The sequence below is a fragment of the Hyperoodon ampullatus genome, assembly GCF_949752795.1.
Source record: "Hyperoodon ampullatus genome assembly, chromosome: 1".
In the NCBI taxonomy this organism is placed as follows: domain Eukaryota; kingdom Metazoa; phylum Chordata; class Mammalia; order Artiodactyla; family Ziphiidae; genus Hyperoodon; species Hyperoodon ampullatus.
In genome coordinates, this window is record NC_136914.1 from 168,560,851 (window position 1) to 168,705,029 (window position 144,179).

The 144,179-nt window shown below is 41.4% G+C and overlaps 1 protein-coding gene across 1 annotated transcript; it reads right to left on the reverse strand.

Moving 5' to 3' along the window:
* Window positions 1–21,715: 21,715 nt before the first annotated feature.
* On the reverse strand, window positions 21,716–83,756 carry TAPT1 (transmembrane anterior posterior transformation 1). Its single transcript, XM_079707809.1, has 14 exons — window positions 83,546–83,756; window positions 70,946–71,076; window positions 56,976–57,094; window positions 46,709–46,871; window positions 44,180–44,315; window positions 42,446–42,543; window positions 42,196–42,265; window positions 36,645–36,725; window positions 34,142–34,251; window positions 32,660–32,719; window positions 32,205–32,273; window positions 28,748–28,824; window positions 25,458–25,618; window positions 21,716–22,570 (listed from the first exon to the last, which is right to left on the reverse strand). The coding sequence occupies exons 1-14, from the start codon at window positions 83,739–83,741 to the stop codon at window positions 22,353–22,355; spliced, it is 1,689 nt and encodes a 562-aa protein (XP_079563935.1). The 5' UTR covers window positions 83,742–83,756; the 3' UTR covers window positions 21,716–22,352.
* Between the last annotated feature and the right edge of the window lie 60,423 nt (window positions 83,757–144,179).

Sequence of the window (144,179 nt, forward strand, 5' to 3'; positions counted from 1 at the left end):
AGCAAAAATTGTTTCCAGCACCTTCCTGAAATATCCCAAGAGCTTTTCCATACATGTAATGTTTTCTGCTGCCCACCAGGTAAGCAGCAGGGTGATGAAGAGCCAAACCCTAAATCCAGCCAAGGAGGGCCAACCTCTGAATCCATTTCCTGGAGTTGGGGAAACAAAGCGAGGGAACCGTTCAGTGGGTGGAGCCTCAGGGACACCAGGGGTGGAGCAGACCACAAAGCCCCCCCAAGTCAACACAGGCCAATGTTGTCTCCTTCAGCCTGGCTTGTCCCGCCCAGTTTCCCTGACTGAAATTGCATTTCTCTGCACTTCCACTCACAACTTTTATGGGTTGCATTTTTTTTAATGAAATAACTCTTTTTTATTTATTTTAAAATTTATTTTGGCTGCATTGGTCTTCCTTGCTGCACCTGGGCTTTTTCTAGTTGCGGTGAGCGGGGGCTACTCTACTTTGCAGTGCACCGGCTTCTCATTGCGGTGGCTTCTCTTGTGGAGCACGGGCTCTAGGCGCGCGGGCTTCAGTAGTTGCGGTACGCAGGGTTACTTGCTCCATGGTATGTGGGATCTTCCTGGACCAGGGATCGAACCCGTGTCCCCTGCGTTGGCAGGTGGATTCTTAACCACTGCACCCCCAGGGAAGTCCCTTATGGGTTGTATTAATAACACGTCCCTCACAATTACAAAAGTAATAGACACTCACTGTAAGACAGAGACATGCACACTGTATAAAGATAAATCACCACACTGACAAGGATGGCTATACTGCAAAGGATAACAGCAGGTGTTGTAAGGATGTGCAGTGATTCGAGGCCTCAGACACAGCTGACGTTTAGCACAGCTGCTCTGCAGAACGGTCTGGCAGTTCCTCAAAATGTTAAACAGAATTATCCCATGACCCAGCAATTCCACTCATAGGGATATACACAAGAGACAGGAAAACATATGTCCACATAAGAGCTTGCCCGTGAATGTTCATGGCAGAATTATTCATAATAGCCAAAAAGTGGAATCAACCCAAATGTCCATCAACTGATGAAGAGATAAAGAAAATGTCGTCTATCCATACAATGAATATAATTCAGCAATAAAAAGGAACGAAGTCAGGGAGGGAGAAGGGTAAGATGGGACGAAGTGAGAGAGTGGCATGGACATATATACACTACCAAATGTAAAACAGATAGATAGTGGGAAGCAGCTGCATAGCACAGGGAGATCAGCTCAGTGCATTGTGACCACCAAGAGGGGTGGGATAGGGAGGGTGGGAGGGAGACGCAAGAGGGAGGAGATATGGGGGCATATGTATATGTATAGCTGATTCACTTTGTTATAAAGCAGAAAATAACACACCACTGTAAAGCAATTATACTCCAATAAAGATGTTTAAAAAAAAAGGAATGAAGTACTGATACAGGCTACAACATGGATGAACCTTGAAAATATTAGGCTAAGTGAAATAACTCACAAAAGATCACATATTGTAAGGAATGTCCAGAAAAGGCAAATTATAGACAGAAAGTATATTAGTGGTTGCTTAAGCCTGGGGTGGATGAGATGGGGAGTGACTACTAATGGGTACGGGGTTTCTTTTGTGATTACAAGAATGTTCTAAAATTGATGGTGGTGGTAATGGTTGCACAACTCTATGAATATACTAGAAATCACTGAATTATACTCCTTAAATGGTGGATTTTATGGTACATGAATTAAGTCTCAATGAAGCTGTTATAAAAATTAGTTATGAAAACTTATGTCCACACAAAGACCTGCATACGGATGTTTATAGCAGCTTTATTCATAATTGCCAAAACATGGAAGCAACCAAGATGCCCTTTAGTAAGTGAATGGATACTACAGTACATCCAGACAATGGAATATTATTCAGTGCTAAAAAGAAGTGAGCTATCAAGCCATGGAAAGACATGAAGGAAACTTAAATGCATACTACTAAGTGGAAGAAGCCAATCTGAGAAGGCTACATACTGTATGAGTCCAATAATCTGATTTTCTGGAAAAGGCTAAATTATGCAGACAGTAAAAAGATCAGTGGTTGCCAGGGGTTGGGGGAATGGAGGGAGGGATGAATAAGTAGAACATAGAGGATTTTTAGGGCAGTGAAACTATTCTGTATGATACCATAACAGTAGATACATATCATTACATATTTGTCAAAACCCATAGAAGGTACAACACCAAGAGTCAACCCTCCTGTAAACTATGGACTTTGGGTGATCATGATGTTTCCACGTGGGATCATCCATTGTAACAAGTGTGCCACTCCCTGGGGGATGTTGATGGTGGGAGTGGAGGTGGTGAATGTCAGAGGCCAGGGTGCATATGGGAACACTCTGTACTTTTCTACTCAGTTTTGATGTGAACCCAAAATTGGTCTTAAAAAATAAGGCCTTTTTTTTTTAAATCACTTAAAATTTAAAAAATCACTTAAGAGTCTGATCACATACACACATGATAACTCAAACATTTTAATCGTGTGCTTGGAGTCTTTGTAAGGACTTTTTTACATAGTTTCACGTTATAGTATTTTAGCCTGTTTTTCTTCACTTAGCAATATAATGTAAACATTTTTCTATGTCAATAAAGGTTTTATTACACTTTAAAATATCTGCATGGAAATCCGTTATGTAGATGAGTTATAATTTATTTAAACATTCCACATTTTTAGACATCCTTTTAATTTGTGTTAGTATAAAGAACACAGTGGTAAACATCACATGCTCTTGGAATAAATTCTTAATGATAATAAATAGTGAATATTTGTTGAGTGCTTATAGGGACCAGTTAATGGTCAAATGCTGTACAATTTGTCTCGATTAACAAATGCTCAGAGAAACTTAGGAAGCAGGTACTATAATTGACCCCATTTTACAGATGAAGTGACTGAGGTTTGGAAATATTAAATGACTTGCCCAGTAGTAAATGATGAAGGCTGCAATCACACTTAGGTTCACCTGATTCTAGAACTTGGAGCTATTAATTGTTTCTGACTCCTAAACACATGGAATTAGTTTCTGTAAATTTTCATTCTTTTGATACCTTTTGTCAAATAACCCCCCAGAAAATTCACAATAATTTATAGTCCCCATCAAAAATGCAGAAAAGTACTAATGACTCTCACCAACACTGGTTTTATAGTTCTATGTAATCTTTGTGCTAATTTGATAGTCAAAAAATGATTTCCTGTTACTGTTTCAATTTGTAATTTTTTTTTAAGGGGCAGAGTTGTCATCTCTGAGGATGTAGACATGTTTTCTTTTTTGTTCTTTTTCTTTTTTAATTGAAGTATAGTTGATTTACAATGTGTTAGTTTCAGGTGTACAGTAAAGTGATTCAGTTATATGTATATATTTCAGATTCTTTTCCCTTATAGGTTATTACAAAATATTGAGTACAGTTCCCTGTGCTATACAGTAGGTCCTTGCTGGTTATCTATTTTATATATAGTAGTGTGTATATGTCAATCCCAAACTCCTAGTTTATCCCTCCCCCACTCTTTCCCCCTGGGTAACCATAAGTTTGTTTTCTATGTCTGTGGGTCTATTCCTGTTTTGTAAATAAGTTCATTTGTATCTCTCTCTCTTTTTTTTTAAGATTCCACATATAAGAGATATCATATGATATTTGTCTTTGTCTGGCTTACTTCACTCAGTATGAGAATCTCTAGGTTCATCCATGTTGTTGCAAATGGTATTATTTCATTCTTTTTTATGGCTGAGTAATATTCCATTGTATAAATATACCACATCTTCTTTATCCATTCATCTGTTTGTTGATGGACATTTAGGTTGCTTCTATGTCTTGGCTATTGTACATAGTGCTGCAATGAACACCAGGGTGCATGTATCTTTTCGAATTATAGTTTTCTCCAAGTATATGCCCAGGAGTGGGAATGCTAGATCATATGGTAACTCTATTTTTAGTTTTTTAAGGAACTTCCATACTGTTATCCATAGTGGCTGTACCAGTTTACTTACCAACCAAGACATAGAAGGGTTCCCTTTTCCCCACACCCTCTCCATCATTTATTGTTTGTAGACCTTTTGATGATGGTCATTCTGACCAGTGTGAGGTGATACCTCATTGTAGTTTTGATTTGCATTTCTCTAAAAATTAGTGATGTAAAGTATTTTTTTCACATTCCTGTTGGCCATATGTATGTCTTCTTTGGAGAAACGTCTATTTAGATCTTCTGCTCATTTTCAATTTGTAACTTTTAAGTTACTTGAGAGATTGTATATTTTTATGTTTATTGGCTGTATTCATTTATTTTCTCAAGAATCAACTTTGTACCTGCTTTTTTTCTCTTCCACTGGGCTTTTTTCTTATGATTTGTTTAGCAATAGCCTTGTTGTTATATAATTTTCAAATATTTTCACACTTCATTCTTTTGCATTGTAACTTGACAATTTCCATTATTTTTCTTACTGACCTTTACTTTTAGACTATAAAAGTGTTCCCTTACCAACTCCTCTAGACATGAGTACAGTAGCAATGAAGTTCCAAAATGAGCAAGCTGACAGCAGCTAGTCAGGGAGCCAGCTCCTGAAATGGTTTAAAACCAGTCTCTGCTCTGATTTTCTCTCCAATTAAATCCAGAATAAATATCCATATTCTTTGCTTTCTGCCTGGAGAAGTCAGAATACACATCAGATGTAGAAGGCCGATATCAAAAGTGCAATTTGGAGCTGACATTTGGTCCATAAGACAGCAAAAATTACAGCAAATTCCTCCATACTTTTGCTAATTGATGAAAAATTTTAAGATATAATTCATATACCATGAAATTCATCACTTAAAAGTACAAAATTTAATGGCTTCTGTTATATTCACAAGGTTGTACAACAATCACTACTACTTAATTTCAGAATGTTTTCATCACCCCGCAAAATGACACTCCATACCCATTAAGCAGTCAATCCCCATTTCCCCTCCCGCCAGCCCTGGGATCCAATAATATACTTCTGTCTCTATGGATTTGCCCATTTCCTATAAATGGAATCCTACAACATGTAGTCTGTATCTAGTTTCTTTCACTTTGCATGTTTTTTTTTTTTTTTAACGACTTTTCTTTTTTCTTTTGTCTGCGTTGGGTCTTCATTGTCATGCGCGGGCTTTCTCTAGTTGTGAGCAGGGGCTACTCTTTGCTGTGGTGCATGGGCTTCTCATTGTGGTGGCTTCTCTCGTTGCTGAGCATGGGCTCTAGGGGTGCGGGCTTCAGTAGTTGTGGCACACGGGCTCAGTAGTTGTGGCTCACGGGCTTAGTTGGTCCATGGCATGTGGGATCTTCCTGGACCAGGGCTTGAACCCATGTCCCCTGCATTGGCAGGTGGATTCTTAACCACTGCGCCACCAGGGAAGCCCTAGCATGTTTTTAAGTTTCATCCATGCCGTAGTTGGAGTCAGTGCTTTTCTTTTTGTGGCCAAATAATATTCCATTGTATGGAATTTTGTTCCTCTGTTTGATGTTGATGGACATTTGGTTGTTTCTACTTTTTGGCTATTATGAATAATGCTGCTATAAAAATTCATTGCTACAAATTTTCATGTGGAGGTAAGTTTTCATTTCCCTTGGGCATATATCCAGGAGAATGGCTGTATCATATGGTAACGATGTTTAACATTTTGGAAAACTGCTAAACTTTTCCATAGAGTCTACACTATTTTTCATTCCCACCAGCAATGTGTGAGGGTTCCAATTTTTCCACATCCCTGCCAACCCCTGTTATTTTAAAATGTATTTATTTTTATTATGGCCATCCTAGAGGGAGAGACTTTTACACTGGGTGAACTTTGAGTCTGTTAAAATAAAGACAAGCTTTCTGAGTGTGGGTTTTGCAGGGAACTACCAGACAGGTCAAATGATGATTGTTCTTTGTGAATGATGTTTTGAAAGAACTCCAGCTTTGTTCTGCTCCATCCAGTACGGGGAATGCAGACTGTTATTTTTCAAGGCTACTGCTGAGCTGGAAAATGAAGGATGGGACTAGAGCAAGTTAAAAAACAGAAATTATATTTTTATGCAAAATTGCCTGATTTTTAAAACACCTTTTTTTGGTCCCAATTGAAAACACTTGTGGGTCAAAATCAACTGCGGGCCCCAGTTAGGAACCTTGGACACAGAGAGAGGTGGCTTGGCAGAATGGAATGGTTTTCAATTGTTTTAAAGTAGTAGAAAATTTTTGTCAGATAGCATTTTATTCAGAAGCAAGGGTGATATGGAAAATATTTCACAATCCAAAGGCTTAGCACCGGCCCATCAGAACAGACACAACTTTAGCTGTGCCAAGTGTTGCCCTTTGAATGGCCGGATTGTGAGGAGACGGAAGGGTGTCCAGGAGAGGGACCCTCCCGGAGCAGCCCGCAGAGAAGAAAGGATGAAAGCGGAGCCTCCTTTCAAGTGGGGGTGGAAAAGGAGAACGTGTGCGCTGATCCCCGCGGTGCCCCAGACCCTCTGCAATCCGGACTCCCTCTGATCCCACACCCTGCGCCCACACTCCTGTGCTGCGGACCCCACTGCCCCTCCCCTGCTCCCCTTCATCCCTTGCTTCTCCCCTCCCCCCTCCGTGCTCCGGACCGCCCCCACCCCCGTGTGCCCCCCGGGTCCTGGTACCTGGACTCCGCTGTTCCTGGACCCCCTGCACCCCTGCACCTTCCGCCCCTCCCGCAGCAGCCCTTAAAGTACCTCGGGGAGCCCTGAGCTCGGCAGAGGAGTTTAAAACTTCCTGCTAGAGGGTTCCCTTTTCTCCACACCCTCTCCAGCATTTATTGTTTCTAGATTTTTTGATGATCTTGCACTGTTGGTGGGAATGTAAATGGATACAGACACTATGGAGAACAGTATGGAGGTTCCTTAAAAAACTAAAAATAGAATGACCATACGACCCAGCAATCCCACTACTGGGCATATACCCAGAGAAAACCATAATTCAAAAAGAGTCAAGTACCACAGTGTTCATTGCAGCACTATTTACAATAGTCAGGACAGGGAAGCAACCTAAGTGTCCATCATCGGATGAATGGATAAAGATGTGGCACATATATACAATGGAATATTACTCAGCCATAAAAAGAAACGAAATTGAGATATTTGTAGTGAGGTGGATGGACCTAGAGTCTGTCATACAGAGCGAAGTAAGTCAGAAAGAGAAAAACAAATACCTTATGCTAACACATATATATGGAACCTAAGAAAAAAAAAAGAAAGAAAAAGTCATGAAGAACCTAGGGGCAAGACGGAGATAAAGACGCAGACCTACTAGAGCATGGACTTGAGGACACGGGGAGGGGGAAGGGTAAGCTGTAACAAAGTGAGAGAGTGGCATGGACATACATACACTACCAAACGTAAAACATATAGCTAGTGGGAAGCAGTCACATAGCATAGGGAGATCAGCTCGGTGCTTTGTGACCACCTAGAGGGGTGGGATAGGGAGGAGATATGGGAACATATGTATATGCATAACTGATTCACTTTGTTATAAAGCAGAAACTAACACCATTGTAAAAGCAATTATACTCCAATAAAGATGTAAAAAAAAAATAATAATAATAAACAAAACAAAACAAAAAAAACTTCCTGCTACAGGATGAAGAGTGTAGCCCACGCCAGGGCTTCCCAGACTTGATCCTTGGGGGTCCATTCTCTGAGCCCGCGGAGCCCTGCCCTCCCCGCCCCATCCCCGGCGCCCTGAGGGGCTCGGTTCTCCGCTGGGGTGGGCGGGGCTCCCGGGGTCTCTCCTCCACCCATCCCTGCAGGCACTGGGGGCGGCGGCGGCCACCCCTTCCGGAGGACCAGCCTCACAGGGGGTTCCTCCTCTGAACGCAGACGGGTCGCGGGTCCAGGGCGGGGCTGGCTGAGGGCGGCGGTGGGGCTCGAACCTGCCGCCTTTGTTTCCTCAACCCCGCGGGACTGCATCTGGAGGGTCTCCCCTAGGCCCCCGCTTTCCCCAGTGTCCCTTCTGTTAATGCCACCCTCCTTCGTGTGTTTTGTATTCTAGCTTTGCTGGATGCCCAGGTCTCATAGATGGATCCTGAGTGGGTCCAGTCTCTCCGCAGGAGCGCTGGTTTTTCTTGGAAACCACCACATCTGGTCTCCCATAAAGAAAGCATATTCAGGCTGTGATGTGTCTTGGACCTGATCCTTGAGATACGAAAGTTACTGAGGTTTTTGGTGAGGGGCTTCTGAGTCCTGCTTGAGCCTGATTTTTAATGAGAATCAAGTCAACACGCAACAGGCTCCCTACCGTCTTGTCTTTCATGATTGGCACCAGCGCCCCTGGGATTGTTTCTCTGATCCTGGATGGGGATGATAATGTCACTTTACCGTCGCCCCCAAGGGCGTGGTGTTGGTTGTCAGCAAACTGGGTTCAATTCTCGTCTCCACCAACTGTTGTGTGATCTTAGGGGGTTCACTTGGCCTTCCTGGACCTCAGGTTCCTCAGTGATAAACCTGAGATAAGACTGTCCTCCTTATGGAATATTAGCCATAAAAAAGAATGAAATAATGACATTTGCAGCAACACAGACCGAACCAGAGATGATCATACTAAGTGAAGTAAGTCAGAGAAAGACAAATGCCATATGATATCACTTATATGTGGAATCTAAAATATGACTCAAATGAACTTATCTACAGAACAGAAACAGACTCAGACATAGAGAACAGACTGGTGGTTGCCAAGGGGGGGAGGGGGAGGGCTGGAGATGGAGGTTAGGGTTAGCAGTTGCAAACTATCACGTATAGAATGGATAAACAACAAGGTCCTACTGTATAGCACGGAGAACTATATTCAACATCCTGTGATTAAACCACAATGGGAAAGAATATAAAAAATATATATGTGTAAGTGAATCGCTTTGCTGTACAGCAGAAATTAAGACAACATTGTAAATCAACTATTCTTCAATTTAAAAAAATAAATAAAAGCATTAAAAAAAAGAAAAAAGACTCTCTCCTTGCAGTGAGGACTCAAACAGTGTGTGGCAAGGACTCAGCCCTCTTGCTGGCATCAAGCAGGCCAGCAACAGAAGCGAGTTTCTTTCTTTGCGTCTCTTGGCTTCCTGGGTTGAGCCAGGTGGTGTCCATGCCTTCTGGAGGGGCCGAAAGGAGAGGATGATTCTATGACGCTCTGCTGTCTGCCAGTCCCACCTGCTCTCTGGACAGGACCATGATCAAAGTGGCAAACATGGCCCCAGGGCTTCAGAGAGGCTGCAGATGGAGCGAACAGCATGGTGGTTCAGTAGGGTCTGAAGCCAGACACCTTGGGTTTGAATCCTGCCTCCGCCACTTCCTGTGTTCCTTTGAACTTGCAGCTTTTATCTTAAGTCAGAGTCTTATCTATTAAAAGGAGTAGACTGTGAGAGTACCCAGCTCAGAAAAAGTACATGCAGAATGAATGACCTAAAGCACCCACCGTACATGAGCACAGAGTCCAGATGTGGGAAGGAGCACTGCATCAACACAAGCTAGTGTTATGTGTTTTAACCTCTCGGGACTGCCCTGAACATCCAATGAAATCATGGTATGTGGGCTCTTGGTGAGTTGTAAATGCCTTTTTGAAAATAAAAGTTTTTTGTCATTTGATCAAAACAGCAAAAAGGGAAAATGGCCCACTCTAGGATGAAACCCAGGGGTTGGGAGGCTGCCCTTGTGAGTCTAGACCAAGTTCAGGAACACACAGAGAGATTCTAATTCCTGGGTAGGATACTGTGTCTGCACTGAGTTATAGTTTCGGCTTTTCAAACCCGGTCAGCAGCTTGCTAAGGGGGTTATCTTGTGGCTTAACTACGTAGTTGTAAGTAAAAGGACTTCTGCTAAGTAGAGGAAAGACGGCATCCATATCAGTCATCTGTGTTAAAATGGCAGAGCTAACTAATACCATTTTAATTAGGAAATCGTAGGAATTTAATTTGCAGTGGCAGTAGGGTGCCCTGCTCAGGGGGTGGGGTGGGGTAAATCGGAGCTGGGAGTCACAGGACTGCATCTGGATGAGTCATACCTCCATCACTAGCCAGATGTGTCACCTATAGGGCAGGTTATCTAACCTTCCCAGGTCTTGTGTTCCTACTCTGAAAAATGAGTATAGTCAAACCTATTTCATCTATTAAAGATAATTAATGAGAACAGTCCAGAAAGTATTAGGTTCTACACAAATGCAAGGTTTCATCATCATCACATCAGATCCTTTCTCTCATCTCTCAGTCCAGGGGCCCAAGTTCACCAGAGAATGGAGATTTTTGTTTCTTTGTTCATTAATTCTTTACTGACCATCATTTAAGAACAAGGATTTGAAGTAGCATGTAGAAACATACAGAGTCCAGTAGCATTCCAGTGAATACCACAGTGAGTTCCAGAAGGCTATTTCTTATAAGCAACACAGTACAGTAAAAGTGATTCTTTGGGATTCTTCTTCTTGGTTTGTTGAGTGAATGAATGACTGAATGGAAGATAATGAATTGAGATTCCCTTTAAGTAATATTCCTTTGTACATGTACAGGGAGTACATACTTTTGCAATGTCCACGATAACCTGTTAGATGATCTCTCCCTTACAAGCATAATCCAGTCACAGAAGATCAATTTTCTCTCCATCATCACTGACCATCAACTTTATGACAAAGAGGCCCCAAACTGACAGGACTCAGGGTGCAGGACATGGTGTGATCAAAGATTTGGTGAAGCACTCCTCCAATGGCATTGAAATGATCCACTGGTAAAAACAGATGCTTTATTTCTGGACACTAAGGAACTGAGCAAAACCCTCCTTTTGGGGGGAATTTTGTGCCTGGCCTAGACAGAATGGGGATCAATTGCCGTGTCCCCAGTCTTTTGGGGCAACAATGATGGAGGGGAATGAGAGGATGCTGAGTGCTGTGTCCCAGAGACAGGGTCCAGTTCATTGGATGCTCTATACATTGTGACTCAAGGTGATGTGGGCCCCATCGAATGTAACTGCTGATCTGCATTGCATAGTTGTCCTTAGCCATTGGAGAAACATCCAATGAAGAGTTTAAATAAAACTTTGGGGGAGGATTTGTTACGATGCGTGCTTGAAAAGACACTAGGAAAACTTATCCTACATGAGGAAAAGAGTGCAGAGAAGTAGTTGCAATCTGAACACACCTGAAGAAACAGCACTGGGCTTGGTGAATAGTCCAGAGGAGGGTGATCCTGCTATCCTAAAATGAAACTTGAAGAAAGGCCACTGGGGATCTGAGAACTCCTGCCCAGGGATAACTCTCTCCATTACAGGCTGAATGTTTGTCTCCCACCAAAATTCATATGTCGAAACCCTAACCCCCAATGTGATGGTATTAGGAAGTGGGGTCTTTAGGAGGTGATTAGGTCATGAAACTGGAGCCCTTGGGATGGGATTAGTGCCTTGTTAGTCAGGGTTCTCCAGAGAAACAGCACCAATAGGATATATATATAGTTATATACAAGAGGAGATTTATTCTGGGAATTGGTTCACAAGCTTATGGAGGCCAAGAAGTTCCACAGTCTGCTGTTTACAAGCTGGAGAATCAGGAAAGCTGAGGGTATAATTCAGTCCGAGGCTGAAGACCTGAGAACTGAGGAGGCTGCTGGTTTTAAGCCCCTCAGTCCAACGGCCTGAGAACAAGGAGCTCTGATGTCCGAGGGCAGGAGAAGATGGACATCCCAGCTGGAGGAGAGAGAGAATTCACCCTCCTTTCACCTTTTTGTTCCATTAGGGCCCTCAACAGATTAGATGGCGCTGCCCATATTGGTGAGGGCGGATCTCTTTATTCTCCTTCTGAATCAAACACTAGCCTCTTCTGGAAACGCCCTCACAGACACACCAAGAAATAATGTTTTACCAGCTATCTGGGCATCCTTTAGTCAACTTGATACATAAAATTAACCATCATGGTGTCCTTATAAGAAGAGATAGGGGGCTTCCCTGGTGGTGCAGTGATTGAGAGTCCGCCTGCCGATGCAGGGGACTCAGGTTCGTGCCCTGGTCCGGGAAGATCCCACATGCCACGGAGCAGCTGGGCCCGTGAGCCATGGCCGCTGAGCCTGCGCGTCCGGAGCCTGTGCTCTGCGACGGGAGAGGCCACAACAGTGAGAGGTCCGTGTACCGCAAAAAAAAAAAAAAAAAAAAAGGAAGAGACAGGAGGCAGGAGAAGAAACAGGAGAGAGCTTTCCCTCTCTGCTTTCCGCCAGGCGAGGCTACAAAGAGAAGACAGCCGCCTGCAAGCCAGGAAGAGGCTCCTCATCAGACCAGATCTGCCAGCACCCTGACCTTGGACTTCCAGCCTCCAGAACTGAGAAAGGTTTGTTGTTTAAGCCACCCCCGTCTTTGGTAATTTGTTACAGCAGCATGACTAGCTAAGACACTCCCTGAAGGGGCTCTCCTGCAGCCTGGCAGTCAAGGCTCTTCGGGGCAGGCGGGGCTCAAACAACTTTCCTAGACAATCTCCTTCCATCCGTCCCAGAGCCCAGCCCGTCTGGTGCTGGACGCGTGCTTGTTCACTCACACTGCCGCTCTGCCAGGGTTCACGTGTTCACACGGGCCCATCCTTCAAGGTCTGATGTCGGCTCTGTTACATGTCTACCTGAGGTCTCCCTCCCTTTTATCCTATGCTAATGAAACCCTGATTTTGTTTGGAGCCAGTATGTTCCAGGCAGTTGATTATGCTCGGTGTAAGCCAGTGTTTTTCAAACTACGGACACAATCCATCACAAGATTATGAAATCAATTTAGTATAGTGTGACCAGCATTTAAAAATTATAAACTGAAAATTTTTGAATAAATCAGAGTGAAGGTTAAGTATTGTTTGGTGAAAGTTTACTTTTCAGTTATATATGTGTGTGTACACTGGTTTCAATGTGCCATGTATAGTTGACCCTTGAACAACACGGGTTTGAACTGAGTCCATTTATACATGGATTTTTTTTCAATAAATACTACTACAGTACTACACAATCCACGGTCGGCTGAATCCGAGGATGCGGAAGCATGGATTGGGAGGGCCCACTCTAAAGTTGTACACGGATTTTGGATTTTTGACTGCAAAGAGGTCAGCACCCCTAACCCTCCTGTTGTTCAAGGGTCAGCTTTATTACCTATTATGGGTCTCCATCAGAAATTTCCAAAATCACTGGTCTAGGCCAATCAGGAGGCTCTCAAGTCCCCATCTCCCAGCCCCACTTGCAGCTAACACCAAAAAGAAAAATTAAAGATATAAATACACATGCCACTAAGATGAAAAATAACTAATAAATATTTTTAAAATATTTAATCACACTCTTAAAACTAGGTACCCTTTTAAAACATCTGTAAGGTTGGCAAGGATTAGATCAGGGCTGGTGGAAGTGCGGGGTTCCAGGTATGCTCATATGTGCATCTAGAAGGTAATTTCATAACTACACCAAAAGTCGTTTGGAGACTTTGTCCAAGGAATTCCAGCTCTAGGAATTTATGCTAAGGAGAAAATCAAATGCCCAACAAAAAGGAATTGATTAAACAAATTATGATACGGCTGTAAATGGAATTCTAGGCAGCCATTAAAAATATTTTAAATCATTGACTTGGAAAAATGCCCACCACGTGTAAAGGAAAGGAAGCATGTTATAAACCAGTATGTAGAGTCTCATGGAAATATATTTACACGTAGAAACCTATACCTGTGTATATATTATCAGAAACAGTTTGAAAGAAAGTGCAACAAATTAGATGGTAAAATTATAGATATTCCTCTCCACATCTCTACCTTTTTCTTAATAGTCTTCTGACTTTTCTTTAACAAATGTCTGTTACCTGAGGATTGACAAAAGCTTTTAAATTATGCACTATTTACCATTGCTCAAGCCAGGAAGGTGGTCCCCACCCTCCTTTCTTAGCACGTGGTCAGCGATGGGGGGCATGTTATGCCCACGTGTTTAGCAAGCAAGTGCCCCACCCATGGTCGGGAGCCCTGCTCCGAGTTCCTGGCACCACACCCAAATTCTTGGAAAACCAAGGTCTTGGTCTCCCTGTTGGTACATGGACATCAGGACCCACCACGCAGGAGTAAATGAGAAACCAAGTGCTAAGCATCACATAAATCCATGTTGTCATGCCTCACACCGTCTAGGCTCCTTAGGGAGAAAAAAAAGGTGATTCAACAATAAGCAGTAGAACCAGAATAATCCATTCATAGTCCAAATTCTAAAAATAGCACTCAGCAAAGCCAACCTATGGAGAATAGGAATCATATGAGAGTCTGGAAAATGTGAACTGAAAAGAGGTCAGGAGGAATGGAAAATTTGTTAAATTCTCAAGCTTTTGTTGGAAAACCACTTGATTTAAGAAAAAACTCTTGTGCATATTGGTAAGAGCTCTGGTGCAGGGCTGTCCTGGGGTCTGAGCACTGCACAGTTGTGAAGGACCAGTGCTCTGCCATTAGATGAACCAGCCTTTAAATCTTGGCCCTATTCTTCCCTAGCTGGATGACTGTTGAGAAAAGCCTCCTAGCCTCAGTTTCCACATCCATAAAATGGGGACTCTGCAGGCATATTGTACATATTAGATGAAGTATGAATTAAAAGGGCCTTGTATGATGGTTTGCAGTAGATGGCTAATAAGTACTGCTCTAAAAATCATTATTACTCTTATTACTACTACAGCTCTTGCTTCAAGCCAAAGCTAGATGACACTGGGGTACAGGAGAAAAGTAGCTTGTCCTGGGACAGAGGTTGGGTGCCTGTTAGAGTCCCTTCAAGGCTAAAATTCCATCTTTCTAGGACCTGCATCATCTTTAAACATGTTATCTTTGAAGGAGAAATGAACATCCATTACATTTACAAGGAAAAGTCATATTCTTTCATGCGGTGTTTTCTAATTAAAGATGGGTAGGATCTGAAACCGCATGGCTTTATGTCACCCCGTCACCGGCTTCTTCTTTTTTTTTTTTTTTTACATCTTTATTGGAGTATAATTGCTTTACAATGGTGTGTTAGTTTCTGCTTCCTGCTTTATAACAAAGTGACTCAGTTATACATATACATATGTTCCCATGTCTCTTCCCTCTTGCGTCTCCCTCCCTCCCACCCCTCCAGGTGGTCACAAAGCACCGAGCTGATCTCCCTGTGCCATGCAGCTGCTTCCCACTAGGCATCTATTTTACGTTTGTTTCCAGTTCTCAGTCCAGTCCGGACAATGAGGGAGCTGAGCCCAGTTTCCTGCTATTCAGCCAGGGGCTCTCAGGGTGCTTCCTTCCGTTGCCTGTTATGCAAATGTGATTTCCATCCTGAGCTGGTGACCGGGTCCCAGCCTGTCTGGGCAATCATTTCAGGGGTAACAATCATTTCAGGAGGCTGCTCATCGCTACATCATCCAGTGAGAAACAGAAAATCAGACAAAGATTGATTTTGCCTACGTGCAGTGTCAGTATTGAAAAAACACAAGGATGAAATCTAAATCGAAACCTTTGTTATGTGGCTGTATGGTCAGTGGAGGTTTAAAGGTTCCTGCAGAGGTGCTGCTTTTTCCTTCTGAGGTGGAGACAAAACCAAGTCAGCCTGGGGGGCTCCTGGCCCTGCCCTGACTCCAGGCCTCCCTCGCCTGGTTTATTCCATAAAAGCATCCCCCCACATACATGTCCCTGATTCCATGCTAGCTGCCCTACAACCCATTCTTCACACAGCAGGAAAAAGCAACATGCTAACTCCTTATCTGGTCCCCAAACCAGGAATATCCTGGCCCCTCCTGGTCCCTGGGCTTGGATAAGCTGGACGCCCTGCCATAGCCCACCTCTTACTGCATTTCAAGCTGCATCCTGTCCTTAACCCCACATCCCTTCAGCCCTGCTGACTTCCTTCTGTGGGAAGAATACACCCTTCTCACTCATCTCAGCAACCTTGAACTTGCTGGTCTCTGCCTGAAAGAAGTTCCTTCTACCTCAGGCCACATCTTACATGCCACCTTTCAGAGGGCTTCCCTGACCAACCCTATCACATTATCTTGTTTTCTCTATGGCACCCATCACCCTCCACACTACTCAGCTGTTCCCAAGGTTATGGTCTGGTTTCCTCACTGGAAAGTAAGCTTCCAAGTGAAGGACCCTGCTACTTTGTCTGCTGTGTCACTAGTTCTCAGAACAGCAGGCTGCTCCCAGAGGGGATGAATCTCCCGCAATGGGTTTTGGTGCCCAATTCCACAACTTAGTGGACTCTGTGTCCTTTCTCTCTTCCTCGACTTTGGTGATTAAAACTTTAGAGTGTCATGTGATATCTTGACCCAGTGCTCTATAATTTCTGCATGATTTATCTGAAAAGTTCTACTGCCAGAGGTTGGGGATGGAGCCTTGAGGGTGCAGTAGGCGGAGCATTGAGGCTTGACGTCTGGAAGACACCGGTTCAGCCCTGCTCTGCCTCATCTAACTGCCCTGTCTTGAGCAAGCAACATCAGTGAAGTGTCGATTTTACATAAAATGTAGGCATATGCTAGAGAACTTTGGCTCCCCAATTCTATTTTAGTCTCTTCGGTCTTTACTTTGGGAAGAGCAGCTGGAGTTGTTTCTGGCCCCATAATTTGAGGTCCAGATCCTAGACAGTGATGGCGCTAGGCCAGGGGTTCTGAAACTTGAACATACACGTGAATCACCTCGATCGTTGGGCACCACTTCCAGAGCTTCGGATTCAACATGGCTGGGCAGGGGCCAAGAATCTGCAGTTCTAACATCTTCCCAGGTGATGGGATGCTGCTGCTCCGGGATGACGCTTTGAGAACCACTAACCTAAGCTGTGAGGCATCAGGTAACGATGGTCAGCACAACTCAGATTTGTACAGTGCTTTATCATTTACAAGGCGAGTTTTAGATGCATTATCTTATTCGCTCCTCCCAACAACCCTGAGAGTATTATCAAGCCCAATTTACAAATGAGCAGACTGAGGTTTGCAGTTGCACACAGAGGAAGTCCCTGACTCAACACCACACAGCCAGCCAGCCAGCCCTCCCTGGACTTCCTAGAGGGGTAAACATTCTAGACATCCAACGTCCACAAGGTCACCATGCCCTACACCCCTGAAGTCCTGTTACTCTGGCATGAATGACCACAGTCACCTCCTTAAGGGGTTTCCTTCATTCATTCACTTATGACTTGTCCTTCCTTTTTTTTTTTTTTAATCCATTTAATTCCTACTCTTTTTTCAAAGCAGCCTAATTGCACATCCTCCACAATGACTCCCAGGTTTATTCATCCAATAAGCATTTATTGGCTGCATCCATGTGCCAGGAACTGTACAAAATGTCAGGGCTACAGTGAACATGGTGAAACCCATCTGAATCAGATGTCCTGTCGCAACCAGCACCATGTTTATGGTAGCACTTACCTCAGTTAGTGGTCCCCTGTCAGGCTGCAGATAAACTCTGTGAACAGAGAGCACAGCTTATTTAGTTCTGTGCTGTGCACAGCGACTGACTGTGCCATGAATATTTTACATCAAGCCCGACAAACTATTTATGCATTTTTGTTGTATTTCACTTATCTGATTAACCCTGACATGATAGCTGCCTCCTTCCCGAGTATTTACATTTTTATGTAGACATATCTAAAATGAAATGAAAATAAGCTTGTTGAAAGTAATTGCAGTTTTGAAAGTACCCACTTTGCAGGTGATTCACCCCTCAAGAGCTTAAACACTCTGTAATCCCTGATCTAATTCCCTCAAAAAGGTGCCAGCGGGCTTCCCTGGTGGCTCAGTGGTTGAGGGTCCATCTGCCGATGCAGGGGACACGGGTTCGTGCCCTGGTCCAGGAAGATCCCACAGGCCGCGGAGCGGCTGGGCCCGTGAGCCATGGCTGCTGAGCCTGCGCGTCCGGAGCCTGTGCTCCACAACGGGAGAGGCCACAACAGTGAAATGCCCGCGAACTGCAAAAAAAGAAAAGGTGCCAACTGTACTCTCAAGGCCCTCACTTCATTTCCTCACCTGCCAAAAAGAAAGTTGTAAGTGAAAAGCAAGATACATCGTGCAGATACATTCCCTTCTTTTTCATCACTTTAAATATCAAACGACTCCAAATAAACTTTACTATGCTGTGCCAAAACGTGCCTTTCATTAACTTGCCAGTGTGTGTTGCTTTTCTTTTCTTACTGAAATTTACAACAGCAAGGCCAAGCTTGCACTTGCTGAGCATTGCCTGTTACTAAGGAAACTCTTCAGATAACAGAAACTCTCTTGGAACGCCAATTTCTTTCTTAACAACTTCCCCTCTCAACTGTACACATTGGATATTTTCAGCCATCACGTACATGGTACCATTTGCTTCAAACTGGTCCCAGATGATCATGATTCTGCTGCTCTTTTGACATATTAACTCCTTTTCTTTCCAATTCTCTGTGCTGTTAGACTGTACTCAGAATCTATTCTTCCTGTACAATTTCCTGAGAGACAAGGGGCAAGGCACATCTTTTCTGTAGAGTATACGAATAGGACTTTGCCACTTATAAACACACTTAATGTCGTGATGACCCAGGGTGTTGGAGTCTGACTGCTGAATAAGTGGGGCATAGTCATTTTATCTCTTCCTTTACAAACAACAAATAGTAAATATCTAACGAGTATTTTTAGAAGCACACATTTTAGGAAGTTAGGTCTAACATCCACTCCTTTTATGTAAAGATCTCTAAATAGGCCCTTTCAGATTTCCAAGTGTTATGAATGTGGGCTGTAATCCAGACCCTCCAGATTCAGTGGCTTAGAACCAAAACCACTTACATCTCTCTCATGTATAGTCTAAGCTGAGTGTCCCAGGTTGATGGGCAACTCCACTCCGCAGAGGCATTCAGGGACCTGGGTTCCTTCCCCGCTGAGGCTCTGCCATCCAGTGAGCCGTGTGCATTTACCTGCATGGCTGGGGAGGGGCCACACCTTCTCTGGGTTCCAACTGGTGGGAAACTGAGAGGTGTAGGGCACCCGTGATGGTATACACCCTTTGGTTTCCATCTCTTGGTGAGAATTAGTCACTTGGCCACATGTAACAGCAAGAGGGGCTTGGGAATGTAGTCCCCAGCAAGGCAGCTAGGTGCCCAGCCACAGCTCTATGCTTATGCCACAGAAGATGCTGGTGGACAACTAGCAGTATTTAATTCAAAAAAAATATTTTCTTTTTTTAAAATTAATTTATTTTTGGCTGCGTTGGGTCTTCGCTGCTGCGCGTGGGCTTTCTCTAGTTGTAGTGAGCAGGGGCTACTCTTCGTTGCGGTGCGCAGGCTTCTCATTGCAGTGGCTTCTCTTGGTGCGGAGCATGGGCTCTAGGCGCGTGGGCTTCAGCAGTTGCAGCATGCGGGCTCAGTAGTTGTGGCTCGCAGGCTTAGTTGCTCCGCGGCATGTGGGATCTTCCCAGACCAGGGCTCGAACCCGTGCACCCTGCATTGGCAGGCAGATTCTTAACCACTGCTTCACCAGGGAAGTCCCTCTTATTTTTTTCTATTTTATGGAAGCACTGTGAAACTGCTATACAATTATTTTATTTGAAGCAAATCCAATAGGAAAAAAAAATCAGATTTACATTAAAATGTTAAAGAACTATATTTATTTTAAAACTGAAATAGACCTGAGAGATCATTTGGTTATTAGACAACTTGCCCACAGCAGCTGTTATTTCACTGACTTGTTTCCTATCAGTCCTCCCCAGGAGGGCAGGGACTTTTGTTCATTGCTGATCCCAGCAGCTAGAGCAGTTCCTGACATATAGAAAGTGTTAATAAATCTTTGTTGAAAGAATAAATAGATGGAACTGAAACAGTCCAAAATGCAGTGATTTAAAATTATTTTGTGACTTTATATCCATCTCTGCTGAGTTACCAGGGATGGGAGGAAAATTTCTGAGGTTCTAACAAGTTTCTTCTATGTATATGTATAAAGAGTATAAAGTCTTACTGCTAGCCAAAGTACAAAAGTACAAAGAAAATTTGGACAAGCTCTGAATGACTCTTGGTGTTTATACTTCTATCCCAAAGAGAAAGCTATGAGTCTGACTTACGTTGTGCCTCAGATTTTTTTTTAAACCAAAATACTGTCTTAAACTTGACTCCCAGATGTGAAAAGCACATGGTGTGACATTCAAATAGCTGCAAAACGAAGTACCTTAATTTGCTGAGAGATATTAAATGGTCTATGATCAAGACCCAGCCTATTTTTTTCCTCCAAAGACAAAAATCAAACGTTTTTCTCCCATTAAAACCAAAAGAATAATTCAAATTAGACAGTCCTGTCACTTGTGAATTGGAAGTAAATTCTTATTATAGAGTGGGAAATTCACTCCACTGAATATAGTAGAAAATATTATTAAAATAAATTCAGTGACCTTTTTAAAAAAGATTATAAAATTGAATTTATTGAGTTTCACACAAGATGCACTTATAAAATTAGTACTGAATGCCATTTTAACAGAAGAAATGAACATCATTCCAAACTCCCAATATATTCTGCCAAAAAAAGATCTTTCAAAAATGACAGCACAGTAACAGAGTAATTCAAGCTGAACAGAAAGATACACCCAAATCATATTTTTGCTCTGATCAGGGCTATGTTTGGCAAAGTTATCCCCAAACTATTCCCATTCCTCACGGACACTGTTCCTTATGTTGGTGAAGAGAAGATGGAAAAAAGAATAATAATCTTAAAACAGGCCTTCACTGAAACATACACAAAACAATTTAAAGTCTTTCATTTTTAAGTTAAAGTAATTCCTGGTTTCACAAGTGTTTCTGTACAATTTTCTTTTTTACCCTATGTGAACGTTAATTTCGATTTCTTTAGCTTTAATGTAAAACATTAAAATCCACTTTTGTTTTTCAGAGGAACAAGCCAAAGCATTAAAGCTTGCTTTTTCACATTTCACCCAGGAAACAGACAAATTAGCTAAAATTTACCTTCTGCATGTCACATGATGGAAATATCAGCACAAGAGCTGAACTTTAAAATGAAAACATCAAAGGAAGTTAACGGTTAACACCTGGACATTCTGAAATTAGACCCTGTAAAATTTTTATAAAAGTGCAGAAAGGTTCCTCAAGGTAAAATGTGGTGGAAAATAACCTGTCCTATGACGTGGGCCACAAACTGGTAATTAAGCAGAAATGGAATACTGATCTCAAACAAAACCAAAAAGCACCTTTTGGCTGCTGTTCCCAACATCCCCGCACAAACACCTGTCCACACCCAGGCAGTCACCTGAACGCCCCGAACACCCCCATTTCCCTTCCCCCACACAGCCTGCCCAGCCCAGCACAGGCGCACGTGACAGCCACACCTCCCCACACAACACAGGCCCGCCCAGGCGCAGGCACACAGACAGACCCACCCATGTACTCCAGAAGCCGGAGCAAGATGCTGCCCCATCCGCTAGAAGATGGACTTCAAAACTGTTGCTTGGAAAACCCACTTGAAGTCGACACCTTTGAATTTTGTATACTGACAGTTCTTCAGCCTGTTCAACACCAAATCCTTTTAACTGTAACAGTTTAGGAAGCAATTAATTAGTTTAAGGTGATACCAGTTAACTTATACATTAAAGTTAACACTGCTCCGCTTTCTCAGTATAAAAAGTGCCTTTCTGTAAGGGAATTCCTATTTTATCCACTGCAGTGAAACAATACACGGCTCACGTTTTGCTGTAAAGAGTAAACTGAAAAATTATGAAACATTTTCTCAGTGATGCATAACCTTCATTAATTAATATTTCTTAAATAAGCTGGCTTAGGGTCTTTTTTTTTTCTCTATAAAGTGCTACTATTCATCATGTCTTATTTAAGGTAGCTTTTTATTCTGATTAATTCAGGTACATCTTCAAAGATTATTCTGGTGGTAAGAAACTTGACTTAAGTTTAATTATTATTATTATTTTTAATGGTTTGGCAGATGAAGTGACGTTTGAAAACTGTGGAAACAGAGTGAGGCTGGAAAGGGAGCATCGTGCTAGGAGCTTCACAGTTTTCCAGGTATATCCTTATACTGAAGAGGACTCACGTCAAAATCCGATCTTCTGGAAGCACAGATTGACAAAGCAAAAGTGATGTCTGTGTTGCTCCTGTCGGGCCCAGAGAGATTCTGCTGCTTTGCCAAGCAGGAGGAACTTTTCCTAATCCGTCAAGTTTTCCAAGGAGTCAAGGCTAGAGGTCACTGTTGGAGGACTCACGTGACCTGACCTTCAGCCAGAGCACATCACTGGAAGAAGGACACTAAGATTTGCTTTCCATTAATAATTTAAGTTCTTAAATAAATATTTAAGTGCCATTTTCAGCATCTGTCCATCCTGGTAGCACAGCATCTGCTGCCCCGGGACTCTGTGTATCTTTGGCACACGCAGCTACAGAAATCAGTCAATTCGGTTTCCACAAATTGTGAACCTGTCTATCTCTAACAAATCTTTCTTTGAGGATCTGTGTTTTAATTCAGAGTTTTCTTGCGTTATGTCCTTCTCGTCACCATCTGGCGTTGTCAGAAACTGATCAGAATTGCTTGTCACAAGTAGTGGTATGACATTTTCCTTTTGATGAAGAGGCTGGCTGGTGACCGAAGCAGACAGGTTTTCTTCTGTGGAAAAACAGATTCATTTAATTAGAAAAGGGTTTCCCCCCAACTTATAATAACCACAAGCTTAACAATATAGTGGTACTGAAAAAAAATGTTGATTATCCATGCTTTTGGATAAAGCGAATAATAGCCAAATAGCATGTTGTATAAGCCCCAGAGTTTATAAAGAAACTTAGAGGCTGCACTATTTCTGTTTCCTCATCCAAAATTTTATATAAAAGCTATTATGTGGATCATGTCACACAAATAACACTGTTACCTGATTCTGGAAAGATCAGAACTCCTATTAACAACCCTCCTCCTATAAAACCAATAATAAGATTGTTGCCAGAGCTGAAAAATTAACATTGATTCCTAAACTCAGGACATCAGGGCTAAGTAGACTCTAATCCATTCCACCTGTTATGTGTAGTCACATTAGACATAGTCAGCATTTCATGTCCAGGAAGTCCAAATCAGAAGTAAAAACAAATCAATGGACAAAACCTCTAATGTGTATTTTGGGCCATGGGGATCCTGAGCCTGGCCTGAGGAGCAGTGGTCTGGGGGCCCGGACCCACCAATCTCTGGATCATACATTCAGTCCTTACAAGAGCAGCTTCATCAAGGTAAGGATGACATACCACAAATGGTACATATTTAAAATGGATAATCTGATGAGTGTTGACACATATATACACCTGTTGAAACCGTTGCCACGGTTGAGACAATGAATACATTCATCTCTCTTGGTCGTCCCTCCCTCCTGCTGTCATCTGCTTCTTTTGGAACATGATGGACTCCATGCTGTCTTGACAGCCAGCCCCTCTTTTCATATGCAAAGTGGGCCTGACCTGCCCGACTTGCAATATCTTCCTGAATGGTCTCTGGCCAGTGGTCTCCTGACCTCCAAAACATCCTGACCAGACACAAAGGCACTCGCCCAAAATGCACTTCTTATTACAGGGCTCTGGATCCAGTGAACCTGAACTGCAGTGCGTGCTACAGGTTTTATCCTCTCTTCAACTGGAGGCTTCTTGAAAGCAAGACTGATGGTTATTAGCTTCTTAATGTGTTGAAGGAGCCTAGCCTAACAGAACACATATGGACCCATTATGAACTATCCAGGTAGCCGAAACAAATGCAATCCCATATTACCAATGGTACTTACATGTTCTTGAAAATTAAAAATTATTTTCAAGTTAATCACAAGTTTCTGTTCTACTTTAAAATAAAGCATACATGACGAGCATGGCTCTCTCTTCAGACTGGCCTCCGGCCCAGCTCTAGTCTCATCTCTTATTCCTTCCAGAACAAACATGACGCTTGGAATACTGACCCATTAGTTCTCTTCTTTTTCAGGCCTCCACGATTCAGCCCACCCTGGTCCCTTTCCTGACGTGCCCCGATCTTCACCTGGGCCTATTTCTTCTCACCCTTCAGGATTTAGTTCAGGCGTCACCACCTCCAGGAAGGGTCCCTCTCCTGTGCCCTCCACGCCCCTGTCTATAACCTCACTCACCAATTTGGATTATCCACTTTTGTTGTCTCCCGTCAGTCTGAGAGGCGCTAAAGCATGATTTATTTACCTTTGTATCTCCAGCATCTCATATACTACCTGTCACACACATTGCCCCAGTTCTTCCTCCAAATCTTCCAGGCCAGAAGCCCTGGAATCATCCTCAACTCCTCTCCCATGGCACAACCTCACTGGCAAGCCCTGGGCCCCTACTAACCCACCCAGAATCTGGTCAGCCTGCCCGCTCACATGCTGACCCATGCACTGAGCCAGGCAGCTCCCCACTGGCCTCCACCTCTGGGCTCACCCTTCTTTTCTTTTTTTTAAATAAATTTATTTTATTTTTGGTTGCGTTGGGTCTTCGTTGCCGCACGCGGGCTTTCTCTAGTTGTGGTGAGCGGGGGCTACTCTTCCTTGCGGTGCGTGGGCTTCTCACTGCAGTGGCCTCTCTTGTTGTGGAGCACGGGCTTTAGGTGTGTGGGCTCAGTAGCTGTGGCTCGCGGGCTCTAGAGCTCAGGCTCAGTAGTTGTGGTGCACGGGCTTAGTTGCTCCACAGCATGTGGGATCTTCCCAGACCAGGGCTCGAACCCGTGTCCCCTGCATTGGCAGGCAGATTCTTAACCACTGTGCCACCAGGGAACCTCTGGGCTCACCCTTCTTGAGGCTAATTTCCACAAAGACTGAAAATAGCCCTTTTAAAATGTCTGCTGGATCGTGTCACTCCTCCGCTCCAAGCTGTGCAACAACCCCTTCACACAGGAAAAGCTGAGATCCTCACGAGAGCCCACAGGGCCCTGGGTGACCCGGAGCCCTGGGCAGCCTCTTGGACCCCCTTCCAGTCCCTCCCGATCCCGGGGGAGAGGCTGTCCCTTGACACGCCAAGCATGTTCCTGCCTGGGGCCTCTGGACGCATGGCCTGTGCCTGGGAGGCTCCTCCCTGGAAGGCTCGGTCTCTGCCCGGATGCCGGCTCCTCACGGCTGGGGAGTGCCCCCAACTCCCACCACAGTCCCTCTCCTGAGTCTGCTTTAGTTTTCTCCACAGCACTTACAGCCACCTGCCATAGTGCACATCCACTCCCTCTCTCTCCCCCATGATACAGCTCTGCCTGCCCCACTGCTGTATCCCTGGGCCTGTCAGGTAACAGGTGCCCAATAATCATCTACCGAACAACCAACGAAGGAGTGAAAAAGCTCGGAGCACTGCGTTAGGGGCACCTGTGATGAGATCCACAGCATAAACATTAAAAATCAATAGCTAAGCAAAGTGAAATCCAATCTTGAAAGTGTTGCTAAACATCGACTGAACAGTGATTTTTTTATTAAGTAGAGTTCAGACAATTAATTCATTATAGAATGATTCATAGAAGTGATAAAAAGAACCAAACCTACCTTGAGAGGGTTTACATTTATTCTGTGATTTATTGGATGGTTTGCTGGGAGCGCTGGTTGGGGGAGGGTTAAACAACTTTTCTTCCATTTTGGCTTCCTTCACGTACTGGCATGATTTTCCCAACAGGACAATGTTGTTCAGTACTTTCAGAGATATCAACCTAAAACCGGAAAGAAACGACCAACTACTGTTGGAGTCCCTCTCAGTCACTGGGCAGGCAGAGGGGAGGGGGAGAGAGGATCACCCAGGCGCCACAGGGCCCAGTTCCTTATGCAAAACCCGAGTTTCTGGAGGTTTCTTTACCACGGGGGAACATTTTTGAAAAACTCCTTAGTTCTCTCTATAAGAAGAAATTATGCTTAAAAGTCTCACCTGGTTCTAAATTGTTTGACATTTATTCTTTTATTACAAAACAAATACATTTAGCAAATGCAGATGAAAAACAACAACAAAAACTTATAATGCCACACTCCAGTGCAAATCACTGTGACGTTTGGTATATTATCCTTCAGTCATTTTTGCTCTGAATGTAGGTCTATTCATATTTCTCACTGTCCAGTAATGGGGTCTCTTCAGAAGGCAGTAGGGGATTGGAGTTCAGAGCGAGTGCAGAGACTCCAGGGTCCAAGTGTTTGAGTTTGAATCCTGACTCCACTGCTCAAGACCTGCATGGATCTGAGTGAATTTCCTAACAGGTTAATCCATAAAGGAGGTGATTTCAGTAAGGTGCTCAGGACAGTGCTGAGCACATAGAAATGCCAACAAATTTTGTTATTTTATTACCATCGTTGTTGTTGACGTGACAATACGTCATGAATATTCTCCAGAACCGCTTGTGTTCCTCAATGACATTACCTTAATGGTCTCACAATGCTTCACTATATTGGTTATCATATAACAAAGCCCCTCAAAGCCCTTAATTCTGGTTACTTAGGCTATTCCTCATATGTTGCTTCTATTAAAAAGTTGCTGGTTAGGAAAACTTACGTTAAATCTGTGTTTCCTTAAGATAAATTCCAAAATACATAATTACAGAAGTGGGATTTCTGGGCCAAAAGGTGTATAACCTTTTTAGGCATTTGAAACAAATCTGGCAAAAATTCTGAAAAAACTCTTCACACGGGTATCGTCACACAAATAGGGGCCCTTAAATGGCACAACACCAAGGACCTCATGGTCAGTTCTACAGTGAGTGAAGGCGCGGGTGGCTATTTCTTAGGCCTGATAGGAAATCCTGGCAGTGACACGGAACTATGCGTCGGTGAGGGGAAGTCCGAAGAGGGGTGTGGAAGGAGGTTAAACAAGAAGCAAACAGGCTTCCTTCACTCTCCACTCCCTACTCTGGAGCACCGAGGGCCTCACATGGACCCAAGGCTGCAAGGACCTTCCGCGTGCATGCGCCACTCTTCCAGGTTTACTGCCAGCCCCAACTTCCCCCGCCCTCTTTACTCAGCCCTTCCACTGCTTCCTTGACACCACTAGGGGATGTCTAGTAGGATCTCAAGCTTACAAAACCCAAACAGGACTCTTGATTCCAGCCCCAACCCTCCAAAAAAACCAAGGTGAACCAGCCCCACTTGTCTGTCTTCACCGGCCTCCCCATCAGAGTGGATGGCCAGCCCATCACCCTAACTGCCTGAGCCCCACACTCTGTGATCACACTTGATGCTTCGTGTTCCCTCTCGCCTCACATTCAGTCAATGCATCAGCAAGTCCTGTACATCTCCACCTTCAATGTATCCCTAGTTGGCAGATTTTTAGCACTCATTGCCACCATTCAATTCCAGCTGTGGTCACCTTTCCTGGGAACGACTGGAACAGCTTCCTGACCTGGCCTGACTTGTGCTTCTCTCCTTGCTACACTCCAGTCCATTCTCTGCACAACAGCCAGTGGCCCTTGCAAAAAGCCAGATGGATCTAGCCCTCTTATGCTCACAAGACTCCAGTGGTTCACCTCCCTCAGAGCTGAAGCCCAGGCCCTTCCCGGGGACTGCCGGACTGTCGGCCATCCTTGCCCACGCTCTCTGCCTGGCAGGGTGGAGATAAACAAGGAATGATACAAAGAGCTTCGGAGGGCAGTGTGAGCATTTGTGCCAGGGAAGGAGGATCTCACGTTTTTTAATGGCAGTAACTGACGAAAGTTACCTTAATACAGTAAAGCATTTCTATGCTCATTCAAAAGTAAATGGTATGCAATCTGATCAGAACCACATCTTGCTTTGGGCATCACTGACATTGGCCGCGTAGCCTGAATGCGGCGCTGAGGGCGCAGAAAGTTTATTTGTAACTCACATACTCGGTGGAGACGGTGAAAACTGACTGCTCCTGGGCTCCTGTGTCAGACACCTCTGGAGCACCTGCTGAGTCAGTTAGCAGGCAGATAGCAGTGTAGAAAACACTCAAAACGTGGAACTGGAAATACCCAGATGTCTCTGGAAAGTGGACCTCGTCCCAGGGGCAGATTCTGGGTGAATCTCTGGCTGAGGTCACTACCGCTATGCTTATCCTCTCCTCACTTTCTCCTCTCAAGATACTCAGTTCTGACTGCTGCCCAGAGAACGGCTCCTGATGCGCCACCTGATGCGCCACTGCACGTGAGCACAGGGACCAGGGATGGGGTCCCTTTCTTCTAAAGTAAGTAAACCTAAAGCTAGGCAGGGCTACTTTATCATAAATTCACGTCATGAAAAAACTAGCAGTGGCAAAAATGCCTTTTTATATTATTTTCTTCATACCGCTTATTACTATCTTAAAGTATTTTAGTTGTTAATATGTTACCCTTTGTCTTTCCCAACAAGATATAAGCCGCATGAGACCAACAAATCTGCAGATAAGTTTAACCAGTCACAGGCAGAGAAATGATATATTTCTGCATCTCCTTTGGGTTTATATGACATAGGCCTAGAGCATGCTAAATAATCAGTATGGCAAACATAGTAGAAACAAAGATTTTTTTAAAACATAGAACAATATCTGATTACAATGGCAGATTTTATCATAAAACATGGGTGAAACTTAAGTCCTAGGCAGAAAGGACTTTAAGTGATTTCACTAAAAGATTAAAATTAAATCTAAAATGCTATTAATACTACTACCAAACAGCATATTTAATTTAACTAGAATTTAACTGAGTCACAAATACATTTGGAGATACATGCTGTCAAGGGAGACCCCCAAGACAGTTGGGATGGGCATATTGTTATGATTTAGCTGCTATTAACTTCCATCACATCTTGCACTTATACTTTACTGTATAACCAAAAACATATTCAAGAATGGTTAATCTTACCCAAAATAGAAGAGTATGACACAGGCATAAGACAGGATTCCTTGCACTTTAATTGAGCTTGTTACAACTCTGATGAGCTAGCCAGAAACAAACCAAAACAACAAAACACATAAACAAAACATACAAACACAGAGTTATTAGTTAATATTTAAATAAAGATTTCTCCATGCAGATTTTAACACTTTGGGCACATACCTGTGGCCTTTGTCTAAACTCAAGAAAGCAGTTCTAGTTTTGTTGATTCAAATCAGAATCTGGCTGCTTGTGAAAGCTTCTGTGGTAGATTTGGATTCTTTAGACAAATCCAGGATGGCTGTGGCTAATGCCACGTTCAACTGCTGACTCTAAAGTCAGACACTATACCTAGTTCATGAATGACATGTTTACCTGTACTTATTAACAGCGATGCAAATCAGCTGACTTTTAAAATAAAAATTATTCTGGAAGATACAAATGAATTCATCTTGCTGCATGTGTCCCTACCAGAGCTAGAAGCATCTAGTGGGCATTGCCCTTGCTCCTGCTTTTTCTGTCCTTTTTTCTTTGACTCTCTAAGAACCCCCAATGACTTGCAGGGGGAGAGAGAAAAGGGAACCTTAGGGGGTTTGTACTGTTTAAAAAAACTAAATACCATTACAAAATTTATTACTTAAAGGCCAGAAACGTTCTGCGTCCTTTGGATAGTTCTGATTAAACATCTATTTTCTTACTTATCTCACAGAAACATAGGAGTAACAGCACTATCCTTGGAAGTTTGCTGAATAAATCTGGTGGGATCTGTCACTGGAAAATGTTTACACATTATAGGTTCAGCTTAATAATGAGCCCACATATTAGGGTATAGGGGGACTGCTATGTGAAAATAGAAAATCAGGGAAAATAACTGACCTTATCTAGTAATGTTATCATCAAATGGAAGGGTCTCTAAATAAATATCATAAGATACATTTTAAATGACATTTTAAAAATGCTTTTAATAAAAGAGCAATTGGGAGGAGATAGACAGAATGGACTGCCATATATTCAATAAAATTTCAAGATGAGGAAAGATATGGAAGTCCTCATCTCTGTCACAGTCTCTGATGGGGAAATGACCTGTCGTACAAACATCTGTGATGGAAAGTAACATGGTTCTAGAATTTTATTCATTAATATGAAAGGCAAACCAATGATCACATTCAAGGCTTAAATGACTTCATTTTTACCCAGTATATTATTAGGTAACTTTAAGATACATGTGTCCCAAGTCCAATTTCCTTGAGACCTTAACATATGATTTATTTTACTTTTCTTGGACATGAATTCATTCTAGGACCAACGGTAACATTTACAAGGAACCACTGCCACTCTTGGCCTTAATTAAAGAATTATCTTAGTTACTGAGGCCTCAGCTTATTCTTCAGGGCCCCTAGATTTCTGCCAAAGCTAGGGTGTCGCTCTGGCACTCTGTGAGAAAAGCGCTGCAAAAGAAAACCTGCTGGATCCTCGCATAACGACATAATCCCCTTTGAAACTACAGGAGGTTTCCCAGAAGTGTTCTGTTAATCGATTATTAATTAAACTTAAATCTTTTTGTATAACAACCATAAAAACTTATTTAAAGATTAAAACAAAGACTGAAGAAAAATCTAAAAAATGTACTAATTTAAAAAATTCATACTAATTATGAATCGAGTTTTCTGGCAAATAAGTTACTAGATAAATAATTATTATTTGGCAAAGCAGGGACACACTTAAATCCAACCACTTAACCAATCCTTTAAAAAAAAATAGTCAGGCAACCTAGGTTTACTCTCACACTGTTGTATCCCTTTTCCAGTTGTAGAAAACAAATGTAGAAAAATTTTAAATTCTATTTCATCAATCTCTTAAACCTTTAACACATAACTTCACTCTTGAAAAATTTCCTGTTTTTCCAAAATTCTAGGAGCTCCTTTTCCCAAGCAAAAGAAAGCTGAATTAGTTAGTACATAATAAAAACAAGCTCCTAATATAACTGAAAACATTTAGGATGTGGTTATTAGAAGAGTCCTGTTGAAGTTTAAATAACGTTAAATCTATTAATCATCCATCCTCTAAAAAAAAGTTAGGCAAGCTGGTCAAAACTACAGTTAGTATAATCTACAACTTCTTTATACCTCTCTTAGTCAATTTCTATGGGACTCTGCATTATAAGAGAACTTCAGATGTACTTTGACAAAAAGATGGATGCATTTGTTTTGATATGAGAATAGGTAGCCAAAAAGGAATATAGGGACTTCCCTAGTGGCACAGTGGTTAAGAATCCGCCTGCCAGCGCAGGGGACACGGGTTCGAGCCCTGGTCTGGGAAGATCCCACATGCCGCAGAGCATCTAAGCCTGTGCGCCACAACTACTGAGCCTGCGCTCTACAGCCCACGAGCCACAGCTACTGAAGCCTGTGTGCCACAACTACAGAAGACCACGTGCCATAACTACCGAAGCCCACGCACCTAGAGCCCATGCTCTGCAACAAGAGAAGCCACTGCAGTGAGAAGCCCATGCACCCCAACTAAGAGTAGAGCCCCTGCTTGCCGCAACTAGAGGAAGCCCACATGCAGCAACAAAGACCCAACACAGCCAAAAAAACCCCAAACCCCCCAAAAAAACCACCCAAAAAAGAATAGAATCATATATAAGTGCAGCCAGCAAATCTTCTTAATTAACATTATTACAGCCTTAATTAAATATTATAGTAGCTATATGCAAGGCTGTTCTGAGCAATTCATTAAAATATCAGAAGTTGATGACTAATTTTTTTGGTTGATCTAGTAAATTTCAGTGCTATTATTTAAAAATATATATGATATTTCCTGTGTAGAACAGTAGAAAATCTCCTTGTAAAAACTTCGGAAAAAATTTAAGAAGTAGTGCTTATAATGAACACAGAATATTTCTTCATTTGTGCACACCGTATTTATTTAATCTATTTCATCTGTTGCCAAATTTTTACTACTATAAATGCCACCGCAATGCATAACCTTGCCTATAAATCATCATGTGCCTTTTATAACTATTTTCTTAGGATAAATTCCTAGAACTGGAATTACTTCATCAAAGCATAATACCGTCACAGTGACCTTTAGAAACGCTGGATCAACTTATACTCCCACCAATATGTGTTACAGTGGCCACATCAATGCCTACCACTAGGTATTTCCACTCTAAAAGAAAAATCGTTGCCAAATGAATAAGCCAAAATGAATATTCTCCTTGTCAGGAAAGCCATTACATAAAATAGAGCCTTAATATCATTCACCTATTGGATGGCTCAAAATCCAAAAGGAAGATACTATAAAACAAAATTTCCTTCTAAGTCACGTACCTTTAATTTTTATATCAAGTCCTTTTAAAACAAACTTATTGATAATCCTTTTATTAATATTCTGTAATGACAGTCATCTCGTCATAAAAAAGGGAAAAGAAGTATGAACTTACTAAAACAGCTAGTGGGAGAGGAATAAACCCCATCCTCCGTGCCACGGAATCACTGTAATCAGTATATGCCTAGACAGAGAAAGGAGAAAAGTATTTATGGGATTAAATAGCACTTAAAAAGTACAATTCACTCATCACCAGCAAATGTTATCAACAGGTGAGGCTGTGAGCAAGAAGAGAACCTAGCACCTATAATGTAATTTAGTAAAATGATGTGGCAATCTAAATGTTCGTAAGAAGTTTAAAATACAAAGTTGCATAACTGTTACAACACTGCAGAAATCATACCCTATGTAATGTTACATATTAGTATTATTTTTATTATTTTGTAAACATTTAGTGTCAAGAACAGAGATAAGTAGGAAGTTTACCTAGCTTTCCCTTAATTAATATCCCATGCTGAATTAAACCATTGTTCAGTTAACTTCAGACTATGTCTTCAATATAATACTCACATTTTTCTGTCGACTGCTAACAAGGTCAAAAGCAAGGCTGGCTCTATATTCACTGTAGACCTAAAGACAAGTAAGAATGAAATATTAAGTAATATAGTGCAAACATACAACGTGGAAAGATTTACCTTGTAGATAAGATGTTCAATAACTAGCCAGAAAGAAGGTGCTACTAACTAAGCGACATCTGGGTAGTTTTTCTCTTATTCATTTTCCTACAATAAGGGTAAAACATAGCCTCAATTCCCCCAACTGGTAAGTTCACAGGCTTTGTAAAGGTTTCTCTTAAAGAGGGATAAATATTCAACGATTATGATCCTGAGAGTTTAGAATTTGGGGAGGAGTGGTTAATATTTTAAGTAGTGTAAGGCACAGAAAATAATTCTGAAAATTTAAATTAAACGAACACTTTAAAATTATTATTACTGTATATCTAATGATAATGATGCCTTCTTAGAAAAATGAATGCTAAACATGATATAAAGCTGAGTTAGAGAACATAGTTATGAAGGCACTTGTATTCCACTAAAAACTGCACTAAGTATTAGAATCAAGCCTATTAGTTTTGACTTATGTTGCTGAGAAAATGATCCCATGAAAAGGGATTCTTGTTTTGAGGAAGCCAAGAGAGTAAAGGGTAAAATTACTTTATCACCGTTTATGCAAAAAAGTGCAAAATTATATTTTATTCAAGTGTATTAAAACATTCAGAAACCCCATAATCCAAGCATCACATTGTAGCAGCTGCAACTGCATTACATTTTAAGTCTTTGCCTTTTGAAATAAAACAATAAGCATCAGAGTAAGACAAAGCATAACCAAACCAAATCTAAATAACTGGTGAAATTACTATTCGTTTTGGGCCTGAGGTAGGAATGAGGACTGCACTAGAAAACTTGCCTACGTTTTGTTTACAACAAGCCTAAAGCCCCATTTCTATTTCTGGAAATTCTATAGAATACCTGGTTATAATATAAAACAAATCTCTCAAAGTTCCAGCAAATGCTTTCACTAGAAAAATATAAGGCTCTTGTCTTCTAGGACTTATCAGAAACCTATTCATAATCACAGAAAAAGAATCAATTTTTAAATATAAAATATTAAACAATCTAGGCAGAGAGAGAAGTTTTGATATCTAATGTTTTAAATAGAAACAATGTGATTTTTAAACAGTTTAAGTAGACAGATTATGATGGTTATTAACAGTTTATAATGGTTTTGAGTTAGTGACACCCTGATCTCAACTACTGGTCAATCTATACCTCTACCCAAATGTATGGAACCAGAACTGTTTAATATTGAAATAATGTACTTTCAGTAGTACAATTATTTTTAGAAATTTAAAATTATAATTCTAACTTTAAAGTAGTAGTACTTTTCTATTTTTCTTCATAAATGCAGTAAACTTAAACTTGCTCTTCTACAACTTTATAATATTAACCAGAAGTCAACACCAAACACTGAATTGCTTATTAAAATACATACATCTGCAGTAATGTCATTGAACTTTGTGATAAAGGCATGTTTTATAATATCCACAGCAATTTCTGATATAACCACCATACAGACATCTGGAAACAACACCCAGAGATGATCTATAAAGTAGGGGAGAAGAGAGACAATTAAATCTCTTAATATGAACAGAATCCATAATATCCTATCACAGGCTACCACAGAAACCTGCAATCTCCACAGGGCAAAACTATAATGTTTTCAATAAGTGATAATAGAGAGAGAACCAGCATTCAAGTAATTATCAGAAGAGCCCTATTTTATCCAGATAAAGGATAAGTCATTCAACAAGTATTTATTCTGTGCTTCCTCTGTGCCAACCCCTACTGAAGGGGGCACAGTGGTGAGCAGAGCCCCTGGCTTCCTTCCGGACCAGCACGGGAGGACTGGTGGGACGGATAACTAAGCAGGCTCCTTGTAAAACTCTCTGGCTGCCTTAATGTGATGGTGAATAACTACTAGGAACATGTGCTGAAGTCAACTGAACAAATTTTTTTCCCTCCTTGATCACTAAGACTTAAAGATACTGATCAATCATTTATTTCACTGTCATACAGATGTAATTCGTCAGATTTGCTCACCTTTACCATATTTATTAGAATGTCAATTCAGTACCAAGTACCTGACAAAAAAATGCCAACAGATAACCTCCTTAGACCTTGAAGAAAGATATGAGTGGGACAGAGCAGGAAAAGGATCAGAATTGTTGGCAGGGACCTGTAGCAATCCAGCACCTGGGCAGCTGGAAGGTGGGGTGGAGAGAGCACAGCTGGGGCTCTGCCTGCTGACAAGACAAGGCAGTCTTAGGGAGTTTCACATCCTGTTGAGGTTTGGGGAATCAGGGAACCTCTCTCAATAATAAACTCTGCCACTGACCGGCTAGATGATGCTGGCAATTACTGGCAATTAAGTTCCAGTTTCCTCATCTACAAGATAAAAGTATCTACACTTCACCATTATGAGAATTAAATGAGACCATGATGTAAAGTGCATAGCAATGGGCCTGGCATACAGGAAAACTTGTACTATTTTTATGTTATTCATCATCTTGGGAATTTAGGGTAAGCTTCCGTAAGTGGTATTTGGTTTAAACAAAATTTTTTTTAAACCTAAAAAAAACAAAAACAAAGAGTGAAAGAATGATGAATTTACCAACAAAGAAGTGTTCCTCTTATCATACTCGCAAAGAAAACTAAGATAACTTGTTGAAAGTCAAGTACAAATGAGAACACGACTTTAAACATCCAGTTGTCAGCAGGTTTAGGGATTACTGTCCTGGGGCGCAACAATACCGCTGTTTCAGGACTGCTGATCCCACGCGGGCTCTGCTGGGACCAGCCACACTCGCCCGTTACTGCCTCTCATGGACATCCTGTTAGCTGACTTAGTTATAAAGCAAGAATCCAGCTATGCAGAGAATCTAGGTGTGTGTGTGTGGAGGAGGGGCCTTGCTACCACAGGTCAAGTAGCCTTTGGATCTATTCAGATGAGACGTCAAGCCACTGTTAAGATATACCATTTGATTGTATCCTTTCTACAAGAAAATAACTTCTGGAAATATATTTCCAAGATCACATATCTCATTTTACATCTGTTTCTGATGTTTCACACACACCTGAAAACGAACAAGAAGTCATTAAATACCTATAACATGCACGGCATTGGGGGTACTAAACTGCAAAACATGACCTCGATGCTTAAGAACAAGGTTATACAGAAATGTCAGACGTAAAAAATTCTAAATTACTTGAGACACGTGATCATTTCCCACCAAGCTGACTTCAGCACCACCAGACTGTGTTGTAATTACCTATCTATTTCCTCTATTAGCTTGTGATTCCTACACACATCTTAGTCCTTCTTACCTGTGCCAGTGCCCAGCACATAACATATACTTAGTGAATGTCTGCTAGCTGAATGACTGATGAAAATTCATGGAATCTCAACAACTTCCTTGCCAGCCTTGATTCAGAGAGTGTAAGTAACAAAGTTTACTGCTTTACATTATATTTCTTTAATTTATCTTTATTCAAAATGCTAATTCATAGGCAGTGAATGAGTAAAAGATAAATTTTAGGGAACAGTCAAAGTTCTTCTGGTGAACCCGTAAAATGAAAAAGATCTGACTGCATTTAGATAACCACAGCACACTACAGTTAGAAAAATCAGCAAAGAGGCTTGGAAGCTGCAGTGCTCGACAGGGTCCACTCACCCACTGGGTACACAGCTCTACAGAGATGCTGTGTGGCTCACAGGAAATGACGGGCCGAACACCACGGCACGTGGTCTGCCTCCCACCATACCACAGAAAGCACACTCAATCTGTCCTACTGGAACAGTTATTTCCAACACCCAAAGAGTTGAACAGCTAAAAATTTTGAAGTTTTCTGCAATATTCATTTTATTTCATGGAAGAGAATGATTTTTGGTTCAAGAGTAAAATTGGAAGGCACCGTATTTGTTAAGAGTTACTTACCTGGATTCCAAGAAAATTGTTCCATGTTTCTTAGACACACTATTAGCAAAAGCACGTAATTTGTGAATCGTTCTTTAATATCTGAAAAAAATTTAACAAATAGTAGATATATAACAAATTGTATATAAATAACAATTATATAGTATATCTAAAATAACTTTCTTTTAGTCAGAGCATGATGAAATTATATATGTAAATGTGTGTAAAATTAATATATTATAAAATATATATAAAGTGTCTGTAAAATTATATATAGGGTGGTGCTACGTTGGCAAGCCATCTACTTCTTTCACCAACATAATTCTAGTATGGAAATTCCAGTTTTCTACAGACTTCAAAAAATATTCAAGCCATCAATCTGCTCATATTGAGTCAGACTGCTCCAGTGGTCTTTGGGAATGTAAGAAAACTGTTTTCATTTTATAGAAGAAGAAGTAATAGAAGAGTGTAAAATATAAGACTTTGGGTAACATAAAACCCCTGCTTCCCAGACTATTTCCGATCTGGTAAATAGTAAGCACACAAGTACTGACCTGATGAATCCTTCAGCTAAGAAAATGCTAGTATTACAACAGCATTACTAAGGATATATGTGGAACTTAGGGGAATAAAACAAGCAAAAAATTAGGTTTCATGATATTTACTGTAAGTTACTAAGTATTCTGAGCTTTAGTCTGAATGAATTTAATAAAAGCAAATAAGTAAATTCCTGATAAAGGCTAGTTTACACATTTCACTTTTGAAGCTGTTACCTTCTTATCAGAGTCTAAGATACTATGTAACCAAAAAATGGAATGAAATCAATCTATGCCTGCTGTAAGTCTGGTACATCCACATGTTGGGTCTATGCAGTGGTAGGGCTGTGGCTAGAAGCCATCATGCATATAGTGCCCATCTCAAAAGCCTGTACACATCTGTCATTTCCCTAATAAATCTAATATCTCAGGAATTCAACTGTGGGACCCCCTATAGCCCTCTGCATTTCAGTTTCACTCTGAAGTCCTTCCTGGGACAGCTTTGTTCTTTCTTTCTGGTTTCCACCTTTCCCTGTCACTCTAGAGCAAATGATGTGGACTTTTAGTCTACAGCTAAACCTTGGCCTCTGTAAGTGAGCTTGGTGTTTTCCATGTGTCTTCTTCCCTAAATTCCTGAACTCTCTCTAGTTAGTAGCAGTACCTCTTTTCTAGGGTAGCTCGGCTCCTAGCCCCTATTTGTGAGGAGTCTGAGCTGTACCTTTACTTCTTCAAAGGCCAGGGGGCACAATTTGCTGTTCTATTATGAATCCACAGTGTTATTTCTTATGAAATGCCATGTTTTGGGGTATAAGCTCACAGCACAGTGAGTCTCCAGGTGAAGAGCACAGGCATGCCCCCTCGAAGGGCACTGCAGAATTGCAAGGAAGCACACTGTGGAGTGCAAAGCACACACGTTGTGACTAGTTCTAGATCACATTTTCAACTTATTCTGTGATTTCAAACGGGAGTATAGGTTAAAAGAAGCTGAGAAAAGCCTGTCCTAGAATAATTTCTATCATAATCTAAATAAAATGTATTCTCTGCTACTTATGTATAGTTAACTGTGGGACTTAATTCATGGGACTAATTAAATTTGTCCATGTACTTCCAGTTGGAATTCTGTGCAGTTATTCACAGAGCTGCATCTATATGTGTGCTAAGCCCTTTGGATTTCTAATTTCCCTTACCAAATTTAGCGAAGAAATGTACTTATTTCTGACCTTTCCACTTTCCATGATACTGACTTGGTTCACTGCAGAATTATCTGGAAAGAAACTGCCTTGTGAAATTTAAAACAGTATTTGAGATAAGCCAACATAATTTTTATGAAGTCTTATATAATAAAACAAAAACAAGAGCAGTGTTTAAATTAATCATATCTGATTCTTGGACACATACATGGTAGCTGCCGGCATAGAGGAAACCTATAATCATTTCAATTCTAAGAATACTGATAAAAGGGGAAAAACTCCATTTTATTAGGGGGATATTTAAGGTCAAATAGATTTTAGGAAAGCAGACTATTTCAAAATACTGTAGAGGTTAATAAAAATTGATAAATTCTGGTGGATAAATGCAATTTTACACTATGAGGGACGTGAAAGGTGGTAAGTTTGAAGATTAAAAACAATAAAAAAAGCACTCATTTATCAATCTAACTCTGAAAATGAGGCTGCTATGTGGCTATTAAAAAATCTCACTATGTTTCATTCTTGTACTTTCACAACTTTATTTTTTGTACATTTAAATAATTTACAGAGATTTTTTAAAAATTTGAGCATCACTGAAGTATACCGAAATTCTGACACAGTTCATCTGCAATAAAATAAAATCTTACATAAAGAAGTAACATTTTTTAGAATAATAGATTCTGATAATGATAAGATGTAAATATGCTGATTGAATGATTTATCTATTTACAATATTAATAATGCAATCCACAACGTATTTACATCATATCTCATCTTCAGAACACAGTTTTGACTTGGATTGAACTCGCATTAATCAAAAAGTGAAACTCCTACCAAAATGGGAATGTTTTCTCTTAATCTTTATTAATGAGCTTAAAAACACGGGTGATTAATGCTTTAAAAATATTTCTGATATTCAAATTATTAAGCTCCTTTTTCCTCTTCTAAGTCACCACTAACAGGGACATACTTTAACATATTTACAGTCACAATTTAAATGTGCAATGAGTGACTCTTTTATTTCCAACAGTCATTCAAATTAATGCAGGTACTCAGCCTTATGTTAAGAGAGTTAAACAGAATCACCCTGAGCTGGAACCTTACTTCAGACCAATGATAACTCCTGCAGGATCTTTCTGAACGTACAGTTCACATTGTCAGTGGGTTAACAGCTATGTAAAACATTTCATTTTAAGAACACAGGTCAGAAAGGTCTAGGTTCCATACTCAGCTGGGGCACACAATGACATGATGTGGAAGAAAGGACAAAATGTTAAAAGTTGGGTTTTATTAACTAAACTCTATTTTGTGTGTCCTCAGGTAATTCCCCTAAAGACAACGTACAGTCAGGCAAGAAACTGAAAGGGATAAAGTCACTCTAAAATTTCCAAACCAAGTTTTCAACATTAAACTAGCATGAGGTACTAAATTTGATCCCATGTACACGGCAGCTCAGTTTCCCAGGGAAAGAAATAGCTGGTGTGTGACCGGCAGCATCCTGTGGACTGGCTCTCATTTCACAGCTGCTAATGCACGTGGAGGAGGCAATAAACTCAGTCACCATGTGAAAGGCAGGCATTAGTGACTCCTTACCTATTCCTTTAATATCTGAGCACCACCTGCAACACCAGCGAAATTGTCTACGACAGATTTTTCTTTTTCTTACTTGGGAACAGGTTTTAAAAAGCTACCTTAGGTAAAATTAATTTCTTATAAAACTTGAAGGGAGACAGAAGGGGGTACAATGCAGATCACCCTGCATTGTAACGTGAATTATTTTATCTCTAACAAAAAGCAAAACTTTTCATGCTGATTACTAACCATTTTAAGCCAAAATATACTTCTGAATTCCTTATAGATTCACATGCATTGCTTTATTAATATGCTACTGTTTCAGAGTTTTCTTAGAATGGAAATATTGAATTCCTTATCTTTCTAAGCTAAGAGATTAAAATTTGGGGGACTTGTTTATAAAAGAAAGGAAAAAGGGATATTAATTATATCACCATACTGGCGATAAGGTTGAAAATCGTTCACAATCTCCTCCTCACGATATATAAAGACTGAAAACACTTATAACTTAAAGATCTGCATGTCTTGTTTAAAGCTCTACAAAGAGTGCCTACTCAAACCAGGTTATTAATTTAAATAGAAATAATATGATTTCTGCTACAAGTGAAATTCTTACAGTCGAAGCAATATATTCTAGAGTTAACTCCTGAAGCTGAGAAGAGCATGCCCCTTCCCTCCTATCCCTCCCCTCCTCTTTCATTTCAAATGTAAAGAGCTTGGCAGCACACGTTTGAAAGAATATTACTGCACAGAACGACACTGTGCCAACTGCCCTTCAGAGCTCTGAGATTTAAGGTCTATCACTGCTCCACAGAATTATCTAAAGTTTTTCATTAGTTCTTTCTGTTCCTTGCCTAGTTATCAAATCTCCTATAATTCTAAACACTCCTTTGCTTTAATATATTCATATGCCATTATTTTCCTTGTCTAATATACGTACAGCAAAATTTATGTACAGTGAAATTTTACTTTTAAGTGTACAATTTGATTGAGTTTTGATGAATGCATAAGCTATGCCACCATCCCCATAACTAAAATATGAACAGCTCCATCACTACAGTAAGTTTCCTTGCACCCCTCCCAGTCAACCCCACCCCCAGTAATCACACTTGTATTTCTATCATCATAAATTAATTTTATCTGATCATAAACCTCATAAGTATGAAATCACACAGTAGTTACTTATTTGTGTCTGGCCTCTTTTCACTCAGTATAAGGCTTTTGAGATTCATCCATGTAGCTGAATACAAGTAGTTCTCGCTAACTGTTGAATAGTGTCCCACAGTGTAGATATACCAAAATTTATTTATCTGCTTTCTTCTTAATGGGAGGATTTGGGTTGTTCCCAGTTTCGGGCTACGAATAAAGCTGCCATTACAATTCTTTACAAGTACAAGTCCTTTTGTGAAACTGTGTTCCCGCTGGTGAGTGATAGGGTAGGTCAATGTGTAACTGTGTAAGAAACCGCCAAAAGGTTTCCCAGAGCAGCTGCAGCATTTCACATCCACCATCAGTGCGGGGCACTCCCCAGCGTCACTGACACACACTGGCAGCCACAGGACCAGCCATTCCAGTGGGCGCGTGGTGATCTCTCACTGGCTTTTTCACCCGTTTTCCACCACAGTGCAAATGGCAACATGGTGAAAGAGATAAGTAATGTCTTCATATTCTTATGAAAACAGTTTTGACTTTGCAGACTCGCTGGAAGGGTCTTGGGACTCCCCCTCCAGGGTTCCATGGGCCACACCTTGAGAACCAAGACACTGTGCTGCTATGATTATCCTAACTATGTAAGATAAGGTTTCTGGGGATAAACTTTGTGCCCTCACACATCTTAGAATTAGAAAGGAGGTGGTAAGGCACAACTGAAAAAGCCTAGAACTAAGAGCCAATCTGAGGTTTATCATCAGAATTAGAGTTAGTAGCAAAGTGAGTGACCTTAGGGAAGTCAAATTACTCTCTGTTTCAACTTTCACATCTGTAAAATGGAATAATATCAGCTGCTCCTAAGAAATTTCTGGATCAATGAGAAGCTTCTGAAAGTATGGTAAGGTGTGATACAAATACCTGTAATTTTTTACTATCTTAAACACCCTGAGATTACAATAACCAACATAATAAAAAAAATACTTAGTAAAGATGTTGAGAGAATAAAAGAAAGCACAGCTTAAGTCAAAGAAAACAGTGGCCCATAGGAAACGTGACATTAGAGTTTCAGAATGAGTTACAAAATAATACTGCATAAAGCTGCAAGTAGAATCTGATAGTACATACCGCTATTTGATATTTGAAAAAGATTGTTCTTTTCAAACTTCTTGAAAACACTTCCTTTAATTTCAACAAACTGAAACAGTAAACACAAATATCATCTTCATCATTAACACAGTTTTAAAAATGGACATGCTACATATAAAACTTCTTAGGGGATAAATAACATTTAGAAAAAATAATTTTTTCCCATTCAGAATACTGCTGTTAAAGTACCATATAACCTCAAAAATGTAAAATAAAATCTCATACTTACATTATTAGACATCATAATAGTAAGCAGGGACTTGTTGTGTGAGTTAAAAGCCACATTGAGAGTTGTTGCCTGAACCATTATAAGGATCGCATGAAGAACTAGCAATAAGTGATGTCAAGGAAAAAACTTAAGTCTGTTTTCACTTTATATTAATAGATAATGCTATAAGATCTTGCAAGTTTATAATGGGGAAAAAAGATGACTATGCTTTCTAAATCAAGTTTTACGTATTTTATTAGCTTTGTGATTTCCCTATTAGCTATAGTTGATATAAATTTGATGGGATAAGATGTATGCAACTCATATGAAACAAAACAAAAGCAGAAATGAATCCAGTCATTTAGACTGTGAGTCCTGGAAGACAGTTGTCTTGTTCTTTCTGGATCTTTGGCATTTGGTACAATGCTTGGCAAACAGGATATCAGAAAAGTTTATTAAATAAATGGAATAAATTATGGTAAATACTGAAAGAAGAGACCTAGATATATACATTGTGAATTAAGAAAATCTGCATTCTAAAATAGAAGAGAACACAAAGTAAAAGTCTGGAGCTGATTTTCTTCTCTGGTTCTGTAGGGGGCGGGGAATATAAGACAATAAGAAATGTCTGATAATTAAGACTCTTCTTCAGATGTCATTTTTGAAGACATCCACAAGCTGCAGAATTATACTCATATTACATATGGAATAGTTTATTTAAATTAGAACAGTAACTTTTTACTTCATTATACTTGGAACAAGCTTTTACTCTCCACAGAAATTTTTCCCACATAGTCCTTTAACTTCCCAAATATTAATCCAATTCTTTCAAGCATTGCTCTTTCAGAGACAGTACAGAAAAAAAAATCACACGACACATTCCTTTGAACGAGTCCTGATCCCATATGGACCTTAAGTGTAGGTATGCATGTGTGTGTAAATATACATACACACACGTGCACACCGTGCTATACAGTAAAGCATTTACTCTCCAAAAGAAAAGCTTTCAGAAGGAGATGAAAGAGGGAGAAATAAAAGCTCAAAAACTCCGGAGCCTGTGCTCCGCAACGGGAGAGGCCACAACAGTGAGAGGCCCGCATACCGCAAAAAAAAAAAAAAAAAAAAAAAAGCTCAAAAATTCCTCCCTAACCAATTTCAAATTTTATTTCTAGATGAATTGTATACATTTTAAGCTAAAGGTTAAAACAAAGAATTCATAGCTTTAAATATAACTTCAAAAAATTCTAATATATGTATGAAAAAGTTACAGAGATCTATATAAATCTAAAATATGTATAAACATACTATCCCTTTATTCTAAAATCCTTCCTTATAATCAGTTACACTGAGAACAGAACTATTTTCTAGCAGTTCAAAGGGTCATGTATACATGAGACTCTTTAAATTAATTTACGATTACAGTTGACCCTTGAACAACACGGGTTTGAAACGCATGAGTCCACTTATACGCATATAGTTTTCAATAGTAAATACTACAGTATTAAATGGTCCGTGGGTGCTTGAATCCTTGGATACACAGGGCTAATTTTAAGTTATACTTGAATTAGCCTCTGTGTTGTTCAAGGGTCAACTGTACTGCTATAAGCAATTTCTCAAAAGAAAGCAGAGGGTTCACATTAGCCTTCAGGATACGGACACACACACACGTCTTTAAATCTGAGAAACAGCTAACCAAATAGAATAATGTAAAATATGCATTGATGGTTGGAATTTCTGAGAAGTCTAAAAGGATACAGACATAGAGAACGGCCATGAAAAAGTGAGGAATCACCCCGATGTGGGCTCTTTTTCTTTCTTTGGGCTCTGTTGCTGTCCAGTAGAGAGCATCTAATATATCTTGTCCAAATGATGAAAACAGACGATCTGCTACCTAGAGAGAAAAATTTTGTTAAGGTGTTTCTCAATATTCCATTTGAATATGTTACTAAAATTCAGAGGTGAACTCAAATACTGGAAATCTCACTTTTTAAATCCTACTAGAAGCTAGGCTCCAAAAGAGAGCAGGATCTTTATTTACTTCTTCACTTACATTTCCTTATTCTCTGACACACAATGAGTGCTCAAGTTTTGTGTTACCCGAATTAGACTTTGTCTAGTAAACTCTGTTTGTAACAAGAAAAGTTTTAGTAGCAAAAATAAAAGGGAGAGGATACATCAAAATCACAGTTCCTCTGGTTTTAAAACTCTGTGAACTCAAATTCAGGATTCAAACTTAAATCCTTTAGGACAAATACACCATTTGACCCACTCTACTCACACCTAATATCGGTAAATAACAATAGCTGTAATTTGTTTGAGGTTTATCATATAAGAATATAATAAGCAGATTTGCTTCCTAAAGGCATTTTCAAGTTCTGATCTCCATGAATACAGTATGATAAATAAAGAGAAGCACATAAAAAAAGAAAAAAGGAGGGCTTATCATTCAGGTTTCAGTCACATTCTAAGACAGGACCTTCCCAGACCATCCAGTCTTTTGTGGTTCCCGTGGTCTCTAACTATTACCGCGTTCTTCTTCATCACGGTTATTTATTATTTCCAAATACCTCCTTGTTTACTGCCTCTCTCCCACCTGTAGAATATAAGCGCCAGGGGATTAGGCTTTGTTCATCTCTGGATCTTCGGGATCCTGGCATGTAGGGAGTGTTGGTTGAGTATCTGCCGAATGAAGGGATAAATTGCTACCATTTAGGGAGCTCCTACCACATGTGCTAAGCCCCTCTACAGGCTGTCTCATGTACTCCTGGTAACTCCCCTAGTATCTCCACTTCACAGATGAGAAGCTGAAGGTCAGAGTCATTCAGCAACCGGCGGCCATGTGCAGGATAACCAGGATTGGAGGTAGTTATCTCTATACTAGAGCCTGGACTCTTCTACACTATGCTGAAACCACTCATCAACTCTAGTCTACAAAGTGAATAAGTATTTAAGCCACTTTGATCAGCAATTCATGGATCCTTCTGCTTGCCCTGTTTCCTAGTAATGGTAGTACCGCCACCTTGTAGAGGGCTGTGTAAATCAGGAGGCATCTGCCTTAAGTTTGGGAGTAAGGAGAAGCCCGGTCACCTGCAATCCCCCGGGAGGGAAGGCATGGAGGAGATTAGTGGGGTGCTGGCACGGAGAGCCACCCACGCGGCCAGGGAGGACAGGAGGCCTGGGCTTCTCCTTCTGTGGGAGGGAGGCGAGAGCAGGATGGCTACTCTGATTCACAAACCACACCCACACTTGACAGGGCAAAGCAAGTATATGGCAACGAGCCTACAACCAGGAAGCTGGGGTGTGGTTTTTAAATCATCCCAGTCAATGAATTAAGGACTAACCGGGACGGCTAGAGTTCTGCGGCTTCTACGAAGAGATGGAAAGCCCCCAGCTGCCCGGGCAGGGCAGCTTCAGGGCAGAAAGGCCAGCAGCCTCCACACCACCCCACGTGTCTACGCCAGGACAAGCCTGTCTGTGACTAATTCAAAAGACAGGTAGACCTTACTTGTGTCCCCAAAAAGTAGTATAGGAAAGTGCAAGTTGAGTCTCAGAGGTTAATTATATAACCCAGGTTGGCTTACTGTCTAAAAGACTTATTAAGTTTCTGCCTATAAAGCAAAGCATGTTTTTCTTTGCTTTGTGTAACTGTTAATTTACATAAATGCAGATTTTCATATGATGACTGCTTTAAAGTGTTGCATACTTGGAAGACATACTGTATTCAAAATGTTAAGTACTTAGAGAAATTGGGAAATTGTTTACTTGCTTGGTGTGAAAATTCAAAAGCAACTTAAAATATAAATCTACTACAGCTAACATACACATAACCCTAGAAGTATCTTCATAAATTTAAAAATTCTAGCAAAAAGTATACATAGGTTTCCAATGAATTTGCAAAATAAATTTCTCTACCATTTGACAGTTTACATTCTCAAGGGAACACTGACTCAGAAATGTCTAGGCAGCAGGTGCCCCTCTTCCCTACTTGAGGACACATTGTGCCCTGAGGACCTGCTACCCTCAGTGTGTCCCAGGACCGGCAGCACAAGCACCATCTTGTTAGGAAGACAGATTCTCCAGTGCCAGCCCAGACCTACTAAATCAGAATGTGCATTTTAACAAGGTCGCCAATGACCGGATGAACACTGGAGGCCAGAAGCACCATTACCAGAGCCTGCAGGAAAGTGTTCTGTATTGGAGGGCTTGGAGCAGTGTGCCACCGGCCAGGCCTGTGCAGGCTGGGGCGCTGGACTGCCTGGCGGGTAAATGAGGGCCCAGACTCACCTCGAGCATATTGTAGATGATGTAGAGCTTGATGACGGACTGGCCCCTAATCAAGTGATACATCATGGAGTAGTCCACATAGTGCATCATAAAATAGCAGATGACCAAAATGACACCCTTCAACATGTCACACACCTGGGCAGGCTGAAGCAAACGTCTATCTCTGAAATGTATGAGAAGTAATAAGAACATGAGTTTTACCTTCTGTGTTCTTGAATAAATAATCTTTACTGGACATACAGTGGCAAACAAAGGTAATGGGACTTAGGTTGATCTTTCAAAAATTTCAAACTAACAAGGAAAGTTATGCCGACTACTCAACAGTATGAAATTTTCTGCCCAAGGAGAGAATGTAAAATATTAAACCAGAATTACTGCTAGAAGTGGGGAACCTAAACAAGTGAACACCGAAGGCAGGCGGCTGCTAATAGAGTGCTCGGAAGCAATGGATTTCCACAAAGAAGACACAAGCCTCCCACCTCATCGGGAAGCCCTGGAGCCCCACTGGCTCAGGCCTTCTTATGCAGTGCTAGCATTCTACGCATGGTGTTCTGCACTTTGCACTTTTTATTTAACAGCATAACAGATTTTTCCATATCAGTTCATAAGGAATTCATATTTACATGACAGTGCAGTGCTCCACTGTGTGGATGTATCATAATTTATGTAACATATCATTGACAGATTTCCAGACTTCTGCTACTATAAACCATGATGCAATGTACATGTCATGCCATGCCAGTGAAAGTGCATCTATAGGATAATGTCCTAAAACTGGAATCTCAGGGTTATGTTCACTTGACATTTTGATACTAGCAGCTGTGCTGCCCTCTGCAAGGGTTGTACCAATTTACACTTGCACTAGACACCTGTAAGCCCACGTGCATCAATTAGCATTTGATCAACTTTGGGATCTCCGCCAATGCCACTGGTGAAAAACTGAATCTAGTAGTTTCAATGTTAATTTCTCTCATTAGGAGACTGACATCTTCTTTATATATTTAAGTTATTTATACTGTGCGTGGATTCTCTCCTCACATCTTTCTCTTACTGGTTTGTAGGGCAGCTTTTATATTACAAAAGTTAGCCGTCTATGACATGAGTCGAAAATACAGTTGCTCCTTAAACAATAGGGTTTGAACTGCACGTGTCCACTTATATGTGGATTTTTTTCAATAAATATGTACTTCAGTACTACATGCTCTGCAATTGGTTGAGTCCATGGATGAGGAACCATGGATACAGAGGAATCTCGGACACAGAGGGATCGTGTATACGGAGGGCTGGCTATTGAGCATAGGGTCGGTGCCCTAACCCCCAGTTGCTCAAGTGTCAACTGTGGTTTTTTCCTAATTAACACAAGCAGAATCATTCCTTACTTTTGAGGTCAGAGTATAGGGAGCTAAACCTAAATTGTGAATGGAAACGTCTTCCTAAGACACAGCAAAAAAATACATTAGAAAAGAAGAAATTTAAGACTTCTTTCACTGAACGTAAAATTCCTGTGACAAGAATGGGAAAGGTGTTTTCTCTAAGTCAACTGCAGGCTGATTCCTCAAGATAGAAAATGCTCAGTCTCCTGCTTTGGCAGCTTTTACATATGGATCGTACAATCAATAAAAAGCCTGAATACTGGCATTAGGAGCCGCAGAGTCTCTTCATTTCTGCCCGTTGTGACAACACTTTAGGACCTACCTAAGGGGTGAGCTCCCTTTCCAGCGGGCTATTGGCGTCCTGAGCTCTCTACTTACTTGGTATTTCCTGGCTACCTATTCTCTCTGGAGCTCCTTTCTAGCTCTTGTCCACATTCAGATCGGGGGCTTTTTTCTTCCAAAGATCCTTGTAGGGTTCAACAAGGAACCCAAAACTGCTACCCAGAACACTGCTCTATAAGAGAACAGTGAGGCATGCAATGCCAATTCTGCCAGATGTGCTACAGAACCTCATACTTGTTTTCTACAATACATACTGCATTGCGTACTACACTGTAGTATGCAGAGGTTTTTAGTCAGGTGTGAATTTGACCTCTTCACAGAGAGAATATGGAAATCTGCAAAAGTCCTGAAAAGAGACAAATTCTGTGAAGATCGGGTCCAGGGAGGGCTAGCAGAGGATGAGAAGACACTGGGCTGAACCAACGAGCTAGATGGAGAGACGGGTCAGAATAGTCCAAGTCACGCCACGTGTCCAAGTCATACCACCACAGCACAATAAGCCGAGGGAAGTTATTCTTAGTAGTTGAAGTGGAAATCTTGGGAAAAACTGCCTCAAGGACAAAGTTGATCAATCTCTATCATCATTTTTCTGTCCCTTTCTGTCCTCAGTGCTGTTCCTCTCTTTCCCTGCAGACTCTGGCCCTTTTCTTCTCATGAAATCCAGAGTGAGCTGCATCTCCCATCTGCAAACACCTAGCCCAGAACACAGAACTCTGCCAAGGGCTGTTCAAATATCGAGGTAATTCGCTGCTGGACCCCAAGATAAAAAATGGAAACGGTATTATATTTGTCAAGAGCTGGAGGTAAACATATTTTTAAGTCAAACAATGAGAAGAGGAGACATTCTGAACACTCTTGGGATCCTGGCCCGTGTGCCTGTCTCCCCTGGGATGGCCAGGGTCAACCCGAAGCATCAGCCAGGAGCACACACCCTCCTCCCCCTCAGAAGTGCTGGCACAGCAGAGCATATGCTGAAAAGCACAAATCACCCATAGTCAGGGGCCTTTGTGTTTAAGAACTAGAGGTCATGTTTTATGAACTAAAGAAAACGATAGGAACGAAAAGTAGGGTGGTATTAATGAATTTGCATTAATTACCAAAAAGATTTAGATAACTAATTAAAGTAGAAATCTATACTTAGAGCTTTTGGTACTAGATTGGCATCTACTTAGTTAAGTGATCTCAGTCAAAGCACTTTATTTAAGAGATAAAAGGATTTTTAATACGTATCTGTCCAATTTTGTTTCTTTATAAACATTTGCAACAAAGGAACAGTGTGTTAGTATATCTAAGGAGGAATATTATATTTGATACAAGTCATTGTTAGAAATTAGCTACCAAACATTGGAAAGCTGTCTCCCCAAATAACGTAATACCACACATTTTAAACCAAGATGATAATTAAAAATTTTAAATTTTAAATAAACAACTTTAATTTAGCTTTCTTTTGCTTAGGATTAAACCAGGCTGTAAAAATGGCAGAAGAGTTGAAGAAACACCTTATGCTACAATCCACAGGTCCTATGAGGCAGGCACCATTCTAGGCACTTGGCAGGTATCTGTTCTAGTTTCCACGACAATCCTATGAGATCCTATGAGGAAGGTACATCACCATCCCAGTTTCACAGATGATGCAAAGAGTATCAAGAACGTGCCTGCAGCTGCATGCAGGAATTAGACGTGGGGGACCAGGGATCTGACCCTCTGCATCTGGCTCCAGAAGGCATGTTCTCACTCCCATCTACCATCCCAGACTTTTCTTTAAAAGAACTTTTAAACTTACAGGAATCAGCAACTCAGTATCTTTTATCTTTCAGCATAATTTAATACTGTATAATTTATTACTGTACTGTCATCTCATATGGAAAAATTATTATGCTAAAAACCAAAAATAGCTATAATTTTTCATTTCTAAAAAGAGGGGAAAAAGGACTGTTTTCACTGGATCTGTGCACTGCTTTCTGTGCACTCTCTGCTTTGGTGAAAATTTTCCATTGCTTACATCATAACTGGGTACTACAGAGATGACTCTGATTTTCTGCTTAATTTCAAAATTAAGGGGATTTATTCAAATAAAAACATAAAAGCATAACTCTTAAGAAACAAGGGTCTTGTTTTCATATAAATTTCCCTGTAAGTGAAAAAGGAAAGTTGCAAAAATTAAAAAATCGTTTCTAAGGGGGCATCACAGCTTCTCTGAGTAAGAAAAGATCTAACCTCAAAATAAGTTCAGCTGGTTAAAACAACTTGAACCAGCTCCAGCATTTGTTTCCTTCTCTGCCAGGACATTTTTGGATATGATATATGATAAGTATTTCCAACTCCATAAGAAGCTTATCTACAGCCCTGACAATCAACTCTGAATTGGTTTATGAACAATACTTTCAGGCTGAAGCTCTTCCTTATAAATGCCTGTTAAACAGTGGTTACTGGCAATTCGCTTTGCAAGCACTGAAAATCCCACACTAACACATAAACAAGTGGAGGAAGCTGTTGGACAAAGTGAAAACCCCACTAATCTAATTTACAGTTGGCTGTCAGTTATCACAAGACACTGTAAGCCACTCTTACAGAAATTAAATTGTCTACATTTCTAAATTTTATCTTTTGGTCTTTCAAATACTTTCCCTGGATTTGCAATTACCGAATAAAGTGATCCAGTTGTTTCAAGGGCACTTTTGGGGAACAGAATGATGTAGTAAGCCAAGATGATCAGGTGTAGGCTTTTTCTGCACCCTGTTCAGCAGAAGGTACTATGCCAACTAAGATTAAAGTAAAAACTGATAGTGAACAGAAAAAGATCAGGAAAGAAGAGGAGGCAACACAAATGACTAAGAGAACTGGGATAAGCCCTGCCTAGTTAATTTTCAAACTGGTGTTGAAACATGCCAAGGTACCAGCATGAGCTACTTCATTACAAAATACGCATATTGGATCTTTCTTTTTTTCTCTCTTTCTCTTTTAACATGTTTAGCTATTTGTGGTATAACTGAAAAATGAAGATATACAAGCACTATTGAAAAAAACGTGAAATATTAAAAATGGTCTCCATTTTTGAAAGAGAAGTCGTTTTATAATTTTAGAGTAAACTGGAATAAAGTATTAAGATTAAGATATTTTCCTTAATTAGGAGACTGAAAATTTTAAATCTTAAGTTTTTGCGACAGACAGTAGAAAAATAATTATAAAAGCTTAAAATGAATAACTAAAGTGTTCCTTGGGCTTTGAAAATAATTCCAAACTATACTAGGAAAAAACCACTGGTTTTATAAGCTATGTTTGGTGCTTGGAGGATGCAAAATAAAAACTGCTCACACTGAAGGGCTCAGCTGACTGATGTGGCATTGGGAATGAAGTACTTGATGTCAGGTCTAGTCCGACATGTATAATTAAAGATCATTTTATCAAGTGATTTTCTTATGTTAGATGAGATCATGGTGAAATCCTGCACAAATGTGGACAAAGCTTTATGACCAAGTAAGGACAGGGAACCACATTTTCTTCAGTATGTGTCCATCTCCAAATGGTTATGTCTATATTTTTTCATTATAATCAGTATTCGTTTGTACTGATGTCAATTTGGCCGAGAGTATAGAAGGAAAAATCAGGGTTTACTCACCACGAGGAGTCCCTGTGACACCACATTCCATTCTATAAAGGAAGTGAAAGTGCTCCTCCCTTCGGTCTGATTTACGAGAGAGAAAGAAAGAGAGAAGGTTGTAATGTTGCTACGCTACTTAGAGCGTCATGGTGAGGAAACAGGGGACAATAAAACCTGAGGTTAGGAAGACTCTCTAACAAATATATTGCTCTCTACAAATCAGCCACGTAGACCAGCCCTGGTAAGAGGAAATGACAGACGTACTTGTTTCCCCAGAGAAGTTACCAAGAGCTCTCCCTACATGCGCGACAGGGGTGGCATGAATCACTCAGGCCAAAAATAAGGCTTACATCTAAAAAGAGAAAAATCTATTATGTATATGTGTGTGTGTGTTCATATGTGTGCAGTTAATTTTAGGTGGAACTACCTTGGAGGAGGTAAGGCATACGGAAGAAACCCAATGGGTTAAGAAACTCTCAAGCACTTGAAATTCATAATTCTTTGGGAGATGAGAGCTTTCTGTGGGGTAAATTCTCAAAAGGAAAAGATACCATTGCCTCTTAAAAACAAAAAAGTACATAAAGCCTCAAGTAAGAGTTATGCCTAAAACCGAGGTGAGAAAACAGTAAAATTTACTTGCACATATTTTATTTGCTCCAATAGTAAAAGAAAAAGACTCCAGCATTTATTACTTAAACCTACTCTACACTTATTACTGTCTAAAATATTTTAGCAAAGTTTTCAAAACTATCAGTTCCTGGCACCGGATAGTATTGCTTTTCTCTACAATCTCCCTCAACTTTTAACTCAAATGTGACTGAGGCTTCTACAACACAAAATGAAGCCACAGGTTGGAGGAGGAAAAAGGATCCAGAAAAAATGCCAGGTAAATTAAAAACACACATACAACTGGTTATTATTTATTTATTCTATAAGTAAATTTGGAAAAAATAATGTTGGATACCTCTTTAGCATAATATAGAGCAGTCTACTTTTCTAAAAAAACAGAATACTTTCATTCTTCCAAGAAACAAAGATACTTCATATAATAAATCAAAACTTAATTCTGATTTTCATGTCCTCATCATTAAAAAAATTATCCTAATTCAACAAGTTTCTCAAATGTTTTTTAAAAATTATACTATCCTGAGAAAGAAGGAAGATATACATAAATCAGTTGGCTTTTAAAGAATCTGGGTGTATTTCTTTATATTAGTCTACAACGAAACAGTTAAGGGCAAAGATTTTTCAAGACTGTAAATTCATTAGCAATAGTTTTCACCTAAATATTCTTGGAATTACTAAGGACAGGTGTAAACTTTTTATGCAAGCAGTACACCCGTTGCAGATAATACACACACAACAATGGAGTCAAGAAAATTACCCTGCCAACATCTCAAAATGAAAAATATTTTAACAGGGTCAAAAGCTGGCAAAATGTCCACCAGGGGAGCAATCATGAGAAGGGCTGGTTTCTTAAGGGCTGCAGATTCGCCCTGGCCCTCAGGCTTAATGAAAGGCAGAAAGTCTATTTAGTTGTCAGTACTGACAAACACCCGCAAGCCAAAACCCACGGCAAGTTTGCAGAAAATTTAGAAATAGGTTCAAAAAATCAATTCTAAAGCAGAAAACCCGGGAGGCTGTCAGCTTTCGGAAGCCTCTCACAAATACTGTACCAGATACAACTCCGCACGTAGAGGAGGTGAGAACACCAATCCCATTTCTGAAAAGAGGGCGATAATAGTACTCTGCTATGATGTGATGCTGAAACCACAGCACTAGAGCCTGCAAACTGTTGCTGTTTTCATGTCAGCATCTTGATTTTGACAAATATCCCTTCCCATCCCCCACCCGGCTTTTTGGGAATAATTTCACACAACTAACAGACTAGGAAGATATCAATAGTAACTTTGTTTTTTTTTAACAGAAAAAAACCTAAAATACAGAAGAGTGAGAAAAAGAAAACAGAAAAAAGAATACAATCAACATCTTTGCTGGTCTCTTTAATTTCTTCTTATCTCTTTGAAAAATAAAGTCAGACTGAAGGAAAGAGCACTTTTTGTTTGCTTAAAAAGATGGGACATGATACAGCTACAGGCAAGACAAATCAAATAATCTTGAATGGAAGTAGAGAATGTTGGAAGAAAAGCTATAAGACGACAAAACTCGGCTGATTAATAATTTTGTAAAAATAAAATGTATTTTTATATTCCTAAAATATTTGAAAGGTCTTAGACTTAATATTAACAATAGTTTTGCTAATTCTGATAAAGTATACTTAAGGCACTAAGACAGGAAGGCAGTATCTTCATATTCTGTATAATCTGCCTACACTCACAGAGTATTTAAAGTGATGAAGTTCTGTTATATAATTTTAACTGCACTTCACGTTATATATACACATATTTATTAGTGATGGCATAAAATGTAATTTTTCAGTTGATCCAAACTGCAGAAATAGCAAGAACTGTTTGCCCAGAAAAACTTAGCAGAGTCTTCACTGTAGTGTGATGGGCTGCCCTCTAGTGTCAGTTTGGCCATAAAACCTTGAAAATAGAACGGACTTGAATTCTGTTTTAAAATGTTATTCAAATTAATTTAGATTGAAAAAGTATTTTAAAGTAATATACGAAAGTTATCACCTTATGCCAAAAAAACCCCTTAAAATACCTAGAAAAGGTTGGCTCTAGGGACCATCGACCACTCACACTAAAGCCAACAAGGAGTAGAGTGATGAAGGCTTCCCCGCTCTCTGCAACACCTCTCCCACTTTTTAGAACACTGAAAGACTTCCCTAATGCTACTTTGGTGCCTTGCTCCCCAAGTGACAAGGGACACAGTTTAGATGCCTGTGTAACAACAAGACGGCTCTTGTTGATTTTAGGTTACACATCCTTTTCATGCTATATCTCATCGTGCCAACAGTCACAGAGAACATGCTCTGTCTTTAAAAGCCATTCGCTTAAAGACAGCTAGAGCACGAACTTGCCTCACATTGCTGATCAAAGAATAACTAAAAAGTAATCTAGCTCATAGTGTAGACATGAGTTATTTTATGTCAGGTAGCCTCACCTGGGCTTTATCCAACTTTCCATGCGTCTATTCTTGTTATGCAATCACACATGAAGACTTCCATTTAGTAATGTCTTAGATTTTTTTCTTGGTCTTCTGAAAAGGTAACTGAAATAACCATGATTCTATTGAGCTCCCAACAGTGATAAAGGAATAGTGATAGTATACAAGGTTAGGCTTTCTGAATATTGGAGTACCATGCTACAAATGTCTGAAAAAAAAGGTTTGCTGATACAAATAAAGTCTTCTTAAAAATTCTCCCAAAGGCATAAAGCACGTACTTGAATATCTTAAAGTTGACGGTAAATTCCTAAAAAAGATCCCCCCATTTGATTAACAAGAAATTAATAAAATATGTAACATAATTCTTTCATTCTGGAAGGAAAGGAAGATTATAGAATATGAAGTATCACATATAACAATGCTGTGATCTTAATTCTTATAATCTACCCCATGCCATCTTGCAAAGAAGAGCTTTTACTCTTATCACAATATGATCATCATGATCGATAAATTCTTCCAATTTACACTGGAGGGATTTCTTCCTTATTAATACTGATTAAAGCCATTTTTAAAAGGACTGTATGTGTTATTCAGTACGTACTAAATATCAAGTATATGCTCGTTTATGACTTTAAAAGAGACCCTTCCATGACTTTAGTCTTAAAAAAAAGTCAACACATAATTCTGTATGTTGATCAATAATTTTATAACTCAGTTTCCATGGTTACTGATGATAATGTTATTATTCATATATTTAATATACCATGGAAGAGTCACCTACTTTATAGTTAAATAAAGTTTCACATATTATTGTCCATTTCAGTATTTTGTAACTTTTTCAGAATGAAACGTATATAGAAAAATGACGCATGTGAGAAACGTAAATTGGGCAACTATGCTAAGAACACTGTAATAATGTTACAGAGAGTGACCACACAGAGCAGAGGCATGTTGATGTAACCACAAAGAAAAAACCTGTAAAATCCGAATTTCTAACCTCAAGACCAAAAACGCATTAAGATTCACATAAGCTTTACATTTTCATCTTCCTGTTCCCAGTTTTGGAAGAGAAGGAAGGAAGGAAACTAGTATCTATTCCTGTCTACTACGAACCAGGCACTACACTAGGTATTCTTTTTACATCTCTCAGTCTTTGTGGTAAAAGATGCTGGCTCTAAACATCCCCTTTTTACTGATGGGGACACAAGCTTAGAGAAGTTAGTAGTTGCTCATGACCCATCAGTTAATCAATGCTGGGCCAGACTGTCTGATCCTTCCCACCAGGACCATGGTCTTCAAGAGCTTTCCCCTCACAAATCAGAGGGGGGTCTCACCTGTAAGCAGTAACTAAGGCTAGCTAGGCCATGAAGACAGAGACTCTCAAATGAGATGGAGGAGGAACCCTGTACTAAGAGCTCCCTAGGAGATTCTGATGCCAGCCGCCGCCCACCTCCCAGCCTAGCACCTGGTCCTCACTTTACAGATGATGCCCAGGAGGCCAAGGGACTTGAAGTACAGGCTGAGCTAGCACAGTGGCAATGTGGTTGGTCCTTGACTCTCAGTGCTAGGGCCTTTTCTATTCTTCTACACAGCCTCCTGCATTATTGACATTTGTTTACCGGCCAAAGCAAATTTCTGGTCCAAAACCATTTGGAAAAAAAAATGTACATATAAAAAGTACAAATATTATATAAGCATATTACATAATATTCATTAAAAAGATAAACAGCATTCATTTATGCATTAAGGGCCAAAGTGTGAAAGAAACTTAATGATTATCCCTATTCTAAAAAATCTATGCAAGTGATTATTTAGCTCAACTACAAGTAGTAAAAATAACATAAATGTTTAAAATAGTTCATAATCTTAAACTTACCTTAAGCCATAGCAAGGCAGTGTGAAGAGCCTGAACAGCGCCAGGAAAACTCTTAAAGGAAGCAGGGTGAACACATACAGAAATGCATCCAGGCACAGAAAGATTCCAAAAACCATCAGCTGGATTTTCAAAGCAGAGAAGAACATAAAAAACAAAATGTAAAATAAATATTCTTTAAAATATTACAGATGAAAATTTTAAACAATCAAGGAATTTCTAAACTTTGTAGGAAATTCATTTCTTTTAACTTATCTATGGGAATAACAAGTTAGTACTTCTCCTTGTATATACAAGCCATATTCTAATGAAAAATCCCTTTTCAAAATGCAAGTTTGTAGTTCTTCTTCCAGAGCCTTTGGTTTACCACCTACACAAGTCAATTACTCAAAACACAAGCTGCCCTTGACCACAGCATCTGATGTAGCTTTCTGGGTACTTCCTCAAACTTTAGAGATATTATAGAAAACCTTTCAGATACAACTTGTAAAGTCTAACCTTACTCTTATGTAAAGAGATTACTAATTTTAACAAAATTTCATGTATACTTTAACTTGCTGTACAGAGAAGGCATTATTCTTAATTGGAGGAATAGCTGCTAATATCTGTAGTGTTTCCCCCTTTCTTGTATACTTGCCACATAAGGAGGACAGAGTCTTTTGATGGCTTAGAGAAGGAGCCATACCCAGGCTACTAAACTCCACTATTTTAAGAGTGGGGACTTTCTGTATGTCTGACACACAAACATGGTATGATATATACACCCTCACACACAGCACTTGATGTATTCTTAGTCAATAAACTGTCCTACATATATATATTAAGCAGTTAAAATCCACACTGTTACTGGCAGAATCGCATCCCTCCCCACCAAATTCAGATGTTGAAGGCCTAACCCCTGGTACCTCAGAATGTGACTGTATTTGGAGATGAGAGTTAATTAAGTTAAAATGAGGTCATTAGGGTGGGCCCTAATCCAGTACGACTGGTATGCTTATAAGAAGAGGAAATTTGGACACAGACAAGACACAGAGGGAAGACAATACAAAGACATAGGGAGAAGACAGCCACCTACAAGCCAAGGAGAGAGGCCTCAGAAGAAACCAACCGTGCTGACACTTTGATCTCGGACTTTTAGCATCCAGAAGTGTGAGAAAACAAATTTCTGTTGTTTAAGACACCCAGTTTATGGTATTTTGTTACTGCAACCCTAGCAAACTAACACACCTTTATAAGAAAGGACACATTTTATTAATTTTTTGCAAGAATGTCTAAAGAAAAAATATATATATATACACACACGTATGTGTATGTATACATATATGTGCCAGGCTTCTTAGTAGTTGGTCTGCGTCAGTCACCCTGTCGTCAGCACAGTCACAGTTCTGTCTGTCCCCTTGTTTCACACACAAAGGAGTGCTATAAAAGACTGAGCAAGGTCCACCTAAAGCTAGTGGTCCTTACTTATTACTCTCCTGTCACCAAGAATCCTTTCCCTGTTTGCTGGTGATCTGTTGTTTACACTCCAAAGGCAGAAAATGACAGAAACCTGACACTCCCGGAAGGTATTTTGCTGTGTCCGCATAAACAGACAGCAAGCTGGGAAGGGCAGAGTTAAGTGGCTGTCTTTCTTGTGACCTTACACTGGGGATTAACACATCACTCATTCATCAGCATCTACTAAGCCGTTAATACGCGCCAAGTAAGACACTCAGCCTGGAGGGCACAGAGCCAGGCGGGACCTCATGATGGGGTTCCTGCCCTCAGCAAGCTTATTCGCATTTTCACAGATAGAGACACCAGCATGTAGATAAAGGAGGTCAATGCAGAGATAACGGCTGCTATGACAGAATTAAGTATACAAAGAACAGGGGAGCCCTGAGAAAGAATGGCCAACCCAACTTTGGGAGATTTAGAAAAAGCTCCATAGAAGAGGAGACTCTTAATGACATCTGAGATGAGGGCTACTGACACCTGGAGAGGGTAGACTGGGCGGGGGTGGAGGGGTGAGAACAGGGGAAGGAAGCTTTCCAGGGGAGGAATAAGCATGAGCAAGAACACCGATGAGAAAAGTAATCATGACGAAAACCGTCTCTTAAACAATCAAACTTTCTTTTAAAGAACAGTCACCTTTCTTAGGCTTAGAGGAATGTGTATTAGTATCATGGTAAACAACAGTAACAAAAGCCTAACGGGCCTTCCCCTTCACTTTTATTTTCAATTTTTATTGAAGTAGAGTTGATGTATAATGTTGTGTCAATCTCTGCTGTGCAGCAAAGTGACTCAGTTATACACATACATTCTTTTTTGTTGTTGTTAATTTATTTATTTATTTATTTTTGGCTGCTTTTGGTTCTTCGTTGCTGTGTGCAGCTTTCTCCAGTTGCGGCGAGCGGGGGCTCCTCTTCGTTGCGGCACATGGGCTTCTCGTTGCGGTGGCTTCTCTTGTTGCGGAGCACGGGCTCTAGGCACGTGGGTTTCAGTAGTTGCATCATGCAGGCTCAGTAGTTGTGGCTCGTGGGCTCTAGAGCGCAGGCTCAGTAGTTGTGGCGCACAGGCTTAGTTGCTCCGTGGCATGTGGGATCTTCCCGGACCAGGGCTCGAACCCGTGTCCCCTGCATTGGCAGGCGGATTCTTAACCACTGCACCACCAGGGAAGCCCTATTTTTTCATATTCTTTTCCATTACGGTTTATCACAGGATACTGAGTATAGTTCCCTGTGCTATACAGCAGGACCTTGTTGTTTATCCTCCCCTTCACATTTTAAACCAGCCCAGTAAACTCAGTGGGCAAGAAAAATCTTCCCCCACTGTATGCTGACCACATAAAGACCACCTGGAGCTGTCGATATGACAGATCTCAATATTAAAATGGAAGGAGGGACTTATCTGGTGGTGCAGTGGTTTAAGAATCCGCCTGCCAATGCAGGGGACACGAGTTCGAGCCCTGATCTGGGAAGATCCCACATGCCGCGGAGCAACTAAGCCCGTGAGCCATAACTACTGAGCCTGCGCTCTAGAGCCCACGAGCCACAACTACTGAGCCTGCATGTCACAACTACTGAAGCCCGCGCGCCTAGAGCCCATGCTCCGCAACAAGAGAAGCCACCGCAATGAGAAGCCCGCGCACCATAATGAAGAGTAGCCCCCGCTGGCTGCAACTAGAGGAAGCCCGCACGCAGCAACGAAGACCCAACGCAGCCAAAAATAAATAAATAAATAAAATTTAAAAAATAAAAAATAAAATGGAAGGAAAGCAAGTGTCTGTGATCTAAAGAAACTTCAACTGTGTGGAAAGAAGGCATCCATCTATGTGAGAACATGCAATATACAAATAAAGCAATAGAGATGCCTTTCAGGGTTTAGAAACATGGAAAAGTGACCCAACTCCTCTATCTACTGTTCAGGTGTTAACTTTTTTCACAAAGCACAGCATTCTCTTAAATTTTTTTTTTTTTTTTTTATAAATTTTATTTTTGGCTGCGTTGGGTCTTCATTGCGGCGCACGGGCTTCTCATTGCAGTGGCTTCTCTTATGGAGGAGCGCGGCGCGCGGGCTTCAGTAGTTGTGGCGCACGGGCTTAGTTGCTCCGCGGCATGTGGGATCTGCCCGGCCCAGGGCTCGAACCCGTGTCCCCTGCATTGGCAGGCGGATTCTTAACCGCTGCGCCACCAGGGAAGCCCCTCTTAAATTCTTTACAAATGAAAATGAGAAAACTTCCGAAAAAAGTAAACAAGATGTAATCCTGAAAACATTCATCCTTGAGGGAGGTAAAGAAACGCCTGCTGGGCTGAGTGTGAGCCTGGCGCCCTACTGGGCGCTGGAGGGCATCTCATTTAATTTAGCTCGTGATCCAGGAGTCTGAAGGAGATGTGTCAGACTCCTGTGTTTTCCGTCCTCCAGGCGAGTGCTGAGTGCTGACTACTTAATCCCCCATCAGCTCTTGAGCTCGTGATTTTCATCCCTGCTCAGCACATGAGGAAACCACAGCTCTGGCGGCTGAACACCTGCCCAAGGCTGTGGGTTGGAGTGAAGGAACTGGCCTTCATGCCTGGGTCTGTCTGCCTCAAGGTCCTACATGTTCTCTTTGAAGCAGTTTAAGCACAGCAAAAAGATCTTACTCCCTACTTTTGCTAGGCATAGGAGTTAACGTAATTTTCTTTGTGCTAACTTGTCTTTTGCCAATTTGCCTAGTGTCATAAAAAATGCAGAAATAAAGGCATTTAATGAATCAAATTTACAAAAGGCATAAACATTTCACATATATAGATTTACTGCTAGCTGTGAAAATGTTATCTTAATAAAATTAAAAGGTTTGAGTATATATTATTAACAAGAATAATGTGTACTTTCAGACCTTCAGTTAATTTGTACGGCATCTTGATAAAATAGGCAAGTACTATTTCCTCTTCATTTGGACCAAATAACCATAAAGCATTCAAGCAGTCTCAAATAACAGCTAATGAAATCTGCCCTGAAATATACAAGGTGTGACTATAAAGCCACGAAATTGGTGTCATATGCCACCCTCTGTTTCCCTTTTGAGAAACACAAAAATCTCCTTTAAATGCCACTTGAAATTTCAAAATAAATACAATGTTGTGGCTAAAATCAAAGAAGCACCATGCTTCTGGAACACGCCTCTTTAAATCACGGGTGAACATCCGTCTTATCAGCTGACAGTCATGCCTTGCGCACTGGACCCTTGTTGCTCTCTCCTCCTCTGGCACTGCTGCTCCAGCCCCACCTCACTTTATGCATCTTGAAGACGGCGGTATCTTAACTTTAGCTGCATCTCACCTTGACGGGGGGTGGGGTGGGGGAGGCCTTATAAATATGTCATCTCTTTGAACTGGCCACTACGTGAATAACAGAATGCAGAAAACCAAAGCATAATGGAGAAACTTCAAGAAGAAACCCCACACTGGAGTTTTTGGCTTGTACCTCTTTTCCATTCCATGTTATTTTCCCGGGGATGGAAGACAAAATGCTACAGAAGGTTTTGTGTGAAAACTTTCCAGAGCTAGCTCAGTCTTTTATTTGTTCCTCCTTCTCTCTCTTAACGAAACATGTATTGCATGCTCTCATGTTCCCTGGTCTTTCTGGCTGGCGGGAGATCTTGTGTGGAAGGGCTTCAGAAGCCTTTTACGGGTACTGGGCAATATGGCCAGGCACTGGCCAGGTGCTGTGCACAGGGCCTGAGGGCCTCCGTGCATCCTCACCTCCAACCCGAGCACACCGCCCCTGCCCCGACTCTGCAGTGAAACTCGGGAGCTTGCCCAGTTCCTGAGCAGTAGAGGCAAGGACAGTAGGTCTGCAGAAGACATGGCTTTGAAACTGAAGCACTATTTCTACTGAAGACACCTGTCACTCAGCATCAACCTCGCCACTGGATTTGGCTTTATATGTTTAAAAAAAAAAAGATTTAACAGAAGTTTTTAATAACTGAATATCAATGCTAAAACTACAACAATTCTGTAACACTTCTGGTCAACAAAACATCACACGCTAGTGAAAATTTCCACAACCAGCTCTTACCACACTCATTTTGAACCTAATACTATTGTTCTTAAGCATATGAAAAATACTAGCCTCAAAAGAAATAAACAAATAAAATGCCAGCCTCTCTCTGTGGAGAGTGGAGCAAGGTTTCTTAACCTTTTAAAAATGTTTCCTTTTTTGACAAAAATCTCCTGCCTTCCTTTTAATGCCATTTGAAATTTCAATAAATAAAACGTTACGGCTAAAATTAAAGCACAGTGATTCTGGAATATGCCTCTCTGAGTTGCACAAACCATCTTCTGGAAATTCTGAATCCATCTCCTCCACCATGACCACCAAGTAGTGTCCAGAGCTGAGGGTGGCTGCTCTGGGGTGGGAGTTGGGAAGCAGTAGTAAAGCAGGAAGGGTGTTTTCTTTCCTTCCCCTGGTCTCAGTTTATAAAGCTCTGGGTCTACTCCTGTAAGAACAGAACCCGCGTCCTGCTTAATTCTACACGGGGGTTGAAAGGTCATTTAGGAAGGACATCTTCCCCAGGGAATTCAAATCTAGTGAGCGGGACACAGACTGCAGAGTAAGGGCCAGATGAAGGATGTGCTCTGGATGCGCTGAGATCAGGTCTGAGCAGCGAGCTGGGGTGGGGGTGGGGGGATGAACTTGGGATGGGCACCTGGGGGAGGGAGGAAGAGAGTTAGCAAAGATCTCCCACCAGGAGACAAGATGGGCACTAGCTGCCGCCAGGCACAGAAAGGAGGAACAGCATTTCAAGCAAAGACAAGAGCGTGCTCAGGTGCAACGTGAGCGGGAGGCTGTGTGGCCAGAATGTAATCATCAGATGAGAGGGTCAGGAATCAGCCCAGTTAACCACTAAGGGGCACAAATCTTTATCCTGTGTTCCGGAAGTTCTCAACAAACTCACATGCGGGGATCAATTAAAAGGATGTCAAGGAGAATGGGTTGTCAATAAGGAAGTTTACAAATGACTGACTCTAAAAGCAATTACTGCTTCAAGGTCATCCCTATAATAAAATAATTTTTATTCATCTGAATTCAAAAATTCATACCCCTGGGAAGTCTACACTCTAGGAGATGGTAAACAAAGGGATTACAAGGAGCCAAGTACTTTCATGACAGGCAAAGTCACATAAATGCATGTGCGTAAGGAAAACAAGGTAATTTTGATAAAAGGCTTTGTAACAGTCAACTTATGCCTGACATTTTTTTTTTGGCAGTACGCAGGCCTCTCACTGCTGTGGCCTCTTCCGTTGCAGAGCACAGGCTCCAGATGCACAAGCTCAGCGGCCATGGCTCACGGGCCCAGCCGCTCCGCGGCATGTGGGATCTTCCCGGACCGGGGCACGAACCCGTGTCCCCTGCATCGGCAGGCGGACCCTCAACCACTGCGCCACCAAGGAAGCCCTGCCTGACATATTTAACACAAGGAATAAATTTCTTCGGAGGTAAATAAATATACTGATGATTTTAATTTGTAGAAAGACTGCACATGGAAAGATCTTGAGATTTTCCTACTTCTCTTATTTTTAATCGTTGTTGAATATTGTAATATTCTAAGCACTTGACCTATATTAACTTACTTAGTCCTTACAACAACCCTTGCTTGAGGCAGGGGCCATTACTTGGTATTTTGCAAGGACAAACAGGGCTGTGATGTACAAGGCTGGGTGTGCCCTCAGGACCCTATGGCACATTTGCGAGGTCTTAGCAGCTGCTGCAGGCTACAGTCACACACCTTCTCGGCTCAAATCTGCTATTTTTAGGGAGCGACCAGCAGCACTGCAGCAGGCTGAGAGAAACAGCAGGAACAGTTATGAAGGAGAATACTGTCTGGGGGAGATAGCACAATGGCCTGATACAGCACGATGGAAAGAGAGAGGAAAGGAAGGATTTTAGACTGTTTCCAAAGCTAACGTGACAGAAATAAGTTACTGATCCAAAAAGATAAACAAAGCCCCACAGTGCCAAGATCACAAATTGTCTTTTAAACACATCAGTGAATGGGATGGAGGCCTGAAGTCTTTGGCTGGTTGCCCCAGAACCATCTGATGGGTCCTATGTGCCTAAGAGGTACAGGGCCGACACCAGGACAAGGAAGCCCTGGATGCCTGGGCCATCCCCCATCACCTCCAAGCCCTGCCTCTGAAGTGGGCTACTGGTGCCCCCGCCAAAATGGATCTGCACTCCCACCCGCCCCACGCCAAGAAGCGTTAGGAAAGGTAAGACCGTCACACAAGACACGTGGAAGCTGCTGTCACCACTGATGCAAGCCAGGGGCGACAAGCATCAGAGAGGCCAGGAGGAACACCAGCTAAGGCTGCTGAGATGCTGACATGAGTAGATACCCTAGGCTTTCCGGTGCCTTAGCAGTCATGTGGTGGGACGTCTTGAGTCAGGGTGTGTCACAAACAAGAGCTGCATCATGAGAACAATGTAGGGGGATGATTCCCCACACGTTTTCATGAAAATTAGAAACCGAGCAGGATGCCCAAGAAATCACTGCCATATACAGATCTAAGTACTCTCTATTAGTTTCACAACAAAATCTCAGGACTGTTTTATTGAAATAAAGGTGAAACATTGGCTATAACTACATTTTGTTTATATACACTTACACTGTGAAACAACAAAAAGGCTTTATATATTTTCATTAAGTTCATTATTTCGAAAGGAACTTTTTGAATTATTTTTTCCTAAATGTTATTACCCCTTCCAACTCTCAAAAAAGCAGAACTAAGTTCCTCCACTAGAGATGTAAAATTTTCCTTCTGTGAATGTTTCCATTACTCCCATTTCCTCTGCCCCTCGTCAGCAAACTCATTCACACGGTCATGGACTACCCACCCTCCTGAGATGACCTAGTCCAACTGCCTAATCTTAGACGAAGAAAGTCAAAGCCAAAGGAACACCATGATCGGGCTACTGGGCTCTTCCCTGAGGACCTGAGATGAGAAGCTAAGGTTGTTCACCTCGACCCCATGACTCCCCTCTGTGACAGTAACCTCTCCCTTCCAATAATAACAAAGTCTATGCCCCAACCACAATATTCTATACCTATTGTCATACTTATATCTTCAACCTGATGAACTTAAGTAGTTCTATTTAAGACTAAGCAGTTGAATTCAATTTTCTAAAAAAATATATTAAATAACTGTAACATACAAAGCATGGTAACGATGAAATAAAAGATTGTCAAAAAGCACAGAATTGTAAGGTAAAGTCAAAAATATATTTTCATTTTAGTTCTATCTCTTACGATATAGGCAAGGTTACATAAACATATGTAACTACAGATAAGTAATTTTGATAAAAGGCTTCATAATAATTACATCCCACATATGACATGTATTTAACATGAAGAATAAATTTCTTAAGAGGTCAAATTAATCAACTGATTTTAATCTGAAGAAAGAGCATACATATGGAGGGATCTTGAGCTCTCCCTGCTTCTCTTATTTCTAATCCATGTTGAACATTGCTGTTTCAGAAGCAGAGCTCTGAGGGGTGGATAACCCGATTATCATTCTCAATCTGTTTCTCGCTTTGTTGGAAAAGCGTGATGTTCACTGGCCTAGTCTCCTGTGCAGCAGGGATGGCTGTGTGACTCAGTGTGGCCAATAAGACATAGTGGAAGGAAGCATGCTGGGGCACCTCTGGGAAGGCTTTTAATTCTTTATAAAAGGGACAGTGGAAAAAGGTGGCACTGTCCATCTCCTCTTGTTTCTGATTATAATGCAGATGTAATGCCCAAGGTTGCAGCTGTCATCTTTCTATTAAAAGGCAGCAACATGAGGACTGAGAGCCAATTTGCCAGCGATGGTGAAAGAGAAAGATAAAAAGGACTTGAGTCCATGCTGGCCTCATTAATCCGCTGGAACAATTAAGATCTCCTTCCTCTTCACTTGTTAAAAATTTTCTCAAAAACCTTTTTGTTTAAGTCACCATTAGGTATTCTGTTACCTATAAAAGTATTCTTGAGAAATAAATTTTAATTTCCTCCCAAAGCCAGTCTAAACTCCTTAGCCTAACCATCCAAAGTAACCTGGATCCAGCCCAACCTTCCAGTGTACCTGTCCTTTCTTGTGTGTTCCTAACAATTTCCCACCTCTGGATCTCCCTAGTACAACCATCCCTGTCCCCGCCACATACGCCGTAAAATGTACAGAAGTGACCTCTTTTTCCTCATCACCTTGCCATTACCTTCACGAGTCTTATGTTTATCTCTCTACTCCCACACTGTAAAAGTGCCTGGAACATAGTGAGCACTCAAAACAAAGACTGAGGAAATTAATAAATAAATGCATGAGTGAGCTGTATCTCTCTAAATTAGTATTTAAATACATTAGGGAATTTTAGAAAATATTGGGTTAGCCAAAAAGTTCGTTCCGGTTTTCCTGTAAGATGTTAAGGAAACATGTAACAACTTCCGGAAAAACCCGAACGAACTTTTTGGCCAATGCAATATTATGGTGAGCATTTCTTTACTACTTCCTGCAGTTTTGGATTCACTCAGATGACAAAACTAGCCCTTGGACAAGGGATGATTTTATACATGGTGTGCGGTAAACTGTTCCTATGGGGTCAAAATGCAGAACACACACTAGCACATGTTTCAACCAAAACATGGGTTGAAGGTGAGATCTCTCTGGGCGTCTACGTGCGATGGCAGAGTGTGGCAGGAAGAGGACATGGAACTTTCATGGATACCTCAGGAGGCTGTTGATGGGATTTAATGCTAATTCATTTCAGGTGCTCAGGACAGTGCTAAGCATCTAATCCTTATCTGATAAATGCTATTCGTTTTATTAGTAACACAGAAATGGATGCCAGAGATGGGATGTAACTGGCCAAGCCAAGTGGGGTAAGAAGCAGTGACAATCACTCACCAGGAATTTCCTCTCTGGGAAACTGGTGATCCCCTGCCCTGGTTCCACCAGCACCTGATTAAAGCGACCACTGTCTATCCTAACTGTCAGCTCCAGCCTCGTGCCTGCAGAGGTCAGACATGAGGGCTCAGCAGAAAATGTCAGGGTGTAAGGTATGTTATCTCTATGGCCATTAGCTAAATCCTCATGAAAGAGATAAGCTTTACCCTCAGACAGTCTGGCTAAAAAGAGGGAAGAAAACAGTTTTCCCTAAAGGCTCTTTCTGCAGGAGGTCAGCATCCAAGAGGGCTGAGAGTCAGAAAATCATGGCCCTTGCAGGGTTAGAAAAGCCGTTCATTAGCTAGCGAAGAAGGAAGATGAAAGTATAGCAGGAGATGAAAGAGGGACACAGGAGAACCTCAAAAATCAGTCCTTTCCCAATCACTTCCTGCTGTACTCAGCCCAAGATAACAGCTACCCCTATTGCAAATGAGACTTCCACTGGAATGCAACCTGGGGACAAGAAACCTCTCAAAATTTTTCTTGTTCTCCCAGGGCAAGGCATTCCCAATTTGCTGAAGAGAGGCTTGTAAAGATTTTAAAACACTTACAGAAGGCTTACCACATAATTAACACACAGATGAGAAAACCGAGGCACACGGACAGAAGTAAATTAGTCAAGGCCCCACAGTGAATAAACTGTGGAGCCAAGATTCAAGTCCAGGCAGACTGACTTTAGAGTTCATGCCCTTAACCCACGTTGCTATCCTGGCTCTCAGTTCAGGATGCACAGAAAGTACAGTTCAGCCTCCTCCTTGTATGGAAGAGAAAAACACAGCCCCCAAAGTGGACCACGTAAGCAGTTAACAGCAGATCTAGAACAAGAACCCAAGGGGTGTGTGTGGGCACAGGGGAAAAGGGATTGTGGAGGAAAAGAGGAAATGTTGCCCCAAAGCCAACAAAATGCTCCAAAATTTCATATGCTTACCTAAGATTGAAAAGTTCAAATGTAAAAAAGTGCTAATAATTGGAAATACTATTTTAAATATGTAAGCAATTCACCTTTCTTAAATGTCAAGTATAATGTGTTTATCCACTGACACAAAAAACCTGGGTTTTTGGGGTTTTTTTTTTACAATCACTGAACAGGTTCGGTAAGAGATACTAAGCTGACCTTTCTCTTGACTTTAAAGTATAATATGCAGTAATTACATGCTTTATAGTATTTGCAATCCCTGTAGACGCAAAGTGCTCTTTAATTATCAACTTTCTCTTCCTGCAAAGGTTAGGTGAAAATATATTAGCATTTACCCAAAAAAACAAGAACAATAAAAAAACGAATAAGGTATTACATATTAGAATAGACAAACACAAAGGAAACCAATAAAAAATAAATTAGATTAGCGTGAATATCTAGATAGCCTCTCACCTCTCACAATAAAAGTCTGAAGTGGGATCCCCACATATCAAATAAAGGCCTTAGAGAGAGCAGAGTGAATTCATGCTGCTATGAGAGACATTTAAGCCTGGAATTAAACTGAAATCTAACTTTCCTCTGTGCTTCACTTAGTCTTAGAAGAAGAAATTGCTCTAAACTGAAAAAGAAGACATTCTTTCCTACATTTTAAGCAGTAAAATTGCTAAAGTGTTGTTCTAAGAGACTAAATGAAAATTTCCTAAATAGGCCTAAAGCTAAAAGCCTCTCTCATGGGAAACAGGATTAGCACAGGCAATGAATGCAATCTGATACTTTTTCTATTCTTTAATTAAAAAAAATAAATCTAACTGATTAGTAACCATATGGGTTACTAAACCTATCAGTGGTCCTCTAACGGACCACAGTTTGAAAAACAATGGTTTATACTGCAGTCCCAGAAAGACCTGCAGGGATTTCCCCCAGAAGACAATTTAATACAATAACAAACATGAAACGCTTACAAGTTTCTGTGAGAAATCTACCCAGAAACCTGTTTGTGATTTCAATGTTGCTAATAAAGAGAGAAGGATGGGTGTATTGAACCTGCCTCTGATGAGGTGACAGAATTACGAGAGGATGCTGCCATCATGCACTACTTCTGCCACAGGTGGGATGATAGAAAGGGTCAGATGGACACCTCTCCGTGTCAAACCAGCTTCCCGGGCGTGTCCATAAAGTCTGCCTGTGACTGCAGGCAAATCCCTCTGTGCTCTCCCAGAGCAAAATGGGAGTCCAGAGCAGCTCAGACAGGTGGGCGGACGAGGCCGGCACTGTCCCAGACAAGAGTCCAGGCCGCAGAGGTCCACGCCTCCAGCAGTGTCCTCACATTTCCAGCCATGGCTTTTCATTGGTAGAAAAAAGTGAGCTTTGAAAAGCAGATTAAAGTGTTTTAAGAAAGACACAAGACTTACCTTAAAAAAAAATTTTTTTTTTTTCTCAAGCAAAAGAAACATCACCCCCTAGGTCCCTCCAGGACAAAATCTTAAAGCAACTCCAATACATAAAATAAGCGTGATGCTGCACCTGTGGAGGAGTGCTGCCGAGGGTGCCCCCCAGGCCTCCACCTCCAGCCCTCGCCTCCTCCACAGAACCATAGAACTCCCCAGAAAAGCAGCAACACAATGATAACTACGCATGTTTAATGATCCTGACCAAAGGCAACAAGCTGTTTCATTGTCTCAAATGTCTGCTAGCTCCCTAGCTCTCTAAATCTCACCCTAATATAGAACTTTCCAAAGCTTCAGCACATGATGTGCCACTAAGAACCTACTGAAAGCAACATCTCTCAAACCGGGCATCCTTCCTTTTCACTGTACCACACCTCTTGTTATTATAATACACTGAGAAAGCAAACCAACTAAACTCTTCTGATACCAACTCCAATAGTAAAGTATGATTCTAGAGAAGTGACTGGAACATTACAAGTTTTACATTACTATAAAAGTATGAAAACGTGTTTCAGTATAGCTAAAGCTGAATTATTTCTTAATTCTTTCCTTCTTGCTCAGACTGGTCAACTCTATCAATGTACACAGAAAGAGTGGCCTTGATCTCGTATTTGACTGGTCTTGATGGACTGGGACACAATCAAGGGAGGGCCCGATGTGCAAAGATTTAGTGCTGCTATTACTATGTTTATCCTATGCTGAGATGTTTTCTGTGATGAAGGTGAAACAAATTGTCTTTTTTCTTTGAAGAAACTGTTTTTAAAAATGAGGGCTTTCTGAGAAACTGAAACCTTAAAAGAAAGGGTGCAATTAAATAATTTATATTACGCTGAATGGGAAAAAAACTGCTTCTAGTAAAACAAAACTGAAGAGAACTAAAGGAATAAGTAGAGAGCAATTCCTTGAACAAGTTATTTGGGGGGGGACACAAATGGGAATACGGTAAGTTTAATAAGTAGCAAAGTTACAAATCATTGGATCTTACACTAAAAATACACTTTTTAAGACTCTTCCTGAATGGGAATTCCTACTCCCCCAATATATTTCATTATTTATGATCACGTTATTTCCAATATTTTAAAAACGCAACTCAAGCTGTTCACAATTTTTTAATAGAATTAACATATTGACATAATTTTCAAAACGACGACGAGTTAAAAAAAAAAGTACCTTTTCCAATTCTCTTGGTATTCGCATACAAGTGTATACTCTTTCTCTTCTTTCTGTATACTTGGCCTCATTATGTTCAAGGAAGTACCCTCTGGTTAGTTCAGCACTGAGGAACCTCAACAATGAAAGCTCTACAGGAAAAAAAAAAAAAGACAAAACAAAAAGAACAGTATTTATCAAGGAACTTCCATGCTAGTTGGTGCTACAGGTAATGTATATGTAAAACAACAAGAGAATAAAACTAAGTAATCTACATTTCTGTGCCCAGAACTGAACTGCACACAAACCATCAGAAAAGATTGTTGAGGAAATTGCTGTTCTGTGTGATATAAACTGAAAAAGTCACAGGAATATAAAAGGGACGATTACTATGAGCCAGAATAGTTAGAAAAGTGTTCTGTGAGAGTCTAGTCCTGGGTCTTACAGGTGAGACAGGACCTGGACTGATGGAGAGATGAAGGCAGGTAAAAAGAGGAGATACCAAGTGTATACAAAATGGAGACACACACACACACACACACACAATCAAAAGGGAGCCAAGTCACCTAACAGGCATTGCTTCAGCCCAAGAACTATCCTGGGTGAAGTACACAGACACTGGTGCAAATTCTTCCTTCTTCAGCCTCAGAGATCCTGCAAGTATCTAAATAATGCCATTTCCCCAGGTGAAGGCTTCCCAACATGATGGTAATTATAATAAGTCATACAAAACAGAACCTCAACTCGATCTGAGGTTGGATCTGTCCACCTGTTTCCTCGGTTCCTCTGAGGCAAATTCACCCACAGTCATCTCATCTCAGCTGAGGAAAGAAAGGCCAAAGGAGGTGGAATACTTTCCACTTGGCTGTACCTGGAGGACTTGAGATGAGAAGTAAGGGTGTTAATGCCTGATCCCAGTCTTTCCACTGTGTGACACTTCTCTGACAGCCCAGCACCTCGGTGACCTCTCAGTCCCCAACTTCACAGACATCCCTACTTCTACTCTCTAGGAGGCCATCCTCTCTTCCAGAACTCAGCATACCAAAGGTTTCAAATTGTCCTCTTTGCTCTGAGCTGGCCTCTGAGCTGGTCCTTTTACCAAATACAGTATTGGTGTTCCCTCCAAAAAATGACAAAGAGGGGAGGTTGATTTCATTCATGAGTTATCGACCCTCATAGTTACGTCTTATGTGATGCTAAGGACTTAAAGGTTACAGGGATGGGGAACAGTGTATAGTCCAAAATACCCTTGAAAAGCCCTTAGGAAGACACAGAAGTGGACTTATTATCTCCCAGTGGGCCTAAAAACAGCTTACTTCCTCCAACACTGGGACAGATCGCTAGTTCTTTGAGCGTCAGGTGAAGTGGCTTGCTTATGTATAGAAGTTACAGCTTCCCCCAAAAAGTTACACACATTTTTTTAAAATACAAGATTCATAATCCATTTGGAGAGTCAGTGATACCATGAAAGCTGTCTGAAACAGGAGACTGAAACAGATGGAGAGAAAACCCGACTTCCACCTACTGCAGCCCAGCGCAGGGGCAGGCCAAATCATCCAGTGCACCACGAGCACGGTACTCTCAGTACATTTATGGTTGAAGCCATGTACACAAGATGTAAAGTTCACTGTATATATTAACAGATGTTCAGACTAAAAGGCCTTAGTATAGGGACTTCCCTGGAGGCGCAGTGGTTAAGAATCCACCTGCCAATGCAGGGGACACAGGTTCGAGCCCTGGTCTGGGAAGATCCCACAAGCTGTGGAGCAACTAAGCCTGTGCACCACAACTAATGAGCCTGCGCTCTACAGCCCGTGAGCCACAGCTACTGAGCCCAGGAGCTGCAACTGCTGAAGCCTGCGCACATAGAACCCGTGCTCCGCAACAAGAGAAGCCACCGCAATGAGAAGCCTGAGCACCGCTAAGAAGAGTAGCCCCCGCTCGCTGCAACTACAGAAAGCCTGCACGCAGCAACGAAGACCCAATGCAGCCAAAAATAAATAACTAAAATAAAATAAATAAATAAATGAAAAGAAAAAAGGAAAAAGAAAAAAAAAAAGGCCTTAGTATAACCAAATCTGTGTAGAGTAAAATTTCTGGCTAGGAACTTTTTAATATGCTGTTGGCTGGCTAGGTCCAGGACAAGATCTACCGTCTGAAGGAGAGAAAAGGAGTCTTTTGAGCTGCAAGCAAAACAGCTAAAATGGAAAAGAAAGATCAAAGTGTTACACGTGCACACAGCAGTTCAGTTTTCCAATTAGAAACAAAGGGATGTTTTAATTAGCTAATATCTAAAATATCAGTTCTTTCCTGTGAAAACTGGGAAGCAACAGGACATTCAGAGAGCAGAAGAAACTGCACTTACACAAAGTTTCACTGGCGCCAGCGAGCTGAGTCATGAGCCCCAAAGGTCACTTCACCAGAACTGCTGAGCGGCATCTGCCCCCAGCTTCACATTCCTGCCTGCCGTTCCTGCCTGCCACCCCCCACCAGTGGCGCTCTGCTCTCGAATCACCTTTGCTAACCTAAGTCTCTGCGGGGTGCCTCCTCCTCCACCGGACCCTTAAGCATTTGCTGGTTCGGTTCGGTGCTCTATTCACTACATCCGAACAAAGTATGGTTACAGTAAAATGCCAGCCATCCTTTAAGGCCATATTCTCTGATGTGTCATCAGCCACCTTCTCTTTTTCTTGTCTTTTTTTTCCTACCCATACTCTATTTGGGCCATCTAAGGTCAAAACCATCATCTAAATCCTAAAGTCACCATACCTTTAGCTCTGACTCCTGAGCCTGAGCCAATATTTCTAACTGCCACCTGGAAATCCCAAAGGCACCTTTAAACCAGCAAATCCAAACCCCACCTCTTCTCCACTAATCTCCCCCCCTCCCCCGACCTCCTGCAGCCCTGCTGTTAGCTCAGGGCTCACCAATGATACAGACGGTTCTACGCTGGCGGCTTGGGGCCAATTCTGACCATCCCCTCCCTCCTCTCCCCAAGCCCTAATGACTCTTCCTCGAAATGTTTATTAACTGTGCCCTCTTCTTTCCGGGCTCAGCCTGCATTTGGTCCTCGTCCTCTCTCTCCAGGTTACTGCAGAGGATTCCAGACCGGAGCCCTCCTTCCGATCCTTTGTCCCCTCGGTCCCACCTGGCCTGGTGCCTGTCCGTGTGCATGCAGGCCGGCCATGGAAACCCTCCGGGGCTCGTGGGACCTCCAAGTGAGGTCAACACCTCAGCAGTGGTGACACCAGAGCCCTGCAGTCTTGGCCCCTGGCTATCTTTCCAGCAGTGCCGCACAGCTGCCTCCCTGAACCTCAAGGTTATAATTTTCTAGTTACATCACTTCTCACTGCTGGCAAATGTGTCAGTTGGCTCACACTGACCACTGGCCTGAGAACTCCCTTCAGCCTCCACAGGTGAACACGTGCAGAGTCACCTGCCCCGTGAAGATTTCCCAGGTTCCCCAGGCAGAACAAGTCCTCCCCCAACTCAGCTCCGTGCTTCCCGGAGCCACGGTACATGCGTTTTCCTGTCTGGTGTTCTCCTCTACCTTTGCATCCTCGGGGTACAGCATGTAAGAGGTGCTCAACCAATGCTCGCTGAAAGAATGTGTGGATCAGAGAAGAGGAAGGGAAATCACAATGGAGGGTGTGGCAGAGAGAAAAACAGAATCAGAAATTAGAAGTGGCAAAAGCAGAGAGTAGCAGATTCTCGGGAAGAGAGCCCGTGACTGAGGCAGGTGTGTTCTGAGACTGGGGTGTTCTTAGCAGGGCAAGAATGCAAAGCTCCAGGTGTCTCACTGGACTCAGCAGCCACCGGAGCTAAGGAGCCTCCAGTCCGTATGCATCCAAATGATGGAAAAGGTCCCCCAACAGGTACCTGCCCCTCCACCCCGAGGAGGACAGGGCACCGCAATGCAGTCACAGCTGGTGAGTGGCTGGGTGCATCGTCACCAGTAAGTGCAGGAAGTTGGGGAGCTCACTAGTATCTCAGTGTGTGAAGGAGATAAACAGGTTATCGTACAATTTTAAATTTTAAAAAGCAAATTAAGGGCTTCCCTGGTGGCTCAGTGGTTAAGAATCCGCCTGCCAATGCAGGGGACAAGGGTTCGAGCCCTGGTCCGGGAAGATCCCACATGCCGTGGAGCAACTAAGCCCGTGCGCCACAACTACTGAGATCACGTGCCACAACTACTTAAGCCCCTGCTCCGCAACGAGAAGCCACCACAATGAGAAGCCCACGAACAGCAACGAAGAGTAGCCCCCGCTCGCCGCAACTAGAGGAAGCCCGCGTGCAGCAGCGAGGGCCCAACGCAGCCCAAAATAAATAAATACATTTTTTTTTTAAAAAGCAAATTAAAAGGTTGAGACAGCTGTATGTATGGTGAGGCCACTAAAGGTGGCTGTTCTCTTGCTCTCTGTACTTCCCCTGCCCAGCCAGTGCCTGCTTCACCTACATCTTAGGCACATGAGTGATCTTCCTATATATTTGCCTCAGGCCCCAGCTAGTGACTGTTCTTATCAAAGGGGTAGTGAGGGGTATGCCCCCTACTGGTTTCCCTGGTAACTAATGAGCCTACCTGAGGTCAATTCCCCTATAACTGGTAATCTCCCACTCTCCCTGGGAGCGAAGACTGCCACCATGTCCTGCCCGCTGTCAGCCACACATGGTGGGGTGTCGCTCTAGGACCTTGCTTCACATGTGTAAGATCCCCCATCCATTAAACTACTGATGTCTCTGTTGCTGAGTCCAGGCTCTTTCTTCAGTCTTGAAGCTGGGCAAGCACAGGGCTTGTAGGCCTGCAGGGTGCAGCCCAACACTGTACCCTTGTTTACTTAGAAAATTATCCTTCATAATGGTGCCTTCCCTGGTGCCCACAAGATGACCGAGCTTCCACCATAATAAGGGTTTTGTTATGATGCACAAAGAGAGCACAGGATTAGCAATTATTAGAAGGAAGTTCTGGCACCAGTTCTGTCACTCATTAGTGCTGTGACCCGGCTCCACTCATAGATCTCAATTTCACAGAAGAGGAAACCAAGGCTTGGAGCAGTTTTACAACACCTGTTACCTGCTTGCCATCCACAAAGGATGTTCGAGGGACTGAGAGAGGATTTGAATGGAAGGATATGAAAACTGCAAAGCATGACACAATGCTTGAACTACTGACTAGTAATGTCACATGATCTATAGTATTAACCAATTCGAGTTTGGTGGTTACCTAATGTTTATTGCTATTTCTGCAATCCTGTTTCCATGGATAAAAGGTAACACATCAAATAAGCATCTTTAACAAACTATATAACTTAAGTAACTAATTTTCCTTAAACAAGTTATAAAATATAAACCTATGAAAGTGTTTTAGCTATACAGTAAATATGAAAAAGTGTCGTGTCAGGATTTTACCTCTAGAAATGTAAGAATTTTAGTTACAAACACCAATTTTGATTTTCCATAGAAAATTTAAAAGCAAACACTTAAAAATCAAATGATAAAACATGTTTTGAGTAGACACCTCTCATAACTATGAGACAGGTTTTATAATTATGCCCAATTTACAGATGATGAAACCAAGGCACAGAGAAGTTAAGGAGGTCTCCGAGGTCACAGAGCAAGCCAAATGGTAGAGCCAGCATTCAAATCAAGCAGTCTATCCTAGAGTGTGTGCTTTTTGGCACTAGATTATTCTATCACTGTCTCAAGTGCTTTTGTAAACAGGCCACTGTGTTCTGGAAAACTGGGTCTCCCCCCACCTCCCATCTCTGTGCTCCTGTAGCATCCTGGGTTTACTTCTATGAAGTTACACTGTTTACTAATCAGCTCTCTTACCAGTCCATGAGCTTTCTGAAAGCAAGCACCATGTATCCAGATCTTCTTCACGTCCGGCCAGCAGTGAGTTCTGAGTGTAAGGGTAGTGTTTGCCTACAATTAACACCATACTAATGGGCTGGGGAATGGTTTTAAAAGAAACATTAAAGCAATACTAACAAAAAAAACCCAAGCTTCATGGGGTGAAACATTTTTAAAGCTTTCTTACCTCCTCCTCCTCCCCTACTCCTGGAGAACTGGCCCTACTTAAGGGATTAGGATCCTCGTGCTAGATGGCCTGAGGTAGTTTACAAAGGTCCTGCTCACACTAGTTCGTGAAATTCTCACAATTCTGAGAGCTAAAGAACAATTAACAGCATTCACATTTTGCAAATGAAGAATCTGAGGCTCACAGAGGTTAGGAGACTTGTCCAAAGTCACTGAAAAGCTAAGGGGCAAGTTGGGAATAGAACCTGGATCTCTGAACTCCAAGTTCAGCGTGCTCTCTCCCCTGGACCATAATTATCACCCATCTATCTGACACTCGTACTAGAGAAGATGACCTAGCCCTGATCTGGCTTCAACCTGTCAGAAGGAGCCGTCTGATTCACACTGAAGGACAAGATTCTGTTGCCCGGTGGCCTGAGCTCCTAAGGTATAGGGTAGTCTTGCCGCTCTGTCTGGTCTCCCCACCTCCAATCTTTTCCTGGCCATGGATATATTCTGCAGGATGCTACTCAATCTTCTGTTCTGAAGTATAGCTGTGTTTCAGTGTTTTTGTTCGTCGCTGCCGTTGTTTTAAACACTGTTCTCTAGCATTCTACAGACTTACCTGAACTCACTTGTCCTGTGATACTGGGTAGAGTGCCTGGCTAATTATTTAGGAAGGCTACTACTGTTCTTTGACCTGTGGGTGCCACTCTTCAAGAATTCTGCTCACTGAGTGAACCTTAACTTTTTCCATACTGTGGTGATACTTCATTCCTTCTTAGCAAGAGTCACTTTCATTTGCTATGCCAAACATCTGTCTTTATAGTTTAAGTGCATATTATTTTCCAAAATAAAATAATCCAATTGTTTATTTTCTGAATACTGTTTGAACTCTTCAGATGTCAACCAATTTTAGTTCATTTATCCAGATCTCACCAAGAAGAAATATTCAGTAAAAGTCTTTTAAAAATAGAAGTATTTTACTATTTATCAACAATTATAATAGAAACGAGCTTCTACATTTGAATAAGTTGGTCTTGCCAATTATGAATATTTAACACTAGGAAAATAATACCAATCATAAATCTGGATCAATTCTTCCAGATTTTTTTTTTTTTTTTTTTTTTTTGTGGTACGCGGGCCTCTCACTGTTGTGGCCTCCCCCGTTGTGGAGCACAGGCTCTGGACGTGCAAGCTCAGCGGCCATGACTCACGGGCCCAGCCGCTCCGCGGCATGTGGGATCCTCCCAGACCGGGGCATGAACCCGTGTCCCCTGCATTGGCAGGCGGACTCTCAACAACTGCGCAACCAGGGAAGCCCTTTCCAGATTATTTTTAATCAATATTCATCTACCACAGAATTGCCTTGTGATCCAGTATCTTAAACAGAGAAAAAGTACAGTATAAATGGTTTCTTCCTCATCCCTAAACGAAGAAATATTATGTTTAATTATCTTCTGAGAGAGCTGAGAAACAAAAACCCAGTATAAAAAAGTATTAATTTGAAGTAATGAGTAATCATAAATATATTTACATGTTCAGTAATATGTCTAAATATATCTTTCTTAAAATAGCATTGACCATCAAAAAAACTGTAAAGTAATATTGGTTAAATGCTAGGAAAATACTATGAAACATGCAAATCTCCACAGTCTTAAATAATGCAAAAATTTAATAGGCTTTACTAAAGTTACACTAAAATATTAGTTACAAGTTTATTACACAAATACAAAGCACACCCTTGTACAAGGCCAACTAGGAATCAATGACAGCAATTCTGCTTTCCTAAGTCAAATACAGTAAAGGTAGCAGTAGAACTTTTAAGGTCCTCAAACTGTTTATAAATAATCTCATTTAGGGAGGTAAAGAATAGGTAGAATATTCATAAATTTTTAGATGGAAAACAGATACAAAAAGAGTAGTGACTTTTTCCAAGGTCATAAGGTTACAAAGTAAAGGACTAAAAATGGGAACAAAATATCATTAATCTGACAGTCAATGATACAGTCTTTCCAAAGATCTCTTTTATGCAAACATCCCCAAAGTGGTCTGCAAATGAGCTTCTAGGACTGAATTTTGGGGGGTAAACTAGGTGGAAGGTAAACATCTTAAAAAGGTCAAAATATTGAACCAGTCAAAGATCAAAATAAGTAACTTTTCATTGCTTGTTTAGTTCACAAGTACTTGTTAAGTAAAGCAAGTGAGAATTTTAAAGGGAGAGCAATCGTCTGTCAGAAGAGAAGAAGCTAATTTTACTTTATCTGCATCAGGGTTGTGTTCACTCCAAGTAATTTCTCAGGCAGTTTTACAATTATTCTTATTTTCCTTTGTAAATGAGAAACTGATTTACTCTAGAGCATAATTTTCAGAATCACATCCTTTAATCATCCATCAGAATAAGTTTGGGGCCATAAGGATAACCATGTAACATATTATAGAGGATCAGGACTGGTTAAATGAGAATGTATTTTAATATTCAAAATGTTAAATTTTCAAATACACAATGGGACATAGTGAATATGTACAGTTAAAACCTTTGTCCCCCTCAAAATCTTTTGTGGGAGCCTGAGTTTTAGTCTTTCTTCCTGACTCTGTTCATTTTCTTATGGAGGTAAAGCAAGAAGTTTAAAATGTAAAGAATGAGAAGAGAATCACAAGGGATGGATAACAAGTTTAAGCTCCAGAGTGACGAGTCACCACATAAACAGGAACAAAATGGGCCCATGGCACTACTACAGTCAAAAACCATACTGTTCACCCATACCTTACTTCAAGTTCTTTTGTTTTACAAGCAATACCTATCCCCATGCATACTCCAATACCTGCATTATATAGGTATTGTTTCATCCTCACCAGTAGGTGTTGTATTTATTTTACACCAAGTCTTCTACTGTTAAGTCTCCAGTCACTAGAGCCAACTTAGATACTTCAGATACTAAACTATTTAGTAGTGGAATTATGAAACAGAGCCAAATGGATTAGGCAAGCATAGAGTCTACAAAGCAATTGAACAACTGAAACAAGCCAAGAACAGATTGCCTAATTCTTAGTCAAAAGTTGACTTGCTGGGCCTAGATTCCTAAATGGGAATATGGCTATACAGAAACTCTCACACTTAGAACTTCTACAGACCTGTGAAGTGGGGCACAAGCATGGAAACATAGTAATATGTACTTTTTTTTTTTTTTTGGCCGTGCCATGAAGGTTGCAGGATCTTAGTTCCCTGACCAAGGATCGAACCTGAACAGAGAAAGCAAAAACATGGAGTCCTAACCACTGGACCACCAGGGAGGTCCCAGTAATATGTACTTATTATCTGGTCTTATATCAAAAAGGACAATAGAAGTTGGTCATGTTTTTAAGAAGAGGAAAAAAAGAAGACAGAAGAGATGAATCTATGGTTCTTGATGACTACTATACCCAGAGTTCAAGACAGGTGACCACATAAGGCAACGGTGGAATACACAGTGACCATTATGAGTGAGAAAATGAAACCAGGAATGATGAGCGGGATATCCATTCCTATCTATGTTAAGGTTTAAGTACTAGAACCTGAGAAAAGTCTCAGCCCATTGCCAGGCTACATATAAGTCAGAGGGAGTTCAGTGAACGAAGTGATTAGAAGAGTTTGAAAAGACAAACAAAAAGAAAGCTTACCCTTGATGTAGCTGTATATATACAAACTAATACACATAAATATTCTACAAACCTATAAATGGGCTTCCCTGGTGGCGCAGTGGTTGAGAATCTGCCTGCTAATGCAGAAGACACGGGTTCGAGCCCTGATCAGGGAGGATCCCACATGCCGCGGAGCAACTAGGCCCGTGAGCCACAACTACTGAGCCTGTGCGTCTGGAGCCTGTGCTCCGCAACAAGAGAGGCTGCGATAGTGAGAGTCCCCCACACCGCGATGAAGTGCTTGCCACAACTAGAGGAAGCCCTTGCACAGAAACGAAGACCCAACACAGCAAAAATAAATAAATTAATTAATAAACTCCTACCCCCAACATAAAAAAAAAACCTATAAATGAACACAGACAGGTCTAAAATAAAAACAGGAACATCAAACATTACGTTTTGAATTATTTTACTTGGATTCAGAGGGTTTGGATAATCACCTAATCTGTATATTCATTTAGGGGATCCTAGAGGGTTAGGGCAGGCCAACAAACGTCTAATTTATAAGAGTCCTAAATTCCTTGGGAGAAATGATACAGGGGACTTTGGAACTAACTGATGGTTCACGCCACCAAAACACTAAAATTATGACTTTCAAAAGGAAAGACAAAGGTTGCCCTGAATTGGCAGGGGACGGGGGGAAGACTAGAGTATCAGAGGCAGCACCAGAGTATAAAAAATGGACATGTAACACCTTAAGTGCAAGCACCTAGGCTTGGAAGGCATTTGATTTGGGAAGAAATTCTTCTCACATGACACTAGGTGGTGCCACTCCAAGGCCCTCTGGCCCAGGGCAGCCCCTAGGTGAGAGTTTTCTAAATTCCGGACAGGAGAGGAAGGAAAGGATGCTGAGCAGTGGAAGGGAGCAATGCTGCAGGGTTAGGGTGAATGCAGAAGCCACTTAGCAGCCCAGGGCATTTCAGAATGACTGAAAGAATTCTAATCTCCAGTGAGGATGCCCTGACCAGTGCGGCATCAGAGTTGGAGAGTGGGCACTGGCAACGGCAACGATAAGAGCTGTGTAACTAGCAGAGAAGAGACAGACACCTGGGGGAAAGGACAAAGGGCCCACGTGCAGGCCCAGACACAACAACGCTGGCTGGTGACTCCAGCTGAAATACTCCTGGGATTCTCACCTAAGTCCTCATCCCCAAGAGCTGCCACGGTCCTCTCTCCTCAACATAACGGACAGAATTGGGGAAACAATGACTACCCCAAAGACTAAAGCCAGAAGTGTGTACCTGATAACGACTTCCCGCAACTCTGGGTTAAAAGTCCAGCTTCAAACATGTTAAGTAAACCACGCTCCGTAACCCATGATGATGAAGAATGCACAGGCGGCGTGAAGTCTATAGAAGTCCACAGTACCAGGTATCCAGACCCATGACCAGCAGGGCCACGGAAGGGGTGTGAAGGGTTACTCCAGGAGCCCAACATCTGTGATCATCAAAAGGCACCTGACAACTTCATTTTTTGTGCATCAAACAATAACAAAGGCTTTTATAATGTTGGCTTTCCTAAAACTCATAATAAATATTTCAACGAAATGAGAGTGAAACCTGGCTACATTTTTTTCTATTTGCACCAGAGTGCTTTTAATTTTCAAGTCCAAGTAAGTAAACAGACAGCTGACAGATTTAATACTTTGTCTTACTTAGATCTGACCAATTTAGAAAGTAAATACTCTCCCAAGCAAGTGTTTAACTGACAACTTAGAGTTTAGAATTTCTAAGTGGTTCATTGAAAAAGACAAAACAAGGCACAGTCTGTACTTAATTTTTCAAAGATAAAGACCTCTTCAAAGTCTAACCTACGTCTACTTCTGATAATTAGCAAATCAATCAGGATCTTACCTGATAAGCCTTAAGTTAGCATTTAAGTACTCTCACATCTTCAATACCCAAGTGCAATCAATGGTGCAGTAAGCCTTAGTACTTAAACATTTATTTGCATGAACTGCAGGAAATAACGGCTAATACAGCTCCTATTGTGTACCAGAAGCACTTTTTTAGTTGGAAGAAATTAATGTAGTTATGGGTCTGCTCCTGCTCAAAACTTAGAATTATTTAAGAATTAAAATGCTGTTATCACCCTAAATTCAATGAAACATACATCTCAGTCTTCCCCCTTTTTAAGCTTAATACACAACTGCAATATGAATACAAATGCAACTTTTAAAAACTCTCTAAAAACAAGAATAAATTCCTATAGCTTAAAGAAACAACATTATGACAATATGCTTAAAACCGGTCATTGAAAGTAGGATCCACAAGGCATCTTAACGCAGCCTTTTTCTTTTTTTTTTTCAAAGTGGCTTAAGTTTCGGTCTAGGAAAAGTTCACAGGTAACATTTGCAGGCGTGCTAAATATTTATGTCCTGAGCAAAATGACTGAACTTTACGGTCATTATTACCACCTTGTTATCTGCAGCAGAAGAACACAAATTTAGAGGGCAAGTTAACAGGTTTCGATGACTCAAGTTCGCTTAAAACACATAACAAAAGTCACCTTGGCACATAGATAATGAAATCAGTCTTGCGTTTCTCAGTTCGGGGCACCCTGAGACGTGGGGAGATGCTCGCCAACGTTATCGAGGCGGGAGGATACCAGGCGTTCTGTTTTGTTTTTAAAGACCTTTCAAAAGCAGGAAAGTGAGCGGGGACGAACTCCCCGGTCCGCAGCCCTCTCTCTCGGACGCACCTAGCTGGGCGTTTGCCGCTGGGGCCTCGGCGCTGCGCGCGGACGCGCCCAAGGAGCTGTCAGCGGCCGCGGAGCCTCGGGAGCTGCGGCGGCTCCGCGCGCCCACACTCCGGCGGCCCCGGAGGCAGCGACGGCCGCGGAGCTCGCAGCCGGCAGTCCCACGGCGCCCCCCGCCGCCCTCCGCTCCCTCGCCGCGGCCTAGCGCCGCCCGCCCGCCCTTCTCACCTGCGCGGCTGCGGCGCCGCTCCCGCCGGCGGTCACTCTCGTAGAAGCCCAGTGTCTCCGTGAGCTGAGGCGCCGGCGGGGGCCCGTGACCGCCGCCGCCCGGCTGCTCCGCCTCTCCGCGGCCTTCCCTCTCCGGGATGTCGGCGCCGCCACCGCCGCCTTCTCTCTGGGCGGTCGCGTCGCCGACGCCCGCCATGTTCCGAGCACAACAAACCTTCCCCACCGCCTCCCTGCAGCCTCCCGCCCGGCCTCCGCCTCCGGCCGGCCCCCTTCCCGCCTCGCCCCGCCCCTCAGTGGAGCCCGGGCCGCCGCTGCCACCACCATCCGCGGCCCGCCGGCCGGCGCGCGCCATTAGCGTCAGCTGCGCGTGAGAGGCCGCCGCCGTCACGGCCGCCGCCATCTTCTTCCTGCTGTCGCCGTAGCGCGCGCTGGCTTCCCGCGCCGTGCCGGGCTCGGCCGTCTTGGACCCCGCGGCGGGCTCCATGCCGCCGGGTCGCGCGGCCGGGGAGAGCGAGCGCCTCCGGGGCTCGGGTCGGGGCCCCGGCGGGAGCGGGGCAAGAGCGGAGGCGGCAGCGGCCGGAGGGTCGGCCGAGGCGCCCTGGGGCGGCGGCCGCTGCGCCTGCTGCCCGCTGTCTGCGAGGTGGCCGGCCGCTCGCCCGGGCCCCGTTTTGCAGGCTCGGTGCCCGGAGTGCGCCGGCGCCGCCCGCCTGGTCTTGGCACAGCTCGCGTGGCCGCGGCGCTGAGGGCCCGGCTCCAGATCCCCGACCCCCGCGAGGCCCGGCCCCATAGGTCTGCTATTTGGGCTCCATCTCCTCTGCATAGTTATGATCACCTGTCACATTCCCTGGCCTCTAGGTTTTTGTTGACAGTTTCCAAAGCACTTGGGCAAGGAGGAGCCCGGAGATGCTACCCAACATGTGGGGGCGCGGAGGAGAAGCGATGGTCTCAGGGACTTAGCCCGAGGAGCAGGGTGCTTTATACGTTTTCCGCGCCCGCGGACAAACTAGATTGTCTTTCGGCATTAGGGTTCGGGTACAGCTCTTGGCCGCCGTGGTGCCCTTGCTCCATCACCTGGGCGACCTCTTTACTTGGGGTGACTGTCCTTTGCAGCTCAGGCGTGTGACTCCGCACCGAGGGCGGTGCCGAGACCACCGCCGCAGGGCTCCTGGAAGTGAAGACGCCCGGGGCTCGGGGAAGGGGCCGGGCACTCCATTTAGGGGGACCGTGGCAGGTCGATTCCTCTTCCGCCAACTTCACCTGTACCTCTGGTACGCTTCTGATTAGAAAACGGAAAACTGGAATTCTTCCCTTAGCATTAAGCTGTCTGGAAATTACCCTAGACCTAAACTTGAGAGCCAGATATAAACGGGTGTGAATAGAGCAAAGTCGACCTCGTGTTGATTCATCAAAGACCTTGAGTGTTCTGTTGTCACTATGTACCTACTTAGTTGCAAAGTCACAGTGGGCTGTTTTGGGTGCTGAGGGCAGCCGTCTAACAGTCTTAACAGCAGGATAAGAGACGGGCGAGCAACCAAGATGGACCAAAAAGTCCCCGTAGCTGGGAACTGACCCTCGGCCGCCAGTGCAAGGAGGAACTGATGCCTTTGGAGCATCCTTATTCCCCTTCATAAAACAGAACAGTTCAGAGGATGACATTTCTAAACATTCCTGTGACCATGAAATTCTCTGTTTTGGTTATATTTGGTCAAAACTGAGTCTTAATGAATCAATCAAAAACAAGTGCTCTGGTCAAATCTTCAGAATCATTTTGAAAATCAAGAGGTACTGAAAATTGTATGGCCTCTAAGATTGCTTTACAGCTCAAATTCTATTATTCTCTGATCTTTTATAGTGTAAAACCATCCCATTCTATTATGTACTGATTGTGAAGAAGGAAGTAGGCTTTTATTGCTTGTTTATGTCAGTTCCCAAGTGCTGTCTCACCACATTTATTGGCTTATGGCCCCTGCTTTTAACTCAACAGGAGCTGGAAGGGAAAGAATCTAAAATTCTGTTTCCTAAGGCAGCCAGTTGTAGGAATGGATTTCTCTCATTTTCTGTAATAGCCTGAGGAAGAACATGGTGTTCCAAAGGCTGTCTCTGTCCTTTAAAGTAGTCAGCAAAGAGAGGGAGGGAGCAGTGTGTCCAGGCCAGGTCTGAAGGTGTTATAGCAGAGGAGCAAAGCAGAAATAGGAAAGGTGAAGCTCTTGTAGCTTTTCATCAACTGGGTCTTTTCACTGGAGCTGCATTATTTTATCTGACGTTTTGTGAAACTGCACAATTTAAAACACAAGTCAAATATACTAAAAAGCATTTTTGAAATGAACATTAATATAAATAATTTTTTCAATTAACACTTCTTTCCTTGCCTAGGTATTGATAATTAGATAATCAAATATCTTACTGTATATGAAAATTTTTCTCTGACTTAATTCAACCCACTGGCAAATTTTCAGAATCCAGGAAAGGGGTATTATCAAATATGTATTCTAAATCATCAAAACTTAGGTTACACATAATCTTAAGAAATAGTTACAAAGCATAGAAAACCAACAGTTCTCTGAGAACAATAAATAGAACTTAAAATATCATAATGTTCTTTATATCAGTTGTAGAACAAAAGATATAAGCTTAGATTTATAATGCCACCGTTAGGAAATAATAGCAGAAGTTCAAAAACATGATAACCCTCGCCATTAAAGAGACATCAAATAACATTCTGAGTTAAATTATAAGTTAAAAGGGGAATTTGGATAACAATGAGCTACAGGAATTGAACTTAAAACATTAATTCAGCAAACAGTAGGATGGTGTGCTGTTAACATGTCACTATATTAGTTGCTAGTGAAAAATAATTCATTGGTGGGTAATAGTTTCAGTAGAGGAAAGTGATGAGCAAGAATGAGAAGTGGGGGCTTCCCTGGTGGCACAGTGGTTGAGAGTCCGCCTGCCGATGCAGGGGACACGGGTTCGTGACACGGGTTTGTGCCCCGGTCCGGGAAGATCCCACATGCCGCAGAGCAGCTAGGCCCGTGAGCCATGGCCGCTGGGCCTGCATGTCCGGAGCCTGTGCTCCGCAATGGGAGAGGCCACAACAGTGAGAGGCCTGCGTACCACAAAACAAAAAAGAAAGAAAAAAAAAGAATGAGAAGCAGAGAAGAGGATTACATGTAAACAGTACTGAAGGAAAAAAATTCAATGAGTGAAGAAACTTCTTAAATAATAAGGGATTTATATATTCAAATTATATTTTAATATATATGCATAATAACTATGATTATATAAATTCAATTAAGAGTTTGTAAAATTGCTACATGTATTCTTAACTGTATTCTTTTTTAATTTTAAATTTAAATTTTATTTTTTTATACAGCAGGTTCTTATTAGTTATCCATTTTATACATATTAGTGTATATATGTCAATCCCAATTAACTGTATTCTTTACCTAATGGTGGTAATATCTACCATGTAGCTATTGTATTTTGAAAACAGCAAAACGCAAAATGTTGTTTTTAAAAAGAATGAAAATTGGGTGAGTAGTGTACACAATTAAAACAATAAATCGCCTATTTTAGTAAAGATTTAATGATTGTGATTTGTGACTAAACAAAATACATTGAACACATTGTGTAGGAACCATGGATTCAAGCTCCAGAAAATTATCTTGTGAAGCCTATAATCTCTGGTTCTCAGTATCTTTCGCTGGTAAATGGGGCAATACCTATACTACAGTAGGAGCTGAAAAAAATAAGATTTCCCTTTTTCTTCCTCCTCAGTGCTAACTTCGAATGCTTCCTTTTGTTTAGACTGAGTAGGTTTTACTTTTCAACTACAAAGCAATTTATCTCTTGATAACATTTCTGGTATATTTCCCCTAAAATATGTTTGTAATTAGTTTCATACACTTTTCCTGAGTAAGGGGAACATCAGGCACTTTGATGACTTGAAGGGGCCCTGAATCAAGAGAAGGCCTGGACCCTCTGGCTGTCCAGTCAAAGAGTCTTTTGATCTAAGGTGGCACATGTGACCTCTCTATGTTTCATTTTCTCCACTGTAGAGTATTACACCAGATTACCCTGATGGCCTCTTCTAAAATTTTCTGATCAAACCCTTCCAAACCCTTTTCAGATTCTTGGGCCCCTGGGTTATAAAGAGCTAGATATTTGCCTATACTCTGAAGATTCGTAGAAAAGTATGAAATCCTTAATTATAGAGTGACTTTGTAATTGGGTCTAAAATTTGAATGCAGGGAATTCAAATGCAGTAACTTTATTGATAACACATCCAAGGTGTGTCATCTTTAATGTCCCTACTTTATGAGCTAAGCATTAGCTCTTCATCCCTTTGTGTGGGAGAACTGGTGGTTCCCGCTGACCTTTCCACTCCTCACCCCAAGACTCAGGGTTTCTGTGCTTTTTACAAGTTTTCCGTACTGGACACATGCATAACTCTTAAGAACACTGTTTGAAGGTAGCATTTAACAGCAACTGAAGAGGTATTTGAGATGATTACTGTTGTACCACTCATTTTGGTAGTATAGATTCAACCACTGAATAGAATACAGTTTAAAATAATTCTGTATTTCCCAATTGAAAATTTATTTTAGCAGCACATGACTTCTATTCTCTAAACCATAAATCCCACACATCTAATTCACAAAATGTAGTACTGAATTTAATTCATTCACCCTTGTCTTTCCAAGAGAAAAGTATGAATTGATGTTTTCAGAAAATCCGAACAGCATTGCAACTGATGTTCTAAAGAAATAAAATACACTGAGGGCCCGAGAGCAAGGCTTTGCAGTAAATTTATGTGAGTTTATTGAATCTCTGAGTTTCAGTAATAATCCTTTCTATCTTCGGCAATCATTTTTGGACTGATACTTCTTATGTTTTATCCTATCTGGGCTTTATTCCAGGGATTTCTAAAGGACATCAACTCAGTTTGTTTCTGGAAGATCTAGCACAAATTGAATAATGTGCCTTTGATTCTGATGTACCTGTTACAACTTAACTAACACAGTCATGAGCAAAATCTTTTTTCTAAGAGCATTTCTCTGGCACAAGAATATAGGACTGAAAACATTTTAAACAGGACCTATTGAAAACTGTATTTTGTTACAAGAGATATTTTATAAAAGATAGTCTGTTCTGAAGACCTAAAAGTAGGTTCTGTTTATGTAATAAAAGTATATGAACGTAAATCCATGCTTTATTGGCTAATGAGACCCTTTATTCAAGATCAGATATAAGGTTTGTTTCATATTAAATTTTAAATTTCTGGAAAATTACAAAATACTGATGAGAGAGACCATGGCAATGGCTTAGCAAGCTTTCCAGTCCAGTTTCCTCTCTTTGAGGAGAAAAAATATCGTTTATTTATTTATTTTTAAAATAAATTTATTTATTTATTTTTGGCTGCGTTGGGTCTTTGTTGCTGTGCAGGCTTTCTCTAGTTGCGGTGAGCGGGGGCTACTCTTCATTGCAGTGTGCGGGCTTCTCATTGTGGTGGCTTCTCTTGTTGTGGAGCACGGGCTCTATGTGCGCTGGCTTCAGTAGTTGTGGCACGTGGGCTCAGTAGTTGTGGCTTGCGGGCTATAGAGCACAAGCTCAGTAGTTGTGGTGCACAGGCTTAGTTGCTCTGCGGCATGTGGGATCTTCCTGGACCAGGGCTCGAACCCGTGTCCCCTGCATTGGCACGTGGATTCTTAACCACTGCACCGCCAGGGAAGTTCCCAGTGTTCTGTTTTATGGAGAGTAGTATAATTGGCTTCTCCCTTGAAAGAAAATAATTTTCTTTGTATTTGTAAGGATTGTAAGGATGTGTTTTTAAAAACAACATATCAGCAAGGATTTTTTTCTTCTGAGTTTGTAATTTTTTAACTAAATTTTCAAACAGGCAGTGTCTGTTAATTCTTAAGGGACCTATATAAACACACAGGTGGATTCACCCATGCAAGCATTTATTTCTAGCTAACGGATGGTTTTCTCAAAACAGTCTGATTATTTTGCTTCTTTGCCAAAGTGTGTGGCATATTTGTTTGGGGCTAGACTCTACAATCTAATATCAAGTGATGGTAGTAGACTAGAAAATGTCTTCAGATAGAGGGATAGCAGATTAAATGGGGAAAGCTATAAACTCGGAGTCAGGAGGACTGGGTTAGGGTTCTGTGCTGCCACTTACTAGTCATGATACTTAGGATGAGCTCTGGGCCTTAGTTCCCTGATCCATAACAGCAGAGGATTGGCTATATTGTCTTGAAGTTTCCTTTAAGTTCTAGACTTAAGAGATTTTAGGTACCTCTTGGGGTATTTAGGCTGAAGTTAATGTTGACTTGGCATAAGCTTGTAATATTATTTTTCTTCTGATGAACTCAAGTTCCCTATTCTAAATTATAATGTTTACCTTAAATTGCTTACCTTTACTTAACAGACTTTAGTATTTCTTATTCAGCAAACATTTGTTGAATGTTTTTTTTTATGTCAGTTACTACACAAAGCCCTAGAGTAACAATGAAAAATGACATGTAGTTCCTGTCCACAAGAAATTACACTGCAGTGTGATAAGTATTACAGTAGAGGAATGAATGAAGTACCATGGTAGTTCAAAGGGGAGACCGAGTAATTCTGTTCAGGGGGAGCCGGGACAGCTTAGAAGGAAGTGGCATTTGAACAGGTCTTGGAAGATGTGTTTGTCAGGTAGAAAATGGGGCAGAGACAGGTAGCTAAAAGGCCTCACAGGCAGGTGGAGCAGCGTGTGCCGAGAGAGCAGGGTAGGAAGATGCAGAGTGTTTGAGTAGAGCTTCAAGACTGGGTTTGTTTCCAGGGCTAAACCCGGGGAAAAAATGGTGGGAGAGGCAGGGCATCGACTAGACAGAAGAATGGGCAAAAATGGTCTGGAAGTAGAATGAGGAAATAGGGGATTAAAAGGTTGCTAACACTACCTCTGGGCCTTCTTGACAAGAACAATTCATAGTTTTTTTGAGCTTCATATATAGTGAGATTTGCTTGCACTTCTACCCATAGTTGTTAAGTAGAACAATTAGGAAGTCGGTCTGTGTTTATGGGGCATTTACTGTGTATTAAGTCTTATTCTCAATGTCCAAGTCCCTAAGAGCTTTTACCAACATCTTTTTATCTGAGAATTTATCTCTGTATAAAATTTGTAAAACAAACATTTTTTAAAAATTTGTTTTGTTTGGCTATAAGACAAAGGGTTAGGTTTTTGACAAGGAATCACAGATGCAATTTAACCATAAGCAATGTATTCTTCACATATAGAATATCATATTTCACCTCAAAATCCCAAATCAAATCATTTCAGTCTATTGAAAGGGTAAAATGGGATGATGGCTTGGAAGCTGCTTTTTGGAAACTTTAAAGTTCTAGATTATTTTGATTAATTATAAATATCAGAAGGAATACACTGTTAAATTTTATGTCTGAGTTTCAGCCCTCTCCCCCAACAGTTATAGCGTGGGGTAAGAACTGTACCTCAGCTTGGAATCAGGCTGTTTTGAGCCATTTAATTTAGACACATTGTTTTAATATAAGCACTTTTCCTTTGGCAGGCAGCATACAATTTTAATTAGCACTTGGAACACAGAAGAATAGGTTGACAAGGTACCAGACACGAAGAAATGTGTTCATAATGGCCTGCCTGAGGACTCTGGCAGCATCCAGGAAAGACGCTTCCTGCATAATGCCCAATACTTCTGAGAAATCGTCTTCACTGGCACTTACACTCATATATTTAATCACTTTAGTGTTTTGAAATGTCAAAATTTTGGCATTAGCTGCTTTGTCATCTAAACTACACTCAGAGAGAATATTAATTTCTTAAGCTTATTCTGATGCAGGAACTGGTATATGAGAAAACTAAACTCATTTTCTACATCTGTCCAGGATTCACTTCCCAACTTTGCCAGTCAAGCTCTTACTCACCCTTTAAGCCCTAGTTGGAGTATCCCCCTTCCCAGTCTTCCCTAACCTCCTTTTCCCCCATGGCTAGTCTCTTTTTTGTATATACCCAGTGTCCATGCACCTACAACTACATGACCACACTATGTTGTTATTTTTTAATGCATTATTCTCCCTGTTGACTCTCAATGCCATATTTGTAAGAACGGTGTCTCCATATCTGTATTTGGGTTGCATCTAATTAAAAGACACTGCATGGTGGAATAAAAAGAACATGCGCCTTATAGTTAAACTGTTATAGGGTTAATCTTAACTGCTACTTACTTTCTATGGGAACTTGCACAAGTTATCTAACTTCTTTGTGCTTCTTTCAGTGAGGGTAGTAATGCCTGCTGTGCAGGATTGTTGTGAAGATTAAATACGATCCATCCATCTGTTTAACAAATACATAGAGAGGTCCTATTTCATGTCAGCCACTGTGCTTGGTACTAAGAATATAATGGTGAATAAGGCATGATCCTTCCCTGAGAACTTTATAATTTCTTGGGAGAGACAGATAAGAAAACAGAAAATTGCAATATAATTCTTTTTTAAAAAATAAATTTATTTATTTTTGGCTGCATTGGGTCTTCATTGCTGCGTGCGGGCTTTCTCTAGTTGCAGCGAGCGTGGGCTACTCTTCGTTGTGGTGCACGGGCTTCTCACTGCGGTGGCTTCTCTTGCTGTGGAGCACGGGCTCTAGGCGGGCGGGCTTCAGTAGCTGTGGCGCGTGGGCTTCAGTAGTTGTGGCTCGCGGGCTCTAGAGGGCAGGCTCAGTAGTTGTGGCGCACGGGCTTAGTTGCTCCGCGGCATGTGGGATCTTCCCGGACCAGGGCTCGAACCTGTGTCCCCTGCATTGGCAGGCAAATTCTTAACCACTACGCCACCAGGGAAGTCCCTGCAATATAATTCTTGAAGGAATAGCACAGGGATTCTTGGGGTTGGATGAAGGCAGCAGAATTCGGGGTGGCAGGGGAAGCACATGGGATAGGATGCTCTTGAGCCAGAGAGAAGACAGCAAGTCAGGAGGCAGAGAGAGACATTGTCTAGCAGTGGCCGTGCGGTTGAGGCTGGATATGTAAGTACCATGAGAGGCCTTGCATATAAGGCATGAGGCAGAGGAAACCTGTGAAGAATGCATGATCAGATTTGAGATTCAGAAAGATCTCCCTCCTTGGCAGTGTGTGGGTAGTTTGGGATATTCAAGGGAACCAGCACGACCAGTTAAGAGGCTGTTGCCCAGAGGTCATGGTGGTCTCCACAGCAGGAACCACAGTGGGAACGGGATGACGAGAACATATTGAGAGATATTTAGGAGCCAGAAAAGGCAGGATGGGATCAGATGTGATGGTGGGGAAAAGGTGGTAAGGAGGGGAGAGGAGTCAGGGAGAGGAGTCAGGGAGAGGAAACAGAGAAGTGGTTTGGGATGTAGGTAGGGAAGGAAAAGTGAGTCCTGTTTGGAAATTGTAGGGTTTGAAGTACCCGTGGGGAGTGTGGGACATTTTGACGTTATCATTTTGAGCACTTGTATATTTTGGCCCTGCTGGCTTTTGTTCTGGAATGTAAACATTTCTGCTAGGTTGATATCAACATGGATGAATTCTGTGGCAAAGATTTATTCCAGAGTGAACTCCATTGAGACAATTTAATTCCCTGATCCATTTTCTATATAGCATATTAAAACTGTTTCCAATCATTTTCACTTTCATTTTTTTTTACCAACATTATTTCCATCAGGATAAAATCTTTCTCATGTACCTTTTACAAGGAAGCCTTGATTGTTCAACTTCTTTTTCTTCATCTTTGTCAAATTTTTATAGATTATAGCTTTTACTATGGCAAGTTTCCTTTTAGGTCCACTATTTTTACCATGTCACATTTTATACATGTAAACTTTTATCAAATCTTTTCTGATTTTTCATTAATCTGGGAGCAATAAAAGTTTTTTACCATTTGCTGTTTTGACTATTGTCCACTGTAGTTTACTTTTCTTTTTTAACCTAACCCAATATTTTCTGAAATAATTTTTGCAGTTTTTAAATTTAGCAATGATATTTGATCCTCAAGTCAGCCTTTCATCTGTAACAAATTTTACTATATCTCATTTTGGCCCCTGCCAGTTTCATTTCGGTCCTTAATATCAGGGGTCCCCAATCCCCGGGCCATGGACTGATACGGGTCTGCGGCCTGTTAGGAACCGGGCCGCACAGCAGGAGGTGAGTGGCGGACGAGCGAGCGAAGCTTCATCTGCCGCTCTCCATTGCTCGCATTACTGCCTGGACCATCCCTCACCCCCATCCTGGTCCGTGGAAAAATTGTCTTCCACGAAATGGGTCCCTGGTGCCCAAAAGGTTGGGGACCATTGCTTAAGATCAAACTGCCTCCCAATGAGAGAATCAAAATGACATATTTCAGCCCACTGACAGCCAAGGGGAGGTGTCCAGGAAGTAAGATATGTATGCAGATATAGTGATTTGGAGAGAAATCAGGGTCAAATACAGATATGGGTGTCATTTGCATCAGGGTGTTGAGGACAAGGGGATGGGTGACATCTACCAGGAGGGTATATAGCATGACAGAAGAGCACCCAGGAAAAGTAGAGGAGCACCAACATTCCAGAAAGACATAGCCTGAGGAGGAGGAGTCCATGAAAGAGAGGCAAGAGGCAGGAAGAAACCCACCGGAGGGTATTATCACGGAAGTCAGGTCAAGGAAGAGCAGTGTCCAATGATGAGGGATGCAGCAGAGGGCGTGTAGGAGACACATGAAACATGTCCTTTAGAGTTAGCAGCAATGACACCATCCCTGTCCTCTGTGCCAGCCACCTCAGGAGTGGGAGAGAAACACTCAGCTGGGGAGACAAACAGGAGGAGTGAGAAGGAAGTAAAGACATGGAGACAGGGCTTCCCAGGTTGCACAGTGGTTAAGAATCCGCCTGCCAATGCAGGGGACACGGGTTCGAGCCCTGGTTCAGGAAGATGCCACACGCCACAGAGCAACTAAGCCCGTGAGCCTCAACTACTGAGCCTGTGCTCTAGAGCCCGTGAGCCGCAACTACTGAGCCCACGTGCCACCACTACTGAAGCCCGTGCACCTAGAGCCCGTGCTCCACACAAGAGAAGCCACCGCAATGAGAAGCCCGCGCACCGCAACGAAGAGTAGCCCCCGCTCACCGCAACTAGAGAAAGCCCACACGCAGCAACAAAGACCCAACAGAGCCAAAAATAAATAAATAAAATAAATTTATTAGAAAAAAATGAACCAGTTAGTCTAGGTAAGTAGGGACTGGTAGATGGCCTTAATTATTATTGTTTTCTTGTGTTTTTTTTTTTTTTTTTAGTAAAATCTATAACAATCTTATGAGGGCAATAGAACATATGAAATGCACTCTTCTTATCCTAATGTAATCATTTCACCTGCCAGTCTGCCAGTTCACACAGCTCCAAAGATTAACTTTGTTTTAGGAAGTGGGACAGGTTTCAGGACTGCAATTACCTTCAAGAAAACTTTTTCCTTCTGTAGCAACTGACATCAGCTACTGAACCTCCAGGACATTGAACAAACTCCATTCTCTTTGAATACTTTACGTTTATAGCTAGCATCCCCTTCCACCCTGTCCCTGTTCTGACCCTTTTTTCATTTTGTTGTTTTTGTTTTTGCCTTCAGGACAAAGTGCAGGACACTTTTGTTGCCTGTTCTTGAGTCTAACGTATTTGTTTGTCCTCTGTGGAATTTAGTTCTGGGCACATGAATTAAATAAAGGTGGACTGAGCAGTCATGATTCCTCCCTGACAAGTTCTTCAAGCTTCTGTCTTTGCTTTGCGTTGCTGTTTCCCTATGCCACGGACATGTCATTGCCTCTGGGCTCCAGCACTGGCACCCTGTGTAGGTGGGACACTGCAGTGGGACAGCACGGGGCTGGGGGAGCCCAGGGAAAATCAGAGATGCCCTTCTTCTGTTTCCCTGCACCAAGCCACAATTTCCCTTGGAGTATAAGTGTGTCTAATTAGGTTGAGAAAGAATCAGAGATATTGGGCATATATTTCATCCCCCAAATTGAAGTGTGCAATAAACACTGCATGAAAGTGATCTCTAGACCAATTTAATACTAACTTTAGACTCACATCATAGTAGGCTGTTGGAAAAAGGAAAGCAGAGGAAATCCTCACTCTGTCCCGGGGCTGGCTCTCTTCCTGACATGTGTCACAGATCCGGATATTGTCCCGGGCCAGAGAATGGGTGGGGTTGGATCTGGGCTTTGTTCACTGTCCATCTTTATAGGTTTGTCTCTGCATAGTCCTTTCACACCATGTGGGTCTCACTCTGTCTCCCTGCCTTGCCTGGAGCACAGGTCTCGGGCCGGGCTCTGCCTGGAGGGTCCCGGCCACATGGCCATGAGTCTTCCTGTCTCTGCCGTCTCATTCTCAGGACGCCAGACATCATTCTCTCCTTCTTCTTCCCTCTTTCCTGGTGGGTGGGGCAGTGAATGTAGAACACAGACAGGCCTTTGTGTTCTACCCTCCACATCTGCTCCCCAGGCAATAGACATGCAGGCACCTCCCTGCTCCGATGGGGGCAGGACAGCAGAGAGAAAAGAAGGGTCACACCCAGAGAAAAAAAGACACAGTTTAGTATTTTAAATTAGTATCCTGCCCCACAAGCAAAAAATGCTAATAGGGAAGTTGGTCTCCCCTAAATATTTAGAAAAAATATTTCTAAAATGTTTTGGCAAATGACGAAGATCTGTGGCAAGATTAAGGGAGAAGTTTCTTCAGGCTGGGGGAGGAGCCCGTTTGGGGAAGTGATGTCTTGAGCATGCTGCTTCTCCCTTCCTGTTCTCCTATCACTTCCTCTGGACCACTCTCCTCCTGAGCCATATTGTCCTCTTTCTCCATCCATCCCTGTCTTTCCCCGCCATTGTCCTCCTCTCATCCTATACCCATCCACCGAAAGCCGTTTAGAGAGGACCGCCCAGGGCCTAGTAGGTCCCCCTACTTTGAGGGTTTGTCCAGAGGGCCATACACCATGGTTTGACTTGTCCCTCTGGATTACTTCTGTAAAATATCTCCTTTTAATTTCTGCATGAGCTATTTTCCTTGTTTTTTTACATTTAATTTTACTTTTTGAACATAAGATTTGTATGATTCCAAAGTCAACATTAAATGGTTATACCCAGGGCCCTGTTGCTTTCATCCTGTGCCCTCAACCCTGTTTGCCTCTGCTGTCTGCAGGTAACTAATGTTGTTTCTGAAAATAGTCTTCTAATATTTCTTTATGCAAATATAAAAATATATGTAGGAAAGGTGGCATATGACTTGCCAGTTTGCATCTTGCTTTTTGCACATAGTTTATCTCAGTATCCATATTGATACGTATGGAATCTTCCTCATTTTTCCTCAAGGCTGAATATACAGAATTATGGGAACACATCATAGTTTCTAAGTCCCATATGGATAGGCATTTAGATTGTGTCCAATCCTCTGCTACTATAAATTATGACACAATGAATAGCCTTTTGCATTTGTTGATGACTTTCTTTAAGTAAAAACAACTAGGAGGGAGGAAAGGAGGGCAGGAGGGTGAGGGAGGGAGGAAGAGATGAAGAAGTAGAGAGAGATGCTTGATTTTTTTAAAATATGGTCCTTTGGACAAGAACATTTTTGAAAGAAGGCCTGTATGCTCTTGGGAATTAGCTGAGATTCCAAAGTGTTCTCTCTTCCCAGAGGCTTTTGTGTCCTGTGAGAGAACCCCGAGAACTACCCCAGTCTGTTCACAGCCATTGAATTAATGGGAGACCCTGATCTATTTGGAAGTTTGGATTGGTCGTGGCGGGTGGGACTTACTGTCCTCTTCTTAAGGAGGTCAAGTTCTCCGTGGTGCCAGGAAGCCTCCTCTCCAGCATATTCTCTTGATTTTTACTGACTCCTTTGATAGGAATAAGCTTCTCATTTATGATTAAAGTTGCCTAGGAAGGGAGAACTTACTGGCCTTAGTGTGTCAATGGCATCTGTCCCAGGCAGTTTCTTGAGAAGACATTTTGATAGAGCAAAGGACAGTGCCAATGTGATGATGCGAGTTGGGGAAGATGGGAGAGGGAGGAAGGGGAGGGGAGGAGTAAGACACATTTTTTAATGTTTTACCAGGATATCTCCTAATCCCTGCAAACTTCACATCTCACACAGAGATGGTATTTCAACCCTGGAGCTGCTATTCCCCATCTTATTAATGCGAAAGCCCATGCCTTCGTTCACTGAAACTAGAAACCTCAGTTATTTGTACTGATCTCTTTGTCTCACCTACTCACCCCGCAAATGTCATTCGTCTTGTTCCCTCTTCTCTATTCCAGCTATGATTGCCCTCAGACAAACCTTCAACATTTCTCCCCTGGAGGATTACAGAATAGGGGAGCAGAACAGCCTGCCAACTCTGGAGCCAGACTCCCGGGTTTAAGTCACTGCTCTGTGCTTACTAGCTCTGACCCCCTGGACCACTTACTTAGCCTCCTGCGTCTCAGTTTCCTCCTGCCATTTGAGATGCACAATAGTATTTGTCCCATTCAGCCCTTGTGAGGATTAAGTGAAATAAAATGTGGCAAATGCTTGGAACAGTGCCTGGCATGTCATAAGTATGCAGTAAGCACTAGAGATCATTTCAAAAGCCTCCTACTGGTTTCACTGCCTTCTCACCTCTCTCTCTCTATGTCTCTCTAGTCTATTCCCCACTGGGTGGGCAGACAGGTCTTTATCATCCATATGAACAAAGGGGTTCCCACTGGAATCACTTCCATGATCCTCTGGACCTTCTCAAGTTGATTCCAAGCTATCATCCCAGTCTCATCTCCTGCCACAGCCCTGCAGGATTCTTTGGTCCTACCACTGCGGGATTCTCTGGGTTCACATCTCTGCAGCTCGGGGCTCTCAACTGGGATTTCCTCCTTTCTCCTTTTCTCCTTGGTAATCCACTTCCTCTCCTTCCAGGCATAGATCAGATGTCCTAAGCTCAGTCAAAAGTTTGCTGACCTTCACCTCCTCATCACCAAGTCATGTTAACTGTTTTCTTTTCTGCAGTCCCCTGGCAATCTGCCTATCCCTCCAACTTAGCCCACCTGCCGCAGCAGGGAGAATGCATATGCACCCCATGTTACCCTTGCTCCATAGAAGGGGAAGCCATGCCCTTCCTGCACATCTCGGTTCCCACAGGATTTCCTTGTGCCCAGATCACCTTCTACCTTTCCTCAAACCGTCACACATCCCTCATTGTAGCACTTGCCACACTCCCTAAAGGAATGGAGGGAAGTGTGCTTTATTGTGTGAATGAAAGTGGTTGAGAAAGAAAATGAGAGGAATGAGGGACCTTCAGGATGGTGCAGGAGTAAGACGTGGAGATCACCTTCCTCCCCACAAATACATCAGAAATACATCTACATGTGGAACAACTCCTACAGAACACCTACTGAACGCTGGCAGAAGACCTCAGACCTCCCCAAAGGCAAGAAACTCCCCACGTACCTGGGAGGGCAAAAGAAAAAAGAAAAAAGAAAGACAAAAGAATGGGGATGAGACCCGCACCTCTGAGAGGGAGCCATGAAGGAGGAAAAGTTTCCACACACTGGGAAGCCCCTTCACTCGTGGAGACGGGGGGCTGGCAGAGGGGAAGCTTCAGAGCCTCGGAGGAGAGCACAGCAGCAGGGCTGCGGAGGGCAAAGTGGAGAGATTCCCGCACAGAGGATCAGTGCCGACCAGCACTCACCAGCCCGAGAGGTTTGTCTGCTCACCCGCCGGGGCGGGCAGGGCTGGGAGCTGAGGCTCGGGCTTCGGTCAGAGCGCAGGGAGAGGACTGGGGTTGGCTGCGTGAACACGGCCTGAAGGGGGCTAGTGCACCACAGCTAGCTGGGAGGGAGTCCAAAAGCCTGGAGCTGCCAAAGAGGCAAGAGACTTTTTCTTACCTCTCTGTTTCCTGGTGCGCAAGGAGAGGGGATTCAGAGCACTGCTTAAAGGAGCTCCAGAGACGGGCGCGAGCCGTGGCTATCAGCGTGGACCCCAGAGATGGGCATGGGACGCTAAGGCTGCTGCTGCCACCACCAAGAAGCCTGTGTGCGAGCACAGGTCACTATCCACACCTCCCCTCCCGAGAGCCTGCGCAGCCCGCCACTACCAGGGTCCCGGGATCCAGGGACAGCTTCCCCGGGAGGACGCACGGCGCGCCTCAGGCTGGTGTAATGTCATGCCCGCCTCTGCCGCCGCAGGCTCGCCCCGCACTCCGTACCCCTCCCTCCCCCCGGCCTGAGTGAGCCAGAGTCCCTGAATCAGCTGCTCCTTTAACCCCATCCTGTCTGAGCGAAGAACAGACGCCCTCAGACGACCTACACACAGAGGCGGAGCCAAATCCAAAGCTGAGCCCAAGGAGCTGTGCGAACAAAGAAGAGAAAGGGAAATCTCTCCCAGCAGCCTCAGGAGCAGGAGATTAAATCTCCACAATCAATTTGATGTACCCTGCATCTGTGGAATACCTGAATAGACAATGAATCATCCCAAAATTGAGGCAGTGGACTTTGGGAGCAGCTGTAGACTTGGGGTTTGCTGTCTGAGACTGATTTGTTTCTGATTTTTATGTTTATCTTAGTTTCGTTTTTAGTGCTTGAATCGTTGGTGGATTTGTTTATTGGTTTGGTTGCTCTCTTCTTTTATTATTATTATTTTATTATTTTAATAATTATTTTTACTTATTATTTTTTTTTAATCATTTTCTTTCTTTTTTTCTCCCTATTCTTAAGAGCCGTGTGGCTGACAGGGTCTTCGGGCTCCAGCCAGGTATCAGGCCTGAGCTTCTGAGGTGGCAGAGCCGAGTTCAGGACATTGGACCACCAGAGACCTCCCGGCCCCACGTAATATCATTTGGCGAGAGCTCTCCCAGAGATCTCCATCTCAACGCTAAGACCCAGGTCCACCCAACGGCCAGCAAGCTCCAGTGCTCGTCACCCCATGAAAAACAACCAACAAGACAGGAACACAACCCCACCCATTAGCAGAGAGGCTGCCTAAAATCATACTAAGTTCACAGACACCCCAAAACACACCACCGAATGTGGCCCTGCCCACCAGAAAGACAAGATCCAGCACCACTCATCAGAACACAGGCACCAGTCCCCTCCACCAGGAAGCCTACACAACCCACTGAACCAACCTCACCCACTGGGGGCAGACACCAAAAACAACAGGAACTATGAACCTGCAGCCTGTGAAAAGGAACCCCCCAACATGGTAAGTTAAGCAAAATGAGAAGACAGAGAAATACCTAGCAGATCAAGACAGTACAGTACTGGCACAAAAACAGAAATATAGATCAATGGAACAGGATAGAAAGCCCAGAGATAAACCCATGCACATATGGTCATCCTATCTCTGCTAAAGGAGGCAAGAATATACAATGGAGAAAATATACAAGCAGCACATGCAGCTCAATATCAAAAATCAAACAACTCAATCCAAAAATGGGCAGAAGACCTAAATACACATTTCTTCAAAGAAGATATACAGATTGCCAACAAACATATGAGAGGATGCTCAACATCACTAATCGTTAGAGAAATGCAAATCAAAACTACAATGAGGTATCACCTCACACCAGTCAGAATGGCCATCATCAAAAAATCTACAAATAATAAATGCCAGAGAGGTTGTGGAGAAAAGGGAACCCTCTTCCACTGTTGGTGGGAATGTAAATTGAAACAGCCACTATGGAGAACAATATGGAAATTCCTTAAAGAACTAAAAATATTGGAGATTAATCCTTTGTCAGTTGCTTCATTTGCAAATATTGCCTCCCATTCTGTGGGTTGTCTTTTCATCTTGTTTATGTTTTTCTTTGTTGTGCAAAAACTTTTAAGTTTCATTAAGTCCCATTTGTTTATTTTTGTTTTTATTTCCATTTCTCTAGGAGATGGGTCATAAAGGATCTTGCTGTGATTTATGTCATAGAGTGTTCTGCCTATCTTTTCTTCTAAGAGTTTTATACTGTGTGGCCTTATATTTAGGTCTTTAATCCATTCTGAGTTTATTTTTCTGTATGGTGTTAGGGAGTGTTCTAATTTCGTTCTTTTACATGTAGCTGTCTAGTTTTCCCAGCACCACTTATTGAAGAGGATGTCTTTTCTCCTTTGTATATTCTTGCCTCCTTTATCAAAAATAAGGTGACCATATGTGCACGGGTTTATCTCTGGGCTTTCTATCCTATTCCACTGATAAACAAACAACCCAATCCAAAAATGGGCAGAAGTCCTAAATAGACATTTCTCCAAATGAAGATATGCAGATTGCCAACAAGCACCTGAAAGGATGCTCAACATCACTAAATCACTAACATGTGCAAATCAAAACTGCAGTGAGGTATCACCTCACACCAGTCAGAATGGCCATCATTAAAAAATCTACAGACAATAAATGCTGGAGAGGGTGTGGAGAAAAAGGTACCCTCTTGCACTGTTGGTGGGAATGTAAATTGATACAGCCACTCTGGAGAACAGTATGGAAGTTCCTTAAAATACTACAAATAGAACTACCATATGACCCAGAAATCCCACTACTGGGCATATACCCTGAGAAAACCATAATTCAAAAAGTGTCATGTGCCACAATGTTCATTGCAGCTCTATTTACAATAGCCAGGACATGGAAACAACCTAAGTGTCCATCAACAGATGAATGGATAAAGAAGATGTGGCACATATATACAATGGAATATTACTCAGCCATAAAAAGAAACAAAATTGTTATTTGTGGTGAGGTGGATGGACCTAGAATCTGTCATACAGAGTGTAGTAAGTCAGGAAGAGAAAAACAAATACCGTATGCTAACACATATATATAGAATCTAAAAAAAAAAATTGCTCTGAAGAACTTAGCGGCATGGCAGGAATAAAGATGCAGATGTAGAGAATGGACTTGAGGACATGGGGAGGGGGAAGGGTAAGCTGGGATGAAGTGAGAGAGTAGCATGGACATATATACACTACCAAATGTAAAATAGATATCTAGTGAGAAGCAGCTGCATCGCAAAGGGAGATCAGCTTGGTGCTTTGTGACCACCTAGAGGGGTGGGATAGGGAAGGTGGGAGGGAGATGCAAGAGGGAGGGGATATGGGGATATATGTATACGTATAGCTGATTCACTTTGTTATACCATGGAAACTAACACAACTTTGTAAAGCAATTATACTCCAATAAATATGTTAAAAATATAAAAAAACATAATCTGGTGATGGCAAGGAGTATAAAACAAAAGAAAAGAAAATGAGAGGAATGAGTCTGGGGAAGGGCAGATTTATAAGAGCTAAATAGTCTGGTTGCCACGCCTTGTGTCTCCTTCCACAGCTCTCAGAAACTTCTTAATACAAGTGTCAAACTCTGGGAAGTAACTACGCCAAGGATTTGCTGCCCTCTTGTTCTTGTGCTCACCTCCTTCTGTGGAGGCAGTTTAGAGAGGACAGAATAAAAGCCTTTGAAACCATGAAAGTAGTTATGATTTTGTCCTGTTGTTCTGTAGAGTGAAGAGCATTCTCTACCCTGCAGCGGTTCACGCTGGGGCTCCTTGGTTTAGCAATGTAGCACGGAACCCAGATCTGAATCCTTGCTGTTCTGTGTTGAGTTCTCAGTCCCCTTCTGGAAAAAATCTTATAAATCCAACTGTGTTAGGTCTGGTTCCCCAGAAGCAGAACCTGGGTCAGAGATTGTTGTGACAGTGATGTTTTGAGGCAGTGTTTGGAGAAGGGGAGTGGGAGAACAAGAGCAGGGAAGGAGAGGAAAGCCCCTCATGGATGTGACCTTAGCAGGGGCTGACTTGGATCTGACCCCTCGGCGAGCTCTGGAGCATGAATTCCACCACGGACCTCGTCTCCTCTTGAGGCAAAGGGATGGTTTTTCAAAGTCTTGTGTCAGTCAGTCATTGTCTCCTGTCTTCTCTGAAGGCCGGGCAGCTCCTTTTGGTTGAGTGCCCACAGAGTCCACTATGCCAACAATCTTTGAACAAAGAAGTGGAAAGAGGTAGCTCAGAGCACGTACCAATGACTAGAAACATAACCTCTTGGGGTGCCTTGGAGAGACTGAAATGGGATAGGCTAAGTGTGTGTATATGGTTCCTGCACGCATGTGTCTGTGCCTGGATTTCCCAAGGCACGTGGTATGGGGCCCAGGCAATTTCATTAAGATATTAAAGGGATGATGTCCTCTGAAGATACAAGGACTTAGCACAAGTGAAATAACAGACATTCATTTTTTGATAATCCATGGTCTATTTAAAAGATCAGAGCTATGCCATGTCTGTATCTAGGTCTAGCAGCAATTGACTATGGCGATGTGCTACTCTTTCTACTTAATTTAACTAATTTATTTAGAATTTCTACCCTGACTTTGTAGAGTTTAACCCATATAAACAAGGTGACTCTGAAAGGGAAGAGGATGCTGCCAAAACCTTTAGTTGAGGAGTTACTACAGGGAGCTCTGAGAACTAAGACAAAAATGGGATAAGTGTTGCGTTATAAGGGTCTATTATTTGGGGAAAACAAGGAACTATAATGTGAAGAAAGACACAAAGCTTTATTTACCTCTCCTAACCATCTCAAACCGAATAGGTGGGACTCTTGCATGACTTGGATAGCCTTATTCCTGGCCAGGTAGCTCAGACAACTCCAAATGTGACTCCCAGAGGTTCTAGTGCTGCCTAGTATCCTTAAATAAGTTCATTGTCTGCTTCAACTTGTACATGTAAGAAAGGATGAACTCAGAAAGCTGGAGGACTTGAAGATATCCACATGGCCAACTCTGTATTTTTATATATTTAAGGATCTTTAAAAAGACCACAGCTTGCTAGTTGACTGTATGTCTGTGCATCCTGCTGATATTTTTACTGATGTCAGAAGGTCCAGCCTTGTATTTCTAAAGTTTTTCCCATCAAGTCTTCAATGGACATTCCTACCTCTGCAGTCACTGTTTGATAGGTGCCTGAGTAAGCTCTTCCATGAGGCAGGGTTATCATTGGTGAAAGAGCTTTAACAGGTCAAGCTTGAAAACCTTGCCTTCTCAAGAGCCACTTGATCCTAAGAACTGTAGATACTGCATTTTTCTGTGTGAATGTGTGATTGAGATCTATAGAGGCTGATGCTGTCTCAACAGCTCCTGTAAATGGTCTCTGACAAATCTGTAATTATTAGCTTCTTGCCTTCTTTCTTTTAGAAGTCTGGAGGAAAAGAAATAATTAACAGTTGATTGAGATGGTTCATTCATTTGGGTTCTGGTTAAAGTCAAGAAGGCTCTAATCTTAGTGCTATTGACTCTAGAAAATGATCTGTCAGATCACCTATAAAATATCAATAATATTATTAAAGGAAGTTTTCAGAAAAGTAATTTTCTAAGCAGACATAAAAAGATTTAAGATATACATCTGTGCTTATACCTATGATGAGCAACTGGTGTGGTGGAATTTTTTATTTAGAGGCAAACATAGAAAGTCACATCGGAGTTGCATTCTCTATATAAATATAAGAATTGAGGTATGTCAACTTTGGAAAATGGCATACCGTTAACTTTTTTTTTTTTTTTAATGCTGTTGATTTAGCCAAGACCTCTCCTCAATTTGCAGAGGTTTGGGGAGAAGGTGGATGTATTTGCATAAGGATCCTAAAAGCCTTCTGAGGAGGAAAAAGTGAGGTACCAACCCTCTCCACCAAATCTTAAAATTAGGAAAACCTGCTACAGGGGACGGTGGCAGTCCTGACCACTGTTCAGTGACAGAAGAGGACACTCTGGTTCCCCAAAGGGAAACTCACCACAAGAGAAAGTGGAGTTTGGCAGTGATCTGAGCTCCACACAATAGTCCCAAATCAAGGTGAAATCTTCATCTGATACACCACGAGCCTGAGTTCAGAAGATCCACAGGTAGGATCCAAGAAACCAGCCATCTTGGATGCTATGATAAAAAGCTTAAACATTCCAGGTTGAAGGGTGTTAAGCAAGGCAGTGGCCTGGATTTTGTATTAGAGAGTTCATTCCAGTGACCAATGCAGAAGCTATGCCTAAGCAGAACAAAAGTAGAGTCTGGGAGGCTATTGTCATGGTCCAGGGAGTGGAATGGGGTCCGAATGAACCAGAGATAGAAGGGAAAGATTCAAGCAGTGGGAGGTAAAGCTGTCATGTTGTTAATTGATTAGCTCAATGGGAGCAGTACTCAATTTGTTTGCTATTTGTGCTGTTTATTACTATTATAAATGGTGGGAATTGGAATAAGTGGCCAATTATTCTTTTTTCACTTGTTTCAGCTGTTGGTCTCTAAGAAGAAAATTATGACAATGGGGATTTGATTAACTTCAATCATTTTCACAATGACTGTAGTTATCATTCCCAGTTTCTTGAGTGGAGTCATTGTTTTAATTTGCATAAGTGGCTTTTGGATATGCAGAGATCCAATTAATTAAAAGCAAGATATCAATGGATATAGAAGAACAATTATGTCGATATGGCCAGACGTTAAAGAGAACAAATGTCTGACTGGAGAGTTTACCAGCATTTCCACTGAGTTATTTCTAGCTGCCAAAGATTGATGGGAGGAGAACAAAAAGAAAAGAAGAAATATAGATGGTCTTGGCCAAATGGTACTTCTGCAGCTTAGAAGCATGGTGGGGGAGGCGTGTCATGTTTTTTTTTTTTTTAACCAAAATGTTTAAAACTAGACAACCAACAGATTTTTGTTGTAAAACAACAACAACCTAAAACAATAAAATGGTGCATATGGTAGAAATGAATAAACATCCCCTGTCCCCACAACCTCCTAGTTGCCTGGACCCAGTTAGTAACCACTGTTCATAGATTAGTGTGAATTCTTCCAGGTCAAAGATGTCCTTAATGAGATTCTATTCATTTTACAGAATCGATGACTGCACATGTTTCATCAAGGTAAACCTTGCCCTATTTTGTTATCAGATAAAGTCTACTTGATGATTCAGTTCATAGCTTGCTGGCTGGCTGAATGCTAGGATTGCTGTTGGCAGCAGATGCTGTCCTGTTTGGGACAGTAGACAGTGGGAATAAGAGAGGCAGGACAGAAAGCCAGGAAAAAAGGGTCAAGTGAAGGTTGAATACAAATGGCAGATGCCAGGTGTGAAACTAGGACAGGCTTGGCATTGGAGGCTTGGAAGTCCCCCTTCTCTGCCTTCACTTTCTCACTCCAATCTTAGTCACTCTAACCCCTGGCTGCTGAGTTTCACCCCCAGGCTTTTAAATTACCCTTCCAAAGGTCACCAAGGGACCATTTGGTCACCACATTGGATGACATTCCCTCAAATTTCACCTTCCTTAACCTCACTGGGTATATGACATTGCCACCAACAGTCCCCTTCACACATCTTCCTCTGTCCTTGGCTACAGTGACGATGTATTCTTCCAGTTCTTAACCTTCTCTGACTGTTCTGGCCCTGATTTCCATCCTGACTCCGCTCCTCTACCAATTCTCCAATTGTGGGCATTGCCTACAGCTCTGTTCCTTTCCTGCTCCTCTTTTCTCTGCATTTCCTGTTTTTTGGATGTTTAATTCACGTCTATGTCTTCAACAATGATCTCTGTGAGGGAGATGCTGAAATATTATAAATATAGCTAGAAATAAAAAGAGGAATTTGGCCCCAATGTTCACTGGAGTTCTGATCTTCTGTTTTTTGTTACCTTCTTGACATGCCCCATGTCCATCTCAAACTCAGCAATTCTAAGACTAAACTTGTCCTCTTCTCCATCTGGCAGACTCCTCAGCATGGCCTAGAGGGGTCTTCATGATCTGTCCCTTCCCACCTGTCTAGTCTCATCTCTTGCCGCCCTCCTACAAGCACCCTCTTTTCCAGTCTTACCGAAATAACCACAGATGCATGACCATTCCATGTTATCCTGTGCTTCTATGCTATAACTTATGTTCCCTCCACCTGAATTGCCCTTCTTCCTAGGCCTGGATTTTTTCCCCCCAGACAACACTTCTTCAATTCTCAAAACTCCTCTTGAGTATCACCTTCTTTAGGAAGACTTCCTTGAATTCTGGACCTGCTGCCCCTCTACAGTCTCCTGTGTCACCCCTGGAAACTCCTGCTGTAGAACTTATCATACTATAGTGTGATTGGTTTCTTTGCTTGTATTCCTGACAACCTGTGAGCCCTTTGAAGGCAAGGACTATGTCTTTGGTCTCTGCACCCCCAGGGCCTAGAGAAATCCTTTACACATACTAAGTACTTAATACATACTGGATAAGTATGAGAACCAGCTTCCCCCTCCTGGCTTCTCTACTTTTTGGTGATGGTGAAGCCATCTGACATTTAGGTCTCTAACCCTGACATCTCCCCCAACTCCAGAATCATATCCTTCCTTTGCAACATCTCTGCTTGAATGTTCAGCAGGTTGATCAAAGATAACAGGTTCAAAGCAAAGCTCTTGATTCCTTTGCCCACTATTCCCCATCTCAGAAGGGCACAACTATTTACCAAACCACTCAGATCAAAAACCTTGGAAGCATCCTGATTTCTCTCTTTTTCTTCCACGCTACATCAAATCCAAGAAAAAGATCCTGTAAGCCTTATCTTATCATATGTTGGGAATCTGGCTGGTTTTTGTATTCTCTAAAAATATCACATTAGTCCAAGGCATCATCATCTCTTGCCTGAACCCCTGTAGTACCCTCTTGCTGGTCTCTGAATGTCCACTTTTGTTCCTCTATGAATGATTGTTCTTCCACACAATGACCAGAGGTCCTTAGCCTGGCTTATGAGACCCTTCTACATCTGGTCTTTTGTTATCCCTCTGGCCTCCAGATGCCTCTGTCCTGGCCACTTCCAGAAAGAGGACTCTGAATACACTATCTAAAAAAGAACCTCCTGACCCTCCATCCTCTCACCCTGATTTTTTTCTCTTTACCCCGTGATATTTTATATTTCTTTATATATATATTGATGAACTCTTATCCCTAATATGTAAGCTCCCTGAGGGTAAGGTCTTTGTCCGTCAAGTTCTTTGCTGCAGCCCAGCATCTGGAACAGTTCCTGGCATTATAGTAAGAGCTCAATAAATGTTTGATGAATGAACGAGTTATTCTAGTTTGAAGGCTATGAGTCATCTTTGTTTTCCCACTGCCTTCCTTCCCATGTATAGTCACCAAGTCTTTTAGAGTCTTCCTGATGTTAATTCAATTAAGATTTATTGATGCAAACTGATTGCCTTGCATTGTGTCTATCATTGAGAGACTTACTTCCCACAATTGCCACACCAACTGAAGTACTTGATGGGAAAAGAACATTGTAAACTCTAAAGCACCACACACATGTCGTTTGCCTTCCAGCTCCCCTGCGATGACACTAATTAACATTACTTCCACTTGAACCTCTAACTGATCTTCCTGCTTCCAAAATCTCCCCAGAAAATATATTCCAAACTCTGCTGTCGACTTAATTTTCTTAAAGCATTGTTATAATTATGTTCCTCTCCTACTCAAAAACTTTGACTGTCTTCCAACTTCTGACCAAATAATATACAAATTCCATGGCTTGTAACCAAGATCCTCCCCAACCTGGCTCCAGATGGCCTTTTCACCCTCTCCCTGTATTCCCCCATTGAAGCTGCTGATGTTCAAGTCCATCTAGGCCACTCAGTTCTCCCTGAGGACAGCTGCCTTTCCCCCCTCTTCTTGACTCACAGTCTCCCTCTGGCAGGAACTCTTCCTACACACCTTCCCCTGAAAAATTCACACCTGGCAGGGTCAGAGCAAATGAACCTCATGATGCTGCCCTCCCAGTGTTTTTCCACTTCTAGGTGATTTTTCTCTACTCTCTGAATGTTAATAGCATTTAGTTCTTCCTATTGAGGGAGCACTCTTATTTCCAGAGATTTTAAACAAGCTAGGATATTTTTTAACAGGGTAGTTTTCCATTCTGAGTGTGTGTGTCTGTGTGCACACATGAGCGCATTTCTATTTAAAAGTGAACATTCCACATGTATCACAAAATTCCAAACCTGGAAAAATCCTCCAATATAGCCTAATCTACAACTGTTTACATTTGAGGAAACTATGAACTACTTCGGTTAAATGAGATATTCCAAGTTACACACTAACTGGCAGAAGAGCTTGGGCGAGAAACTTGGTTTCCTGATTTCCAAATTATTTCTCTTTCTACTACTCTAACTCATAGCACATTGCCAAGTTAGTACTAAAAATTCAGTTCAACAAATACTTATAAACTATTTCCATATGTGCCCAGCACTGGCTTAGTAATCTGGGACACAAAAGAAGTGTAAGAGAAGAGTCCTGCCCATGAAAAACTTTTGAGCTCACTAAGCAAACAAGGCACACCCACATGAAAAAAATATATTCTATCTTACATTGTTATGTAATTATACGAGTGAAACAGAGCTGATAAATCTTCCTGTAATGACAGAATGATTCTTATCTTTGCTGTTCAGTGGCCAGTGTGTGGCTGCTGAGCACTTAAAATGTGGGGAGTGTTACTGTTAACAACCTGGGTTCTTGGACTACATTTCCTTAAAGGAGGAAGGAAGGAAAAGGATGCAAGGAACGCTTTAAGTATCTCTCTCTTCTCTCACCATTCTTATTTGGGAGGTAGGGAAAGTTGGACGTCCACTTGTCCAAGCTTCTCTGATTCCCGCTCCCTTTCAAATGGGTCATGTGGCTGTCTCTCTGGGATCTGCCTTTCAACAATCAGCATGCATCCGTGGCTCCTGCTTCTATATGGTAGACTTCAAAGACAGGTTTTCATCTTGCGGGATGCAGTGGCCTGCCTTTCTGAGTTGGCAGTGGGTGGAAGCCTCCATTTGCTACAGGATGAGCTCCATTCTCCAATCTAGCCTTGCTGGATTATAAATTTAATGTTTTGGCCTCTGTGCATTGGACTCTATTTCTTAATTGGTTCTGGACTCTGAAGAGAAGGAGCAATTAATTATCATCCTCTCTTAAACTCAAACATCATCCAGATGAGCTTTTTTATGCACTCTTCTATAGTACAGATTTTATAATCTTATTCAGATTTGTAACCCAAGACCATAAGCATATAGAAAGAAGAGGCAATATTCTATACTGTTATTCTTCCTAAATCTCTTTAGACTTCAGGTTCATGGGCCAGTATTTATTTGTATGGAGGTCATAATGGGCTAATAAATCAGACGCTAAGAAAAAAATTAAAAATAAAATACATATGATGAGAAATGGAATGTTTCCTGCAGGAATTCTGGCTGAAACTCAAAGCTAGTTAAAATGTATGACAAATTCCCAATGTTATAAAGAGCAATGCTAGACACATTTCTGTAGGACTTACTGAGAGGTGAAGAAATGGATTCTTCAACTGTCCAGAGCTTTGTCAACTCCATCAACCACCTTCAACTGTATAAGAAAAAGCTGGAGGATGCTTTAGTTGGGATTCATAGGTGTAAGAGCATCATGGCATTTTCCTGATCTTCAATCTGAGGTAAGAAAGGAGAGCTGCTTCCCTGGTGGCGCAGTGGTTGAGAGTCCACCTGCTGATGCAGGGGACGTGGGTTCGTGCCCTGGTCCGGGAGGATCCCACATGCCGCGGGGCGGCTGGGCCCGTGAGCCGTGGCTGCTGAGCCTGCGCATCTGGAGCCTGTGCTCCGCAACGGGAGAGGCCACAACAGTGAGAGGCCCGCGTACCGCAAAAAAAAAAAAGAAAAAGAAAAAAAAAAGAAAGGAGAGCTGTCCCCTTAAGCCAAGTTAGAGTGGTCCTAAAGGCAAACCTAGAAAAGAGGAAAGTCTTTGAGGAGGGAATATCGACATCCTACCCCATGAGACTGGGGTCTTCCCCTTGCCTGGGGTGTTCCTGAGCATGGGAGTCTGGCCGGAGCTGTCTAAGATGGCAGCTGAAGACTGAGGGCAGGGATGACTGGCCAGGACTTCAAGAGGTTGATAGAGAAGCATGTCTGAGTAACCCCACAGAAGGCATTCAGTTGCCTTAAGACAGTCATACCCAGGGTGATTATGAAGGCAATTATATGAGAAAAATATAAGCTAGTTACATTAACACTCATGAAGTGCTTATCTAGTTCCAGGGTATGGATTATTTTATTAATTCTCACAACAACCTTAAGAAGTGGTACTTTGACTCCTATTTTATAGATGAGAAAATGGAGGCACGAAGAAGTTGTTATTTGCTTAAGATCATAGAATGAACATGATTCTGACTGGTGTTGAAAGAAGCAGATCCTTGTATATATTACTTGGTTTTGATACCATCTGTCTGTTCTTGATACCTAAATTTAATATTTCCAGCTCTAATCTCTCTCTCTCTCTCTCTCTCCCCTGAACTCAAGGCTTGTATATCCAACTGCTTATGTGATAGCCCCATTTGGGTATTTAATAGGCAATGGAAAATAATATACACGAAACAAAAACTCTTTTTTTTTTTAGTAAAAAATGTATTTTTATTTGTAACTGTTTCATTCTCCAAATGATGTAAAAGACAACTACATAAGGCAACCATTGTAAAACTGTGTTGATGAGCATATACTTTTTTTTTTTACATCTTTATTGGAGTATAATTGCTTTACAATGGTGTGTTAGTTTCTGCTTTATAACAAAGTGAATCAGTTATACATATACATATGTTCCCATATCTCTTCCCTCTTGCATCTCCCTCCCTCCCACCCTCCCTATCCCACCCCTCTAGGTGGTCACAAAGCACCAAGCTGATCTCCCTGTGCTATGCGGCTGCTTCCCACTAGCTATCTATTTTACGTTTGGTAGTGTATATATGTCCATGCCACTCTCTCACTTTGTCACAGCTTACCCTTCCCCCTCCCCATATCCTCAAGTCCATGCTCTAGTAGGTCTGTGTCTTTATTCCCATCTTACCCCTAGGTACTTCATGACCTTTTTTTTTTTTCTCTTAGATTCCGTATATATGTGTTAGCATACAGTATTTGTTTTTCTCTTTCTGACTTACTTCACTCTGTATGACAGACTCTAGTTGTGGGTAGATCATCCTCTTTAGAGCTCAACTCAAAGGTCAACTACTCATTGCTATTCCTGGTTACTCCATCTCTCTTCCCTGTTTATTTTTTCATAGCCCTCCATACAATTGGTAATTATTTTGTGCATTCTTTTTTTGAGTTTTTTTAGGAGGCATTCATTTCCACCTCCTCCATACAACTAGAAAGTAAGCCACCTGAGGAAGGGACCTTGCTTACCTTCTTCTTCATCACTGTATTCCCAGAATCTGGCATATCGCCTCATGTGTAATAGGTGCTCAAAAAATGCCAGTTAAGTAAAGGAATGAAAATTTCAGTAAACGTTGGTTGTATGAAAGAATAAAGAGAGAACCATGTACCGGATGCCATATACTGGCTATGGTGGAGTTCTGACCTGGTGGGAGTGGGAGGTATGCTGGGGGAGCATGTAGCCATCATGATTAGGACCATTGTCTCTTTTGGAGGCAATGAAAAAGCACCACCACTCACCTATACTTATTCCTGTTTTCAGACAATATTTATTGTTTTCTCATGTTCTAAGCACTAGTTTAGTGGCCAAGGATACAATGACATAGGCACAGTCCCTGCCCCCAAAACTTATGGTGTAGCAACCTACAATAGACGAGAGGAGGGAAAAGTGGGGAAGGGGCAGGAATGGAGCAACTCTCCAGTAACTCCTTGACTCTATAATGTCCCCAGGAATTTGAACGCTCAGTTTTTTTCATCTCAAATGCAATGTAAAAGAAAAACACAGAAAGAGTCTGTAAGGGATAGCAAAATACCCACCTTTTAAAGACAAGAATGACCACTGAGAAACTGGAGCAGAACTTCATCTAGATATCCGTTAGATTAGTTGGCATGAGCGTGATACTTCTCTAACATGAAATCTGTAAGTTGTCAGTCCTAAAGCTGAAAGTTAGAGCTCAAGATACTTTGAGCCATTTAGAAATTACAACCGCCCTGTTATTCAAGACTTCTGCCAACGTCCACTCCTAATGCAAGGGAACAAGGAACAATGGAGAAGGCGGTGGAAAAGTTGGAACTGAAAAGCATGGATGAGAGTCCTTGCTTTGTTCCTGCCAGCTCATTTGCCTTAAGGATGTGACTTAATTTTTTCTAGTCTCAGTTGACTCATCTATATATTGGGGATGAAAAAGGCATATATCTTATGATATTGTTGTAGATTAAATGAGCTAAACCATGTAAAGTGCTTACCACAGTGCCGGTCACCTAGCACACAGAGTAATGTTAGGTAATATTAACATGATTTTGGGGGAAATTATTACAGTAACACCTAAGTCACAGGGTTTTCATTAGGAGTAAATGGTGTGTGTGTGTGTGTGTGTGTGTGTGTGTGTGTGTGTGTATGTGTGTGTATGTAAATACCTATCAGTGCTTGGAACATGGTAAGACTCAATAAATAGTTGTTGAAGAGGCTAATGTATTGGAAAAGCTATGAAGTATAGATTGCTATAAAAATGCTTCTGCTTTTTATTTTATTATTTATTTTCTCAACAAAAATAGACTGAGTAACTAAAAGCCTTTGTATGAAAAAAGATGCTCAAAACTTCCGCATCCAACTAGGTATGATATTTAGAATATTTAGCAGTCAGGAGGGCATGCATGCTGACTAGTCAGAATGGATGCTGGCAGTAGCTACAGAGAGTGGGATTCCAAGGGTTCCCACTCTGCCAGGCACTATCCCTTTAACTGGAAACTGTGAGAAGGCCTTGGAGGAGCCCCATGGAGGGACCAGAGTGAAAGAAGAGGGGTCTAGGGTGGAGAGGTTTGCATAGGGTAGTAGCCCTTTTCTAACAAGTACAAAACAATTTTGCTATGGACCTAGAGGGTACTATGCTTAGTGAAGTAAGTTGGACAGAGGAAAAAAAAAATACTGCAGGTTATCACTTATATATGGAATCCAAAATATAAGACAAACAGAAACAGACTCACAGATATAGAGAACAGACTCTGGATACCAAGTGGGGAGAGGGAAGGAGGAGAGGTAAAATAGGAGTAGGGGAATAAGAGGCACAAATTACTATGTATAAAATAGATGAGCAACAAGGATATATTGTACAGCATAGGGAAATATAGCCATTATTTTGTCATAATTTTAAAGAGAGTATAATCTATAAAAATATGATTCACTATGCTATACATCTAAAACAAATATAATATTGTCAATCAACTATATTTCAATAAAAAAATCCACTTATTTAATATCTGAATCGTCTGTGTTTGTGCCTACATTCTGATGCAGCTCTGCCCCCTCAACTACACCCTTTGTGAACTGGAGTTGAAAGGAGAGAGAATACATCCTATGTATACTGTTCTCCCATTCACTTCCCATCCTAAACTAGGGTTTGTTTGCTTGTAAGTAATGTTCTATTAAAGAGCTGGGTCAAAGAAAAGACTCCGAGAACTCAGCATCAGGAAAAGGGTGTGAGTGTTCTGTTAGGGATCTGTAAAAGGCAGTCTGTTTTTGGTAACATGTGGGTGAGCTGCCAGTTGCATCATCCCTAGCTGTTGATGCTCTTGATAATACATTATTAGTCATCTTTATTCCAACAAAATCCTCATCACTCTCTATAGATTTGATGTTGAATTTTGAATCCACTTTAGTAATGATATTTATAACTGGTACGTTAGAAACCCTGCATTATTTGAAGAAAGGCGACTTATTTGAAGATCAGAGGGAAGGGTTGGGGAATAAACTAACTTCAAGTCACTAATTTTTTTTTAAAAGTGCTACTAAGGAATTGAGCCTTCACGTTCCTCTGTATAGCTCTTTCTTAAAACATTAATTAATTAATTAATTAATTTTATTTTTGGTTGCATTGGGTCTTTGTTGCTGTGCTCAGGCATTCTCTAGTTGCGGTGAGCGGGGGCTACTCTTTGTGGTGGTGTGCAGACTTCTCACTGCGGTGGCTTCTCTTGTTGTGGAGCACGGGCTCTAGGTGTGCAGGCTTCAGTAGTTGTGGCTCCCGGGCGGGCTCTAGAGCGCAGGCTCAGTAGTTGTGGCTCACTGGCTTAGCTGCTCTGAGGCATGTGGGATCTTCCCAGACCAGGGCTCGAACCCGTGTCCCCTGCATTGGCAGGTGGGTTCTTAACCACTGTGCTACCGAGGAAGCCCTGTATAACTCTTTTAAGATCTATATTGATATATTAGACATCATGAAAAGTCTGTGGCCTCTGTTTTGGAGTTTGGGAAATATAGTTAGTGAGAGATATGGAGGAGGGACCACAAATCTTTATATTCCTTTCCAAGTGAAAGACGTTTGAAAAGGCTGTATAAGCTGATTAGCACAAATGACTTCCATAATTCACCTACTGGAGAGCTTATGTGAAAGCAGTTTTTATAAAGTGTATTAGGCAGGATTCTCTAGAGAAATAGAATGAACAGGATGTTTCTGCCTGTATCTCAATCTCTATATCTAACTTTATATCTATCTATCTACCTATTATCTATCTATCTATCTATCATCTATCTAAGAGATTTATTTTAAGGAATTGGCTTATGCAACTGTGGAGGCTTGAGGGGTCTAAATACTGATGCGGTAGACCAGCAGGCTGGACACCCAGGGAAGCATTGTAGTTTGAGTTCAAATGCAGTCTGCTGGCAGAACTCCTTCTTTCATGGGTGAGACCAGTCTTTTTCTATTAAGACGTTCAACTTATTGGATGAGGTCCATCCACATTATGAAGGGTGATTTGCTTTACCCCAAGTCCACCAATTTACCTGTTAATGTCATCCAAAAACATACCTTTTCAGAAACATCAAAAATAATATTTGACCAAATATCTGGGAATTGTGACCCAGCTAAGTTGACACATAAAATTAACCATCACATAATGTACTGTGAAGAATGACTAACTTTTTTGTTGTTATTTATCTATTTGTAAGAGAGAGCTGCCAAGATGGCAAAACAAGAGCTATCAGGAATAGATGCAGCTTGAGATGTTAAACCAGAAGGAAGAAGACTTAGGGACATATGTATAGTAATACAAAGATAGTAACACATCCGTGTTCTCACAACCCAGAGATATACAATGTGTGGATAAGATATATATATATCCTATATACCTTGTGCATTTTCAAAATACTCAAATGCCTGCATGTGAAAGGCAAAGAGCAGAACCAGAACTCTCAAAGGAGATGAATTTTGACTGAAGACTAATTGGAACCATTAATAAATGATGACTTCTGATCATAGCTGGTCACTCATTCCTGACCTTCTGTGGTGAGCTTACTTCCAATTCTTCCCAGTGGCTGTCACAAAATTTTCTCTTTTTTTTCCCTCACCCCCGCCCATTTTATTTCCCTCAGTGCAGAGACAAAAGGCCACCAATTCTGTAGCATTCTTCTCAAACACTCCTATTTTTAGATCTTCTTTATTTATACCTCATTGAATGTGTTTCCTGGATTTTTCCCAAGGCCAGTTTACCTGCTTGTGTGCTTGGCCCTATCCTTTACACCTTCTCCAGGTCTTTGCTCATTTGGTGAATATACAATTTTTTTTTTTTTTTTTTTTTTTGCAGTACACAGGCCTCTCACTGCTGTGGCCTCTCCCGCTGCGGAGCACAGGCTCCGGATGCGCAGGCTCAGCAGCCATGGCTCACGGGCCCAGCCGCTCCGCGACATGCGGGATCCTCCCAGACCGGGACATGAACCCGCGTCCCCTGCATTGGCAGGTGGACTCTCAACCACTGAGCCACCAGGGAAGCCCCCATACAATTCTTTAGAAATAAATATGTGATGTGCTCTGCACTTAACATTTTGTAGCAGGTAGGCTTTTTTGTCTCAATGTCTGCTATGCTAGGCTTACGGCTGACAGAATGTATATGTAAACCAGATGAGTGAGATTATCTATCTATCTATCTATCTATTTATATTTTTTTAAACAAACAATTTTTATTGAAGTATAGTTGATTTACAATGTTGTCAGTTTCTGGTGTACAGCAAAGTGATTCAGATATATATTTCATTTTTTTTTTGGCTGCACTGCGTGGCTTATGGGATCTTAGTTCCCTGACCACGGATTGAACCCACGCAACAGCAGTGAAAGCCCAGAATACTAACCACTAGGACACCAGGGAACTCCCCCTATCTATCTATATTTATATGTTTGGACTAGTGCGAGAGTGAGGATGACAGAAAGAAAAGCAGATGTATAAAAATACAGAACAATAAAGTGTGAAGCATTTGTAGGTGGAGAACCTGAGAATACTTTGCTATTAGTACTGAATCTTCAATGCATTCTAGTACAGAAAGCATGGGGTCTGGTGACCAGAATGCACTTATCATGCATTAAAGGCAAGTTGCAGACAATAGCTACATTGACACAATGACTAGGCCTCCTCCCTGCCATATCTCCCTACCCCCACAGCTGGGCCCGCTATCTTGTTTATCTTAAGGTATAACTTATGTAGAAGAATACCCCCCTTTTAAATGCACAATTTGAGGAGCTTTGAAATATGTATACAGTTATGTAATCACTAGCACACTCAAAATATAGTTTTGTTTTTGTTTTTGTTTTTGTTTTCATTTTTTTTTTTTGCAGTACGCGGGCCTCTCACTGTCGTGGCCTCTCCCTTTGCGGAGCACAGGCTCCGGACGCGCAGGCTCAGCGGCCATTGCTCACGGGCCCAGCCGCTCCGTGGCATGTGGGATCTTCCCAGACCGGGGCACAAACCCGTGTCCCCTGCATTGGCAGGCGGACTTTCAACCACTGTGCCACCAGGGAAGCCCCAAGATATAATTTTGATTCCATCACCCCAAAAAGTCCCCTCATGTCCCTTTGCATTCAATGTCACCTACTCCCAATCCCAGGAAACCACTGATCTGGTTTCTCTTAGTGTTATGGACTACATATTTGTGTCTCCCCAAAATGGGTATGTTGGAACCCTAATAGGTGGGGCCTCTGGGAGATAATTAGGTCTTGAGGGTGAGGCCCACATGATGGGATTAGTGCCCTTATTAGCAAGCTCTCTTCTCTCTCTACCATCTGAGGATGGTAAGAAAATGTGTTTCTGTAAGCCAGCAAGGGGGCTCTCACCAGACAGCAGATCTGCCTGTGCCTTGATCTTGGACTTGCAGGCTCAAAAACTATAAGAAATAATGTTTGTTGTTTAAGCCACCCTTTCTATGGTATTTTTGTTACAGGAGCCTGAGCTGATTAAGACACTTAGTATAGACTAGTGTTGCATATTCTAATATGGAGTCACATATTAGTTTTGACTGCTTAAATAAATGGTGCCATACAGTATTACTGTTTTATGTCTGCCTTCTTTTCCTCAACATAGTATTTTTGAGATTCATCTATGTTGTTACACATATCAGTAGTTTGTTCCTTTTTATTCCTTAGTGGTATTTTATTGTATAAATATACCAAAATCTGTTTATCCAATCAGATCACACGTTTGGGTTGTTTCCAATGTTTGGCTCTTATGAATAAAGCTACTATGAACATACATGTGTATAGACATATATTTTAATAATATTTGGGGTGGGATACATAATCAAGAGTGAGAAGACAAGTATATGTTTAACTTTATAAGAAATTGACAAGCTGTTTTCCACTGGCAATATTGCTTCATATCTTCTTGCCAGTCTTAAAATTTATCCATTCTAATAGATGTACAGTTGTATTTTATTTTGGCTTTAATTTTTTGCATTATCCTAATGATTAATGATGTTCCTTGTCTTTTCATGCATTTATTGGGTATTCATACATCATTTTCTTTTGTGAAGTGTCTGTTTAAACCTTTGCACATTTTTATTTTATTCATCTTTTATTATTCAGTTGTAAGAATTCTTGATATATTCTGAATTCAAGTACTTTGTCAGATACATTCATTTCAAATATTTTCTCCAAATCTGTGGCTTGTCTTTACATTTTCTTAATAGTGCCTTTTGAAGACAAGTTTTTAATTTTATTAAAGTCAAATTTATTGATTTTTCTATTATAATGCATACTTCTGTGTTCTACCTAAGAGATCTTTGTCTATCCCCAAAGTTGCAAAGATTTTCTTTTATGCTTTCTTATAGACGTTTCTATAGTTGTAGCTTTTATGTTTACATCTCATCTATTTTGAACTAGTTTTTATGTATGCTGTGAGCTAAGACCTGAAGTTAATTTTTTGTGTATGGATATTCAGTTGTCCAGCACCATTTATTGAAAAGACTATTCCTATTTATTTATCTTAGCATTTTCAGCAAAAATCAATGGACCGTATATGTTTGCATCTATTTCTTGACTCTCTATTCTGTTCCATTGATTTCTGTGTCTATCTTTGCACCACTATCACACTGTCTTGGTTACTGACGCTTTAGAGTAAGTTTGAAATTAGGTAATATCAGTTCTCCAGCTTTGTTCTTTTGTTTCAAAATGGTTTTGGCAATTCTAAGTCATTTAGATTTACAAATAAACTGTAGAATCAGCTTGTAAGTCTTTAGAAAATCTGCCTGCTGCAATTCTGTTTGGGTAGAATTGACATCTTAACAATACTGAGTCTTCTAATCTGTGAATATGGCTCTCCATTAATTTAGTTCTCCTTTAATTTCTCCCGTCAATATTTTGTATTTTTCAAGGTATAGATCTTATATATACATATATTTAAATTTGTTATTAACTAGTTTGTGTTTCTTGATGCTATTATAAATGGCTTATTTTGGAAGTTTCAGCTTCCGTGTGTTTGTTGCTAATACAAAGAAATACGATTGGGTTTCCCTGGTGGCGCAGTGGTTGGGAGTCCACCTGCCGATGCAGGGACCACGGGTTCGTGCCCCAGTCCGGGAAGATCCCACATGCCGCGGAGCGGCTGGGCCCGTGAGCCATGGCCGCTGAGCCTGCGCGTCCGGAGCCTGTGCTCCGCAACGGGAGAGGCCACAACAGTGAGAGGTCCGCATACCGCAAAAAAAAAAAAAAAAAAAAGAAATACGATTGTACACTGGCCTTTTCTAAAAACTTGCTAACTCCATTTAATTAGTTCTGTCAGTTTTGGCATGTTTTTTAAGAATCCTTAGAGTTCTCTATGTATGATTCCCTTTAAAATCGGCTCCATATCCCTGAATGCTTTCCTTTGAGAGCTGGACTACTATCCTATTTCTTTGCATCTGTTGTCTCTCTCTGTCCTCTGTGTCTGGACCTTCGCTCATTTTCTTTTAGCCTCTGACTTCACCAGTTCCTCTGAGATTGGAGTCTGTCGTTGTCTTGGTGGGAATGCCTTACTCTCATTCAACTCTAGCACTAACCTCAAGAATCCTAACTTCCCTCCTAGACACTTCTGGAATGGGGGATCATTCCACATTCCTTAGGATCATAACCTCTAAAAACATGGAATATGGAAGATGATTATAGAGTGACACAGAGTTGGAACAATTAAAGAAGAAAATAATCGCTGGAGAGAGACCATCATTGTTCACCAAGCACTGTTTACAAAGAGTTTTATCAATGTGCCGCCGACTGAAAAAAAAATGCACAACATAAAAGTTGTGAGTTATGTTTTATTTGGCAGATTTTCTGAAGCCTTCAATCCCCAGAGACAGGACTCTCAGATTGCTCTGAGGGACTGCCCCAAAGATGTAAGGGAGGAGCCAGGATATAGAGGAGTTTGCAACAAAAACCAGGTGGTCGGAACATCAAAAGATGACTGTTAATTAAAGAAAACCAGATGTTGCAAGTTAATGAATTTAGTGCTTTTCTGTGTGTGGGAAGATGCAAAAGTTTGGGCTCATTGAAATCATTCCTTTGATATGCACCTCAGCTATCTGGGCCAGTATCCTGTTTTTTTCCATCCTAAGTTTCCTCAGGGTGCATCCTTGGGGGTAGCTGCAGTGGCTGAGGGTTTGATGGCAGGCATCCTATTTCCATCCTGAGATGGCTTGATGGCTGCAACATCCTCTGTTTATTGATGTGGCAGATGTGATTCTTGGTCCACAGTGCAATGAAGTGAATTGAAATACAGTGCTGATAGAGTTACGTATGGTCCAATTACGCCATATAATAAGCAATTATAAATCCTTAGTACAATCTACACTAAGAGTATGTTTCCCATGCATCTGGGGTAAACTGGCTGGTCTAAGCTGGCCATGGCTGGTGCAGCTGGTGGGGTGTAGCTCTACTCCACATGTCTCTCTTTTTCCAACAGGCCAGCCTGGGCACACTCTCACGGTGATGACAGAGGCACAAGAGAGAGCAAGCCCCAGTGTGCAACCCCTTTTCAAGCCTCTGCTTGTGTCACAGCTGCTAAAATCCACAGGCGAAATTACTTGGTTAAGCCCAAGGTCAAGGGGGTACAGCAGGGCACCCTGCTCCTGTAGGAGGGCACTTCAAAGTCACATGGCAAAGAGTGTGGGTGCAGGGAAGGGTTAATAATGGGGCTAAAGGAAACTACTACATTGCCAGAAACTCACAGGGTATTATTTGTAGATGCATTTGAGTATGCTCGAATTTGTGGTTGAATAAACCACATGAATTCTCAATCAATGGTACGTGTTCAGATATCTTCAAAAAATCTGGAGCCAATAACGCTTGTTTTATGAAGTTCTGATTTACCCCCTTCAGAGGTTATTTTCGATATCTGAAATTAGTAAACACTAATTAGCTGTTACTTACCATTTTGGTACCCAGAGCCAAAAAACCAACTATCTTCCACAGAGACATCAGAGTAGTTAAATAAATCCACACGTGAAGTACTTAAGGCACTGTTTGACCTTTTGGTCCATAAGTGTTGGTTATTTGAATTATCATTTTCGGAAACTTAAATATTATCATGACACTTCCCTGCTAATCCTTCCTGTGGCTTCATCTTGCCTGAAACTCTGGTTCTCAATCTTCAGTTTGCCTCATGATCACCTGGGCATGCATAATTCTGCATTCCATTCCTATAGATTCTGACTCAGTAGATCTGGGATGGGCTCAGAAATCTTTATTTCTACAAGTACATAGATCATCAGGATGAAAGTGGTACTTGCATCACACTTGGTGGCACATGGACCCAAGGAAAAAAACTCCAGGCTCTTAAGCATTGCACACAAGTTGCTCTTCTGAAGCCTTATCTCCAACTGCATAAAGCTTTAACATTTACTAAATGAATGAAAGGCGGAAATGACACAGCTGTTCTTTGTTTTCTGAAGAAGCCGTCTTTCAAGTTACCTTATGAGTGCCTTCTCAATTTTAAGCATCCCTAGGAAGGGGCACATTATCTTTTTTTTTTTTCTTATTTAGGTATATAAATGTCATCAGTCCCATTGTCCTTCATTCCTCCAAGCTGTTTTGCAACACAGGAAGCTACATTTCCCAGGCTCCCTTGCCCTCTGGTTTCCTGAAATTTTGGCCAATGGGAAACATTGGTGGAAACTGGAAGATGGAAAGGGGAGAATAGCCAGGTATTTCTCCCCTTTTTCTTCAGCTCCCCTACCAAACATGGTAGCTCTACCACCTGCAATGCCTCTTCCGTGGTCCCAGCTCTTACCAGACAGTTACCATCATGCTTCCCCACCGTTTGGACTCTAGGATACAATGTCATTCCAATGTTCCCCCAGCCCAAGTGCTGATGTGGATTCTTGCTATCAATAATGTAATAGTCAGTCTTCTGTGTCAACCAGGCTATAGTACCCAGTTATTCATCAAACACTTATCTAGGTGTTTTGGGGAAGGTATTTTATAGATGTGATTAACATCTACAGTCAGTTGACTTTAAGTGAGAAGGTGATTATCAGTAATGTAGGTGGGCCTCATCCAAGGTCCTTCAGGAGAAAGAGCTTAAGAACCGAACTGAGGTTTCCCTGAGGAAGAAGACATTTTCCCTGTGGTCCTGTGGACTGCAGTATCACCTCCTGCCCAAGTGTCTCCAGGCTATGCTTGTTGACAGCTGGCCTTATGGATTTTGGAATTGCCTAGCCAACCTCCACAGCAACATGAGCTAATTCCTTATAATACATAACATATGTTATATTATCTCTTTATCTATCTATCCATCTAAAATGCTGGTTCTGTTTCTCTGGCAGAGCCCTGACTGATACAGATCATCTCTGGGTTATCTTTCCACTCTCTGAGCCCTCCCTGATACAGCATATTTGAAAGAAGATTTTTGAAAGGCATTGTTTAGAGACTATGCCAGTATTACCTTAAAAATTGATGTGTGTCATAGATCAATGGAACAGAATAGGGAGTCCAGAATTAAACCCACACAATTATGATCAATTAATCTGTGACAAAGGAGGCAAGAATATACAATGAGGAAAAAGCAGCCTCTTCAATAAGTGGTGCTGGGAAAACTGCATAGCTACCTGTAAAAGAATGAAATTGGAACATGTTCTCACTCCCTACACAAAAATAAATTCAAAATGGATTAAAGACCTAAATGTAAGACCAGAAACCATAAAACTCCTGAAAGAAAACATAGGCATAACACTTTTTGATATAAATTGTAGCAATACTTTTTGGAATCTGTTTTTTAAATTAAAATAAATAAAATCAAAAATAAACAAATGTGACCTAATTAGGCTTAAAAGCTTTTGCACAGGAGAGGAAACCATAACAAAGTCAAAAGACAACCTACAGAATGAGAGAAAATATTTGCTAATGATATGACTGATAAGGGATTAATTTCCAAAGCATGTAAATAGCTCATACAATTCAACATCAATAAAACAGACAGCTCGATTTAAAATGGTAAGAAGACCTGAACAGACATTTTTCAAAAGAAGACGTGGCCAACAGGCACATAACAGGATGCTCAATATCATTAATCATCAGGGAAATGCAAATTAAAACCACAGTGAGATGCCACCTCACACCTGTTAGAATGGCCATCATCAAGAAAGAACACAAATAACAAATGTTGGCAAAGATGCAGAGAAAAGGGAACCCTCCTACACTGTTGATGGGCATGTAAATTGGTGCAGCCACTGTGGAAATAGTATGCTGGTTTCTCAGAAAACTAAAAATAGAACTACCATATGACCCAGCAATTCCACTCCTGGACATAAATTCTGAAAAAAATGAAAATACTAACTCAAAACGATACATGCATCCCTATGCTTATAGCAGCACTATTTACAATAGCCAAGACATGGAATCAACCTTATTGTCCATCGACAGATGAATGAATAAAGAAGACATGGTATATATATAGAATGGAATACTACTCAGCCATAAAAAGTGAATGAAATGTTGCCATTTGCAACAACAGGATGGACTTGGAGGGTATTATGCTAAGTGAAATAAGTCAGACAGACAAAGACAAATACTGTATGATATCAGTTATATGTGGAATCTAAAAAATAAAACAAACTAATGAATATAACAATAAGGAAACAGACTCACAGATATAGAGAACAAACTAGTAGTTACAAGTGAGGAGCGGGAAGGCGGAAGGGCAAGATAAGGGTAGGGGATTAAGAGGTATAAACTATTACATATAAAATAAATAAGCTACAAGGATACATAGTACAACCCAGGGAGTATAGCTAATATTTTATAATAAGTATAAATGGAGTATAACCTTTAAAAATTGTGAATCACAACTTGAAAAAAATTTTTTAAATTGTGAATCACTATGCTGTACACCTGTAACATATAATATTGTACAGCAGCTATATCTCAATTAAAAATTGATGTGTGTATATAATTAATGTTTGAGGAGAATTTTATGATTTATAAAGTACTAACACAAGTTATATCATATAATCATCGCTCCCCCCTTTATTTCCCAGTGAGTTACATATTATAATGCTAAATCTCAAGGAAGACAATGAATCTCAGAAAGGTTAAATAATTTGACCCGTGTCATGTATCTGGGGGAGGGAGGAGTTGTGGTTTGAGCTCTGGTCCCTGACACCAAATCATGTACAATTTCCAGCACTCCTTGTGGCCCCATGAATGTTGGTGACATGAATGACCACAGAGTGCAGTATTTGAGAACAATGACTATCTGTGTAGATGTGGGCAACTTATTTACATTCTCTGGGCCTGGTTTTCATACCTATAAAATAATAGTAGAATCTATTTCACAAGTAGATTTTGAGGACCAGAGGAGATAATATATATAAAGAGCTAGAAAAATACTTGGCAGTGGCATGTAATAATTCCACAAGAAAAGTTAGCTATTATAACTTTAGCAATATATGTAATTTGATGCTATATGTCATTTTCACTGAAAACATGCTTGATGAATGGTCATTATTAGCTTTGTGTGGTTAGGAGTGTGGTAGCTGCCCATGAACAATCTGTTAACAGTCTCTAACAAGGTAAAATTTGGAAACTTTGATAGCAATTTTACATTGCTCCAGTATCTGATAACCTAATTGGTGAACTCATTTTATTTCTATGGTATTTAAAAAATATGTCAGTCTGTGACGGGTTGGGGAAGGAAGTTTCTTCATCCCAGATAGTTTGAGAAGCACTGGTAAAAGGAAGCACAGTCTCTCAGCTCGGGGAACCCCAAAGATTGAAGCTCATGAAGTCAAGAGGAAAGGGAGAAGTAGAACTGGGGAGCCAGGAGTCACATGAGAGGCAGTGGAGAGGTGCTTCATTTGTCTTCAGTGGACACAGATATCCGGTATGGTTTAAAGCAGGGCCACAAACTGAAACTCCCAGTTGAGCAACAAAGGTGAGTCATGGGGCCTGAGTCTAAAAAAAAGTCCACTTTATTTTGATAGGAAACATGTAGGAACATTTTTCTTATTGTTTTCAAACTATATGGCATTTCCACTTTTCATTGTCTCAATTTTTGATAGAAACCTGTCATAGAAGTAGTTCAATTTCAACTCTATTCAGAAAAAAAAAAAAAAACAGTGCAAGTTTGATAATGAATGATAAACCAACCTAGCCAAGTATGGCAGACAGGATTCTAAGATTCCCACCTCATGTTGTGCATGCCCTGCATAATCCCTGGGACTGGGACTGTGATGGGACATCACCCCCATGAGTAGCTTATATCATATAGCAGACTTGGCTTTAAGGACGGGAGAATAGCTTGGGTGGGTCATCCCTAATCAGGTGAGTCCTTAAAGGGGACTGGGCTCCTCCTGGAGAGATATCTGGGGCATGAGTGGGGTTTGGTGCATGATAAATACTCCACTTCTGGCTTTGTACATGGAGGGGGCCACGTAGTAAGGAATGCAAGCAGCCAACAGGAATTGACAGTGTTCCTGTTCAGAACCAATAGACAAACAGGGAACACAGGTCTACAACCACACAGGACTGAATTCGAGAACAACCACGTGGCTTGGAAGACGATGCGAAAGCAGGCTGGTTGACACATGGATGGTAGCTTTGTAAGATCGTGAGCAGAAAACGCAGTCACGCTGTGCCCGGACTTCTGACCACAGAGCTGTAAGCTGACATACGGGTGCTGCTTTAAGCTTCTAAGTTTGAGCTCATTGTTGCACGGCAATAGAAAACTAATATAGTTAGGAAGCAGACACCAGAGTCAGAGTAAATGGGAGACTCTGGAGGGCTCTAGTTTGGTTAAAAGGAGTGGCCACTACTTGATGCCAGCTTCTTGTTGCATGTGAAAATAGGGACTCAGTGTTGGCAGATCTGTATGCTCTAGAGAAGCCAGGAATCTGGATTTTTGTATGAAACATCTCGAATTTTAATATGGGCAGTTCTTCACACACACACACACACACACACATGCATGCGCTTCAGGTCAAGAAAACCATATTCATGCCCTGAATCTGTAGAATGCCAGTTTGCTACTTATGGCATTAAATTTCTCATTTGTGCTGATATGTTTCCTTAGAGTTAAATTTTTGATTTTCTTTTCTAGATCATTAATTGCTAAGTAAAATTCAAGATGTGACTTTGAGAAAAGCTTCGTTATTACTTCCTGTTGGTATCTATTGACAGCTCTCTTTGCTTAGAGGTGCGTTTTTATTTCCTCTGATTAAATGTTAATGAAGAAAAGATGTCTCAGAGAATCCAACCCTTCTCTCTATCATACTTTAGTTTCAAGAATTTTTACCTAAAATGGAATGTGTGAATGTGTGGAGTACAATAATGCCCTAAATGATCCACTGTCCTTTCAAATTAACCTGAAAAAGCACTGAAGTTCCTTCTGTTTTAGAGTCTTTGTGAGGCTGACATTTGTTATTAAAGTAGCTTTTCACAGTTTTATTATTTATTACCTGTAAATAATATGATTTACTTGAAATATCATTATTTGTTATTATATGCTGCCACCTAGTGAAATAGCAGAAGGGCTGTGCTGGTGATTTCAGATTTTGTGCTTTTTGTATCTGAATTTTGGTGAGTATTGTGATTCTCCCAAATTATAGAATGCTTTAGAGTGAAAACATTGGTATAGGTTAGACTTCCTAGGAAACAGAGGGTCTATATAATATGAACATTCTTAGTCTTTTTTTTAACAGATATAGTTACTCAGATTTTTGGAGGTCTAAAATAAAATTAAAAGGCATGTTATATGTTTACAATGTTTTATCCTTACGTATAACTTGCTATGTTTTGAGAGTTGTCATGTTTCATTTCTTAGAGATGTAGAGTTCACAAAAAAGGGGAATTTCCTGGGAAAACAAGTCATCGTTCATTTTGAGTGTTTGTTTAAAGAAAAGTGTTCCTGCTCCACCAGGCTCCACCCTAGTAAATAAACTCTCCCGTCCCTGCCCCTCCCATCATTCCCCTTCACTGCACCATCTTGTGCCCAGTTCTGGGGATTTGTCTGTTTACTTTCTCAGCAAAGTACATAACATTTGAAATTTCCAATATGTGAAAAGTGGGTCACCTATTGTAATAAGATTCATAGGTTCATAGCATTCCCTCTGCTAGAAATGACCTCAGACTTCTTAAAAAAAAAATGTACCTCCCTCTCTTTATAGACAAAACACCCACCCAGATGGGCCGTGTGGTTTTCTCTGGGCTCAGAGCTTCTTCACGGCAGAGCTGAGATGAGGCTCAAGTGTCTTAATGGCCATTGAGTGTCCTGGACACTAGGACGTGCTCCTTATCCTGATAAGAGAGTTCGATAGGGCTGAGCTGGGATGGAGAGGAGATGCCCTTCAATAGCAGGGGCAGGAGGACCCCAGTCAGAAGAGGGAGCCTCAGCTCTGGAGCGTGTGGGATGGTCGGCAGCCAATGAAGAAGTGTTTATCAGCAAACTCTTATTCACCCAGCCTGTGGGGCCTCACCCCGTGCCTGTTCAGGTCATGCAGGGCAAGGAGAGACAAGATGGAAATGATTGGTGTGTGTCTAACCTTCCGCATCAGAGGTGCTGGCCGAAGCAGAGGAGTGCTGAGCTCAGGGGCAGACAGCTGGCTTGAAAGGGGTTGAGCCTGAACCTTGACTCAATGGGGTTGAGTCAATCCTCCTTGACTCTCCAAACACCTTTTTCTATATAAGCGAAGAGAAAAAAAACCTGCTATAGCAATATTATTATACTATCACTAGTCATTAATGATTGCTCATTATTAATCAACCTAATTATTACTAGTAATTGTTAATCATCAATATTAGCTTAATTGCATGTTAATAATTTGTTTACTATTACTAGTTATTAACTGTTACTAATAAATTATTAATTAGCCTAATTATTATTAGTAATTATTGATTATTAATATTGGCTTAACTGTATGTTAATAATTAGTATTAGGTTTTTCATAGCAGTAAAATCAATGTTAGAGACAAGGAAGATCACCACATAAACAAAAACAACCCACCAGGAAAATTGAACAGTTCTGAACTCATCTGCGTCTAACAGCATTGTTTTCAAAATATTTTTAAAAACCTTTTAAGGAGAAATGGGTATATTTCTACTAATGGCAAGAAAGCATATCTTTTTCAGAATCTGCTAAGTAAGGCAGACAGTATTTTTTAAAAGGATTTAGAAAATTTGAACAATACAACAAAATGGGCATAATAGAATCACCCGTTCCCATCAGTTAGAGAATAAATACATACAGAGCCACAGAAATGTCTCAGCAAATACCTGAAAACAAATATACTATAGATAATGTTGTCCTACTAAAATGTACTCAAACTAGCACCCATACTACAAATAATCCCCATAGTTTTAAAAGTTAAAAAAAACCCACAATGATCAATTAACAAAATGTATCTTAAAAAAGAAAGTATAATAAAAATTCTAAAATATTTAGAACTGAATAACAATAAAAACCCTACAAATAAAGATAATGGGGTTTAGTGACTGCAATATTTTAAATTTATGGAGTTAATATATTATTAGACAAAAGAAGATGTAAAATTACAAAAAAAACGATTGAATTCAAGAAATTAGAAAAAGAATGACAAAGTAAACAAAGCAAGAGAAAAAGGTGGTACTAAAGATAAGAGCAGAAATAAATTAAATAGGAAGCAGAAAATAATAATCAGCAAACATTAAAACTAGTTCTTTGAAAAGGCTAACAAAATAGATAAACTTTCAGCAATGGTGATTGCTATTAATATCGAGGTAAATGCTAATTATTACTAAGAATGAAAAAGAAATCACAACTACAGATACAGAAGAGATTACAAATATTTCAAGAGAATATTGTGAACAATTTTATGCCAATAAACTTGGAAATAGTTTATTAAACATGTAGAAAAGTGAAGAGTACCAAAAATGACTCAAGAGGACATGGAAAACCTGAAAAGTCCTCTTAACTTTTAAGAAATTTAATCAATGTTCACACACACGCATACGCATGTGCATGCATGCATGTATGCACACACGTGCACCCTCCATCACACGCCTGGATCAGACTGGTTTCAAGATTCAGTCAGTCAGATTGTGAAGGAAGTCTATTCACTAGCTTATGCAAGTTGTTCCGGTGATTGAGAAAGACAGAAAGCTTGTAAGTTCATTTTACAAAGCTGGTATCCCCTCAAAACAAAACAAGTACAATAGGAGAAATAAAAATATAGAGCGATCTTCTTTAAGAATATATACTCTTAAAGTTTGAAATAAAGCATTAATAATGTAATTCAGCATTGTATACATGGGAGCAAATTCAGTAGTTAAGGAAGGAGAAAGTATAAAAAGCTAGGAAATAAAAACTGCAATTTGTACCAGTTTAAATTTAGCAACATTGCTGAAGACATGATCACTGAGATGGATTTCTTTTTCTTGTCTTCTCCTCCTTTTCCATCTTTTAGGAAGCTTTTTATTCATAAACATTATTAATCTTGAATTTGTCTCTGTCCATCATTTCACTATCATAGAGGATAGATCTCCCATTCATTCATTCATTCATACATTCAACAAACATAAGTTTTCTCCTAAGTTCCAGGCACTGTGCTGGCTCCAAATAGCTTCCCCCATCCTCTCCATCTATTGAAACCACCCATTCTTTAAGGTCCAACTCAAATCTCAAATTTTACCAATATGAAGTAGATTAAAAGTGAGTAAGAAGGGGCTTCCCTGGTGGCGCAGTGGTTGAGAGTCCACCTGCTGATGCAGGGGACACGGGTTCATGCCCCGGTCCGGGAAGATCCCACATGCCATAGAGCGGCTGGGCCCGTGAGCCATGGCCGCTGAGCCTGCGCGTCCGGAACCTGTTCTCCGCAGCGGGAGAGGCCACAGCAGTGAGAGGCCCGTGTACCGAAAAAAAAAAAAAAAGTGAGTAAGAGGCAATATTTTCCTTCCATGAACTTCTGCATAGTTGGAGGGCAGGGAGAGACAAGTCGAATTTTTAAAATTTTACAATAAAAAAGGAAAGTAAAGAACTCCTATAAGAGAAATACAAACAGTCCTCGAGGACTGAGGGAATTTTTAGTCTTTTGTATATTTCTGCATTACTTTTATTTTTTATATTATTAAAAAAACTCAAACCCAAAGAGCAGAAAGTAAAAAATCCAAACAACCAAACCAAATGGTACCATAGGTATTTGGTGATTCAGATAAGGGGAAAATTTTACTTTGGGGACAAGAAGGCATAGGGGAAAGCTTGGAATGGATTTTGTTTGATGTGGGCCTTTTTAGGTTGGATACAATGAGAATAGATAAAAGATTACCATGGCCATATATTCCTGCTTACTTCTGAACATGGCAAGGTTTCTTTTCCACGGAGCTCAATAAACATCTAATCATGTTCTGTTTTGGTTCATTTTTTAACTATACATTTAATCTCTGTGAATAGATTAGAAAAAAAATTATGGGAGGAAAAGAAGGGAGAAGGGGGATCATGATTGTCACTGTGTTTCAGATGAGAAGCAGACAGAGTAGTAGGACTGAAAGAAAACTTCTATCTCCTGTACTCGCTCTCTGAAGACTTAAAAAAATTTTTTGGAGCTGTTCCTGAACAAATATTTATCCAGCCCCTACTGAATGGGAGGCACTGCCCTGGGTGCTGGAGCTAAAATGATGAATTGGAGATCTTGTCCCTGTCTTCAGAAGAAGGAAGGCCAGGGCTTCCCTAGTGGCACAGTGGTTGAGAGTCCGCCTGCCGATGCAGGGGACATGGGTTTGTGCCCCGGTCCGGGAAGATCCCACATGCCGCGGAGCGGCTGGGCCCGTGAGCCATGGCCGCTGAGCCTGCGCGTCCGGAGCCTGTGCTCCACAACCGGAGAGGCCACAACAGTGAGAGGCCCGCGTACCGCAAAAAAAAAAAAAAAAAGAAGAAGGAGGAAGGCCAGGTTGGCACCCTACAATATCTATATTTCCTCCTGCGCAAGCCCTAAATTAACCTCTGCCCCATCCCTATCAGCTGGGAGGGTGATGGTGACTTCATTCTACAGAAATAACCCTGCTCGGTAAGTGTTTTAAGGAGAGACGTCATTATCCCTCCCCTTATCCCATTATGGCAGTGCTGAGACTTCAGAATATCGGCTACCTGGCATCTTTTGCTAACAGGGTGTGAGGTGCTCAGTGCTAAAATTGTGGAGGAAGACCCACGCCAACCTGTCACCATTGAAACTCACTGGGCACAGCCTGGTAAGCGCTGCCAAGTCTCTCCAGAGCCTTGTGCTGGCGGGAAGTGTCTCTAATCCAGAAGCTCCTTGTGAATGGGCTTCATCCATGCTTGTCTGCCTCAATTTCAGGGACTACTTCCCCGCCCCAGCAGAGATTTCCCTCCTGGAAGCTTGTCATGGCACAGCTTCAATGGTGGCCCTGTTTCTGAGCAGCCCTGGCTTTGGCTGAGAGGTGTCACCATCCTCTATTCCCAAGTCTCTTCTCACTCAGTGTGCTGTACTTAAATTCCATGGCACAGGCTAGCGTCAGAGACAACTTATCTCTGAGGCTGTGGGGAACTAACGAGCTTTCATCTAAGGGCCTAACCAGAGTCTTTTCGGGGACTGCATTGCTGGTGAGCCAGCAGACCATCACCTAAGATTAGGGGCTGCTGGGGAATGACGCCACCACTTGTGTTCACTAAAGGACTTGGTGACTGGACCACCAGTCAGATGGGGATGAGAATATGACTGTGCAAGGCCAGCCTCTCTTCACCCACCACTGTTTCTCTGACTCAGACATGCCCTGAAATATGCCTGTGCCTTGATTATCTCCACCACCACCACAGCTCAAGCAAGACATCTCTAGGCAGCAGGAAGTTCTGAAGGCAAAGCACAGGGTATGATGGAGTCTGGGACTGAGATCCATAGACTTTTTGATTTCCTGCTCTTATTGGCAGCTGGGAGCTCAAGCATCTCATTCAGAGTATGGATTGTCCCACTATTTTCAAATCCAGAAATGTGTAGAGGGTTAAACTTAGTATGACACTGGTGGCCTGTCAAATACCTAGTGGATCCACCTCCTGGGAACTGGTTCAAGTTAACACGCATCTGATTGGCTGCCTTTGGAGAGCTTAACAAAGTGCTCTAGATGGGGCTGGGGAGTAATCCCATCCCAGTCCTGGGGAAGGACCAGGAAGCAGAGCAGTGGAAGCAGGTAGTGATCAAGGTCTTCTAGGAGAAGTGACATGAGGTTGAGAGGTAAGAACATCTCCTTGGACCGAGGGTTCCTTGGAAGCCATCTAAGAAGCCCTTCAGGGACCATGGGGAGACTTGGGGTCCTGGACTGGGGACTTTGCTGTCAGGCAAGCACTTGCTTGTTTCCCAGGACTTGCTTCCCTGAGCCAGTGGGGCCTGTGAGAGCAAAGATTCATAATTCCTCACCTCTGCAATTTAAATTTTTGGCAGGGCGTGAGTGACCACCTGGAGGAATGGTCAGACATAGCCTGCATACTCTCATAGTTACTATCTTTTGGTATTTAGTAAGTGAATCCCTTTCTAACCGGAACAAAGGCAATCAAACCTATCTACAATACATATGGCAGACTCTAAAGGAGAAATTCTGGGAATAAAACCCCCCAACTTGAAAAATGGCAATATCGTGGGAATATTTGTAGCCCCAGGGGGACTACTTTGGATGCTACATAACTCCTTGTACACAGATGTCAAGTCAGTGTATTGAATCACAATCTTTAAAATCTGACTTGCCTACCCACATAAGCTCTTTTTCAGAAGTCTTAATAATCACATTTTCCATGCTTACAATGCTTGCTGGGGTCAGGCTCTACTCTATGCATTCCACACATATAACTCATTCATTCTCCTAGCAATCCTGGGAGGAATGCATTCCTGCTCTCTGAATTTTCCTTGTAAGCAATTTGCCCAAGGTCATGCAGCTATGAAGTGGAGGAAGTGAGGTTCACACCTACATGGTCTGGGTTTGGAGCTTGGTTATTAACCACCCCCCCCCACTTCTTCTGATGATGTCATCTACTCACAGGATATTTCCAAATTTAAACGGACCACAAGGAGTCTTAAGAAACAGCCCCAATTTACTGCATAATCTTTACCTTCTTCCCCACCGCCGTCCATTGGATGCTGCGAAGATTTGACTTAAATTTCTTAGGATAAGTGTATCTGTTAGGGCCCTTTTTTGGCTAAGATCATATAAAAGGAGAATTTGTTAGAGGGATGTTGTGTGGATCAGGGAATGAGAGGGAAGCTGGAGAATCTGGCCTAAAAACAGTATTGGGGGGGAGCCACAAACAGAAATCCTGTCTGCTGTGGAGTACAGGCAGCAGGGCAGTGCTGCTGGAATAATGGACTCCATTGTAATGAGTCTTGGGAAAAGGAATGAATTGTCCAAGCTTGGGTCCTGTGCCCTCCCAGTGGGTGTATAGAATGGGGAGAGAAAGGTTCTGATAGAAGGAGTCTTTGGGTACTTCCACCCCGAGGTAGAAAGTGTGGGACTTTAGATGTGGCAGGAAGGAGCTTCTGCTTTCCTAGAGCATGAAATGGGCAAGGGTAAGTATGAATGGGGTAGAGGAGGAAGTGAGCAGCCGACATATTTGAAAATGATTATAACTGGACAGGTAGGTGGTAATGTAAGACTTAAACTTGGGTAGCAAAAGTGAGACTGGGGAGAAAAAAAAAAGATTTAAGAGGATGACTTACCAGCAGTTTTCTTCCTCGTTGTCCTCTTTTTTTCTTCATGTTCTGAGCCATCACCTCCTGCCCCAAGTATATTTAGGCAACTCTGAGAATTCAAGCCTGTCTATTTCCACGTCTATCTTCTGGCCTGAAAGCCTTCAACTGAGGACCATTTTTCTTAAGTCCTAAGTCTCATCTTAGTATGATTTTGTTCCCCAGTATTTTCAATCCCAAGTCATTGTGCTTTTACTAGAGACTGCAGCAAGTATAGTTTATCTTTTGAACAGAAATGTAGTTTCAGAAGCATACCATTCTCCTTGATTATAAGCAAAATCAAACTTAATATTAGTTTGGATTTATTTTACTGTTAGTATTATTTACTTTCTGAAAACAGACTAACCCCAATTAGCATTGTGAATTGTCTGCCCTGTAATGACCAGAGATTCCATTATATTACATTACTGAAATCATTTGCATAGTAATTATGGCTTAGCTACATTGGTAAGTGGAATTGTTTCCCTTCTGGTAATATTGTATGATGGTCTCTCATTAATCACATGGAAAACCTTACCAGATGGCAGAATTAAGGAAGTATAGTAATATACTCCCACTAAGCTCATGGTCATTTGAGGTTCAAAATCAATGTTTCAGTCTGCTCCACTGTCTTCCCTCTAATGTGTTTTAGTTTCTAAACCACTCATGCAGCAGAAAAACAACTTAAGTTGCAAATGTGATTGGCTAGGGAAATTTTAAAAATTCAGTAGTGCAAATTACCCATCTTGTCCTCACCTCTCCATATTTCTCCCTCCTTCATTATTATAAATGAAGCCTGAAAGTAAATCTCACAGGCTTTCAAGGCAATTGAGACATATTTGTCCATGTGTGTATATTATGTCTCTGTGTGTGTGTGTGTGTATGATCTGATCTAAGTAAACTAAAGGTAGTATAGGAAAATCTGAATTTGCATAACAAAACAAAACAAAACTGGGACTTAGTCTTCACCTTACAAAATTATTCATTTAAAAAATGTCTTTGAATCCGAAGTGTCCTGGGTGAAATTAAAATATTATTTAATCTCTAGAGTTTTAATTTTTTTAGAAAGATTAATTCTACAAAACAATCTAAATTGATGTACACACACGACATGCGTGTGCACACATGCACTCGCGGATGCATATACATCACCTAAACATTATCTGGGGCAAGATGATATAATGGAAAGAAAGCAGGCAAGGAGCCAGGCAGAGCTGGTCCGTTCTTGGCTATGATTGCATGGAAGTCATTCTATTTGAGCACTAGTTTCCTCATCTGTGAAACAGCGGTAATAATAACATATCCGTATTACTTGGGATACAGGTTGAATATCTTAGCAGAGATCCCAAAAACTGTGCCTTACATAAGACAGAGGGATGTTATACCCCTCACATTAACAGCCAAAGTCAGTGACTCAGACTCCTTTATCTTGCTGCTCCCCATTTCTGTGGAGGGGGGAGGTACCCTTGTCTACACGGTCCACGATAGGTCACCACCACATCCACATTCCAGCCTGTAGGAAAAGGGAAAAGGGAAGGTGAGGGTCTTCCCCTAACTCTTAAGAGCCTGCCTGGAAGTTGCACAATAATTTCTGTTCACACCCATTGGAGAGAAATTAGTTACGTAGACTCATCTAGATGCAAGGGGAGTGGGGCATTAGCATTTTTACTTTGGTTGTCCATGTGCTAGGGAGGGTTCTGCTACTTAAGGAAGAAGGGAGAATGGATATTGGGGGATGACTAGCAGTCTGCAACCCCATGTCACATGATAACCAGGAAAATCAAATGAGATCATAATACCCAGAAAAATCCACATTCACAAATAATAAATCCCTTTGTACACCTGTATTTATAATAGCATTGATACAATAACAAAAATGTGGAAGCAACCCAAGTGTCCATTAATGAGTGAATAGATAAATAAAACACGGTAAATACATGCAATAGAATATTATTCAGCCTTAAAAAGGTAGGTCATTCTGACAGATGCTGCAATATGGAAGAACACTGAGGACATTATGCTAAATGAATTGTTAGTCACAAAAAGAAAAACACTGTATGACTCCACTTATGTGAGTTACTTAGAATAGTCAAAATCCTAGAGATAGAAAATAGCATGGTGGTTGCTAGTTTTGCAAAGTTTCAGTTTTGCAAGATGAGTTCAGCAGGCAAATTATCAGCCCCCACTACACATCAAGAAGTGTCCTTTCTTTTGGGGTGTAGATAAGGACAATACTTTCTCTTGTAATAATTTAAATGAGATAGTCCATGTAAAGTGCACTGTGTAGTACCTGGGACATAGTACGTTCTCAATGCAAATTAGCTGCTATCTTTAATATTATTATGAATGGGCTTTTTGCAACCTTGTCCAAATCCACCAGGGTCATATCATCCTTGTTTTACCCATCTCTGGCCACTTGAAGACTTTAGACCACTGTCAGTCTTGGAAATGTGCATTAGTCAGCTCAGGCTGCCATAACAAAATTCCACAGACTGGGTGGCTTATCCAGAAATCTATGTTCTCATAGTTCTGGAGGCTAGAAGTTCAATATCAGGGTGATGGTCGGGCTGGTTTCTGGTGAGGCCTCTCTTCCTGGCTTGTGGACAGCCACTGTCTTGCTGTGTCCTCCCATGGCCTTTCTTCTTGGAGAAAGAGAGATCACTGGTGTCACTTCCTCTTCTTACAGAAAACCAGTCCTATTGGAGCAAGGTCCCACCCTTATGATCTTGTTTAAGTTTAATTATCCCCTTAAAGGCTCTATCATTAAAAAGAGTCACATTGGGGATTAGGGATTCAACATATGGATTTGCGTGTGTGTGTGTGTGTGTGTGTGTGTGTGTGTGTGTGTGTGTGTGTTGCAGAGATGCAGGACCCAGTTCAGTCCATAACAAGAGGCCTACTCAGACTTCCAGGTATATTTCCTTCTTGTTCAAGCCAGTTCCAGTTGGAGCCTACTGTTACTTGCAGCCAAAACCCTCCTAAGTGATACAACTATCACTTAAAAAAACCTTTTCCTGGGGGTTAATATAACCCCCTAAAATTGTATGCAGATTTTTGTGCTTATGTACATTTTCAGAGCTACCATCAGATTATAAATGGACCTCTGATCCTCAAAAGAGAAAAGCCACTGATAGACTGTTACAAACTTGCTGAGCAAATATGCAGTCATCTATTTCACTTTGATCCATCCACACCAGGACCTGTGATCTCCCTTCAGGTGCTGTCAAGGAATGTAAATGAGTGAAGCCAGCAAAATGTGAAGCAAAAGGCAGTGATGATGATATTTGGGACCTGGAGAGCTCATGCCCCCTCTACATCCAACGACAGAATCACTCCTCAAATCCAGACAAGCGTCCCAAGTGGAAGGCAGTAATTTGGATTATTGTACAAAATTCTCCAATTATTTAAAATATTGTTTGGGCAAACAAATGGTCATAGTGGTTAAACGTAATCCTTGGGCTTTCCCATTTCAAACACTGGTGTAAACATTTTTAGAGGAACTTTGGGAATAGGTAATGGTAACTCCTTAAATAAAAGTCACAGAATGTGGTCATATTAATAAATCATTGTAGAAACTCCTTGTCTTAATCTTCTTGTGCCCCAGCACCCAGAGTGGTGTTTGACTTAGAGTGTATGCTCAGAAAGGTTTTCTTAACGAGTGAATAAATTAGTGAATACCTAAGTACTCAAAAGTCAAGGCATTATTTGTATTCATTATCCCCAGTGCTGTTTCTTGTTTGTTTTTTAGGGAGCTCACAAAATAAAAACATAACTATAGCAATCTTACTCCTTATCTGTGGATGGTACTTTACAGTTTATAAAGCACTCCTGGATATAGTGTTTCAGTCAGGAGAGGTGATTCCTGCAAGAAAAAAAATGGCAGCATCTTGTAAGCACAAAGAGAATACGCATTAGGAAGAAGAATTTGTTGAAATCTGTGGAGTGGAGACACGGCAAGATCCCTGGTCCTCAATCACATCACTGAGCCACTAAGTGTACTATAGCTCAGTTCTTTGCCTGTCCATGGGCCTCTGTGTATATTTCCTTCTTATTTAAGCAGTTGAGTTTGGTCCTCAGCTATTTACAGCTAAACCCCTCTTAAGTTTCTGCCATAACTCCTCAACTCTGCTATTGTAGTGACAGCAGCCATGACAGTATGTAAATAAATGGATGTGCTGTAATCCCTATATATGTCAAAGATGAAATAAGAATTCCAGTTCCAAGTCTCTTTGTTTTCTTTGGCCTATTATTCAACAATAATGTTGAAAATGATATTTATATATATTCCTTTAGACTGGAAGTTAGGAATCTTAGCCTCTTGTCCTGGGTTTCTGACAGTCTGTCTTGTGATATTGGACAAGTCTTTTTGCCTCTCAAGACCTCAGTTTCTGTACCTGCAAATTGAATGAGTTGCAAAAGAATACCTCAGAGATTCTTTCTAATACCCAATCCCTGTTTATTTATTTTCTCTTCTTCACTAGAGAGTGAGTTCATGGAGGTCAGAGACCACATCTGCCTTGTTCACCATTTTATCCCAACAATGAGCACCAGTGACATAGAACCCAGCAGGCACTCAGCTAAATCTTGTTTAAGGCATAAATGAACTTCAACTCCAGGTCTGTTTGCTACAGTGGCCATTTTTTCCTCCATCAACTAGTCTCTAAATTCCCTTCATTCTTTGGTTTCCATGGTATTCCTACAGAATAATGATGGAGTCAGTTCTAGAATTGGTGTCAGAATTGGTTCTTTTCTATTTATAGCTTGGATAACTACTCTGAGCCTCAGTTTTCTTATCTCCAAATTAATAAAACTATTTCCACTTCATAGAGTTATAATATTGAGTAAGTTTAATAGTGAATATGAAAATGCTTTAGTAAACTGAAAAAATATATAGAAATATGAGTTATGGTTATAATGATGTTGATTAATGTAAAGTTCTTGGCATGAGCAGTGAGTTCGAGGTTTAATTTAATTTTATATCTATTCATAATAAGCATCTTGAATTATTACTGAGAGGTAATGATGGCAACAATCTTCCTTAAATAAAAAATGGTTGCTTCTCAGGCAAAATGTGAACACTTAAGACTATAAATAAATTATTCCTTTTTACAGTTATAAAATATTAAGGAGAATCACTAATAATATTTTAAATTCAGAACAATTGAAAGACAATGAAAAATTCTAGGCTAGGTTCTGGAAAATTAAAGAGAAAGAAAAATCAGTTATGTTACAACAAGAGAAATAATAGTACAAAATTAAACATTATGAAAAACTTAGTATATTTTAAAGGCCATTGGCAATAATTCAATTCAATTGATGATAGGGCATACCACCCTTCATAGGATGTCCTGCTAATGTTTCAGATATTTAAAAAAATCTACTAGAAGTATATGTATATATTATTAACAAATGAAAAGACAGAAGGAAAAAATAATAAATCTAAAAAATCTTTTAGATAAGATTGTGAACTTTACAAAATGCAGAGAATGATGTCATTAAACTGTAAAAAGAGGGCTTCCTTGGTGGCGCAGTGGTTGAGAGTCCGCCTGCCGATGCAGGGGACACGGGTTCGTGCCCCGGTCCGGGAAGATCCCACATGCCGTGGAGCGGCTGGACCTGTGAGCCATGGCCGCTGAGCCTGCGCTCCGCAACGGGAGAGGCCACAACAGTGAGAGGCCCGCGTACCACAAAAAAAAAAAAAAAACTGTAAAAAGAAAAGATTTGAATACAGGTGTAAAAATTTGGGCTGTACCACAGAGATATTTGTTTAAACCAAAAGAGGGAGAAAATGTAGCTTGACTTATTAAGATGACTTTCACCATCAGGATGTCTTTATTACAAGGAAGAAATTATATACAATTATATACACACATTTTATTTACATATAATTTGCAAATGGAGGGGGCATCAAGGTTGGGTATATCCAGATTAATAAACTAGGTTATCTCTGAAAGTTTCATAAAATGAAATTTCTTCTGTTGAATCTCATTTTCAGTGCTCTCCATTATATAATTGGAGACTCATTTTGATTAAAGGCCAATAATTCATTCAACAAATACTTATTCGTTTCCCACAGTTTGCTGGGAACAGTCCTAGATATAGGGATACAACAGCAAGCAAGATGGAGGGGACTTACTTTCCTACAGCATCTTGTCTCATTTATTCATTCATTTGGCCAATTCACATTGGATGCCTAGTCTTTCCCAGGCTCTGAGGTTCAAAGGAGAAAAAGTCAGCCACAGTCCTAGCCTTCTTGACACTTAACAGATTAGTGAGAGTCAGCAGTAGCCATCAACTATACTCACTTCCTACCAGGCACTATGTGCCAGGCACTATGTGAAATAAATTACTTTTTATAATTCTCACAATACTGTGATGTTGATATCATGTGACAGATGAGGAAATCAAGGCTCAGAAGTGGTGAAACAACTTGCCCAAGGTCATATAGCTAATAAGTGACAGACCTCGGGTTTGAACCCAGATCTCATTGACTCAAAGTGTACACTCTTATCTACTCTGCTATCCCACTTCTTGTTGCTGGAACTATTTCTGGGAAACAACAAGAAGAATGGAGAACCATGGTGGCTGATGTAATTGTTGTCTAAGATGTAATTCACTAAATTGACAGGGGAAGAAGTGAGAGGGGAGGCAAAGAATTTGTCTTCAGGGTCTAACATTTATTGAACATCTGTTAGCTTCAAAGTGATTTACATACAGGATCTTGTTTAATTCTTTCCATATCCTTATGAATCAGGTAATCTCATTTATAGATATGGAATTGATTGTTTCAGGTAGAAATGCTTTTAACTAAAGAATTCTGAAAAACTGCCTGTTGTTGATGAAACTAATAGGGGTTTGTTTTCCTCTCATAAGTTTGGTATTGACTCAAGAGTTCAACAGTGTCAGGATGGCATCTGTGCAGTTCTTTTGTCCTTTTCCTCGTGAGTGCAAGATGGCTGCCATAGCTGCATTCAAGGCAAGAGGAAGGAGAAAGAGGTGGTGGTAGGTTCATTGTTTTTTTGTTTTTAATTGGAGGAGTAGAATATTCTCCAGAAGCCCCCACCTTCCCAGCCCCAGAAGACTTCTATTTACATGCCAGAACATTCTCAGTTGGCTACAACAAGCTGCAAGGGAAGTTAGGAAAGTGAGCATTTGGCTTTCCAACCTTTGCAATGAAAGATGAAAAAAGAGGAGATGAAAATAAACATTGGATTGTCTAAAGAAGAGGGTTTGCCAGAGTGTACCAGAGAGGCTGAGTAACTTATGCAATGTCACACAGCCATTCAAACTCCTGCTGACATCCAAAGTGTATGCTTTCACCTAATCACTGATCCTGGTCAGACTCTCCTAACAATTCATGGCAATGCCTTATTGGGAAATTAATAGACAAGACAAACTCAATAGCCATTCATTCCATAGCTGTGGAGTTGCCTTTATGAAGTTCTCCATGAAGCGACCATGAGAGGAGGTGTAGCACCTGGTTTTAGACACAAGAAGCACCTGGCATGGGAGCATCCACCTCTCCAAGGTGTCTACCCCTCATGAAGTTCTCCCTGGTCAGTAACTGGTTTTCCAAGCCAAGATGAAGATTGTTAGACTAGAGAAGAGAGGAAGCTTAGGTAGAAAACAATAGCTAACCCTTATAGAGCATTTAGCATCAGGCACTATTCTAAGAGTTTTATATTGTGTCTCATTTAATCCTGATAGAAACTGTCATTATTCCATTTTTTAGAAAAGGGGAAAGAGACACAGACCTCTCAGAGTCAGACAGCTATACATGGTGGAGCTGAAATTCCAACCCACCATCTTAGCCACCGTGATTTAATTGCTTGATGTTGCCAATGCAGGATAGTGGCAGAGCATCTGAGAAACTGTATCTGTCATGGAGACTATCTCTTCCAGCTTCTAACCAGGTCCCGAACCTCCTTCAACAGCAGACAAATTTGGTCATGTCCCAGCTGTAAGAAGTTATATTCCCTTTTAGTTAATTAAATCTATTTAATTCTCAAGGCAACCCTAGAAGTAGGTCTGACAGGAGTCATGATCATCTGAGTAAAATTAAGTCAGTTTTACAGGATCATACAGGTAGTAAGCACTGAGAGAGGATGGAAACTCAGGTCATCTGATTCTAGGTCCAGTGCACTTTGTACTCAGCACAGTAGCCAATGGTTCTAAAGATTAAATGCAAATGCACATGGGGAGAGTCACTGCAGACAAGTAAAAGTGATCCATATCAAAGCAGGAGTGAGGGAAAGACTGGACACCAAGTCTAAGAAAGAGAAGGGAAATAAGGTGGCAGAAGGAGGGATGCTGGGGATGCCAAAGACAGACTTTCCCAGTTTCTATCTTTGACTGGAAAAAATATCACCAGTTGCTTGGATGGGGGTTGGTACTGTGTCCCACGACCTTCCACCTTGCATATGCATGGCAGACATAATCAATCAATAGTGCTGGGATCCCAGTATTGTTCTTGACACGGTGCTTCAGGCAACCACTACCATTTAAATGTCCTCCCATGAAATCACACCTAGATGCCATCCCTGCTTTGAAGAGTCAAAAACTAAAATCTGCAGGTTCTTGGTCAAGAAAAGAAGCAGAATGATGGAAATCTTGGTTAAGAACCAGGTATATCCTGAGAGTATTTGAACATTTTACTAAAATATCTAAGCCTCAGTTTCCTCATTTATAAAATGAGGATAATTGGACTTACTTCAGAGGGCTGTTGAAGGATTTAAAACCATAATCCCTACCCAGCATTTGGTGGGTTCCTGTTTTTTATCACTGTTATCAGTTCTAGTTGAGGGGTGACTACTGCCTCCTTGCAAAATCTGTAAGTACCAATGTAAGGAAAAGACAGAATCTAGTCTCTAATTTGTTTCTCAACATAGAGCTAAATTGATTGATTGACTGATTGATTCATTCAAGAGTTACTGAGTGCGTGCAGTGTCACAGCCGTCTTGCTAAACATGGGAAATGCAATTGTGAACAGACAGTGGGGTTTGACATCTTTCCTACAGTCAGCCTCTTGAGGGACGTAACTGTGTAGCAGTACTGATTGGGGTTTTTCTTTACCCTCTATGGTTGGTGACTAGGACCCAAGGCTGAAGACAAAGAGGTACAGAGTATATACCTTGTTCTAAAGAGAGCTGCCAACCATTGATGGGGTTTGACGACTCCTGCCAGGGGTTATGTAGAAGTGGGCAAACCTGGCCTTACCACTATTAGCTATGCTTCACCCCTTCACCTAAGTCAAGGGCTGTTGGTCTTATAGGGAGGAGAGGGATA

Coding starts and splice junctions, on each gene's coding strand:
- TAPT1 (XM_079707809.1), bottom strand. CDS start 83,741: ATGGCGGGCGTCGGCGACGCGACCGCCCAGAGAGAAGGCGGCGGTGGC. Junction 46,872..56,975: donor CTGCCTTGCTATGGCTTAAG/GTAAGTTTAAGA, acceptor CATACATTTCAG/AGATAGACGTTTGCTTCAGC. Junction 32,274..32,659: donor TTAGCAGTCGACAGAAAAAT/GTGAGTATTATA, acceptor TTCTCTGTCTAG/GCATATACTGATTACAGTGA.